This window comes from Musa acuminata, chromosome BXJ3-10, assembly GCF_036884655.1.
Source record: "Musa acuminata AAA Group cultivar baxijiao chromosome BXJ3-10, Cavendish_Baxijiao_AAA, whole genome shotgun sequence".
NCBI lineage: Eukaryota > Viridiplantae > Streptophyta > Magnoliopsida > Zingiberales > Musaceae > Musa > Musa acuminata.
The window spans coordinates 22,073,288-22,195,183 of record NC_088358.1 but is presented as its reverse complement, the minus strand read 5'-3'; the positions used below and the strand labels follow the sequence as shown (position 1 = coordinate 22,195,183).

The 121,896-nt window shown below is 39.7% G+C and overlaps 10 protein-coding genes and 2 long non-coding RNA genes across 19 annotated transcripts in view; 5 read left to right on the top strand and 7 right to left on the bottom strand.

Annotated features, from left to right (window-relative positions):
* Nucleotides 1-16,473: 16,473 nt before the first annotated feature.
* Nucleotides 16,474-17,967, bottom strand: LOC135651386 (disease resistance protein RGA2-like). The gene has a single exon (XM_065171452.1). The coding sequence runs from the start codon at nt 17,965-17,967 to the stop codon at nt 16,474-16,476; it is 1,494 nt and encodes a 497-aa protein (XP_065027524.1).
* Nucleotides 17,968-21,622: 3,655 nt separating this feature from the next.
* Nucleotides 21,623-26,081, bottom strand: LOC135650886 (disease resistance protein RGA2-like). Its single transcript, XM_065170547.1, has 2 exons — nt 22,731-26,081; nt 21,623-22,056 (listed from the first exon to the last, which is right to left on the bottom strand). The coding sequence occupies exon 1, from the start codon at nt 26,065-26,067 to the stop codon at nt 22,822-22,824; it is 3,246 nt and encodes a 1,081-aa protein (XP_065026619.1). The 5' UTR covers nt 26,068-26,081; the 3' UTR covers nt 21,623-22,056; nt 22,731-22,821.
* Nucleotides 26,082-44,652: 18,571 nt separating this feature from the next.
* Nucleotides 44,653-46,095, top strand: LOC135650537 (uncharacterized). 4 transcript variants are annotated; one of them, XR_010501569.1, is made up of 3 exons: nt 44,709-45,248; nt 45,391-45,576; nt 45,690-46,095. It is a non-coding gene; the product is annotated as an uncharacterized LOC135650537 (long non-coding RNA). The 4 variants fall into 4 exon arrangements; XR_010501566.1 differs by lacking the exon at nt 45,690-46,095 and having other exon boundaries at nt 44,653-45,248; nt 45,391-45,642; XR_010501568.1 differs by lacking the exon at nt 45,690-46,095 and having other exon boundaries at nt 44,653-45,298; nt 45,391-45,642.
* Nucleotides 46,096-46,392: 297 nt separating this feature from the next.
* LOC135582365 (probable hexosyltransferase MUCI70) lies at nt 46,393-55,177 on the bottom strand. Of its 5 annotated transcripts, none has more exons than XR_010501597.1 (7): nt 54,795-55,177; nt 53,608-53,880; nt 51,357-51,712; nt 48,868-49,079; nt 48,228-48,386; nt 47,866-48,044; nt 46,393-46,781 (listed from the first exon to the last, which is right to left on the bottom strand). XR_010501597.1 is itself a non-coding variant. In XM_065170215.1 (7 exons), exons 1-7 carry the CDS (start codon nt 54,949-54,951, stop codon nt 46,716-46,718), a joined length of 1,500 nt encoding a protein of 499 aa, XP_065026287.1. In that variant the 5' UTR covers nt 54,952-55,177; the 3' UTR covers nt 46,393-46,715. The 5 variants fall into 5 exon arrangements, 4 of the variants coding, with proteins under 4 accessions (XP_065026287.1, XP_065026290.1, XP_065026288.1 ...); XM_065170215.1 differs by having other exon boundaries at nt 48,130-48,386; XM_065170218.1 differs by having other exon boundaries at nt 47,942-48,044; nt 48,130-48,386.
* A 5,858-nt stretch (nt 55,178-61,035) lies between these two features.
* LOC104000422 (transcription factor MYB4-like) lies at nt 61,036-62,618 on the top strand. Its single transcript, XM_009422466.3, has 3 exons — nt 61,036-61,229; nt 61,323-61,452; nt 61,609-62,618. The coding sequence occupies exons 1-3, from the start codon at nt 61,097-61,099 to the stop codon at nt 62,270-62,272; spliced, it is 927 nt and encodes a 308-aa protein (XP_009420741.2). The 5' UTR covers nt 61,036-61,096; the 3' UTR covers nt 62,273-62,618.
* Nucleotides 62,619-66,499: 3,881 nt separating this feature from the next.
* On the bottom strand, nt 66,500-70,722 carry LOC135651154 (uncharacterized protein At5g39570-like). Its single transcript, XM_065171020.1, has 2 exons — nt 69,559-70,722; nt 66,500-66,773 (listed from the first exon to the last, which is right to left on the bottom strand). The coding sequence occupies exons 1-2, from the start codon at nt 70,615-70,617 to the stop codon at nt 66,696-66,698; spliced, it is 1,137 nt and encodes a 378-aa protein (XP_065027092.1). The 5' UTR covers nt 70,618-70,722; the 3' UTR covers nt 66,500-66,695.
* Nucleotides 70,723-72,790: 2,068 nt separating this feature from the next.
* On the bottom strand, nt 72,791-90,384 carry LOC135650712 (dihydrolipoyllysine-residue acetyltransferase component 2 of pyruvate dehydrogenase complex, mitochondrial-like). The gene is made up of 19 exons (XM_065170263.1): nt 90,228-90,384; nt 90,057-90,136; nt 89,133-89,264; nt 88,811-88,905; nt 88,694-88,734; nt 85,949-86,004; nt 85,795-85,869; nt 85,601-85,693; nt 83,971-84,210; nt 83,765-83,837; nt 78,552-78,652; nt 78,383-78,468; nt 78,184-78,259; nt 74,107-74,174; nt 73,950-74,016; nt 73,779-73,874; nt 73,602-73,704; nt 73,426-73,521; nt 72,791-73,341 (listed from the first exon to the last, which is right to left on the bottom strand). The coding sequence occupies exons 2-19, from the start codon at nt 90,093-90,095 to the stop codon at nt 73,271-73,273; spliced, it is 1,608 nt and encodes a 535-aa protein (XP_065026335.1). The 5' UTR covers nt 90,096-90,136; nt 90,228-90,384; the 3' UTR covers nt 72,791-73,270.
* Nucleotides 79,574-83,750, bottom strand: LOC135650713 (uncharacterized). The gene is made up of 2 exons (XR_010501604.1): nt 81,760-83,750; nt 79,574-81,669 (listed from the first exon to the last, which is right to left on the bottom strand). It is a non-coding gene; the product is annotated as an uncharacterized LOC135650713 (long non-coding RNA).
* A 965-nt stretch (nt 90,385-91,349) lies between the features above and the next one.
* On the bottom strand, nt 91,350-97,058 carry LOC135650711 (chaperonin CPN60-2, mitochondrial-like). Its single transcript, XM_065170262.1, has 18 exons — nt 96,871-97,058; nt 96,727-96,751; nt 96,426-96,557; nt 96,031-96,190; nt 95,384-95,559; nt 95,134-95,229; nt 94,186-94,290; nt 94,008-94,094; nt 93,837-93,926; nt 93,654-93,734; nt 93,499-93,567; nt 93,071-93,148; nt 92,869-92,964; nt 92,433-92,532; nt 92,258-92,361; nt 92,045-92,150; nt 91,876-91,954; nt 91,350-91,723 (listed from the first exon to the last, which is right to left on the bottom strand). The coding sequence occupies exons 1-18, from the start codon at nt 96,906-96,908 to the stop codon at nt 91,618-91,620; spliced, it is 1,728 nt and encodes a 575-aa protein (XP_065026334.1). The 5' UTR covers nt 96,909-97,058; the 3' UTR covers nt 91,350-91,617.
* Nucleotides 97,059-101,981: 4,923 nt separating this feature from the next.
* LOC135650839 (haloacid dehalogenase-like hydrolase domain-containing protein At2g33255) lies at nt 101,982-107,786 on the top strand. The gene is made up of 5 exons (XM_065170463.1): nt 101,982-102,390; nt 103,195-103,237; nt 103,804-103,864; nt 106,019-106,153; nt 107,390-107,786. The coding sequence occupies exons 1-5, from the start codon at nt 102,072-102,074 to the stop codon at nt 107,567-107,569; spliced, it is 738 nt and encodes a 245-aa protein (XP_065026535.1). The 5' UTR covers nt 101,982-102,071; the 3' UTR covers nt 107,570-107,786.
* Nucleotides 107,787-109,897: 2,111 nt separating this feature from the next.
* Nucleotides 109,898-112,908, top strand: LOC135650418 (caffeic acid 3-O-methyltransferase-like). The gene is made up of 4 exons (XM_065169733.1): nt 109,898-110,478; nt 111,234-111,544; nt 112,209-112,273; nt 112,501-112,908. Exons 1-4 carry the CDS (start codon nt 110,063-110,065, stop codon nt 112,795-112,797), a joined length of 1,089 nt encoding a protein of 362 aa, XP_065025805.1. The 5' UTR covers nt 109,898-110,062; the 3' UTR covers nt 112,798-112,908.
* Nucleotides 112,909-116,401: 3,493 nt separating this feature from the next.
* Nucleotides 116,402-121,896, top strand: part of LOC135585743 (uncharacterized) — an 18,200-nt gene continuing 12,705 nt past the window's right edge. Inside the window, exons 1-2 of the mRNA XM_065171451.1 lie at nt 116,402-117,030; nt 118,907-119,197. Of these exons, the coding sequence (XP_065027523.1) occupies nt 116,402-117,030; nt 118,907-119,197 (920 nt within the window). The remainder of the gene's footprint in view (nt 117,031-118,906; nt 119,198-121,896) is intronic.

Here is a 121,896-nt window from a genome sequence, read left to right as displayed (position 1 = left end):
ACATCAGATCTTGGCATCCAACAATCGTCAACTCGTCAATATCAGTGATGAGTCTCTGCCAACCCACGGATTGACAACGCCATAGCATCTCGTTGTTCAGCCAAATGTTCAACTTTCTCACCCTCGGGTTCAACTCCCATGTCTTCAATTTTGGGCATTGCATCAGTGTCAATTCTTCAATGTCCCATTCAACAGTTCCTTCTCTTCGTTCTCGCCTTTCTGCTAGGAATCTTAGTTCTGGCCAATTTTTTAGCAATGTTGATTCTGCCTCTTTTTCTGTTGGTTCTTCCCATTTTTCTAGCTGAGGCATTTGAGAGAAAATTAGTTTATCTAACCTTCTTATTCTCCTAGTATAACGAGTATGAAATGTTACAACAGTGATTAAATCCATGCCGCTTATCTCAACAATCTTGAGATTAACTAGCTCCCCGAGTAGTGGCAGCCTTTCGCATCTCCGGAGATTGACCAATCTGATCTCCGTCAAATTATAGAGATAGAAAGTCACATCATTCATCCATATGGGGAAGTCCTTACCAACATATGAAATGATTTCTAGTTTTGTCAAATATATAATAGGTTGGAGGCCCTCAAGTACCTGCAACGATGTGACATCAGAAGCTTTCTCGACATCATTCATATTATACCATTTCCAATGCAGTGCCAAACGTTTGAGCTTTGGTAGCATATCTTGCAACAGCATTGGAGGAGTGGAAGCATCCTTTAGTTTTGAGACGATTTGGAGATTCCACAAATCAAGTTCTTCGAGGTCTATTAGAGGTTGCAACTTTGAGATGACATCTTCAATACTACCGATTGTACCGATCGAATATCCAAATAGCATTTGGAGGTTATGCATTTGCTCTAATTCATTGTCTGTTCGTATCAAAGAGTGGCACTTGATCATATTCAGGTTTGTCAATTTTCTCAGATTATGAAAATTCTTAGGTAATTCGATGAGGCCATGACAACCTTCGAGGTCCAATTCTTGTAGATTTACAAGGCCGGTGAATGATTTGGGTAGCCTTCGAAGTCTTGCACAAAAAGCTAACTTTATGATCTGTAGACTCTTAAGATTGTGGATTCGTCCGGGTAACCTCCAAAGCTTCTCACACCAAGCTAGATTTAGAACTCGTAAATTTCGAAGGTTACATAAGGATAAAGGAAGTACCTGGATTTCACTCATAGAAAGGTTGAGGTATCTCAAGTTGAGTAACTTGCCAATCGTGTGAGGAAGTTGTTGGATCCTTGTAGCACCTAAATGTAAGATGCGTAGATGTATGAGGTTTCCAAACATGGTCGCGGGAACACCTGTGATCTGACATGACTGTTGTTTGAGAACCATCTCCTCGTCCCTGTGTAAAGATAGTGTTCTCAACTTATTATTTACTTTGGCTGATAAGATCATGGGAAATGCAGATGCACAGGAATCCACTAGTAAGTGTAGATGAAGGCATTGTTGTGGGATTGTAGAATCTCGACCAACCCTCATCCGGAAGTAGCATCGCTCCAAGGCATTGCTTATCATTTTTATTGTACTCTTTGTCGTCTCTTTGAGAAAAAAGTTGCGAAGGGGGGGGATGACAAACTGTGGAATCAACGATTGATACAAGTATGATCGTGTAAATATTAGAGAAAGATAATGTAGGAGCATCAAACTAAAATACTATTGTGGGATTGTGGAATCTCGACCGACCATCGTCCCGAAGTTAAGTCGCTCCGTGGCACTTTTCATCAATTTTGTGGATGTTGTAGGCTTTGTCTTCTCTTTGCGTGGAATGCCTTCGGCAGCGAGAACGTGCAACAAGTCAGCATGGCCGGAGATGTAATCCTGTGGAATCAACAACTGATACAGGCATTGTCGTGCAAATATTGGAGAAAGATAATGTAGGAACATCAAATTCAAATGCTGATTGGATTCTATTTGCTCCGTCCTATACAGAGCATCTTTTTCTTCTTGCCATCGACTCGTCTCGGTGTATCTAAATATCGATCCCAACATCTTAGCAGACAGAGGATACAAATTGAAATAATGATGAAGTCTCTTGGCGAATGAAACGAGCATCCTTTTCTCCTCCACCCCGGCCTGATCAGGATGGCTCAGTGCGTGTCTCATGAATAGTTGTACCCAATTGTCCTTTGATATAGTGTTAACATAGTGTCTTAAGAAACCGGGTCGTGGACGTAAAAAATATATATCATCGAGATTGTAATCACCGATGAGCATCACTAAGCTGCCCGGTTCACCCATGAGAAGGAAAAAGTACTCCAATTGAAAGAACTTGTCCTGCTCATCCAACCCAATAAAGAAGTCATCTAGGATGATTAAGTATCTGTGGCTTCCACCGATACTTATAAACAGCCAGACGTCCTCGCATGGCTCCCCAGCTATCGATCTCATAAATTCTTTGATGACCCACATGGCGTCGAAAGAAGATACTTTGGACTCATCAATCCAGACACGATGATCAAAGTGCTCGCAGACCCATGGGTGGTGGTAAACCATGCGAGCGATGGATGTCTTCCCCACCAAAAATGGGCCGGATAGGAGGAAGTACCAAAGCCCATCATCATCATGCACATAGTTGGATCGTCGTCGCCGCTTCGGTCGTCGCCGCTTCCGACCGATTTTATCTATGATTTTTTCTACTTCGTCGTCTCTTCCCACCATCTCTTCTCTCAAGATTTTGAAGTACTCTTCTTTTTCTTCTTCTTCTTCTCGTCGTGGATATGTAGAATCCATCATCTCCTTTCGAAGGCATAGCGAAGACCCTCTCCTCACGAGGTAATTCAACCTGCGTGCCTTCTCCTCCATCTCTAGTAGAATAGCATGGCGAGATGCTACTCCGTCGACGTTGGGGAAGGAGCACGGCAAGAGATTGGATGCCGCCGCTCCTCCCGGTTGCCAGCCCAGGATGCTGTGGAGCAGGTCTTCAACGTCCGCGACGGCTATCCCGACGTCGTTCACCCACTCCTCCATCTCCGGCTCCTTCAACGCTCGCATCTGGGCATCTAAGATCACCGCATTGAGGGCCCAGATGCAATCGTGAACCATCTCCAGGTGATTTTGGATTCGGAGCTCCCGTCCTTGCGCCATCAGTTCAGGCGTCGGTAGTATTTCCAATAGTACGAACTTCAAATCGGACGACACCGCCATGTATGGTTCAGATCTCACTCCTCCTTTTCTTCTTCTTTGTGTGTAGTATGTCGGGTGGGAGTCTCGGAGTTCGCTCGCCTCACCTTTTAGTGGAGCTCTATATTACTCTTGGCATCTATCTGCCTTAACCATCGAACGAACACGACCACGAGGACGTACCCCGCCATTGTAACGCACACCTTTAATCAAGCTCTTTATTCGGTTTCTTCTCGAGAAAGTTGCACGCAAGAATAAAGGTTGTGCCACTAATACCACCAACACATACTTGTAATCTACCTTACCATAAGCACAAGAGACAAATCAAGAATCTCCATCGTCCCAAGCAAGCTCCCAGTTAGTTAGTCGCTTTATTGTTCTCCATGGTCTTCATTCCGCGGCATTCATGCAAACAGCATTCTCTATCTCGTGCAAGCTGTAAAGGAAAAGCTATAAAGAAGAGGTTGTCGGATGCAAGATCACTTCAATTAATTTATCGCAAAAGATAAAGTTGATTGTTGTTGAACTCCTTGTATTTTAGTTGATTCAATCCGACCTTGATACTGTATGATGAAGAAATACAGTATTTAGTTTGAAGAAATACATATAATGTTTGTCCAGAAATAAAGAAAGATGAATAGTGAGATTTACATCATACATACCTACAACCATGTAGCAAAAGAATGATATAAAATTTCCTTTCAACATCTATAACAAGATTTATGGTTTTTTATTAACACCTCGTCGAAACTTATGGGAATGCCTGCTGAATGTTGTTACTTTTATTGATGCGTATCTACTAAAAATTGATGGCGTTGAAATTAGTATAATGAGAGATGAAGTTTTCTCATTCGTGATGTTCTAGAGAAAGTTTTATAATATTTATATAATTTTTTGACTCTGATAAGATTGTCAATTGATTCTACAAACCTAACATCACTTGAAACGTATGAAAATTTGATAGCATAAAAGAGAAATATTAATTTATTAAAAATAAAATTTATTAATATACTCCAAAATCATGCATAGAGAGATAATGAAAAGATTGACTTATGAAGATAAGGTCAGGATTCTTTTAGCAACTGATGTATTAATAAGACATTAGAGTGAAAATAAAGCAAATAAAGCAATGCTTATATCCAATAAGATATGCCTACCAAAAGCTTGACTTATGGCTACACCAAACAAGGTCTATATAATGTTACGATAATAGTTTTATCTTATCATCTCTACCTCACAATAACTACTTGAGGTAAAGTGCTCCTACAATATCATTTTAATTAGAAGAACATATAGGCACAAAAATAACAAGAAATGTAAGAAGAGGTCAGAATTAAGTAATGAAACATTAAACAAAAATAATAACACATGTCTTGACCTTTTATGTTGCCAATGATCCACAATCAAACCAGGCTGGCTCCATAGTATTTTTGAATCCAACATTCGTCTGTTGGTTGTTCTGTCACTTGGACCCATGTGTGGTTCATAATATACAAACATTGATCATGGAGAGGTAAAGGAATATGGTGGTTACCTTCTTCCTTGAGGTCGTCTGCACACCACCGTTTTACAGACTAATTAAATTACATAAGCTTAATACTATTTTGTGTTCTTTACCGTCTTATATGTCTAAAGCTCAACTCACAAGATTTTGAACTTTTAAAACTCACAAGTATTTTATGCATTTGGAAAAAAAAATTTCTTCGATAAAATCTTTTATCTAACGAAATAAGAGATATAAGATACAAACATTTAGCAGATAAAAGGATGTGAGTATTTATGCATTTAGAAAAATTCCTCCCTCAGACTATGTTTTGAATTCTCAACGTCTTTTTCTTTTTCATACACGATGATATTGGAAAGAAAAAAAAGCCTATATCTGATCGATCTCATCGAGTCATCAAAATTAATCCAATCACATCTGTTTCTTTTTCCTTTCACGTAAAATGCTCTCTCTCCCTCTCTCTCTCTGTCTCTCTTGGTCATCGTCATCGGTTGTCCTACGTGCATGCATACATGCGGTTTATGATCAAGGCAGCCACGAAACACGAGCACATGAAGGTGGCCACGAGGAGGGAGCAGCTCATGCATGCAACCGGAGATCACCGCTGCGATCACGTCCAATGGAGACATGCATTTTGGCCTGCCTGCCTCCGCCGTTGCGTACCCCCAGTTCCTTCTCTACCACCTCCTATAGTTCAAATTATCGACATCGATCGACATGTTTAATCTACCTAAACTTGTAAATTACATGTTTTTGTTCTCTCGACGTTCCACTCAAACCTACGTTTTAGATTTGACTACAAAATTCTACCACCCATTAAGCATTACTTTCTCCTTTCACTCGGCATGCATCTCCTTGTAACTAATGTAGTTATAGACTTCAAAATGCAGAACGACCTCGACATTTGTCTTGCTGATTTAATTAATCACCTCACATGGGTTGTTTCATGTGAATCCAACTGCACTAGTTCATCTTAGTGTTCATATTTTGTTCGATCTAATATAATGAATCACGTTCGGGCTCGATTTTATCATGTTTATTTCTTCTTGGCTGACCTAAGAGGAATTGATCCATCGACACAACCTCTTAAAGAAGGATGGTGACTCGTACAACTCATAGCCCACACCCAGTGTTGGACTACTTTGAAGGCATTACATTTCTCCCACTTGAATTCACACCTATATCTTACACAAGTGAACATAACTCGTTGTTGTACGTATAGCCCTTCATACTCTTGCCACTATCTATGGTGTTTGTTAAGTTCTAACTAATTGGGATTGATTACATGAATCTTTTTATCGTACATTAACTTTTATATTCTTCCTTTGATGCTATTATTAAGAAATAATGAGTACCCAATAACTCATGTACTAATCATCCGAACATGACCTGATGTTTGCATGATTATTAAGTTTGTGAGAATGCGATAGAAATTAATTATATTCACAAAAGCATCTAATTTCTTGATGTCTGCATCCAACGATTCCTATCGTCAAGATAGGTGGTGGCATGTTTAACTCTGCATGGGGCACATCCAACAGATGACAAGACTCTCGTTGTATCATAAGTCAAATGAATTAGAATTAATATATATTAAATTAGACATTAATTCAATCCAAAAATTTAAGTTGGATCAAACATCACTCATCTTTTTTAATTTTTAGCCATATTAGATTATTCTATCTGTTTATCCTTTTTCGTTTTATTCAGTGAATATTTTTAAAATTTTTATTTATATGTTTTTATATTTTCAACATCTTTTCCTATTTATATGTTTGAATATTTTAAATAACTTTTCGTATTCAAGTGTGGGTTGTTTTCCCCTTACCCTAAAGGGTCCTTCGTCAGAAGCTACAAAGGTCACCCTGCTTTCCCTTCTCCTTCCACACTTCTGGCTTTGGTCCTCATCCGCTGGTTTTAGTAGATGGCCAGCTGAAGGCCCAGTGCCTCAGATGAGGAGCTCAGAGAGCTCATCGCCAGGCTCCAATCCGGTCTTCCCGAGACACGCCGTCAAGGCAGGAAAGCAGTAAGTGTTCCTCCTGTATCTTAAACACCCGACTTGTGCTGCGTGTTATGTGAGCTGAGACCTCGATGATGTGCAAGCTTCAGCTCCATCGTGTAACGGTTATTATTAAATATCTTATTTAATAATAATGTAATCGTTCTCATTAAGATTCATAATTCATCATCATGAATTTCTTCATTTATTATTGTTTAAATGATTTCAGTTTCTTATTCTTTATGCATGAAACCGTTATTATTAAATTAAATATTTAATATCATTAAGTTCTTCATTATGGTCCAAACGTTACAAATTTGAATTAATTCTTGAACGTTATGAGTTGGTGATGATAAATGTTCTTGATGGGAGAACATCTATATATACATGAGGATTTTGGTCCCTTGGCTTAACAATCTCTTTGAAGCGAAAGGCTTTCCTACACCATCTAAAGCGAGAGTTCAGAGCCGAGAAGAACCAAAGTTCAAGAAGAAATCTCTGCAGAAATTCTTGGCGACAATGGCTGGAGGTACGCTATTTCGTTTCCGCATTAGTTTTATTGTGTTTCTATTACAATGATTTAGAAACACAAATTGGCTTCATTAAAATTTCTTACATTTGGTATCAGAGCCGAATGACATCTGCCTTGATATGAAAAAGTTTTCATTTTTATGCCATGAAAATGATTTGATTTTGGTTTCTTCTTGGAAACTTGTTGATATATTTTGTTGAAAATCATGAGAAAATATCATTTTTCAACATTTTTAGTTAGTAAAATGCTCATATTATGTATGCATATTTAGTTGTATTAAATTATGTTTAAGAGCAAATTTTTTATGTTTAAAATGTCTAGTGATCCATATAATCTTAATTAATTAAGAATTAGCCACAACATCCTTAATTAATTAAAATTATATATAAAGTTAAAATAAGGATCACATAAGTAATTAGACATCATATTGTGATTGATTATATTTCGTATAATAATTGTTATCCCACAGGATCTTTTATTATATTTAATATAATTAATTAGGATAAAATATCAGATTATTTTCATAATTTACCCACAGGGATTATGAATTGGAATATAATTTGATAGTTTTATCATGAAGACCATATGAATCTATTTGAATTAAGAATTTAGCCCACAGGCAATTTTTATGTCATGAGATTCATATTTTTGGCATGTTTCACATTGGTAAAACATGTAATTTAGTCTATTAAACTTCAAATTTTGACATAAGCATGTTTGATTTTATGCAGTTTCTCAAACTGTTAATTTCTCTGATATTTGATATGATATTCCCGAACTTAGTGGTGATAACTATAAGATATGGAAGGAGAGGGTTCTCCTCCATTTAGGGTGGATGGATATCGATTATGCTATCAGAAAAGACGAACCACCTATAGTCACTGATACCAGCACTCTAACTGAGATCGCGTTATATGAGCGATGGGAGCGATCCAATCGGCTTAGTGTGATGTTTATCAAAACTAAGATAACTGCTGGCATACGTGGTTCTATTGACCAGTATGAAAATGTCCGAGACTTGCTAAAGGCTATCGATGAACAATTCATCACTTCGGATAAGGCACTAGCAAGCACCCTTATTATGAAATTTTCATCCCTTAGACTCACCAACATAAAGGGTGTGCGTGAGCATATAATGCAAATGCGAGATATTGCGGCTCAACTTAAGAAACTTGAGGTTAATATGTCAGAATCCTTCTTGGTGCACTATATTCTGAACACCCTTCCACCTCAATATAGCCCTTTTAAAATTTCATACAATACACATAAGGACAAATGGTCAATTAATGAATTAATGACCATGTGTGTTCAAGAAGAAGAGAGGCTAGTAATGGAATTGGGTGAGAGTGCATTGATGGTAACCACTCGAGGGAAGAACAAAACTAACAAACATCAAGCCAATCAAAAAGCTTATCAGCAGGGAAAAGGTAAAATACCACCCTAAGCTGATATCAAGAAAGAAGCAAGGTGTTTCTTTTGTAAAAGAAAAGGACACATGAAGAAGGAATGTACGAAATTTCAACAATGGCTTGAAAAGAAAGGTAAACCAACCTCATATGTATGTTATGAATCTAATATGGTCAATGTTAATATTAACACCTAGTGGATTGACTCTGGATCAACAATCCATATTGCAAACTCTTTGCAGGGTATGCAAAACCTAAGGAAGCCAGTGGGAAGTGAGCAAAGCATCTTATCAGGAAATAAGATGGGCTCACATGTGGAAGCAATTGGAACATGCATTTTAACTTTAAGTAGTGGTTTTGTTTTAAAATTGGAAAGAACCTTTTATGTACTAAGTTTCTCACGAAACTTAATTTCTTTATCTAGACTCGTACCATTTGGATATTCCTTTAATTTTAAAGACGCATCATTTCATTTATTATATAAATCTGATTGTGTTGGGAATGGTATTTTGTCTGACAGTCTTTACCGTATTTTATTACAAAATGATAATACTCAAGGTTCAATGCATGTTCACGCTGGCATTAAGAGGTGTAATATTAATGAGGACTCCTCTATATTATGGCATCGGAGATTAGGACATATCTCCATAGAGAGAATTAAAAGATTAGTTAAAGATGGGGTGCTTAGTACTATTGATTTTACTAATTTTAAGACTTGTGTGGACTGTATTAAAGAAAAACAGACCAATAAGTCCAAAAGGGGTGCTAATAGGAGTTCAGACTTATTAGAAATAATTCATACTAATATATGTTGTCCAGACATGGACATACATGGTCAGAAATACTTCATCTCCTTTATAGATGATTACTCACGATATATGTATATATATTTGCTTCATAATAAAAATGAAGCATTGGATGCCTTCAAAGTCTTTAAGGCTGAAGTTGAGAATCAATGTGGTAAGCAAATTAAAATTGTGAGATCAGATAGAGGTGGAGAATATTATGGTAGATATACTGAAAATGGACAAGCACCTGGTCCTTTTGCTAAGTTTCTTCAAGAACATGGGATTATTGCCCAATACACTATGCCTGGTTCTCCAGACCAGAATGGTGTTGCAGAAAGAAGAAACCGAACATTATTGGACATGGTGCGGAGTATGCTTAGCAACTCCAATCTTCCTAAGTTCTTGTGGACTGAAGCATTAAAAATGGCTGTGTATATATTAAACCAAGTTCCAACTAAGGCTGTCCAAAAGACACCATTTGAACTATGGAAATGTTGGAAACCAAGTTTGCGACATATGTGCGTTTTGGGATGTCCGTCTGAAGTCATGATATATAATCCACAAGAGAAGAAACTGGATCCGAGGACTATTAGTGGGTATTTCATTGGATATACCGAAAAGTCCAAAGGTTACAAGTTCTATTGTCCATCTCACACAACTAGGATTGTGGAATCAAGAAACGCTAAATTTCTTGAGGATGATGTGATTAGTGGGAGCGATCATTTCAGGAACATAGTTTCCGCACATGATCATATAGAATCTCAACCTTCCACATCAAATGATAGATTGGTTATAGTTCATAGCACTCCTCAAGTACAAACTAGTGCTGAACAACCAATCATTGAAATTCCACAAGTTGTTGATAGTATTCTAATAGATCAAGCAGTTCAGGAATTACAACAAGCTCCTGAACAACTAGTTGAACCACAAGTTCCTCAAGGAACCATTGGTACAACATTAAGAAGATTTACTAGAAATAAAAGATCAGTAATTCTTAGTGATTATGTTGTATATCTACAAGAATCTGACTATAATATTGGAGCCAAAAATGATCCTGAAACATTTTCACAAGCCATGAGTTGCAAAGAGTCAAATTTGTGGCATGATGCTATGAAAGAAGAGATGAATTCCATGATGAGCAACGGAGTCTGGGATCTTGTAGAGTTGCCTAATGAAGCAAAGGTTATTGGTTGCAAATGAGTCTTTAAAACTAAGAAAGATTCGTTAGGCAACATTGAGAGATACAAGGCAAGACTTGTTGCAAAGGGATTTACTCAAAAAGAGGGAATCGATTATACGGAGACATTTTCTCCTGTATCTAAGAAAGATTCTCTATGTATTATTTTAGCATTAGTTGCTCATTTTGACCTTGAGTTGCAACAAATGGATGTGAAAACAGTATTTCTTAATGGAGATCTAGAGGAAGAGGTTTATATGAAACAACCTAAAGGTTTCTCCTCTAGTGTTGGTGAGGACTTGGTTTGCAAGCTTAGGAAGTCTATATACGGCTTAAAACAAGCCTCCCGCCAATGGTATTTTAAATTTCATGAAGTGATTTCTTCATTCGGATTTGTTGAAAATCTCATGGATCAATGCATATACTAGAAGGTTAGTGGGAGTAAAATATGTTTCCTTGTTTTATACGTAGATGATATTTTGCTTGCAACCAATGATAAGGATTTGCTGCATGAGATGAAACAATTTCTTTCTAAAAATTTTGACATGAAGGATATGGGTGAAGCATCTTATGTCATTGGCATTAAGATCTATAGAGATAGACCTCGAGGCATTTTAGGTCTATCACAAGAAACCTATATCGATAAACTTTTAGAAAGATTTCGGATGAAAGATTGTTCACCAAGTGTTGCTCCCATTGTGAAAGGTGATAGGTTCAATTTGAACCAATGCCCAAAGAACAATTTTGAAAGGGAATCAATGAAAAACATCCCATATGCTTCTGTCGTAGGAAGCCTTATGTATGCTCAGGTCTGTACTAGACTTGATATTGCATTTATTGTGGGGATGCTAGGTCGATATCAGAGTAATCCAGGTATGGACCACTGGAGAGCTGCAAAGAAAGTGATGAGATATCTACAAGGAACCAAAGATTACATGCTTATGTATAGACATACAGACAATCTGGATGTGATTGGTTACTCAGATTCAGACTTCGCCGGTTGTGTTGATTCTCGTAAATCAACATCAGGATATATTTTTATGATGGCCGGTGGAGCTATTTCTTGGAGAAGCGCTAAGCAGACCTTGACTGCTACTTCTACCATGGAAGCTGAGTTTGTCTCCTGCTTTGAGGCTACTTCACATGGTGTATGGCTTAAGAGTTTCATTTCTGGGCTTAGAATCATGGATTCTATTTCTAGGCCATTAAGAATTTTCTGTGACAATTCAGCTGCTGTCTTTATGGCTAAAAACAATAAAAGTGGAAGTCGAAGTAAACACATCGACATTAAGTATTTAGCCATAAGAGAACGTGTAAAAAAAAAAAAAAAGGAAAGTGGTCATTGAGCACATTAGCACTGAATTGATGATTGCTGATCCTTTGACTAAAGGCATGCCACCTCTAAAATTCAAGGATCATGTAAAGAAAATGGGACTTAGTTCCACTTTGTAATGATATTGAAACTCTTATATATTGTGAAATTTTCTCATTTATGTGCACATTATTTTGAGAAAATATATTGTTATTGGACCAAGAATAAACATAAGGTTTATTCATAAAGTAATATTACCACATTAAGATTAAGAAACTAAATACATCGTGATACATGGATGATAATACTCGCTCATAGAGGACTTATCGCTATGATTCATGTATTTATTTCTTAAGAAAGTTGTTCGAGAAAGATTAATTCAAATTATTAAGATAAACGTATGGACCAAGTGGGAGAATGTAACGGTTATTATTAAATATCTTATTTAATAATAATGTAATCGTTCTCATTAAGATTCATAATTCATCATCATGAATTTCTTCATTTATTATTGTTTAAATGATTTCAGTTTCTTATTCTTTATGCATGAAACCGTTATTATTAAATTAAATATTTAATATCATTAAGTTCTTCATTATGGTACAAACGTTACAAATTTGAATTAATTCTTGAACGTTATGAGTTGGTGATGATAAATGTTCTTGATGGGAGAACATCTATATATACATGAGGATTTTGGTCCCTTGGCTTAACAATCTCTTTGAAGCGAAAGGCTTTCCTACACCATCTAAAGCAAGAGTTCAGAGCCGAGAAGAACCAAAGTTCAAGAAGAAATCTCTGCAGAAATTCTTGGCGACAATGGCTGGAGGTACGCTATTTCGTTTCCGCATTAGTTTTATTGTGTTTCTATTACAATGATTTAGAAACACAAGTTGGCTTCATTAAAATTTCTTACACACCGCTACTAAAGGAGACGTGCGAGTACATTAAGAGCCTTCACCGAGAGGTCGACTAACTCAGCGACCGCCTGTCAGAGCTGGTGGCAACCATGGACGTGAACGGCGCACAGGCTGAGACCCTGCGGAGCCTCTTCCGTTCCTGACCACCTTCTGCTTCATCTACTCAGCTCGGCAGAGAGCGGCATCGCCATACATGTAGAACGTACCTTAATCCATATCAGCTCTTACGACTGTAGGTAGTATTTGCTTATATTTTCATACCGTACATTCACTGTGAAGGTCCGGCTCGAGTTGCTTCATCTATAGAAGACCCGAGTGGCCACTACTTAGAACGATCATTCATGTACGCCATGCGACTTGTACTTGGTCTCCATGTATAGTTTATTCTTTCCATTTTAGTTCAGCTTCGAAGGAAGAGAAGTTAAAAAGAAGGAACGAGCAAAGTACAGTAGTGGCGATGAAGGCTAGCTAAGCTACAGTCGGTTGACATGCGCCCCCATGCACTTCGGGGTGGGTACTTATCCGACCACTACATAATCTCCAAAAAGGACTTGACATTGAGACCACACCGGAATACTCGAAATCAAGATCGGATAAGGTAGGATCGATGGCCACTATAGGGAGTAGATCACGTTAAATTGTAGATGGCACTTTCTTCATTGATGTCTATTCGGATCCAACGGCCCAAAGGATTTCATCCACCTGGACCCACGTTCTTTAGAATTATTTTCATTAATTCGAGTTTGAATCAAAGGAGAGTACCACTAAATATTCTTAAATATATAATATGAGAAGCTAATAGACTTGACGTATTCTAAATTCAACTCAGATATGGAGTTCAAACTGATAGTTTTTGTCACTTGAGCGGTTCTAACATATTGAAATGGTTGACACCATGCATCACTCGGTCGTCTCCCAACAGAACCATAGTGGCATAAGAAAAACATGATTGTTTTGTGTAGCTTCCGCCTAATGGCATAATCAATCACTAAAACAAAATATATCTTTATCTCCGGGTTTTAGCTATACATCTGTGCGGTTCTAATCACATCATATTTATATTTATGGTTATAAACCATAACAACGAATGTCGTCCATAACTTGTTATACCAATCGCAAATAGAAGTTGATATATTATTATGGTCACCAATCACAGTAATAGATATTTCAGGCATCGCAAAAATCAATTGCAATAAAATGATAACCGCAGTAATAGATAAGTTGATGTAAATGGTTTTACATCACACTAATAGACAATTTTGACCATAAGAATATACAGTTTTACATCCCAAACTAAAACCACAATAATAAATGGTTTCATCCTATGGTTAACAAGTGCAACATTAGACATTTTCAACATACATTCAACCACCTAAAGTAAGTAGTAGGTTTTTCAGCTTATAGTTAATCAACAACCACAGTAATATTATAATAGATGATTTAAAAACAACAGCAATAGGCATCAACGATGTTGTTTAATCAACTATATCAATTACATCAAATAGGTTCAATTTCATATACACATTCCCATATAGAATCAATTGCATAGGAGTTTATTATCGCAGAATATCAAACGATTGCTCATTTGTTTCTCTCTCGATGCATAGCGTGACACCATCGATGGGACAACATCATGCATGCACGCATGCATATGGAGTACTTCATTTGTATTGCAACAAACAGAGATCAGATAAAGAAGTATAAAGAGGGCATAGCAAAGAGCTAAAATATTTGTATGTATACCAGGTTGTAGCTGCAGAGATTAGAGCAAGACGGGGAACAATGCTGAAGATTCAGATGGGGGTGACTTCAGGTGGAAATCATTAGAACCGTAGCTTGGGACAACTACGAAGTTGTAGTCGAAGATGTGGCCGTGTTTTGAGTTGCAGTGGTTTGTATGACAGCTCAGTGCAACCAGATATAAACAAAGATTTTAGACCTCCGATTTCTACCAGCCAATTTGGTAAAGAGATCAATTTTTTGCAGCTAATAATGGTCAACTGTCTGACTTCTCGACTCGACCGTAAAACTGGTGGCAGACACATCAGCTCTTGGCATCCAACAATCGTCAACTCGTCGATACGGCTGATGAGTCTCTGCCAACCCACGGATTGACAACGCCATAGCATTTCGTTGTTCAACCAAATGTTCAACTTTCTCACGCTCGGGTACACCTCCCATGTCTTGAATTTTGGGCATTGCATCAGTGTCAATTCTTCAATGTCCCATTCAACATTTCCTTCTCTTCGTTCTCGCCCTTCTGCTAGGAATCTTAGTTCTGGCCAATTTTTTAGCCATGTTGATTCTGCCCCTTCTTCTGTTGGTTCTTCCCATTTTTCTAGCTGAGGCATTTCAGAGAAAATTAGTTTATCTAACCTTCTTATTCTCCTAGTATAACGAGTATGAAATGTTACAACAGTGATTAAATCCATGCCGCTTATCTCAACAATCTTGAGATTAACTAGCTCCCCGAGTAGTGGCAGCCTTTCGCATCTCCGGAGATTGACCAATCTGATCTCCGTCAAATTATAGAGATAGAAAGTCACATCATTCATCCATATGGGGAAGTCCTTACCAACATATGAAATGATTTCTAGTTTTGTCAAATATATAATAGGTTGGAGGCCCTCAAGTACCTGCAACGATGTGACATCAGAAGCTTTCTCGACATCATTCATATTATACCATTTCCAATGCAGTGCCAAACGTTTGAGCTTTGGTAGCATATCTTGCAACAGCATTGGAGGAGTGGAAGCATCCTTTAGTTTTGAGACGATTTGGAGATTCCACAAATCAAGTTCTTCGAGGCCTATTAGAGGTTGCAACTTTGAGATGACATCTTCGATACTACCAATTGTACTGATAGAATATCCAAATAGCAATTGGAGGTTATGCATTTGCTCTAATTCATTGTCTGTTCGTATCAAAGAGTGGCACTTGATCATATTCAGGTTTGTCAATTTTCTCAGATTATGAAAATTCTTGGGTAATTCGATGAGGTCATGACAACCTTCGAGGTCCAATTCTTGTAGATTTACAAGGCCGGTGACGGATTTGGGCAGCCTTCGAAGCCTTGCACAAAAAGCTAACTTTATGATCTGTAGACTCTTAAGATTGTGGATTCGTCTGGGTAACCTCCAAAGCTTCTCACACCAAGCTAGATTTAGAACTCGTAAATTTCGAAGGTTACATAAGGATAAAGGAAGTACCTGGATTTCACTCATAGAAAGGTTAAGGTATCTCAAGTTGAGTAACTTGCCAATCGTGTGAGGAAGTTGTTGGATCCTCGTAGCACCTAAATGTAAGATGCGTAGATGTATGAGGTTTCCAAACATGGTTGCGGGAACACCTGTGATCTGACATGACTGTTGTTTGAGAACCATCTCCTCGTCCCTGTGTAAAGATAGTGTTCTCAACTTATTATTTACTTTGGCTGATAAGGTCATGGGAAATGCAGATGCACAGGAATCCACTAGTAAGTGTAGATGAAGGCATTGTTGTGGGATTGTAGAATCTCGACCAACCCTCATCCGGAAGTAGCATCGCTCCAAGGCATTGCTTATCATTTTTATTGTACTCTTTGTCGTCTCTTTGAGAAAAAAGTTGCGAAGGGGGGGGATGACAAACTGTGGAATCAACAATCGATACAAGTACGATCGTGTAAATATTAGAGAAAAGATAATGTAGGAGCATCAAACTAAAATACTATTGTGGGATTGTGGAATCTCGACCGACCATCGTCCCGAAGTTAAGTCGCTCCGAGGCACTTTTCATCAATTTTGTGGATGTTGTAGGCTTTGTCTTCTCTTTGCGTGGAATGCCTTCGGCAGCGAGCACGTGCAACAAGTCAGCATGGCCGGAGATGTAATCCTGTGGAATCAACAACTGATACAGGCATTGTCGTGCAAATATTGGAGAAAGATAATGTAGGAACATCAAATTCAAATGCTGATTGGATTCTATTTGCTCCGTCCTATACAGGGCATCTTTTTCTTCTTGCCATCGACACGTCTCAGTGTATCTAAATATCGATCCCAACATCTTAGCAGACAGAGGATACAAATTGAAATAATGATGAAGTCTCTTGGCGAATGAAACTAGCATCCTTTTCTCCTCCACCCCGGCCTCATCAGGATGGCTCAGTGCGTGTCTCATGAATAGTTGTACCCAATTGTCCTTTGATATAGTGTTAACATAGTGTCTTAAGAAACCGGGTCGTGGACGTAAAAAATATATATCATCGAGATTGTAATCACCGATGAGCATCACTAAGCTGCCCGGTTCACCCATGAGAAGGAAAAAGTGCTCCAATTGCAAGAACTTGTCCTGATCATCCAACCCAATAAAGAAGTCATCTAGGATGATTAAGTATCTGTGGCTTCCACCGAATCGATCATAAAACAGCCAGACGTCCTCGCATGGCTCCCCAGCAATCGATCTCATAAATTCTTTGATGATCCACATGGCGTCGAAAGAAGATACTTTGGACTCATCAATCCAGACACGATGATCAAAGTGCTCGCAGACCCATGGGTGGTGGTAAACCATGCGAGCGATGGATGTCTTCCCCACCAAAAATGGGCCGGATAGGAGGAAGTACCAAAGCCCATCATCATCATGCACATAGTTGGATCGTCGTCGCCGCTTCGGTCGTCGCCGCTTCCGACCGATTTTATCTATGATTTTTTCTACTTCGTTGTCTCTTCCCACCATCTCTTCTCTCAAGATTTTGAAGTACTCTTCTTTTTCTTCTTCTTCTTCTCGTCGTGGATATGTAGAATCCATCATCTCCTTTCGAAGGCATAGCGAAGACCCTCTCCTCACGAGGTAATTCAACCTGCGTGCCTTCTCCTCCATCTCTAGTAGAATAGCATGGCGAGATGCTACTCCGTCGACGTTGGGGAAGGAGCACGGCAAGAGGTCGGATGCCGCCGCTCCCCTCGGTTGCCAGCCCAGGATGCTGTGGAGCAGGTCTTCAACGTCCGCGACGGCTATCCCGACGTCGTTCACCCACTCCTCCATCTCCGGCTCCTTCAACGCTCGCATCTGGGCATCTAAGATCACCGCATTGAGGGCCCAGATGCAATCGTGAACCATCTCCAGGTGATTTTGGATACGGAGCTCCCGTCCTTGGGCCATCAGTTCAGGCGTCGGTAGTATTTCCAATAGTACGAACTTCAAATCGGACGACACCGCCATGTATGGTTCAGATCTCACTCCTCCTTTTCTTCTTCCTTTTGTGTAGTATGTCGGGTGAGAGTCTCGGAGTTCGCTCGCCTCACCTTTTAGTGGAGCTCTATATTACTCTTGGCATCTATCTGCCTTAACCATCGAACGAACACGACCACGAGGACGTACCCCGCCATTGTAACGCACACCTTTAATCAAGCACTTTATTCGGTTTCTTCTCGAGAAAGTTGCACGCAAGAATAAAGGTTGTGCCACTAATACCACCAACACATACTTGTAATCTACCTTACCATAAGCACAAGAGACAAATCAAGAATCTCCATCGTCCCAAGCAAGCTCCCAGTTAGTCGCTTTATTGTTCTCCATGGTCTTCTTTCCGCGGCTTTCATGCAAACAGCATTCTCTATCTCGTGCAAGCTGTAAAGGAAAAGCTAAAAAGAAGAGGTTGTTGGATGCAAGATCACTTCAATTAATTTATCGCAAAAGATAAAAGTTGATTGTAGTTGAACTCTTTGTATTTTAGTTGATTCAATCCGACCTCCATACTGTATGATGAAGGATCCATCCGGTAGAAATACATATAATATCTATCTAGTTTAAACTAAATTTGAACTCATTGTATTTAGTTTGAAGAAATACATATAATGTTTGTGGAGAAATAAAGAAAGATGAATAGTGAGATTTACATCATGCATACCTACAACCATGTAGCAAAAGAATGACATAAAATTTCCTTTCAACATCTATAACAAGATTTATGGTTTTTTATTAACACCTCGTCGAAACTTATGGGAATGCCTGCTGAATGTTGTTACTTTTATTGATGTGCATCTACTAAAAATTTATGAGAGATGAAAAATATGCTGCACAATCATGTTAAGGTGAACCTACTGAGGCACAAATGCCAGGTCGAACCTACATTGCCTGTCATGTCCACCATGGTCTCACCACGGTTCTGACCTAAAGGTAAAGAAAATATTTTGGTTGATTCCCAGTTTCATCTCAATCTATGTAATTACACTGATGCTTCTGCTTTGTTTATGGTGACTAATGCTAATACAAAAAGCGAACCAAGAATGAAAAAAAAAAAAATGAGAATACAACAAACAGCAAGAAAGGTTGACTTATGAAAAACAAAAAAGAAAAGATCCTTGCTCTGCAACAAAATCCGCATGAAGAGCCTCTGCTCTTCTAGGAATTAAATCCATATCTGGTTCTTCCTCCCTCCCTTTGTAGCTGAGCATTGATTCGAGGAGTCTCTGGTGGTCAAGCTGTCTGTTCCTACCTTCCAAGCTTAGTATGAGACTGAAGAATCTAAAATTATCTTCTCAAAGTACCGGTGAAGAATGATCTACCAACTTATGATGGAACAATTTGCCAATTGCTCTCCGCTCACAATCCTGTGGCAGAGGAAAGATGGTGAGTTCCAAATGATCAAACATGGCATTTGTTTGCGTATATTGTACTCTTTTTTCCAGAGAAATGTTATGACCAGCTGTATTAAATGATCTATTATGACACTAAAGAACTACAATTGATTCTTTACTTTCATCCCTTACTACAGTCTTCCAGAATAGTCCAAGGCTACTTTGACAACTTTGTATTCTCTATCAGGAAAAATATTTTGTCATGGATTATCTTCCTCATCGATATAGACTAAAACAATCAGGGAAGATTAAATTGTGATCTATCATAGTGCTGTACTAAACAGATATATATTCTTACGACTATCTTAAACAAGCATTGGAGACAGTCCATTAAATTTGCTTTTAATGAGAGAAAAGAATGTGAAAAACCAGAAGGCACTTGAAATAACCAAACTATAGAACCAATATTTTAATCTGTTACAAATGTAGTAACGATCAGAAAGAAAACAGACTTTGTTAGCTATATATATTAATCAGGAGAAGCTCTCACGTGTGCTCGAGACAAGAATGAAACAACTTAAAGGTGTCTTGTGAGTAATAAAAGAAGATACATCTTGACCTTTCAGAGTTTATTGGTGAATACACAAAACTTGCAAGTGCTGACACTTGTGCCGCCATAGAATAGGCTTGGTCAGATCATAGTCAACATAGATGGTTTTTGGGTACTATAAAGTAGGATCTCCACAGTTCAAATAAATACTCCACTCGGATAATTAAAATAATATAATAAACTGTAAGTGCAAATCACCTGGATACAACAATAGTTAAGCAGTGACCTCTCCAAGTCGATTACTTGAAGACCAAGCAAAAGTGGGTTTTCATATTTTAATTCTCAAACTTCAGTATGGTGAGAAGTTATGTTACCTTAAACATATTTAGATAAAATGGCCTTCCTGGATTCATTCTCTTCAGCTTTAGAAAAGTGTATGCAAAACTCAACTGATCACGTGAGCTGAACCGGTTGACTTCATTAAACCGGTTATATATATATATATATAAACTGCTGCTGTGCAACCAATCAAATGGTAAACGCTTCTTCTCCCTTGGCAATTGCCTGATCTCTTCTCAGGACCACAGTCGTCCCTTCTTCACTCTCCATTGTCATGAGAAGGAAGGATTAAGACAGATGTAAAGGCTCCTCGTCCGCCTCCTCGAAACACGCATTCCATTGTTGCATTAATGGACCGGCGGCCGGTGGTGGCGGACGAGTCATGGGGTGCCTCCCATGTCCCCATCACGTGGCTGTTCCCCAGGTGTCCGTATCCACCGCCTCGCTTGCTGTCACACGTGGCACTCCAACTACACGTAGGAGGGCATGTGCGCCTCCACATGGCCTCACTGTCGATCGATCTCTTGACCCTATAAAGTTCACCATGCTTTCCCTCCACCTTCCACACTTGTAGCTTTGGTCCTCATCAGCTGGTTTTAGTAGATGGCCAGCAGAAGGCCCAGTGCCTCGGATGAGGAGCTCAGTTAGCTCATCTCCAGGTTTCAATTCGTTCTTCCCGAGAAACGCCATGGACGTGAACAGCGCACTGGCCGAGACCCTGCGGAGCCTCTTCCACCTTCTAGTTCACCTACTCAGCTCGGCAGATAACGGCAACGTAATACACGTAGAACGGCGCGCAGGTCGCTCGCCAAGGGAGAAAACCGGAGATGAGACTTAAATTCAACTTGACCCGCTCACTTCCACCAATCGAGCATCTACATGAGCAACCTTATACATATGGGATCGGACTGAGCCATCCTGACACCTCGATCACGGCATTAAGATTTACTAACAAAGTATATTCGAAATCAACGACCCAAAGGATTTCATCCCCCTACACAAGTTCTTCAGAATTATTTAGGTTAATTCGAGGTTACATCGAGATGAAGAAGGATACCATTGAATGTTGTAATATATATAATATGAGAAGCTAATAGACTCGAAATATTCTACATTCAACTCGGATGTAGATCTCAAACTGATAATTCATGTGCTCCTCGAGTGATTCTAATATATTAAAATGATTAATACTATGCATCACTCAATTGTCTCTCAACGACACCATAGTGGCAAAAAAAAAATATAATTATTTTGTGTAGCTTCGTCGTGATGTCACAATCAATTACTATAACAAAATATATCTTTACCTTCGGGTTGTAGCTATACATCTTTACCATTCTAATCACATAATATTTATAATTACGGTTATAAACTATCATTGTTACGGTAAGTAACTTTTTAGCCGTGGCCTCGGGGCCGTCACGGCTTGGTTTGGGTCCGGAAGATGGAGACCTCCGTGGGGGCGCTCCTCGAGCAAGCTGAATCTCCGAAGGCGGGGATCTCCGAAAGCTTCGCACCTGCACAAAGGTCGGGTCGGGGTGCTCGACCCGACCCCTTCGACGATCAAATTAGCGAAAGATGTGGAGGGGGTTTAGGAGGAGGAGAAACCTCCGTGTGTTCAGTGTGTCCTCCCCTTTTTGCTTAGGACTCAGGGGTATTTATAGAGGAGGTTTGATGTTACCTGACGTAGTTGTCTGCAGGGCAGGACTGTACCTTTGGTGGCGTCTGACATTGCCACTGGGGCTACGTGTGAGGCCGAGCTGCTACAGGGTATGGCGAGCCTCGGGCAATGTGTCGCTCAGGGGGATACTGTCATGACGTGTCACATCGCCATTTTTACCCCTATCATTCACAATTAATGACTTGTTATACCAGTCGCAAATAAAAATTGATTTATTATTTTGGTCACCAAACGAAGTGATAGATATTTTAGGCCTTGCAGAAAGCAAATACAGTAGTAACGTGATAGCCGCAACAATTTTACACTATGAGTACTGACCATAGGAATATACTGTTTTGCATAGCAAACTATAACCACAATAATAAATGGTTTCATCCATATGGTTAACAAGTGCAATATTAGACATTTTCAATATCCATTCAACCACCTACAATAAGTAGTAGTGTTTTCAAGCTTGTAGTTAACAACCACTGTAATAAATAGACCAATTATAATAATAGAATATTTGTAAACAGCAACGATAGACATCAACAATGTTGTTTAATCAACTAAATCAATTGCATCAAATAGGTACAATTTCATGTATACATTCCCATATAGAATCAATTTCATAGGAGTATATTATAGCAGAATATCATCAAAATGATCCAAAACAATCGTTCATTTGTTTCTCTTTCGATGTATAGCGTGACATCATCAATAGGACAACATCATGCATGAATGCATGCATGCATGCATGCATATAGAGTACTTAATTAATATTTCAACAAACAGAGATCAGATAAAAGAAGATTAAAGAGGGCATAGCAAAGAGCTAAAATATTAGTATGCATACCAGGTCGTAGCTGCAGAGATTAGAGCGAGAGGGGGAATAATACTGAAGGACAGCCAGCCAGATTCAGATGGGGGTGACTAAGTAGAAATCATTAGAGCCGTAGCTTGGGACAGCCACTAAGTTGTAGTAGATGTGGCCGTGTTTTGAGTTGCGGTGGTATGTATGACAGCTCTTTGCAACCAGATATAAACAAAGATTTTAGAGATCCGATTTCTACCATCCAATCTGGTAACGAGATCAATTTATTGCAGCTAATAATGGTCAACTGTCTGACCCTTCCATTCGACTGTAGAACTTGTGGCAATTGCCTCAGCTCTTGGCATCCAACAATCGTCAACTCGAGAATACCACTGATGAGTCTCTGCCAACCCACGGATTGACAATGCCATAACATCCCATTGTTCAACCAAACGTTCAACTTTGTCACCTTCGGGTTCGACTCCCATGTCCTCAATTTTGGGCACTGGATCAGTGTCAATTCTGTAATGCGCCCTACATCATATTTGTTTTGTGTATCTGCTGCCCATTTTTCCAGCCGAGGCATTTCAGAGAAAATAAGTTTATCTAAACTTATAAATGTCGAAGTATCTCTAGTATAGAATGTTTCATCCACAACAGTAATTGAATCCATGCTGCTTATCTCAATAATCCTAATATAAGGTAGATTCCCAAGTGGTGGTAGCCTTTCACATCTCCGGAGGTTGACCAATCTAATTTCCTTCAAATTATAAAGATAGAGAATCATATTTTTAATCCATCTCGGGAATTCCTTACCAAAATACGAAGTGATCTCTAGTTTGCTCAAATATATATTAGGCTGGAGTCCCTCAAGTACCTGCAGCGATATAACATCAGAAGCTATCTCGGCATCATCAATATTATACCATTTCCAATGTAGTGCCAAACATTTAAGCTTGGGTAGTATGTCTTGTAGTAGTATCGGAGGAGTCGAAGCATCCTCCGGCTTTGAGACGACTTGAAGGTTCCACAGATCAAATTCTTCGAGGACTTTTAGAGGTTGCAACTCTGAGATGACATCTCCAATACTACTGATCGAATATCCGGATAATGTTTGGAGGTTATGCATATGCTCTAATCCACTGGGCATTCGTGTCAAAGAACCACACCTGATCATATTCACTTTCGTCAACTTTCTCAGGTTACCAAAATCCTTAGGTAACTCGACGAGACCATGACAATCTCCAAGATCTAACTCTTGCAGATTCACAAGGCCTATGATGGATTTAGGTAGGCTCTGAAGCCTTGCACAAAAAGCTAGCTTCAAGATCTGTAGACTTCTAAGATTGTGGATCTGTTCTGGTAGTTTTCGGAGCTTCTCACACCAAGCTAGATTTAGAACCCGCAAATTTCGAAGGTTGCACAAGGATGCAGGAAGTACTTCGATCTCGCTATGAGAAATGTTGAGGTATCTCAAGTTTAATAACTTACCAACTGTGTGAGGAAGTTGTTGGATCCTTGTAGCACCTAAATGTAAGATGCGTAGATGTATAAGGTTTGCAAACATGGCTGTCGGGATATCAGTGATCTGGCATAGCTGTTGTTTCAGAACCATCTCCTCCTCCCTATGCAAAGATAGGGTTCTCAGCTTGTTGTTTACTTTTGCTGATAAGGTCGTGGGAAATGCGGATGTACAGGAATCCACGAGCAATTGTAGATGGAGGCATTGTCGTGGGATTGTGGAATCACGACCAACCCTCATCCGGAAGTAGCATCGCTCCAAGACACTATTTATTGATATTACTAATGGTCTATGAACTATTTTGAATAATGAGTATAAGAGAGGACGCATAAAAATCTCTTTCTTCGCTTTGCGTGGAATGCCTTCGGCAACGAGTACGTGCAACAAGTCAGCATAGCCGGAGATGTAATCCTGTGGAATCAACAACTGATACAAGCATGATCGTGCAAATATTGGAGAAAGATAATGTAGCAACATCAAATTGAAATGCTGATTGTGTTCTCTTTGCTCCGTCATACACAGAGCATCTATTTCTTCTTGCCATCGACTCATCTCTGTGTATTTGAATATCGAGCCCAACACCTTGGCATATATGGGAAACCATCCGAAATAATATTTATAAATTCTATGGGCTAACGAAACTAGCATCCTTTCTTCCTCCACCTCGGCCTGATCAGGATGGCTCAGTGCGTGTCTCATGAATAGATTTACCCAATCGTCCTTCGATATAGTACCAACATTGTGTCTTAAGCAACTGTGCCACCTTTCTGAAAATATATTGACGTCGTAATCACCGGTGAGCATCACAATGCTGCCCGGTTCACCCACGAGAAGGAGAAAGTGCTCCAATTGATCGAACTTGTCCTGGTCATCCGACCCAATAAGGAAGTCATCTAGGATGAGGAAGTATCTGTGACTTTCACCGAATCGATCATAAGACAACCAGACGTCCTCGCATGGCTCCCCGGCTATCAATCTCATAAATTCTTTGATGACCCATATGGTGTTGAAAGCGGATAATTTGGACCCGTCAATCCAGACTCGATGACTAAAATGCTGGCATACCCATGGGTGGTGGTAAACCATGCGAGCGATGGACGTCTTCCCCACCATAGACCCGCCGAATAGGACGATGAACCAAAGCCCATCATGATCATGCACATTGTTGGATCGTTGTTGCTGCTTCCGATAGATTTCATGTATGATTTTTTCTACTTCTCGGTCTCTTCCCACCACCTCTTCTCTCAAGATGGTGAAATACTCTTTTTTTTTTTCTTCTTCTTCTTCTCGTCGTGGATATGTAGAATCCATCATCTCCTTTCGAAGGCACAGCGAAGACCCTCTCCTCACGAGGTAATTCAACCTGCGTGCCTTCTCCTCCAGCTCTAGTAGAATAGCATGGCGAGATGCTACTCCATCGACGTTGGGGAAGGAGCACGGCAAGAGGTCGGATGCCGCCGCTCCCCTCGGTTGCCGGCCCAGGATGCTGCGGAGCAGGTCTTCAACGTCCGCGACGGCTATCCCGACGTCGTTCACCCAATCCTCCACCTCCGGCTCCTTCAACGCTCGCATCTGGGCATCCATGATCGCCGCATTGAGGGCCCAGATGCAATCGTGAACCATCTCCAGGTGATTTTGGATACGGAGCTCCCGTCCTTGCGCCATCAGTTCAGGCGTCGGTAGTATTTCCAATAGTACGAACTTCAAATCGGACGACACCGCCATGTATGGTTCAGATCTCACTCCTCCTTTTCTTCTTCTTTGTGTGTAGTATGTCGGGTGGGAGTCTCGGAGTTCGCTCGCCTCACCTTTTAGTGGAGCTCTCTCTATATTACTCTTGGCATTTGCCTTAACCATCGAACGCACGCGACCACGAGGACGTACCCCGCCATTGTAACGCACACCTCTGATCAAGCACTTTATTCTGTTTCATCTCGAGAAAGTTTCACGCATGAATAAAGGGCATCACCGTCTCCGAATTGGGAGGATTCCAAAGGTTGTGCCACCAATACCACCAACACACTCTTGGAATCTGCCTTACCGTCGGCACAAGAAACAAATCAAGAATCTCCATCGTCCCAAGCAAGCTCCCAGTTAGTTAGTCGCATTATTGTTCTCCATGGTCTTCTTTCCGCGGCTTTCATGCAAGCAAGATCACATCAATTAATTTATCGCAAAAGATAAAAGTTGATTGTAGTTGAACTCTTTGTATTTTAGTTGATTCAATCCGACCTCCATACTGTCTGATGAAGGATCCATCGGGTAGAAACACATATAATATATAGTTTAAACCAAATTTAAACTCATTAAGTTTGCAGAAATACATATAATATTTATGGAGAAATAAAGAAAGATGAATAGTGAGATTTACATCATACATATATACAACTATGTAGCAAAAGAAGGGTACAAAATTTTCCTTCAACGACATCTAAAGCAAGATTTATGATGTTTTATTAAAAAATATTAAATTAGATCATATTCGTATGCGTTGAAATTAGCATCACGAGAAATGAAAAATACGCTGCACAAATGCCAGGTCGAACCACGATTCTGACCTAAAGGTAAAGAAAATATTTTGGTCGATTCCCAATTTCATCTCAATCTATGTAATTACTCAGTATATATCAAAATTTCGACCACAGGAATACCAACCAATTCACCATCACTATCCATACACTAGTGCTTCTGCTTTGTTTACGGTGACTAACGCCAATACAAAAGCGAACCAAGAAAGAGAAAAAAATGCAACTTGAGATATGGAGTTATGTCTAAGACCAACTCTGAAACTTGAGATATGGAGTTATGTCTATACAAAATGCAGCTGAAGCAGATAACTTAGGTAGTCTTGATAAGAGAAACATGCTTGTGGCCTTGTAGCATGTTAACTAATAAAAATACGCCGAAACAATTATAAGGATCATCTGAAAAGAATATATAGGGATAGTCTTAACAAGAATATAAATACACTTGTAGAGTAATGAAAAGAAATATACTGAAACAGATATTCTAAGGTTAGTTAAGATGGGAACCCACATGTTCAGCCTAACGTGGACTTTATCAGCCCACAACCCACATCCTCTCTTAACCTAATCCTAGATCAATATAAAGGGGTGTGGTGGTTGCATTTTGGGATAGGTGACTGTGTTTTTAGGGAAAAAACTATAGCAACGTGGTGATCTTTGCAACAGCAAAGAGGAGAAGAAAAAGACAGAAAAGCAAGAGAAAAAAAGGAAAAAAAACAAGGACAACCCAGAGAAACTATTCTCAATCATCTAGCAGTGTTCTCATCTCAAGTTAAATCACTGTGATTATTTGGGGAGGTTTTAGATATTATGGACAGTGACGTGATCATTATATCCCAGTTATTCCTCCAGTATATCAGGGTGATGGGAGAGATGTGCAGGAAGATAGTGTAGAATCTGATGTTGATCTACCTGCAGGACATGTTGAGCAAGAAGAAGTTAGAGAGCAACTTCCCGCAGAATCTTAGTTGAGAAGATCTTTTAGACAATGTCAACTTTTCAGAAGATACTCTACATATGAGTATATGATGCTTACTGATGCAGGTGAACCAGAGAATTACTAGGAAGCAATTGAAAGTGAGCAGAAAAAGAAATGGTTAATTGCTATGCAAGAAGAGATGGATGCTTTTCAGAAGAACCACACTTATGATTTGGTGATACTTCCAAATGGAATGAAGACCTTACCAAAAGAAAGACATGAGATATGCCGACAGTTGGTCGACATGACTTCACATTAAAGAATCATGAGACAGCCTCCTTTATGGGCTGAAGGGAGAGGTTGTTGGGCTAGCAGTCCATAACCCACACCCCCTCTTAACCTAATCCTAGATCAATATAAGGGGGGTGTGGTGGCTACCTTTTCGGATAGGTGGTTGCATTTTTGGGAGAAAAACTATAGCAACGTGGTGATCTTTGCAACAACAAAGAGGAGAAGAAAAAGCAAGAGAAAGAAATGAAAGAAAACAAGGACAACGCAGAGAGACTGTTCTCAATCATCTAGTAGTGTTCTTATCTCAGGATAGATCAAATCTATAGTAGACTCTTGCTGTGATTACTTGGGGAGGTTTTAGATTTGTGGACAGTGACGTGATCCTTGTATCCCAGTTATTCTCTTGTGGTTGTTGCTAGGGTTTAGGGCAAGAGATTGAGATTTGTATATTCATTATTCTCATAGTGGATTATCTCTAGTTTACCCCGTAATTTTTACCCTTCACGTTAAAGTGATTTTTCACGTATACCTTGGTATTCTATTTGATTTTGATTTCATTTAATTCCGCTGCGTATTATGGTCTACTAGGACTTGTTCATATACAAAAGTTATTTCTGTTTATATCCCCACGAAAAGTATGATGATACATATGACCTTAGAATTGTTAATCTGCTCATGAATATAACCATTAATGCTATGATCCATTACGATGAAAGAAGTTTGTACCTTTGCTGCTTGTTGACGTCCACAAAAAATCAGAATTTCAAAAAATACAAGACGACACCACAATTATGCAACTAGCCATGTACTCTTCGTCCTTCTCACACAAGTCAAATCCAATACTCCTCTGGCACTTGAGCAAAATCACAATGAATTATTTGATTTTCGGCATAAAATGATTTCTCCCTTTGTTCGAGTGTCTGATGCCCACTAAATCGAGGTTCAATTATAATATTCTCATTAGAAGTTTTCTTTTTTGTAATGTATTTTAGAAAAAAATTCATAATATTTATCTAATTTTCTTACTCGACTAGATTGTCCATTGACTTTGCAAACCCAACTTCACCGGGAACATCTGAAATTTTGAGAACATAAAAAAGAAATATTAATTTATTCAAAATAAATTTATTAATATCTTCTAAAATCATGTAGAGAGAGAATGAAAAGATTGGCTTAGGAAGCTAAATGGACTATTAATAGAAGAAAAAGCCATGATTCTTTCAGCAAATGATGCATTAATAAGACATCAGAGTGAAGATCATTCATTATTCGATCAAGTATCAAATATAATAATAATGTTAGTTCAAGTACTTATGGTAAAGTGTTCCTACAATATCATTTTAATTAGAAGAATATATTGGTACAAATATGACAAGGGATGTGGAGAAGAAGACACAATAACGTTGGTTCAAATACTTGTGGTAAAGTGCTCCTACAATCTCATTTTAGTTAGAAAAATATATTGGTACAAATATAACAAAGGATGAGAAGAAAAAGTCAGAAGTAAGTGATGAAACATTAAACCCATTTTTCTCGTCCTAAGAAATTTGCCGAGTCCCAAAACCAATATTTCTTATTTCTCGAGTCCTAAAAAGATATAGCTAATCGGATGAGATAAAAGTTTTATTCTTATACATAAACATAGCCGAAGAGTGCTTCCTTCTGTTGCAGGATCCTACCATGGGGGAATTGCAAGTTTCTGTTTTAATAGATGTTATTCGATACACTGGATGAAAGTACCAAAAGCTCGTTAACAATGGGATGCTTAGAAACTCTTCACAAAGCTTGATGCGCAGCTAAAATAGTCACCGGAGAACCATGCTTCGTGACTATTACAGAATATAATAGTCATTCTGTAATAGTATTTTTTGCATGACACCCCAACACGCCGACGCCGATGATCCATAGTATTTTTGCATCCGAATTCAAGAACCAATATCAGTTGAGTAAGCCTCAAATTTAAAAGTTCATCATAAAAAAAAACATATATAAGGATATGTGAAAGTCATGCCATTCCAACTTAAGTTTACATTCACTATTCTTGCTTTGCAGACCATCACAAAAATTGCCAAATGTATTTAACCGGCAACATTAGAGAGCTTAATTCAGAGAGTCCAACAGTAAACAGGAATTCAAGTATTAGACTTATTCAAAAAATCTTCTGTCAAACCACTAACATTGATTGATCATGGGGAGGTAAAGGAAGATGGGTACCTTCTTCTTCCTTAAGCTCTTCTGCACACCATCTATGAATTAAATTATAAAATCTTAATACCTTTTGTGTTCTTTACCATTTGATATGTATGCCTAAAGCTCAACTCATCAGATTTTGAACTTTAAACCCACAAGCATTTTAAGAAAAAAAATTTCTTCGATAAATCTTTTATCTAAGGAAATAAGAAATTAGAGAGCATCCAAACAAAACTACGAATCATCGAAACACGACTTGATTTCTGCATGCTTTCTATTTTTTTTAATGCTTGCATCCATCGATTCCTATCGTCAAGATAGGTAGAGGCACATCCAATAGATGACAAAGACTCTCTTTATATCGTTTTCGATATATATTATGTCAAAAATAAATGACGATGAGTTGAGTCAAATTAATTATAATTAATATATATTAAGTCAAACATCAATTCAATCCAAACATAACTTGGAACTTTTTAATTTTTAGCCATATTAGACTATTCTATCTATTTATCTATCTTTTTTCATCTTACTCACGTCAATATTTTTAATTTTTTATTTATACATTAAATATTTTAAACATCTTCCCTTATTTATATGTTTTAATATTTTAAATAACTTTTCATATTAAGTTTGGGTTGTTTTCCCATTACCCTTAAAAGTACTCAATATTTTTGAATGCTACATTGGCTCTATTTCGTGATAGTTCATCTTGATTCAATCAAACCATAGCTTAATTGGCTCAATCCTTCTTATTTCTTTATCATTTAGATCATTTTTTTTACTCATTCAATTTTTTTCCCACTAACGTTATCTCTCGTACCATATCAAAAATCTTACAATAACGAATCTAAATCAAACTGCTTAAAATTAACATATATCACATCAAACATTAATTCATTTGGATTATAGGTTGACGTGATGCTTTCAGTCATATGAGGAGAGGCTATTCTATTTATTTAGACTACTCTATTTATTGAACTCATGAAAATTTCCAACACATTATACTTATATACTTGATAAAACCACATAAAGAAAACGTCGAATGAATCAAAAACCTTCATCCATTTCACGTTATCCACATGCATGAGTTCAAAGATGCAACACAACAGTAATAGATAGACCAGTTATAGTATTAGATGATTTAAAAACAACAACAACAACAATAGGCATCGACGATGTTGTTTAATCAACTACATCAAATAGGTACAAATTTCATATACACATTCCCATATAGAATCAATTGCATAGGAGTTTATTATCGCAGAACATCAAACGATTGTTCATTTGTTTCTCTCTCGATGCATAGCGTGACACCATCGATGGGGCAACATCATGCGGTCAAGCATATGGAATACTTGATCAGATAAACAAGTATAAAGCGGGCATAGCAAAGAGCTAAAATATTAGTATGCATACCAGGTTGTAGCTGCAGAGATTAGAGCGAGAGGGGGAATAATGCTGAAGATTCTGATGGGGGTGACTTCAAGTGGAAATCATTAGAACCGTAGCTTGGGACAACCACTATGTTGTAGTAGAAGATCTGGCCGTGTTTTGAGTTGCAGTGGTATGTATGACAGCTCAGTGCAACCAGATATAAGCAAAGATTTTAGAGATCTGATTTCTACCAGCCAATTTGGTAAAGAGATCAATTTATTGCAGCGAATAATGGTCAACTGGCTGACCCGTAGATTCGACCGTAAAACTTGTGGCAAACACATCAGCTCTTGGCATCCAACAATCGTCAACTCGCGAGTAACACTGATGAGTCTCTGCCAACCCACGGATCCACAATGCCATAGCATCTCATTGTTCAACCAAGTGTTCAACTTTCTCACCCTCAGGTTCGAATCCCATGTCCTCAATTTTGGACACTGCATCAGTGTCAATTCTTCAATGACCCATGCAACATTTCCTTCTCCTGGTTCTGCCCATTTTTCTAGCTGAGGCATTTCAGAGAAAATTAGTTTATTAAACCTTATTATTCTCCCAGTATAACGAGTATGAAATGTTGCAACAGTGATTAAATCCATGCCGCTGATCTCAACAATCTTGAGATTAACTAGTTCCCCAAGTAGTGGCAGCCTTTCACATCTCCGGAGATTGACCAATCTGATCTCCGTCAAATTATAGAGATAGAAAGTTATATCATTCATCCATACGGGGAAGTCCTTACCAACATATGAAATGATTTCTAGTTTTGTCAAATATATATTAGGTTGGAGGCCCTCGAGTACCTGCAACGATATGACATCAGAAGCAATCTCGACATCATTCATATTATCCCATTTCCAATGCAGTGCCAAATGTTTGAGCTTTGGTAGTACATCTTGCAACAGCATTGGAGGAGTGGAAGCATCCTTTAGTTTTGAGACGATTTGGAGATTCCGCAAATCAAGTTTTTCGAGACCTATTAGAGATTGCAACTCTGAGATGACATCTCCAATACTACTGATTGTACTGATCGAATATCCATATAGTGTTTGGAGGTTATGCATATGCTCTAAACCACTGGACATTCGTGCCAAAGAGCGACACTTGATTATATTCAGGTATGTCAATTTTCTCAGGTTATGAAAATTCTCGGGTAATTCGATGAGGCCATGACAACCTTCGAGGTCCAATTCTTGTAGATTTACAAGGCCGCTGAATGATTTGGGTAGCCTTCGAAGTCTTGCACAAAAAGCTAACTTTATGATCTGTAGACTCTTAAGATTGTGGATTCGTCCGGGTAACCTCCAAAGCTTCTCACACGAAGCTAGATTTAAAACTCGTAAATTTCGAAGGTTACATAGGGATAAAGGAAGTACATGGATTTCACTCATAGAAAGGTTGAGGTATCTCAAGTTGAGTAACTTGCCAATCGTGTGAGGAAGTTGTTGGATCCTCGTAGCACCTAAATGTAAGATGCGTAGATGTATGAGGTTTCCAAACATGGTTGCGGGAACACCTGTGATCTGACATGACTGTTGTTTGAGAACCATCTCCTCGTCCCTGTGTAAAGATAGTGTTCTCAACTTATTATTTACTTTGGCTGATAAGATCATGGGAAATGCAGATGCACAGGAATCCACTAGTAAGTGTAGATGAAGGCATTGTTGTGGGATTGTGGAATCTCGACCAACCCTCATCCGGAAGTAGAATCGCCCGAGGGCACTGTTTATCAATTCAGTCAACGCTACCGTCTCTAGCAGCTCTTTGTGTGGAATGCCTTCGGCAGCGAGCACGTGCAACAAGTCAGCATAGCCGGAGATGTAATCCTTTGGAATCAAAAACTGATACAGGCATGATCGTGCAAATATTGGAGAAAGATAATGGAACAACATCAAATTGAAATGCTGATTGTGTTGTATTTGCTCCGTCCTACACAGAGCATCTATTTCTTCTTGCCATCGACTCGGCTCAGTGTATCTAAATATCGAGCCCAACATCTTGGCAATCACAGGATACCAAACGATTTGATATGAATTCTATCGACGAATGTGTTAGTGTAAACACCTTTTTTTCTATTTAGTGTAAACACCCTTTTTCTTAGCCGTGACCCGGGAGGTCGTCTCGGCTCGTTCGAGGGTCCGAATGGCGGGGATCTCCCTGGGGCGGTACTCGTCTCCACCGGGATGGTCGGGTGCGGCCTCGGACTCGGGGCGATGCGGCGACTCTTCCCGAGCGGGGATCATCCGGCGCGTCCCGGTCGGGAGACCTCGGCTTGATACCTGCACAATGGTCGGGTGCGCTCGACCCGACCCCTCCGACGATCAAGTTAGAGAGATGCAGTGGCGGTTGTTTTTTTGGGGGAATTCAGCCTTACCTTTCCCTTCGGGCTTGAGGACTATTATAGGGGAACCCGGCATTCTCGGCTGCGCCATCCCGTCGGTCGGGGCCGTATCTCTGATAGCGTCCGATATCGCTGAAGACGTTGCGTATGGGAGCGGGGGATCGCAGGGTATGGGCGAGCTTCAACCGCTACCCACTTCCGTCTCGTCCTACTGTGCTGGGTCAACTGAAGGGGCTGTGGGCTCCGTGAGGCTAACGTCCGGACGCATTCTGCTGCCCTTGTTGCTTTCCCTGGGGCGCCGCGCCGGTCCACGTGCGGGGGAAGTCGCCGGGGGCGGGGTTTACCATTTTTTGCCATATCATATCCCCCCCCCCCAAAGGAAGCCATGACTCGGCATCGGACGGTGGGGATTCGAGGCATGGCTTTTGATCGGTATGTGACGGTTCTCTTCGTGGGTCGCGACCGGGAATCATGTTTGGGGCGAGCAGGCTGCGCTGCGTAGGCGCTTCGGTCGGGGAGCACGTCTCGGGCGGGCTGGCCGCGCTGAGGAGGTGGTCTCGGGACACATGTGGCCGAGGAGCATGTCTCGGGCGGGCTGGCTGCGCTGAGGAGGTGGTCTCGGGACACATGTGGCCGAGGAGCATGTCTCGGGCGGGCTGGCCGCGCCGAGGAGGTGGTCTCGGGAAACATGCGGCCGAGGAGCACGTCTCGGGCGGGCTGGCCGCGCCGAGGAGGTGGTCTCGGGAAACATGTGGCCGAGGAGCACGTCTCGGGCGGGCTGGCCGCGCCGAGGAGGTGGTCTCGGGGGCATGCGGCCGAGGAGCACGTCTCGGGCGGGCTGGCCGCGCCGAGGAGGTGGTCTCGGGAAACATGTGGCCGAGGAGCACGTCTCGGGCGGGCTGGCCACGCCGAGGAGGTGGTCTCAGGAAACATGTGGCCGAGGAGCACGTCTCGGGCGGGCTGGCCGCGCCGAGGAGGTGGTCTCGGGAAACATGTGGCCGAGGAGCACGTCTCGGGCGGGCTGGCCGCGCCGAGGAGGTGGTCTCGGGAAACATGTGGCCGAGGAGCACGTCTCGGGCGGGCTGGCCACGCCGAGGAGGTGGTCTCGGGAAACATGTGGCCGAGGAGCACGTCTCGGGCGGGCTGGCCGCGCCGAGGAGGTGGTCTCGGGGGCATGCGGCCGAGGAGCACGTCTCGGGCGGGCTGGCCGCGCCGAGGAGGTGGTCTCGGGAAACATGTGGCCGAGGAACACGTCTCGGGCGGGCTGGCCGCGCCGAGGAGGTGGTCTCGGGGGCATGCGGCCGAGGAGCACGTCTCGGGCGGGCTGGCCGCGCCGAGGAGGTGGTCTCGGGAAACATGTGGCCGAGGAGCACGTCTCGGGCGGGCTGGCTGCGCCGAGGAGGTGGTCTCGGGAAACATGTGGCCGAGGAGCACGTCTCGGGCGGGCTGGCCGCGCCGAGGAGGTGGTCTCGGGGAACATGTGGCCGAGGAGCACGTCTCGGGCGGGCTGGCCACGCCGAGGAGGTGGTCTCGGGAAACATGTGGCCGAGGAGCGCGTCTCGGGCGGGCTGGCCGCGCCGAGGAGGTGGTCTCGGGAAACATGTGGCCGAGGAGCACGTCTCGGGCGGGCTGGCCGCGCCGAGGAGGTGGTCTCGGGGAACATGTGGCCGAGGAGCACGTCTCGGGCGGGCTGGCCGCGCCGAGGAGGTGGTCTCGGGAAACATGTGGCCGAGGAGCACGTCTCGGGCGGGCTGGCCGCGCCGAGGAGGTGGTCTCGGGAAGCATGAGACACGATCGTCGTTCTCTTTAGGCGTTGAGAAGTCGTAGTGGCCATTTTCCACGTCGTTTCTTGCAGCGGCTTTGGGTCCGCATTTATGATGGGGTGTCCGTTGGTCTTCCCTGATGCGAGTGGGTGTGCGAATGAGCTGTCGGCCGCTAGGGGGAGACGAAGGGGCGTCTCTTTCGGCGGGTTTTTCTTTACATAAATGGCGTATCCTGTCCGTTCTTGCCTTCTGCTGCTGAGTCTTGGACCTCGTTGTTTCTCTCTGCCATCGCTCCTTCCCCTCTCCCACGCTACCATCCCACAGTCGCTCCCACGTCGTCTCTCTTGTTCGTTCCAAAAGCCGGTAAGGAATGTCCTTCTCACCTGTCTCTTCGCCTTCGTCCCTTGACAGAGTCCGGGAGAGCGTGCCTCCGTCTTCTTCCGACGAGGAGGCGTCGCGAGCCCTTGAGGCTCTAATGTGGCCGCACGACCTCGACTCGGTGGTGAGCGGGTCGTCGCTGGAGAAGCTCCGGGAGCGTTATTACATCCCGGAGGAGTTCGTCCTGACTGCCCCTGATCCGGGGCAGCGGTCATACGACCCGATTCCCCGGGGTTTTGCGCTGACCCAGGATGCCCTAGAGGCTGGGTTGCGCCTTCCCCTTCACGCTCTCATTGTTTCCTGCCTATCTCTCTGGCGGATTTCTCCTTCCCAGGTGACGCCTAACTCATGGCGGTACCTGGTAGCGTTCTTGGGGGAGTGTTATTATGCTAACATCACCCCTACCCGAAACCTCTTTCTTTCATGTTTCCGCCTTCTCAAGGGGCCGGGGGGCTATTTCGTGTCGGCCCGGGCCGGCTTTCGCGTCGGGGGAGCCCCTTCGAGTAATAAAGGGTGGAAGGGGCGTTTTTTTTACATCAGCTGGCCGAGGGATTGGGGCTTCGGTGTTCGGTGGGCGGTGAGGGTGATAGATAACACCGTCCCGGATTTGAACGACGAGGAGTGTCGGGATTTGAAGAGGCTTCGGGCAATCCTTCCCGGCTCCCAGGCTATCCGAGCCATGACCGAGAAGTGGCTAGCCGAGGCGGGTCTTAGCCCGGCTTTCGGGGGTATGTTTATAGAGGGTGTTCTCCACGTTTTATTTGTTTTTACAGTTTGTGACGGTTTCGCTTGTCTTTTTCGCAGGGATGAAGCTCCTGTCCCTCCGTGGTAATCGCTCTTCGTCGGCTTCTTCCCCGCGCCAGTTCGCTGCTTCCCCCCCGCGTTCCCCGGCCGACCCGGTGCCCGGTTCGGCGGGTGCCCCATTGGAGATCCCTGCGGGACGTCCGTCCAAGAAGGCGAGGACGACGGGTCCGGGGAAAACCAAGGCGGGGACCGCTCCTCCAATGGTTGCGGGTGCCAAGCGGACCCCTCGGGAGGAGGGGCCTTCCCGATTTGAAGGGCCTAGCCAGGGGGCGGCCGGGAAGAGGGCGAATCTGCCCACGGTGGATGATCTGTGCGGGCTACGCGCGGGAGCCGACGAGCCCCTATGGGCAGCGGTGATGGGCGAGCTTCCGACAGGGGAGGCTTCCGACCCGCTGGTCGCCCGATGGAAGGGGCTGTCCCGAGGGGACCGGGTATGGGCCGGGGGAGATCCCTCGGCCGCCTTCCTTCGAGGCGTGCTCCATCCCGATCTGGCTCGGGACCTGTACACTCTGCCCTCGGAGGCCATGCTCAGCAAGGCGGGGAGGTTCCTGACGTTGGTAAGCCTTTTGCTAACTCCGGGTATCCCTGTGACTGTGCGCTGACCCTTATTTTCTTGTGGCAGGGCCTCCATTATTCGACGGCGCTGATGGACCGAGTGCGTGATGCTGGCCAGATAATCTGGGACCTTAGCGAGCGCAACTCCGAGTTGTGTCGTCAGCTGGAGGAGATTCGCGCTGGGTCTGGCCCCGAGGCGGTGGCGGCTGCGGAAAAACGCGCGACCTGTTCTGAGGAAGAAGTGGTGCGTTTACGGGCGGAGCTCGAGCGGTCGGGTGATTTGGTCAAGGAGCTTCAGGAGTCCCTTCGCTTGGATCGGGACGAGCTCCGCCAGTCGAAGTCAGAGGCGCTTGGTCTCTCCAAGAGGGCGGAGAGGGCCGAGGCTGAAGCCCGCGCTGCTTCCGAGGCGTTGGCTGAGGAGGTTCGTCTCCGCCCGTCGAAGGACAAGGAGGCGATCGAGGCTTACAAGAAGTCCGAGAACTTTGAGCTCGGACTGACCAGAATGGGGCGAGTATCCTACGAGTATGGATACAGGATTGCCCTGGGTCGCTTCGCTTCGTGCCCTCCCGGCTCCGAGGTGGAAAGGGATCCGTTCGCCTCTCACCCCGTGGACTTGGAGGTGGATATGCCGGAGGACGTGCCGTTTGACGACCGCCCGAAGACTCCGGGTGAGGAGTGAGGGTCGTTTTTTGCACATCGGGTCGAGGGTGCGAGGGTTTTGTGCATGGGTTTTGGCTTCTGTATCCCCTCCTTTTTAATAAGATGATTTTTTCCTTCGATCTTCTGTGGTTGCGTGTTGTCTGTTTCTTCAGACGAAATATTTCCTAAGGTTCTGTATGTTCCAAGTCCGGGGCACGGGGTCGCCATCCATTGTGGCGAGCCTGAATGTCCCCGGTCGGGAAACTCCGATGACCCGATAGGGTCCCTCCCACTTTGGGGCCAGTTTCCCCCTTACTTGGGTGGGGTGGCTGACCTCGATTTTGCGCAGGACCAAGTCCTCTAATTTTATCGACCGGGGTCGCACGTTCCGGTTGTAGACCCTTGCTACGGCTCTTTTGTAAGAAAGGGCTTTTTGGTGTGCGTCGGCCCGTCTTTCCTCGAGCAGGTCCAGGTTTGATCGGAGCCCTTCGCCCGAGGCTTCTTCGCTGTAGTTTGCCGTCCGCGGAGTCGGGACGGCTACCTCGGGTGGTAACACGGCCTCGGTCCCGAACGTGAGGCTATAGGGAGACTCCCCGGTCGGGGTCTTGGGGGTAGTGCGAAGCGCCCACAGGACGCTCGGGAGCTCGTCGATCCAAGCTGATCGGGTAGCGGATACCCTTCTCTTGAGTCCGTCGACGATGGCCCGGTTGGTAACTTCAGCTAGCCCATTCGCCTGGGGGTAAGCCACCGAGCTGAACCTCAGTTGAATTTTGTGCTTGGCGCAAAACTCTTGGAATTTCCTGCTGGCGAACTGCGGTCCATTGTCGGCGACGATGGACTGGGGCAGGCCGAAACGGGTTATGAGGTTTCTCCATACGAACCTTTTCACTTGCGACTCCGTGATGGTTGCTAGGGGCTCGGCTTCGACCCATCTGGTAAAGTAGTCCACTCCCACGATGATGTACTTCCGTTGGCCGGAGGCGGGCGGGAGAGGCCCGAGTATGTCCAGTCCCCATTGCGCGAATGGCCAGGCACAGTCGACGGGGGTGAACAGGACCGCCGGTCGTCGGGTGGTACGGGCGTGCTCCTGGCACGAGCCGCATCGCCGCACGAGAGCTTTTGCGTCCTGGCGCATGGTCGGCCAGTAGTACCCCTGTCGGAGTACCTTGTGCGCCAGGGCTCGCTCGCCTATGTGTTCCCCGCAAGCTCCTTCGTGCATGTCGGACAAAACCGTCCTGGCTTCGCTCGGCTCTAGACAGCGCAACAGGGGGCGCGAGAAAGACCGTTTGTACAGCCGTCCTCCTTCCTCGGTGTACCACGCCTGCGTTCGACGCAAGCGCCGAGCTGTAGTCGTATCGTCGGGCAGGGTTCCGTCCTGCTTGAAGCGTAACATCTCCTGTACCCAAGTGGCCGGCGCGCCATGAGCGACGGTGGCGACGACCTCTATGGCTCGGCGGGGGAGTTCTTCGGTCTCGGGTCGAGCCCAGGGGGACGGGCCGGACGCCCGTTTAGCCAGGGTGTCGGCTCGCTGGTTCTCGCTCCTGGGAACATTCGACAGTTCAAAATGGGCAAACTTGGCGGCCAGGCTTCTTACCTGCGCTAGGTATTTTGCCATAGTCGGGTCCCGGGCCTCGTATTCGCCATCGAGCTGCCTAGCCACCAGCTGCGAGTCGGTGATGACGCGTATGTCGGTCACCTGCATTTCCAGTGCCAACTGGAGCCCCGCCAGGAGAGCCTCGTATTCTGCCTCGTTGTTGGTGGCTCTGAACCCGAAGCGGAAGGAGCGCTCGATCGAGCGGCTGTCAGGTGTTGCTAGAACCAGACCCGCGCCGGCGCCATTCGCGTTGGCCGAGCCATCTACGTGGAGGGTCCAGGTATCGCGCAGTGGCTCGAGTTCTTCGCCGGTATTCGGCGTCAGCTCCGCAATGAAGTCTGCCACGGCTTGGGCTTTGATGGCGGTCCGAGGTATGTATTGTATGTCGTGCTCGCCGAGCTCCACTGCCCATTTGAGGAGACGCCCTGCAACATCGAATTTGGACAGGATAAGCCGAAGCGGCTGATCGGTTATTACCTCTATCGGGTGAGCCTGGAAGTAGGGACGGAGTTTCCGCGCCGACAGGACGAGCGCCAGCGCCAACTTTTCGATTGGCGGGTAGCGTTCTTCTAGCCCGCTCAGCATGTGGCTGACGTAGTAGACCGGTAGTTGGTCGCCGGAAATTTCTTTGACTAGAACCGAGCTGACCGAATGCCGAGAGACGGCAAGGTAGAGACTCAGCTTCTCCCCTGGGGAGACCGAAGCGAGTCGAGGGAGGCTGGCCAGGTGTAGCTTCATTTGCTCGAAGGCCGTCTCGCATTCCGCCGTCCACTGGAAGTTCTTCGGATCCTTCAGGGCCCGGAAAAAAGAGTGGCAGCGATCTCCCGATCGGGAGAGGAAGCGCGACAAAGCGACTAGCCTCCCGTTGAGGCGCTGCAGGTCTCTGATCGTCCGTGGAGGCCGCATGTCGATGAGGGCCTGTATCTTTTCCGGGTTGGCGTCAATCCCTCTTTCGTGTACGATGAATCCGAGGAATTTTCCCGAGGTCACACCGAAGGCGCACTTGGTGGGGTTGAGGCGTAGGCCGAACCTCCGCAGAGTGTCGAATGTCTCCGCCAGGTCGGAGGGATGATCCTCCGCCGTTCGGCTCTTTACGATCATGTCGTCGACATATACCTCCATGTTTCGTCCGATCTGGTGGGCGAACATCTTGTTCACCGTCCTCTGGTAGGTTGCCCCGGCGTTTTTTAACCCGAACGGCATAACTCTGTAAAAGTATATCCCTTGCTCGGTGAGGAAGGCTGTATGTTTTTGATCTTCGGGTGCCATCCTGATCTGGTTGTACCCGGAGAAGGCGTCCATAAACGAGAGTCGGGCGTGGCCGGCCGTGGCGTCGACCAGCTGGTCGATCTTCGGGAGGGGGTAGCAATCTTTTGGGCAAGCATTGTTGAGACTGGTGTAGTCAACGCACATTCGCCAACTTCCATTAGGTTTTTTGACAAGGACTACGTTGGAGAGCCACTGTGGGTACCTCGCCTCTTCTATGAAACCGGCCGCCAGAAGCCGGTTTACTTCTTCTCGGATGGCCAGCTGCCGATCCGGGGCCTGCCGCCTGGGCCTCTGTTTCACCGGCCGGGCGTCGGACGAAATGTTCAGATGGTGCAGTGCGACTTCCGGGTGGACTCCTGTCAGGTCGGCTGACGTCCAAGCGAAGATGTCGGCGTTGACTCGCAGAAGGCCGACGAGCTGCTGTCGTTCTTTTTCGGGGAGTTCCGACCCGATTTTGACTGTTTGATCGGGCCTTCCTTCGACCAGCGGCAAGTCGACGGTGGATTCCTTCGGCTCGGGGCGGGGGGTTGGTTTTTTTCCCTCCCGGGGGTCTTCCAGCGGGGATTGGATCCTTGCTCTCTTGTTTAATGACACAGCGGTCAGGTAGCAGCGCCTGGACTCCCAGGAGTTCCCCGCCACTTCCCCGACCCCCTCGTGGGTCGGGAACTTGATGGTTTGATAGTAAGTTGAGATGACGGCTCGGGTCTTGTTGAGGGTTGGCCGTCCTAGGATGGCGTTGTATGCCGTGGGGAGGTCGACCACCAGAAAGGAGGTCATCACCGTTTTTGCTTTAGGGAAGGCTCCCAAAGTTAGGGGCAGGGTGATGACCCCTAGTGACGAGATCGAGGCGCCGGTGAACCCCGTGAGTGTTGAGCATACCGGCTTCATGTTCTCCTTTACCAGGCCGAGCTTTTGGAAGGCGTCCCAATAAAGTATATCGGCCGAGCTTCCAGTGTCGACCATGATTCTTTTTACTTGCGCGTTGGCGATTCGGGCTGATATCACCAGTGCGTCATCATGCTCGGCTAGTTCAGATCCCCCGGTCGGGAAGGTGACTTCGGGACCTTTTTCGGGTTTGGAGCCCTCAGCTCGGGAGGCCCTGGCGTATGCCCTTCCACCTGCCGCGGAATTCCCTCCGGACGCCGGCCCGCCGGTTATGACATCTATGTGGCGCTCGATGGGGCCCTCCGGGCGTGGCGAGAGCTCCTTGTCTGGTTGGAGGTACGAGCCGAGGTGTCCTCGGCGGATGAGCTCCTCAATTTGCCTTTTTAATTCCCGACACTCCTCGGTGTCGTGACCGGGCTGTCGGTGGAAACGACAGTATTTGGAGCGGTCCGCGAGCTCGCGCGGACTCCTCATCGGGTAGGGGTCTTTGAGAAGGCCTTTCTCCTTAATATGGAGAAATATCTCGGTCCGAGAGGAGTTAAGGCCCGGAAGAGGGGACCCAGGCACCGCATCGTTGAGGCCGCCGGCCCTGCGCCGGGAGGTGGCGGGCTGCTGCTGTTGGGACTGCTCGGGCTTGACCCTCTTGCGCTCGTCACGCTTGCCGACCATCCATGCCTCGGCAGTGATGTACTGGTTCGCACGCTGCAACATTTCGGGTACCGAAGTAGGGGGTCGCTCCACTAGAGACCAAAAGAATCGGGTAGGGCGCAGGCCCATCATGAATGCCTGCATCATTAAAGAAGGGTGAGCATCAGATAGGCCGCGGATTTGTGTGGTGAAGCGGTTCACAAAGTGAAAAAGGGGCTCATCCTCCCTCTGGTTGAGCCCGAGGAGCATCGCCACCGATGGTTTCGGCTTGGCATGAGCCAGGAAGTTAAGCTCGAAATCCCTGGCCAGCTGGTCGAAAGAGGCGATGGTCGCGGTCTTCAGATTGCTGTACCACGCTCGGGCTGGGCCCCGCAGGGTCGTCGGGAACGCCCTGCACATCAGGGCATCGGACGTCCCGTATAGCGCCATTTGGGCGCGGAAAGCAGCCACGTGGTCCGCCGGATCGGTGGCACCTTCATAAGCATCTAGTGACGGGAGCCGAAAATGCGGCGGAATGGCCTGCTCTTGAATCTCGGGGATGAAGGGGGACCCCTGGTGTTGTTCGGCCCCCGGGTTTCCCCCGGTCCGGCGAACCTCGCGCTGCACCTCGTCCAGCCGGCGGCCTACGAGGCGTAGCTGGGCCCACAGTTCCTCCGCTGAGCCTGAAAGTGGGGCTACGGGCGTCGGATGCGCCGCTGGTTCCTCCGCTTCTCGGCTCCCGGGTCGGGTCGATCGGCGCGGAGGGGAAATGGGAGACTCGGGGAGCGGTGCGGCGTTTTGAGCGCCGGCGGGCCGTTGCCGCGGTGGGGGTAGGGTTGAGTGTGAAGACGCCGGGGGAGAGACCAGCGGGATGATGGTCTGCATCACTCCCGTAAGGGCCCGAACCTGGTGCGTGAGGTCGTAGAGGGCTTCGGGCGGCACGGGTGACGGGCCACCGGGATTGGCGACGGGAGGCGATAGGCCCGGATCGTTGAATAATCGCCAATAGCGCTCCGAGATCGCGGCGGGGCGCTCGTCCCGAATTCCCTCCTGTTGGGGGCGTTCCTCCGTCGCGTCGGTCGTGTGCGACCGGATGGCTGGGGGTTCGTCGGAGTGAGCCTGCGGATCGTTTGACATTCGGACCGGCCCTCCTTCTAGCGCCATTATGTTAGTGTAAACACCTTTTTTTCTATTTAGTGTAAACACCCTTTTTCTTAGCCGTGACCCGGGAGGTCGTCTCGGCTCGTTCGAGGGTCCGAATGGCGGGGATCTCCCTGGGGCGGTACTCGTCTCCACCGGGATGGTCGGGTGCGGCCTCGGACTCGGGGCGATGCGGCGACTCTTCCCGAGCGGGGATCATCCGGCGCGTCCCGGTCGGGAGACCTCGGCTTGATACCTGCACAATGGTCGGGTGCGCTCGACCCGACCCCTCCGACGATCAAGTTAGAGAGATGCAGTGGCGGTTGTTTTTTTGGGGGAATTCAGCCTTACCTTTCCCTTCGGGCTTGAGGACTGTTATAGGGGAACCCGGCATTCTCGGCTGCGCCATCCCGTCGGTCGGGGCCGTATCTCTGATAGCGTCCGATATCGCTGAAGACGTTGCGTATGGGAGCGGGGGATCGCAGGGTATGGGCGAGCTTCAACCGCTACCCACTTCCGTCTCGTCCTACTGTGCTGGGTCAACTGAAGGGGCTGTGGGCTCCGTGAGGCTAACGTCCAGACGCATTCTGCTGCCCTTGTTGCTTTCCCTGGGGCGCCGCGCCGGTCCACGTGCGGGGGAAGTCGCCGGGGGCGGGGTTTACCATTTTTTGCCATATCAGAATGAATCTAGCATCCTTACTTCCTCCACCCCGGCCGGATCATGATGGTTCAGTGCGTGTCTTATGAATAGTTTTACCCAATTGTCTTTCGATATAGTACCAACGTAGTGTTCTAAGAACCTGTGTCGTGAAATTGCAAAAAATATATCATAAAAATTAGAATCACCGATGAGCATCACTAAGCTGCCCGGTTTACCCATGAGAAGGAAAAAGTGCTCCAATTGAAATAACTTGTCCTCGTCACCCAACCCAATAAGGAAGTCATCTAGGATGAGGAAGTATCTGTGGCTTCCACCGAATCGATCATAAAACAACCAGACGTCCTCGTATGGCTCCCCAGCTATCAATCTCATAAATTCTTTGATGACCCACATGGCGTCGAAAGAAGATACTTTGAACCCATCAATCCAGACTCGACGATCAAAGTGCTCGCAGACCCATGGGTGGTGGTAAACCATGCGAGCGATGGAAGTCTTCCCCACCATGAATGGGCCGTATAAGAGGAAGTAGCAAAGCCCATCATCATCACCATCATCATCATGCACATTGTGGGATCGTTGTTGCTGCTTCCGACAAATTTTATTTATGATTTTTTCTACATCTTCTTCGTCTCTTCCCACCACCTCTTCTCTCAAGATGGTGAAGTACTCTTCTTTTTTGTCTTCTTCTTCTCGTCGTGGATATGTAGAATCCATAATCTCCTTTCGAAGGCATAGCGAAGACCCTCTCCTCACGAGGTAATTCAACCTGCTTGCCTTATGCTCCATCTCTAGTAGAATAGCATGGCGAGATGCTACTTCGGGGAAGGAGCACGGCAGGAGGTTGGATGCCGCCGCTCCCTTGGGTTGCCAGCCCAGGATGCTGCGGAGCAGGTCTTCCACGTCCGCGACGGCTATCCCGACGTCGTTCGCCCACTCCTCCACCTCCGGCTCCTTCAACGCTCTTATCTGGGCATCCATGATCACCGCATAGAGGGCCCAGATGCAATCATGAACCATCTCCAGGTGATTTTGGATCCGGAGCTCCCGTCCTTGCGCCATCAGGGCAGGCGTCGGTAGTATTTCGAAGAGTACGAACTTCAAATCGGACGACACCGCCATGTATGGTTCTGATCTTACTCCTCCTTTTCTTCTTCTTTGTGTGCAGTATGTCGGGTGGGAGTCTTGGAATTCGCTCGCTTCTCCATTTAGTAGAGCTCAATAGTACTCTTGGCATCGGACTTAACCATCGAACGCACGCGACCACGAGGACGTACCTGATAGATAGAAGATAAGATTTTCCTATTCTGTTGAGGAAAATCCTCTCTTATAAATAGGAGAGGGATATGTTAATGTATTCAAGCTAAAATTATTTCAATAAAGCTTCTTCACTTCTTCTTCAATAAAGTTTTTATAATAATTATTCTTATCTTCTATTATTTTCTTCGGTACCTCCAATGGAGAAAGTTGCACGCAAGAATAAAGGGCATCACCGTCTCCAAATTGGAAGGATTCCAAAGGTTGTGCCACTAATACCACCAACACACTCTTGGAATCTACCTTACCGTCGGCACAAGAAACAAATCAAGAATCTCCATCGTCCCAAGCAAGCTCCCAGTTAGTTAGTCGCTTTATTGTTCTCCATGGTCTTCTTTCCGCGGCTTTCATGCGAACAGAATTCTCGATCTCATGCAAGCTGTGAAGGAAAAGCTATAAAGAAGAGGTTGTCGGATGCAAGATCACTTCAATTAATTTATCGCAAAGGATAAAAGTAGATTGTTGTTGAACTCTTTGTATTTTTGTTGATTCAATCCGACCTCCATACTGTATGATGAAGGATCCATCCGGTAGAAATACATATAATATATAGTTTAGACCAAATTTAAACTCATTGTATTAAGTTTGCAGAAATACATATAATATTTATGGAGAAATAAAGAAAGATGAATAGTGAGATTTACATCATACATATATACATACAACTATGTAGCAAAAGAAGGGTACAAAATTTTCCTTCAACAACATCTAAAGCAAGATTTATGATATTTTATTAAAAAAAATATTAAATTAGATAATAGTGGTACCATCTCGTCAAATATTTTTGTTGATTCCCAGTTATCTCAATCTATGTAATTACTCAGAATATATCAAAATTTCGACCACAGGAATATATCAACCAATTCACCATCACTATTTATACACTAATGCTTCTGCTTTGTTTACAAAAGCAAACCAAGAAAGAGAAAAAAATATATGTTCATATATGAGAATACAACAAACAGCAAGAAAGGTTGAATTATGAAAAACAAAAAAGAAAAGATCCTTGCTCTGCAACAAAATCCGCATGAAGAGCCTCTGCTCTTCTAGGAATTAAATCCATATCCGGTTCTTCCTCACTCTGTAGCTGAGCATTGATTCGAGGAGTCTCCGGTCAAGCTGTCTGTTCCTACCTTCCAAGCTTAGTATGAGACTGAAGAATCTAAAATTATCTTCTCAAAGGACCGAATGATCTACCAACTTATGATGGAACAATTTGCCAATTGCTCTCCGCTCACAATCCTGTGGCAGAGGAAAGATGGTGAGTTCCAAATGATCAAACATGGCATTTGTTTGCGTATATTGTACTTTGTTTTAGAGAAAAGTTATGCCCAGCTGTATTAAATGATCTGTTATGACACTAAAGGACTACAATTGATTCTTTACTTTCATCCCTTACTACAGTCTTCCAGAATAGTCCAAGGCTACTTTGACAACTTTGTCTTCTCTATCAGGGAAAATATTTTGTCATAGATTATCTTCCTCATCGATATAGACTTAAACAATCAGGGAAGATTAAATTGTGATCTATCATAGTGCTGTACTAAACAGATATATATTCTTATGACTATCGCAAACAAACATCGGAGACAGTCCATTAAATTTGCTTTTAACGAGGGAAAAGAATGTGAAAAACCAGAAGACACTTGAAATAAACAAACTATAGATCTAATATTTTAACTTGTTAACAAATGTAGAAACGATCAGAAAGAAAGCAGACTTTGTTACCTATATATATTAATCAGGAGAAGCTCTTGTCTGAACTACCATGACAAAAATATCTTGAGCATGAATCAATGATCCTGTTCTTGTAACTTACTAGCTACACCAGCTTTAATTCATGCAGTTATTTCCAAATACATGTCTAGAAAGGTAAGCTAAAGCCAAAACGAGATGCTTCTTTGATGCTTTAACATGTGTGCTGGAGACAAGAATGAAACAACTTCAAGGAGTCTTGTGAGTAATAAAAGAACATGCATCTTGACCTTTGAGAGTTCATTGGTGAATACACAAAACTTGCCAGTGTTGACACTTGTGCCACCATAGAATAGGCATGGTCAGATCATAGTCAACATAGATGGTTTTTGGGTACTATAAAGTAGGAGCTTCACAGTTCAAATAAATACTCCACTCGGATAATTAAAATAATATAATAAACTGTAAGTGCAAATCACCTGGATACAATAGTTAAGCAGTGACCTCTCCAAATTGATTACTTAAAAGCATACACATGCAGAATACTGAAGTTCACCAAGCAAAAGTGGGTTTTCATATTTTAATTCTCAAACTTCAGTATGGTGGAATTTCATATGAGAAGTTATGTTACCTTAAACATATTTAGATAAAATGGCCTTCCTGGATTCATTCTCTTCAGCTTTAGAAAAGTGTATGCAAAACTCAACTGATCACGTGAGGTGAACCGGTTGACTTCATTAAACCAGAGGCAAGAAAATAAATTTGACATAGGCGTATGAGCTCGTACGATAAAAGAACCTTCTGGAACAACTGCAAAAGCAAATCACAACATCAATATTTGACAAAACGATGAGCCAAAATGCAAACTTCAAATAGAATTGTAAATGACACAGACAACTTGGTAGAATAGAGCTGTGCTCGGACTCATTAAACTTCGACAAACCATCAGACTGATAGAACATAAACTGCTCGTCAATAACAGTATGATTGTACTTATTCAAGCGCTTGTTCTGGAGTACTTCCTCCCAGACACAATGGCGATCATAATGGTTTGAGATAGCATATTCTGATCTTGTCCTCCATAAAAAGTATTCCAGAATCAACATCGGATCAGCATGAAGACGCATTTTGCTATCAATCCAAATAGAGTACCTGAAACGACCATGGACCCAGATTAGTACATCGATGACTAGAACATGAAATTAAGATAGCATCAGAAGGGGTTGGTTCTACATTTCGCTCGGACCAATACAAAGTGAATGGTATGAACAGGTGTGATGACCTATTAAGTCAATGGCACAGACAGCAGCATATGCCTCCCAACACTGTGTATACTCAACTCTTAAAATAAGTCCTCGACATGGTTGATGTACTATGTACCAGTATGCCAGAACATACCGGATCCATGAAGGTCTGATCAAGGATCAGCATGGATCCGATGCCCAAAATGTTAAAACATGATGTTAACTAAAGACTGGACCAGCACGGATCTGATACCTGATATGTCAAAACATGATGTTAAATAAAAAACCATTAAGGGAAGTCACACATCCATCTGTGCTTGGCTTGGGTAACAAAAAAGCTTTAGTTTATATTAGGTTAGTGCAGAATGAGTATTGCTAATACACATTACCTAGCTGATGGAAACAGACGATGGGACAAAAATTTTGGCACCTTTCCAGTTTTTCGCATATCTGCATATGGTAAGTTCTTGACGACAATTATTCGCCATAGACCAATGTTTCCCATGTCATCAGGAACATGTCCTTCTGAAGAAAGTTTTTTCAACGTTAGCTCATCCAGGAACATCATGAAGCAGACATTCTTCTTAGAATATGTGCCGATCTGTGACAATTACAACCTACAAATTTTATTACAACACAAATATAAAGATGATGTAAATGGAGAAATCTCAGGGAAAGGTACGGCATTCTGAAATATGAACAAGTTGGTATTGTCGTTGGTATGAATATATGCAAAGTAGAAAATAATTGGTAAGGTTATGTCGGGAACCATAAACACAAGCATATGCAACAATGGTCCAGCACTCCCATGTTATTAGAGGCTTAAATGAAAATAAGAAATTCCCTCACACTTGCGACATTGTATGAAAAGATATCACCAGTACACGTGTCTAAGTTCATTATGACATGAACAAAAAAAATCAAAAACATGCACATAAAAAATTGACTAGGAACAAAACTCTCAGCCATAATATCACCAAGGGAAAGGCCTTACATGCAAAACAAAGAATTTTATTATTTCTAAATTTTCATTTGGAGATGAACGTTAGAAGTTAAGGGTTTCAGGCTGTGAGACTGAATATATGAAGTGTAGTGTTAGCAGTACAAGAGAATAATATAGTGTAAGCAGATAAAAAACTCCCATAAATTTTGATATTTTGAATTTGTTATTCAACATTAATAAATATATTGATGAACATTGAACAGAATGATTGGTGAGTTAGGATGGTAAAAGACATGAAGAGAAAGAGTCAAGAATGTATTTTGATAATTGTGTGCCCTCAAATTTTAAAAATAATAACATAATAAAACAACACAATTATACTTTAGATTAAAATTGTTGATATTTATAAAACAACAAATGTACAAAATCATTATAAGCTAATGTTGTTCAGATGGATCTACAGTTATACTAGAAACAAGGAAAAAAAAATGTTTACATTGTGAGCAAATAGGGATAGTTACATATTCTGAATGAGAAAAAAATATACAGTGGTTAGGACAAGACGAGTCAATTAGGATTCTGGTGTAAGGAGAGATGTTGGAAAACTTAAGAAAACTTTTACTAGATAAAATAAAAGGATACTTGGGGCTCTTAGTCGGACTAGTGATGTTGCCTTTATCAGACCTCGACGGTAGAAAAAGACTAACTAACCCCAAAATAGTTAGGGTCTTATGGATTGATTTTGCAATATAGAGGACTTTTGACTCCATATGATGCTTTGTAACTTCAAGTTAGATGGAAAGAAAAAAAAAAAATACATGGTGGAAAAAGGAAAAGCTCAGGAAGTTCCTTTTTGCTGACTTTTGCACAAGTAGCATTAAGTTGTGTGCGGTTCATTAGTATTTTAGTATTTCCAAAGAGGCAACTCTCCTTAATTTCACTGTGGGGCAATCAAATACTTGGATCTTTCAAAAAGGTAATTTCCCTCCCAGATGCTCAAGTATATTCATGATGGTATCAAATTGCACATTCTTAGCAATGCAGTTTATACTTTATAGCACCGAAATGATTAAAATCTACTGAAGATTTTGAGTCATAAATGAAAGCAAAAGATGTACATCAATAATCAAATTACATGATGAGGCACACAATTATTAGAATCCAAATTATGCACCATTATTTCAAGCTGAATGATATATGTTCAGTGCTTAACAGTAATAAAAGTTACAAGCTTGGTCCTTATAGCCCATTTAAAATAGCTGAAGTTTCTTATTAACAAAATACACAACCTATAATGTGCTACCAAGTTGACAATTCCTTTTCTCATGAATTTGTAACTGGATTACCATATCTTCAAGAAATTTTCTCAGCTAAATTTGTTGATTCCTGCTTAACCTTCACCATGTGCCTTTACAACTTTCTTTTCTCAATGTAAAAATGTTATTTTATAAGAAAGTGGAAAATTCTACAAATACATGAGTTGAAACTAATGAATTCATACAATGCACATGGTGGTTGGACATGGCTAAAACTTGACATATGGAGTTATATTTATACAAAATGCAGCTGAAATATTTATACAAAATGCAGCTGAAACAGATAACTTAGGTAGTTTTGATAAGAGAAACATGCTTGTAGCCTTGTAGCATGTTAACTAATAAAAAATCCACCGAAACAAATATAAGGATCATCTTAAAAGAATATATAGGGTTAGTCTTAACAAGAATATAAATACACTTATAAAGTAATGAAAAGAAATCTACTGAAACAGATATTCTAAGGTTAGTTAAGATGGCTTAAGTGCAGATATAGAATGCTCAACCTCATGACCAAACAAGTTATAGTATGACAATGTCAGATGATGTGAGAATTGTTAATAAGCTCATGGATATAACCATTAATGCTACGATCCATTACGATGAAAGAAGTTTGTACCTTGCTGCTTGTTGGCCTCCGCAAAAAATCAGAATTTCCAAATATACAAGACGACACCACAACTATGCAACTAGCCATATGCTCCCCATCCTTCTCAGACAAGTCAAATCCAGTACCATGGTATCCCTCTGGCGCTTGAACAAAACCACAATAAATTGTTTGATTTCTAGCATAAAATGATTTCTCCCTTTGTTCAAGTGTCTGATGCCCACCAAATCGAGGCTCAATTACAACATTCTTATTAGAAGTTTCCTCCTTAGTGATGTATTCTAGAGAAAATTTAGTAAAATTTAGGTAATTTTCTGGCTCGACAAGATTGTCAACTGACTCTGCAAACCCAACTTCACAAGGAACATCTGAAATTTTGGCAACATAAAAGGCAACGTTAATTTATTCAAGATAAAATTTATTAATGTATTCCAAAATCATGCATAGAGAGATAATGAAAAGATTGACTTACGATGCCAAATGGACTATTAAGAGAAGATAAGGCCAGAATTCTTTTAGCAAATGATGAATTAAAAAGACATCAGAGTGAAGACCAAGATGTGATCAAATACAAAATTCATGATTCAAGAAATTCCATATGGAACACGAATATGATCAAATGATTGATGAATGGTCATACATGAGCATCATGCTTGGTATGACCAAATAAAGCAATGCTTATATCCAATAAGATATGCCTACCAAAAGCTTGACTTGAGGGCACACCAAACAAGGTCTACATAATGTTACTACAATGATAATAGTTTTATTTTGTCACCACTACTTCAAAATAATGTTAGTTCAAGTACTTGTGGTAACGTGCTCCTACAATATCATTTTAATTAGAAGAACATATAGGTACAAATATAACAAGGGATGTGGAGAAGAAGTCAGAACTAAGCGATGAAACATTAAACAAAAATAGTAACATATGTCTTGACCTAAGAAATATGTTAAGAGTCCTAAAACATATATTTCTTATTCCTAGACTTCTTAAAAACTATAGCTAATCAGATGAGATAAAGTTTTATTCTTATACATAAACATAGCCGAAGAGTGCTTCTGTTTTAGGATCCTACCATGGGGGAATTGCAAGTTCCTTTAATTATCCACAGAGCGATGTTTTACTCTGCTTTAATAGTCGTTGCATCAATCCTACATTATTCAATAGACTGGATGAAAGTAGCAAAAGCTCATTAACAATGGGATGCTTAGAAACTTTTCACAAAGCTTGATGCGCAGCTAAATAGTCACTTGAGAATCATGCTTTGTGGAATTAAACAATCAATGACTATTAAAGAATGCTGCTTTTGCACCTCGGTGTCTTGCATGACACCCCAACATACCAACGCCAATGATCCACAATCCAACCAGGCTCCATTGTATTTTTGCATCCGACATTTGCCACAGTCTTGCCTTTTGGTTCAAGCAATTTGTGGCTAGCCTTGCCAGATAGGCAGATCAACCAATCTACGCCAACTATGAGCTGGAGTCCTAATAAAGGTGCAACTTCTAGAATGGCAGTGCCCAACACCAAACTCCTATATCAGGAATCACTTGATCAAAGAGGAACAAGACAACCTAACCAACTCCTATCAGGATGTGGACTAGATCAAGATTCCATGTTAAAGAGTTCACCTGGCCTCTATATTTTAAGAAGGCAAGAGAAAGTGTTTGGTTATACTTGATCCAACCACCAACCTCTTCCGTGAAGAAGTTGACCACAATGGATCCCCTTAATGGATTCAAACAAAACCCAATAAAGAAAGACAGCAGCAATGCATTATATTATGATTTCAAGAAGAATATTCTGGTAATTTGAACAGCTGTTTTTTGTAACTGTTGGAGTTTTCTACTTTGGTAATTTCAAGAACCAAAAGTTGTAATCATTCAGGAGAAGAAAGCATCAATCAGATAAAGAGAGAAAACAGAAAGAAGTAATTACACTTGTCTCATTAAGAAGGTTTGTTGTTGAATTTCCCTTTTTAGATTCAAAACAGTTGATTGCACTGTCACTGGGACATGAATGAGGAAGAACCCATGTATGGTTCAGAATAAACAAATACTTAAAATAAGGAATAAATCGAGAAAACCAGAAGCAGTCTAAAAGTTTACCAGAATCCTTCACATATTGCAAAGACTGCTTAAGGAACTCTATGCACCACATAATAGGGAAAAAGAAATGGATGAACCAGTACTTTATAGTAGAAGTATTGAATTTTTTTATTTACAATTTAAAGAACCAAGAAGTTAAAGTCCTTACGGCGCTTGCGAGATTTGGCTCTTGAATGTTTTGAGCCCTCAAGCTGACTATCAGCCCTAGCATGTGAGAGATTGTTTTTGATATCTGAAGCAAAGCCCAAGTTCCGAAAATTTGATTTGTTGACAGAGATTTCTTTTCCCAAAGAAGTATGAGAACCTTGCCCTTCAAGAAGAGTATTTATATCCTCAGATATGTAGTCATTTGCATGTCTCATCTTGCTCTTCTCAACTTCATTGGCAAAAATTCTTTCATTCACATGTCCATGGTGAAGACCTATAAAGAATATGTTAGAATTCTTCCACACAAACATTTAGCAGAGAAGGATGACAACCGATAAATGAGATCCTGCAAAGAGAAACTACATTACAATTCATGAGATAAAACATCCCAAGATACGATACCATCCAGTAAAGAAAACTCCCTGTAAGCAAAATCACTCCTTCCCATAAGTTCATAGCATGGTCTTTGTCCTTCGTAGTTACTACTATCATTTAGTCTGACCAAATAATTTTAATCAGTTCAAATACTGTTTACATAAAATATGAATTATTTAAATTGTAGTCCATTTATTGGTTCAGCAAGTTCATGTTTAATATCAGTTGAACAAACTTCAAATTTAAGATCATCATAAGAAAATATAAGGATGTGAAAGTTATTCAATTCACACAATTGACAAATAAAACCAAGCCATTCCAACATAAGTTTATATTCACTATTCTTGCTTTGCAGACCATCACAAAAATTGCCAAATGTATTTAACCGGCAACATTAGAGAGCTCAATTAGGAGAGTTCAATTTCTCACCGATCAGTAAACAGGAATCTACGTATTAGACTTATTCAAAAATCTTCTATTAAACCACAAACATTGATCATGGAGAGTTAAAGGAAGATGGTTACCTTCTTCCTTAAGGTCATCTGCACACCACCGTTTTACAGACTAATTAAATTACATAAGCTTAATACTTTTTTGTGTTCTTTACCGTCTGATATGTCTAAAGCTCAACTCACAAGATTTTGAACTTTAAAACCGAAGCGCATAAAATCAGTCGCATAAAACACTTATCTAAAACACTTCTAAGAGGCAAGTAGCAGCAACCAAGTCGCAGGTACATGTAATCAAAGACTAACTCACTAGGAAAGTAATGACAACAAGGTACGAGATAAAAGCAATTAAAGAGCAACTCACTATCAAATGGCAACCTGGCCCCAAAGAAAGCGAGATAAACCAGAGAGAGCAAGGAGAACGAGAACAACCACAGGGAACACCTCCGCTTCCACGCGCGGCCGAGCCTTCTCGCTCGGCGCGGCCTTGATGTCTCACCAATGAGACCATAGGAACCCATTCAAGCGCCAATCTGCCGGGCGCATCCAAACTTCGAATCCCTCAAGAATCTAAGGAAAACCAGATTAAAGCAATTCCGGGCTGCAGCTCTCAAGATGATGCGAGAGATCTGAACGATTTGGCCGGCGAAACAATCGGGAAGGGGGATCGGAGTTAGGGTTTTTGGAGATGGGAGACCGGAGAGGTCGGATCTGGAGGATGGAATCGGGAGCTCGACTGGCCTCCGCACAAAGCCACAACGAATCCCGTATTCTTGTTTCTTCGTAACATATAATTCTCATTAGACGAAAATACCCGTGTCATTATCCAAAAATTACATGGATCATCATACCTCGTGATGATGTGCGGGAATCTTAAAGAAATTGAGTTTTCAATTTATACGCATAATTTTACGGCATCATTTAAATAATAATTATATTTGTTAACTAATATTATAAAAAACAAACTAAGTTTTTAGTCCATCAAAGTTGAATTAAAATTGATTGATTTTAATTCTAAATTATTAATAGATTAAAGGTAGATTTTTTATTATTTTATTTATTGGTATTTAGCCAAATTTTGGTTGCCATTGTATATTATTTCCTCTATTCCGATGTTGGATTTGGGTTAGAAAAAATAATCTATCACATGAGTTATCAAACTTTTAATCTTTCTTAAATGAATTAGGTACATCATGTTAAAATTTATTTGGATGGGATTTTGAATCCTAAGGCCAATGTTTTAGGTATTATATAGATTGTTAAGAGAAATATTATCTTTGATAATGTAAAGTAATTGGCATGATTTAGACTTCAATATCGGTCTCCTTCCACTTCAATAGAATGTCTAGTTTCATATGGAAGAAATGTTGAGCTTAAAGGCAACCCCTAGTGCATGACCTTTTATTAATGTTCCATTAATCAATATTAAGGTAAAATAATAATAATAATAATAACATAGATTAGAATATACATTTATACTAAACTTAATCGGATTTATATTTTCAAAATTAAAATTATTTGATTCGATTGAAATCGATTAACTAAATTGAATAAAAAATATCCTTTTAAATTAGAATCATTTATCGTCTTCAAAACTAAACTATTGATAAACTAGTTAAAATAAATCAATTTGGGACTAATTCGGTTGATTCAGGTTTAGTTTGATTTTTCGATTCGATTTAAATACTTCTGTCGATTGTCGAATTATAAAGAAGCTTGATCGAGATGTTTTTGACAAAGTAAGTATTTTTATACCATAATGGTTTATATTCATAATCTTGACTACAATAGTTGATAGTTAAAGGATAAGTACTTTTTATAGTCTCTTTCGCCCCCCTATCTATGAGATTTTTCCATGCAACATGAATGAACTATTGCCAAGGATTTAGTATCACTGACTAGTAAATATCACAAAGAGAATATATTTTCAGATACTTTTATGTTTTTGCATAGCCCATTGCTTAATTTGAATGTCGTTTAGAGAAGTATCATAACCATATTGGGCCAAATCTCCATCTCAATTGGCTAATGGACTTTGGATCTTCTTGTATGGCTTATATAACATCTGTTTTTGATATCTTATATACAAATCATATGACAATTAGGGTTTATAGCACTTGTATGCAAACAATCTAGTCTTTCCAATTTCCTATTTTTAAGGTTTTTTCCTCAATTGATCCCAATTTAAATCAACTAATTCAGATCAGGTAAATGTTCTTCTTATAAATGTAAAATTATTCCTAAAAGTGAAATCTTCATCATATGTTCTCGACTAGTTGTTATTAATTCATAGTTATGTCATTTTAAGGACTGTTCCAATCAAAATAGAGGAATTGCCTATGAAAAGAGATTGACCACAACGAGCCCATAAAGGTATTAAAATTGACTGAGACTTAAAAGCTATTGTAATGGTTAAATTAGTCTCCCATAATAAATAAACCCTAATTAATGGTTAAGATATTTAAGTTTCAATGATGCCTTTATGACTATTTTAAGTATTTTCTACATATATATTTATTTTGAGAATTGAAATTTTACATGATCTCATTAAAAGAAATCTTTACAATTTCTAAACATGATTCTTAGTAGCTAAATAACCCACCTAAAACAATATCATAAAACAATGCCATTGAGATCAATGAGATCGATCGAATTGGTTCCATGAGACCAGGATCGAGCAAGAAAATAACTTAGAAATAAAAATATATATTTTAAATCAATGTAATATTAGGACAGGATGAGCAAAATTTTGAACATATTATATGTTGAAAGATTCTTTTATCTTCATAATTAATTAGACAAGAAACATACAAATTCAAATTTAAAGATAAAAAATTAATATAATATAATTCATGAAAATATAACTATCATACAATTGGTAGAAAATAAGTAATAACCATATCATACAAATATATATATAGTAAATGACTAGCATATACATTATAAGCCATAAACATCCGGAATACCCCACCAACATGATATCATCCATTCATCACTTACAGTGAAAAATGGGCATGGGTAGATGAAAGACTAAGAAGAGAGAAGTTAGGAGGGAAAGGTGAAGTTGTCACACACAGATCTTTCCTAGAATGGCTCCTGAGGAATTGGTATGATGAGCTTATTATCCATAGAGATCTTGTTCTTCAACCATGAAATTAATCCAAGTCTGGCATAGATCATGTCACTATGAAAAGATGCTAAGTCTGAAACTTTCGATTCTATTATAGGATGTCTTGCATTGAGTTTTTGACATGAAATGTTGTATGTCACAGTAGCAAAATAATTGAGCTGCAAACCATAATTGGATTTAGATATCTTCTTCATCCTATCACGCACTAATTACCTCTTCACACATTGCTCGTCTCTCCTCTTTCTTCTCTGTACTCCGCATATCCAAAACACTGTTGTCTCCTTCATCTGAGTTGCGGCTACAAATAGAAACTACACATGCAGACATCCAAGTAGCTGCACCTGCAAATAATTCATGGATGTTTCCGATCTGCAGATAGTAATCCTCCATCGAGCTTGAAATGTGCTTAGCTGAGAACCACAACACATCTTGATGTATCTTTGCATATCTGCCACACCCCCAGTCAAAGAAAGTTGCATTCATTATGAGTTCTTCCCTTTTCTTATTAGCAACATGAAGTTAGCCTCGCAGATGCGCTACACCGGGGGCCTGTTGCTGCCTTTAGTATGCTTAAAGTCAAGCACCTTTCTTCCAGTGGTCCTTGTGAATGAAGGCGTCGATTCACTGTGCACAAGAGAGAGAGAGAGCATTCTAATGCAAGGAAGGAGACTGAAGTGGGGCGCCGGGAGGGGGAGATGGACCAAGGAAGACCAGGTGGAAAGGGAGGGTTTTGCTGGGGACGTCTCATCTATCCAAGACTATGTTGGCTTAACCAACCATTTGCTCCTCCCCAAAGTTACGTGCTAATCATTATCCCCTTTTCCAAATCCTCTCCTCCCCCCTCCCCACACACACTTTTGATCCCTTTTTGTGCTGTGCTTGCTATCCATCCAAGCAAAAAGCCTCTCACGTCAAAGATGGTGAGTAATTGGCCTCAATCAATCCATCACGCCTGTCCCACACCACACCCTCTTCCCCCCTCCCCTTCCCTGCACCTCCTCATGCAACAACTCTAAGCAACGCCATTACTGGACATCTGCGCTTATTTAATATAACCACATGATCGCACGGGGGAGAGCCGAAGAAAGAGAATTCATGCACGTCTTCTGCCTGTCGGTGGCGTTCCGTGATGGTCCTGTGAGATCGAGTATACTCGACCCTCTTCACTTTGCTAAAAAGCAAGCTGTTAACTGGACTCCGTACCGGGGCCAACTGTGGGTCCCATATCCAGAGGTTTCTGAGAGGGCGAAAGCGTGGTCGCTGCCGTGAAATGGACAGGGGAGCCTCGCCCTGACGCCCGCACCCCAAGCAATACGCAGCCGGAATTGCTTGGATTAATAAGTAATTTATATGTACTTCCTTTCCCTTGTAAGAAATTGAGGCCTCTGTGGATCCCTCAAACTCCAATTCCACATGAGGTAAGCTAATATATGATTATAATATGCATAAAATAAAATAATTCAGATCAATTCGGCATATATCTTTATTCCATCACGAATAATTCACTTCATATCGATTGAGTTGGGATCAATAGAATGGGATTCAACATTTCTGCCGACCATTTCTCGATTCGCACAGATCCTTTCTCTGCGCATTTGGTCCCCGTCACGAGTTACGGCACATTTTAGATTGCGAAAGCATCGAACGTAACACTTCGTACGACAGCCATCACCTCATTCGTGTCCTTCCACAATCTTATCCACAATACTCGAAGGGAGAATTAAAAGCCCTCGTAAAAGTATGTATCAACATCCATCAAAGGAATATATATATATACATAGCTCTAACCATGACGTACATGTATGTAATGATTACATTGGCATCACAGGAAACATGTCCAAGTTATGGAAGAATCAATAGGTCTATCCATCAATCCCCTTCTTGCAGCAACCTTATGCAATATGGACTGTTTCGGAGGATTCCTTATTGCTATTATGAAGCATGAAAGCTCACATCAAAGGCCTTCCCTTTTGTTCCTCTTTTACTCTCTCGAGATGCAAGGCAATATGTGCCTTAAGTCGCAAAGAGGAGATTTCTCTTCAGGACTGGGGATTGGTGGTGTGTCTTAGTGATCTTTTTTCTCTTATTAGACTTTCTATGATTGTGACTGAGATGATCATGATTTATGCACACCTCTATATCATAGATATTAGCATATGCTCATCAAAAGTATTTTATACCATCGAAAATGATGTTGATTTGTATTAGTCATGCATGTATCCCTCAAAGTTCATATTTACGTCTATACATACTTTAAAACCACTGTATATATCAATTTGTATGTAAGAGAAATAAACAAATAAAGATGAAATTGTTTCCAGTTTGGTTGATTGGGATGGACTAGTGGTTACATCCATGATCAGAAACTGAGGTCTTCAGAGCACAGAGAACTACAAAATGATAACTCATTAGACAACTACAAAATCACATGGCAAAGCAATCTAACTATCGAAAAGGGATGCTTGGAATATGTTGATGCGTACAGTATGACAATGAACAAACGTTTGTCGACCTGAGTCATTAAATTGCACCACAAGCAACATCATGGAATTCTTGCGCAGTGCAATGGCATTTAATAGTGTTATCTATATATTAGATAGAGATGTCACTTTGTAGACATAAATATTGAAATGGCTGAATCAATATGACATGCATAGAGGTGTCAGCGTACATCAATCACTTCATAATGTATTAAACTTCCAATCGTATTTATTGGCTTAGGGGTTTATGAGTTCAGCTAATATGGCGTCAGATAGGAGAAGAAGGATGCAGTCTAAATCTCATTCTGCAGCTTAAAGCAAATCGGGCGAAATAACTCTTCTTCTTCTTCTTCTTCTTCTTTGTTTCTGATATGTGGGTGGCCGCCTACTGCAGATTTAAGCAAGGCAGACCCCACAAGAGATGGGCGCATCTGCGAGCAACTTTGCTTCAGTGCAAATGTGGAAACAATGTCCGAAATGAAGTCCTCGATTTATAGCTAGCTGTTACTGGTTTGGGATAAGGCCACGAGACCTCTAAGATTGTGTTTGGATTGCCATTAGATTGAGTGCATCCCAAGTAGTAGAGTTAACAAGCTAACAAGACAAAATTATTCTGGTAAAACTCTTTATCTCCACTTATTATGTATTGCTTCCAAAGGATGATGTATTACTAAAGCATGTCATATACTCCAGCATGTCAAAGATGTAGTAGCACCACTCTACGTAGCTGATAGAGGAGCTCAGCGAATGAGAGAGAGAGAGAGAGAGAGAGAGTCCGATGGAGAGTCGTTTTTAGGTTAGATGGAAAGCAAGGAGCCCGAGGCAGGCGGTCCCATCGGGTGCACTTGTCGGTATAGTGACAGCTTGAAAGCGGGAAGATAGAGAGAGAGAGAGAGAGAGAGAGAGAGAGAGAGAGAGAGAGAGAGAGGAGCTACCTCTTTCTACCTTACATAAAAAGGGAGAGCTCTCCAACCAACCTACTGCACCAAGTGGAGACAGAGGTGAGCTCTAAGAACAGATCGAGATAACTAAGTGAAGAGTAGTGAGGCGAGTGGAATGGGGCATCACTCCTGCTGCAACCAACAGAAAGTTAAGAGAGGCTTGTGGTCGCCCGAGGAAGATGAAAAGCTCATCAGATATATCACCACCTATGGCTATGGCTGCTGGAGCGAAGTGCCCGAGAAAGCAGGTTCATCTCTCTCTCTCTCCCTCTCTCTACCATGGTAATGGTAAGACAGTGCTCTCATTTCCTTCCTTTATTCCCTTCTCTTCTGTCACGCAGGACTCCAAAGGTGTGGGAAGAGTTGCCGGTTACGATGGATCAATTACTTGAGGCCCGACATACGACGAGGAAGGTTTACGCCGGAGGAGGAGAAGCTAATCATCAACCTTCACGAGATTGTTGGGAACAGGTTTGATCAAATCCACATCAATTTGATATGTGTTTCGCTCCGTATACTTCTTTTGTATTACCAGGCCAGCTGAAATCTATTTCATTCTATCTACATTGATTCATAACCGGAGAAAGCTTCGTTGCATTGCCTCTAACGATAAGCTGGCTTTTGTAGGTGGGCTCATATAGCAAGCCACTTGCCCGGTCGCACGGACAACGAGATCAAGAATTATTGGAACTCGTGGATCAAAAAGAAGATCCACAAGCCGAGCAAAGCAGCTCAAACTGCAACCCCATCCGGCTTCGACCACGTTCAACCCGTCTTCAGCACCGCCGACCAATTCGACGCCATTCTCCACCACAACCTACCGAAGCCATCTGCGGCCGATCCCATCTTCCCTCCTCCACCTTGCCCTCTCTTCATGTTCGACGTAAGCGCCGGCGACAGCGGGTCAGCCACCGGCAGATCCAAGGAGGAGTTTGTGCAGGAGGTGACGACCCTAACTTCCGACCTCTGGAACCCTACCCATCAGCAAGACCAAGCGATGCCTCCCTTCCTCGCCTTCACCGCGTGCATGGAGTCCAACTACCTGCCGCCGTTGGTGGACGGCATGGGCGGCATGGTGCCGTGTTGCGTGGCGGACGACGAAGAGGCGAGCAGGCATCCATTCGAGAAGCAGGAGCTAAGCGAATGGGTGGACTCACGGCAGTACTCGAGCCCTCTGATATGGGACCAAGTCGCAGGTACAAGTCTTGGTGGTGAAGCTCTTCCGACAGCGCCATCCACCATGGACGCCATGATCACATCCTTCTCCTCGTCCTTATCGAGGATCAACTAGGGAGGAGGGTTGCCTTCCCCTTCCCCTTCCCCCCTGCTTCTTCTCCTCCTCCATGGCTCCCTACCTTGCAACAAAGGAAGGGTGGGAGTTGGTGGAGATAACTTATTACTGCGTGCATGTGTGTGATGTACAAGAATAATTGTCCGTAACGGAAGAATATATATTTAGGTGTCACGACAAAGTAGTTGTGGCTGATGTCTTCGTGTCCTCGTCGAGGTTTGTGATGCCGCTGTGAAATGGTAAAGGGGACCCACTTCCGCACTCTGCATTGCTTTCACTTTGCTTGGGAATTTGACCTCTCTTCATGCTGCATATAAAGCTTGTATCCTTTTTCCTTTCCTTTCTATGTTGTTCTTAGTTTTGGAGAAGCAGATGAGTGAGACACTCACTGTTTCTTTCTACCAGGCAGCATTACAGCTGCAATTGAAGGATCAATCTGAAGAGCTATTCTTAATATCACCATTCTCCAATTATTATTATTATTATTATTATTATTATTATTATTATTATTATTATTATTATTATTATTATTATTATTATTATTATTATTATTATTATTATTATTATTATTATTATTATTATTATTATTATTATTATTATTATTATTATTATTATTATTATTATTATTATTATTATTATTATTATTATTATTATTATTATTATTATTATTATTATTATTATTATTATATGATGAGAAGGAAAAGAAAGAAGGAAAATGAGGCTTTAAACAATGGAATGAATCATCATTAAATATTTATAAAGGTTATTTTCATAATTTGAAATATGATTTTTTTAAGACACAAGCGAACAATCTTATCATTGGGCTCTAACTATTTTAAGAAAAAACAAAAGGAAAACTATTTGATTTGACGGAAAAATAGTTGCAAGTTGTTTCGCCAAAGTGTTAAATGTCATAACCTTTGACAACGATGGGAAGAAGAGTTATTTCGTTTGAAATTATCACCAAAAGGAAGGTGGTGGGGAATGCTTTCGATGCATCCCATCAAGAATTATGAACTTGAGGCCGTCATTGTTAATTTCTTTTGGTCAATTCTTACATCGGTCTCTCCTGATCTGATGCATGGTTTAAATTGTTAGTTTCGAACTTATTTCATGTATTTGAACCATTTTCTAGATGAGGTAGATTTAATAATATTTGTAAGGATCTAATTATATTTTTTCTTCAAAAATTGAAGGTTGTGACTCGTTTAGTTGATAAAAACTTTTTGATAGATTATCGCGAGGTTTTCGGTTTAAATTCTACCTTTACTATTTATCTTTCGTTTAAAAAAAGATAAAAAAATCTCTTAAACTTGCATCATCTTATGCTTAGTTCGAGTTTATACGAAAACTCGGGGGTGTATGAGTTTAATTATATATTAGGTAAAGCTTGATTTTTTGCGATGAATAATAAACCAATCATAAAGGTTTCTCTTCTTCAATAAATAAAGAAGACACTTGATCTAAGTCAAAAAATATATATTATCATTTATTTTATTATTTCAAAAAAAATTCATTCTCAAAAGATTTTGTATATGTATTTTTTTTAATTCAACGATGGATATATGACATTAAAAAAACATAAAATACATATATCCTCTTTTTAATGTCATATACCAATTGTTGACTTTATATATATATATATATATATATATATATATATATATATATATATATATATATATACAAACCTTTTATTTTTCTGAGATAATAAAATAAATGATAAGATTTTTTTTTGTTTGTTTTAGATCAAGTGTCTTCTTTGATTGAAGAAGGGAAACCATTAAGAGAGAATAGAGGGGACAAAGAAAGAGAAACAAAAAGAAGATAGATAAAAATGGGCCATATAAGGAATAGTGTTGATAACATAAATGTGATCAATCTAGCTGTTCACAATTATTCCCTTATTTACACATCCTCTCCTTATATCCTTTCTTACTCTTGAGTAATGTAGTAGTAAGCCCCTCTTTTCTTAAGCACTTGTAGCCAATGGCTTTTAGAGGATTGAGAGAGTGAACCCACTTCATGTTTTGACCTGAAAGGGTGTCTGTCACCTGCAGCTAAAAGTCCATTATGTTATATAGCTATATAATTAAAGTAAAATAAAGATATGAGCTTCTTCAACATTTGCTAGTCGAATTATAACTAAGCCTGCATTTTGATCTATGGGATAACTCGAATCGATATTCTGTATGTCATTAGGAGAATTAAATATAACTTTGAATCTCTTTGTTCATGTCTATAAAATTATGTCGGAGACATATCACCTCTTCAATATTTATATCAATAAAAGATTTTAAGGACTCGATAAAGTCTGAGTCTAGCGTCTCATATCAAGCCCAAAAGAAAAAAAAAAACAATGATCAACCATAATATCTACATTTAAAATAAATAAATAAATAAAATATTATTAGGTTTTCGATCACAATGTGTCTCCTGAAATCTCATTGATGTGTAGTCCTTATCTACTTAAGCCCTTACTATAATACTCATTTCTTTCTTATTTGCACCTATTAAGGTCTTCGTTCAATTTTTTTCCCAGCATGAGACTAAGATAAAAGCATTACAATATACCCTATTAGCTAAGATGAATGCAATATTTCTTGGACAATGAAGAAAGGGACTTCTAACCTTGGTTTCCAAAGAAAACTGACTCCCTTCACAGTTCACATAGATTTAGGGGTTCGTATGGCTCCCTTCTTTGTGGATGACATCTTTCTAATACTCCATTGATAATTAGCAAACACAATCCAAAGACAGACGTAGTACAAGTAGGAGTTGCATGCAGCAACTCCTATTACTGCACGTACAAAGTTTAGAAGCTCAAACCATTGGAACTCGGTCGAGTGAACGGGGGAGCACTTGAAGACTTTTGGGAACTTGCATGGGCGAGACGATAAGGAGAGGCTGACAGAGAGACAACTCGAAACAGTTGTTTGACGGCAAGCATGCCGTCTTTTCATCCTCAAAAGCTTGGCATGTCGGCCAATTCGTGCAGGCCAATCCCTTGACGTACTCCTTTCCGTTCTCGGAGAGCAGGAGGACATGTCTCGATGAGAAAAGTTCCGTGTCTCTCTTTGTTCATTAGAGACTCAATTAGGCTGGCATATGCATGTGTTTTGGCATCATCTCTGGGACGCAACAGGGAAGCCCAGTGGCATATTTATTGGGGTTGTCACTGAGTTCTCGAGACTCCATCTCTAGCACCTTCGTTCCTTCCTCCTCACCTTGCACAAAGAAGAAAGTCAAATCTTCAAGTAGTAGTAGTACTGCAACGCATACATGAGGCCTCCCATGCTAATGATGGCTCTTCTTTTGCTCGTGATACTCGTAGCCAACGACTCTCGAGGTGCATTGTTGGAAGACAAGTCGCTGGCTTCTCTAAACAAGCAAGTCCATGTCAGTAGCATTCCAGTAGTACTATTACATATCGAGTATGGCATTGCTTAGTTTCTTGCCTTTGGATAATGCTGTTTTATTGTATGCCGATAGCAGGAGAAGGAAAGACCGACGGAAGGAGGAAGTGGCGGATCTCATAGGTATTGCTCAGGTATGTCGACACCTTCTTTGTCTTTTTGAAGTCGTAGCTTCTTGGCTTCGGCATAGCTACATTAATCGACATAAAGACATTAGTGTCTCCTTTCGAATCTTATCGACGCAGGAAAGAGTAGGAAACTCATGATTAGTGCAACGACCACCTCAAAGGTTGGTATTCAAGTAGCAGCTGATGGTAGAGATAATTCTGTAGCGCATGTCTTCTTTGCTCATCATCTCATGGTGACTCACAGAGCGAGAGGACCGACGAGGGAGAGGGTGATGGCAGCCGAGAAGACCTCCGCTCGGCCGTGCCGTCTCCTTTCGAGCAACCGCAGACCTACCTCGACATTCTAGATGCAGCAGGAACGGATTATTCTCCTGCAGGTAGAACGCCTCCAATCCACAATTGAGAAAGGCTAGCAGCAACAACAAACTAGTAATGCCAACAGCTTAGGAAGAGACAAACAGTCGCAGAGAGATGGTGCAGTTTTCTTGGGTTTGTGCCATTCTGGGTAGATGCTACGTACTAATGAATATAATATCTACGCTATATGGGGTAGATGAAGGTGTGTGTTGCGTTCACGAGATATGCGGCTGAAACATGAAAGTCAAACCATGAAATATGTTGGCTCATGAGAAACTTAAGATGCTGGCTTCTACGCAATGACAAACCAAACAAAAACACACCAGTAGCCATAATAGCGCTTGTAGCAATAATTGCAATTATCCAAACACCTTATTTTGCAAACATTGTTTGTTTCCCCAAGAAAACACAAGCAGAAATGAACCAAAGTGCCGGTACACGCCATTGCCCTAACTTTATTTAACTTGCTAGCTGCAGTGTTAGGGCATCAAACCAAACACTGTAAACATGGAAGTCGTTCAGTCAATCATCAGCATACTCGTGGTGGTGATGGCGGTGCTTATGATGGCGGTGCTTCTTTTCCTCATCAGAGTCATTTCCCTGCCGGTTACTCCAATTAGAAGGAAAAAAAAGAAAAGGGAAAAGCACACACAAACCACCGAGTCCAAGCCGAACTGAGCTGAACATGATATATTTAAGTTTGAAGATGTCCAAACTACAAAAGAGTTTTTGACTTCGATTCATGGCATTGAAGCTTCAAATATATTTGAGGTAAATTATGCATAGATCTCAAAACTTAAGATCAAGATTAATGAACAGGATCGTCGCTTAAAATGATTCTTAATCTCTCTTTTTTTGCATAATTCATTTTTTATTATCTCTATAAAGCATGCAAAAGGTACGTATTCGTATAGTGTATGCAAAGAAGAGGGGATGTCCCTCTTCGAGTAATGTGATTAACAATTAAGAAATACAAACAATATATAACAGTAGATTATTGGATGTTACTAAATCTTATGCACGCCATCTGGGCTAGCACATCAATGGTTTATTATATACCTCCAATGTGAGCAAACAACGGATAAAATTTCACAAAAGTTGCAGCCTTATTATGGGTTAATTAATATGTGGATCTCATAAATGGCCAAGATACAATTCAACCCAACTTACATACTAAACTAATGATAAATTCAAATACTGTCATTTGTTCATCACCAGAATCCAATCTAAGGAAATGTATATTATCCAACAGAACGGCAACCAAAATGAAAGTTGCAATCCCAAAACAAAACCTCTCTCTCTCTCTCTCGTCCTCATCGCTTTTATCAATATTTTGCCACCAAATATGCAGCAACTGACCTGAATCATGACTGGTGGTGCTTCTCTTCCTTCCCCTCTCCATGACATTATCTATACCGACATATTTGCTACCTGCACATATTGTATCCCGCTAGTTCTTCCACTGTTGCTGTTTTTTAACAAGGTACATCCTTTGTGCACCTCATTCCAATAGTATTGCCCAGAAAATACACCTCTTATAAAACTTATCATTGATTTCCTTCCAAAGGGCAAGACAGTCAGATGATATGCTTAATTGTATAATTGATTAGACCTTTCCATTATTGCAAATAAGAGAAACAAATGGACAATTCTCCTTCCACTACCATCCACATAACTGCAAGAAACCAACTTAATGTGGTTGATGCTTTATTATATATGTATTACTTTTTTATTATTCTGTTCATTTTCTATCGTGCTACACCATTATGTTTTATATGCTGTATTATTTCAAATTGCATTATTCTTTACTTTGCTCTTTTTCTTTTGGATTTGTTGTTTTTGTTGCATTACACCTGATGTTATTTTGTTTTGCTCTATTGCTATGTTGTAGGAACCTTTTACCTTCCCTTCTTCCAAGATAAACCCATCCTAATTATTTTCATGTTCATATGTTTTACAATGAATAAAATACTCTTAACCCATCTTTGTTAACAGAAAGTATTCAGCTCACATCCATATTTGTACCTTATATGTCATTAAAAAGAAGATATAGTTCCAGCAAAGCATTTATTTAAATCACATTCACTTTACTTTTGCACATTGTTGTACTTGTGAACCAGCCACTGAAGGCAAAAGTTATGCCACAAGTAGCTTGCTTAAAAGAAAATAGAAGTAGAAGACATATTAGGCAGGAACATTGTGAAAGGAAGCAGCATAAAAGATATATTCAAGTTTCACCACAAGAAGACAGGGGAAGTGCCCAAAAAAAATGAAATGAAATAAACAAAAAAAACGATTATCACAATATTCGACGATCTAGGAGAGAGAAATGAGGTGGGAATGGTTAATCATTAGGTAGGAAGCATCTTGATTATTGTGTTGAGGCATATAATCTAAAACTGATCCAATTTCTATCAGCTTCTCAGCCAAATCAACAGAGATTGATCAGACTCAGCCAGAATACATTAAACTTGGTCGGAGTAGGCCAATTTTGGGCACTTCTAGTTAATTTGACAACCTTGAAAGAACAAAAGAGAGAGAGAGTAGGCACTATGACAACCATATGAGTGAAGGAGAAAATGAATGTGGAGAAAAAAATTTCAAACCATGACTATGACCATGAAATAAAGATGCCTCAATTACATTACTCATCGACGGCTTGAAGATCTACCCTTTTCCAGTGCTTTTGCAATATATGAGACAGATTGGACTGAGAAATAAAGATAACATATTGCTAGAGAGATACCACAGCACACAATATATGAACAGTAATTGAGGAAGTTAAAAGGTACATATAAGAGAAAAAAGGAGAATTAAAGAGAGAAGGCCCTTCCAATTTTGTATATTTAAGCTTATTTCTGAAGATAAAGGTTTCCAGTATAAAAACAAATAAGGCAATGCTACCATCAAAGTGGAGTAACTTGCTCAACTTTTGACATGTAACTAACACGCTAAGGTAAAAGAAGAACCCTCTCAAAGTAACATCATATGTTGTACCAAAACAATTTCTATGGATACATGAGGATCTGGTTTTTGATTGTTAGGCATCAATATAAATAAGCCAAAATGAACAAGATCATACAATTGTGTATGAAGAGCGGCTAACTTTGACTGAATCAGCTGATTCTGCCTTACCATGGCCAATTTCTGACAGGATCCACTAGCAGAAATTGGTACGCAAAATTTGCACAGGATGATACTGTAAATCTAGAGTTAATGGAAGGCAGGTATAAAGGCAAGTCAAGACAGAGAAACACTGTCCATCAAGAGGTTATGCATGAAGAAGAATGCATGACCAACCACTATCAAACAATAACAAATGATCATCTCAGTCACAGTAAACGGAACAAGTGAGGACAGAGGTGATATGAAACAGAGGACTTACATAGCTAGGGCGGCCATACCCTTCACCTTGATCAGCACCATATGCAGGATTCACATAGCTAGGACGACCATATCCTTCACCTTGGTTAGGATCGTGCCTGCTTGGCCTATTATACCTCCCACTCTCCTCCTCGTCACCGCCGTAGACGGGCTTATTATACCTCTCAGTGCCCTCCTCATCTCGTCCATAGACGGGCCTGTTATACCTCCCAGTCCCCTCCTCATCTCCACCAGAGACAGGCCTCTGATAAGTTGGCTTCGGATTCGACCCATATCCGGACTCATCGGCCTGGTACTTGTGACCACCACCAGATCCGTAATCGCCACTACCATAGCCACCACCACCAGATCCGTAACTGCCACCGCCATAGCCGCCACCACCACCAGATTCGTAATTGCCACCGCCATAGCCACCACCACCGCCAGATCCGTAATTGCCACCACCACCACCAGATCCGTAATTGCCACCGCCATAGCCACCGCCACCAGATCCATGTTCACCACCGCCCTGGTACTTGCTCCCGTAACCATATCCTTGCCCAGCCTCCTCCTCTCTTGAGGGCTTGGGGTGCCCTTGCCCATACCCGTATCCGTAGGAACTATCCTCATCGCGCTTGGGTAACCCACGACCATACCCAGATCCGTACTCCTCGCTGCCACCATACCCAGACCCTGGCTCAGATCCGTGATCCTGAAACCCAGGCCTGGGCTGAGGGCGGCGACCGCCACCGTAGCCACCAAAATCACCGACGCCTCCACCTCCCTCGACCTCTTGCTGGGGCCGGAAGCCGTAGGCCGGCTCCGGCTTGGGCTTCGGGCGGCCATAGGGCTCGCCGTAGTCGGAGGCCCCGTAGGCGGAGGGGACGGAGCCGGAGGAGTACTGAGGCCTTGCGTAGTCTACGTTAGAGCCCGCGGAGGAGATGGGGTAGCAGGTCTCCTCGGAGGGCGGGAGGGGGCGGCCAAAGGTGAGACTGAGATCGTACCCCCCGCCATAAGGCGTCGGATCATACTCGTCGAAGTCATCCACCGCCTCATCTCGTCCTCTCCAAGCGGACGCCATCTCTCTCTGTCCTCTCTCCTCACGAAGAAGTCTTCTCAGATCCACCGGGGGTAGGAATGGTGTGGAAGGTGACGCGTTAGTTATAATTGGAGGCGGTGGCCGGGCAGGTGGGCGTATGAGCATCACAGAGGCCTTTGTATTTTTAGTTATTATTAATATTGTGGAAGGCCTTTAATTGAACATTCCTGTTATTATTAGTTGGGCGAGTTTTTACAAAAAAAAAAATCTTAACTTTAAATTATTCATAACATCTAATGTTTTAAAAATTCATACCAAACAGCTCTAACTGTATAAAAAAAATTATTTTACTCATAATTTTAAAAAAATTCATAATCCTCACGTAGAGATAGATAACTAAAAGAATGGGGCGATAAGCATTATTAGCTCATGACATTGCCTGTTAACTTACGAAAACACATATAATTACGGAAGAAGAGGTAGACGATTAACTAAGGTTAACGAGTGGGTCTATCAAGTATAAGATAACTATGCATGAGGCTAATGAGAGTAGAGGTACGTCGACGACGATGACCAATAGAGATAAAATGATTATTTAAAATAAGAGATGTTGTTTGAAATTTTTTTAAATTTTTAGACTGTTTTACGTGAAAAACTCAAAGTTATATAATTATTTTAATAAATTTATCCTTATTAGTTGCTATTTTTTGTTTCCTTTATTTTTTCAAACAAAAAAATTGAAGGTGAAAATCATGTCCCGATACATTGTACACGCAAAGATAGGAAGACAGGTGGTGTCGAGTTTGTCCAAATCAGTGGCAATTGATTCTGGTCGACCTTAGAAATTTAACATTAAATCTTATATAATATCTTGGACGACTTTTTCAGAATTTTTTTATTTTTTAAAAAGATGATCCTGTTGTAGTTTTTCCTAAATGATGTCTTTGTTTAGAACAATGCTAAAAATACTCAACACCAGTATAACACAATAAAAATATTATAAAATCTATTTGAAGACTCTGTAAATGATACAAATAGATTCATAACCTTAATCAAACTAATCTTAAATCTAAAAATTTTATAGCATGATGATCTATGGGCATTGACAACTAAAGATGCATAATATAAGATCATTTAAATTATTTATTAGTAGTATTAGTATTTTTAATATATCAACAAAAGCATTGTAACAATATTGTAAAAGTACTGTAAGAGAGTCGAATTGTATCAACACACAATAGAAATCATTTGATATATTAAATAGGATTCAAATAAGTATTTATAATAATTTATAAATCATTCAAATAGGGATAAAAATTGATTGATCATAGTGTTTTGATCATTACAATAAAATACTATAAAATATACTTAAAAATACTGTAAATAATGAACTCCTAATCTCAATCAAGTTAAGTATAAATCTAAAAATATGATACCATAATAATTTATAATGATGTTAATCAAAGAGATATAATATGATATCACTTTCAATGTTTTTCAATAGGTTTACAATATTTTTAATACATCAATAAAAAAATCATAACATTATTAAAAAATATTATAAATAAACTCAATAAAAATACTGTAATGATCCAAAACTAGTGAAAAAAAAAACTGATGAAAAAAAATACCATTGTTGTTGGTGATAGGTATTCTGAACATTATTCGAATTATGGTCATCATTTGAAAAACAAACCAAAACAAGGAAAGCCTTTTGAGAAAAAAATAAAAAAAATTTAAGAAAATTCACCCTAATATCTTTGCATTATTAGAAAATGATTAAAATAAACATATTATTACAGAATTTTTATTATAAAGAAAAACCTTAGATGATCCAAGTCTTAGATACTTAATTTCGAGCGCATAACAATGACCATAAATTAGGATGAGCACAAAGATTTAGGTAAAGCGAGCAACCTTTTTGCGGTGAGGTTGAACCAAATTATTATCATCAAAATAACGACAATCTTAAGACAATAATTAGCACATTAATATGACTAGGAATTGAGAACAGAGGGATCAATATATTATGATAATTTCCAATGATTTAAAGGAAAGCTTAAACCCTAATAAATAAGCTCACATCAAAATATTAGACTGCAAAAAATAACTAGAGAAACAAATTAAATTACAACTGATTCTTTGTTAGGCACATCATTAAGACTTGCTGGAAGTTGAATCATTCAGTGCCAAGGGTTGTACAATTTCAGAAGCATATAGAAGGTCCAGGGATCCTTCAAAACATTAAATCATTGTACATGAAATACAATGTCCTTATTGCTAGAATCCAATATACAGACGAGATTCACATTAACGTTCATAAGCAAAGATGATCCCATTGAGATATGGGTAAAGACAGTGTGTTCAAAATAAAGCGGATACAACAAAGCATACTATCTATCTAAGCCACAAGAAATAGAAACAAAAAAAATAACAAATTGACCACAAGGACAACGACACGTGTCGTTCACAGGTTTAGAGAACATGAAAACATGCATGCAAAGACCCCAAATTGTTGGGACATTCCGAATTGTAGTTGCTGTGACAAACGCTTAAGCACATGAAAATTATTAGTTGACCACTCCAGAATGGCCACAACACCCTTTAAATTGGGATATAATTAACAAAAGAACTGGAGAGCATGTGCAATCTTTATTGGATAAACCCTACAAAAATGTTAGATGCAACGTTCGCTTCACAGTAACATGGAGTGTGGGTTCTCAATGTAGCCTTTAAAAGCTTTCAACCACTGGGCGCCAATCGCACCTGACATTAGTGTGGAAGAAAAGTCGGGGGTCAATTCCACCAATTGTACACCGAAAGCGTAATGCATGAGTAGGTGGCACATACCATCAATCACACGGTGATCACAACTCAATGTGACTGACATGAAGGAACCAAATTCAAATTGGTCAGGAGCACCACCAGGAAGCACCCTCCTCTCAGCTGCTCCACTCGGAAACAAATTCCAGCATCAGTATGCATTATTACATTGCAGATAAACATTATGAACAATTAAAATATACCAGATCCAACAGCCAAAATGGCTGATTGAGGAGGATTTATGATGGCACAGAACTGCTTGACACCAAAAGGACCTCCAAGATTTGACACCGTAAATGTACCTCCCTACAAAATAATTTTCACCGAGTTATTAGGCATAAAGCTATTGCTGTTAGATCCTTGCAACTATATTTTGATACCTCATAATTTTCTGGTTTCAAGCTGTTCTCTTTGGCCTTCTGAGCCAAATTCTTCACTTCCTCTGCAATTATAGACAGTCCCTTCTTGTCTGCATCCTGCAAAAATCACATGCATGTTATAGAACACATAATACATGCACTAAAGCCATGAATTCATGTGCCACTAATTACCCTAATAACTGGAACAAACAACCCATTATCTGTCTGGACAGCAACATTGATATTAACATTGTTGTACCTGCATCAACAGAATTAAGTCGGGATGAATCTATAACTTACTAAAAAGAAAATTATTTGAAAAGAATAATATAAAATTCAGGAGTTTTACTGTCGAATGAAGTCATTCGTCCAGGAACTGTTACACTGAGGAACTTTGCGAAGAGCCAAAGCAGCTGCCTGTGTTTTAAATGTATGTTCAGAACATATTCAGAACTGTTGCACCAAATCAGATTTTAAAGACGAGAAATTTCCGTTCCTTGATGATAATGCAAAACATGTCAAGCTCAACAAAGAATAGGAAAACAAAAACATCAACAATCCTATGACGCCAGATAATAAAATTTCTGATCAAGATCTATATACACTTATTTTTTGCAAGAAGACAATGGAATAGATTGGATATTCACAATATATCTTTTCACATTGAAACTACAATCATCAACTTCTGTCATAAAACAAAGTTAAACATATACAATTGGATAACAAATTATATGAGAAACAGTAAACATAGACTCAAAACATTACAGAATTTGGTTAGACAATCACATGTTTAAATGCATATTTAAACAAGAGACTAGGGCTACACAAGCACAAAGTTATTTATACGCCAGTGCAATGTTGCATCACACACCATGGTTTGGCCCTGTGAGAAAGGACCAGTGTCACCAGACACATCATTGTTGGACATGGGCACACTCACAAGTTGACTGATCTGTGGTCTATCAGCCTCCAGTACTACTTTCCCCTTGTCATAACTTGAAATTCATAATTTGCTCAATCAAGTGCTCGAGCCATGTCCTTCCATCTCTCGTTCATTAGTGTAAAGATGGCCATAAGCACGTGAGTCACCTCCATAACACTAAGAAAAGACTCAGGATATACCGTAGTTCCCTAGCACATCATTCAAACCTCAGTGTGGTACCACTAGTCTCTAATTCTAGGGAAAGAAGACCAAGTAAGCTAAAAAGATATCTTCATTACTGAAAAAATAAGACAAGATTACAAACCTTGATAAAAGAGACTTACAATTCATTTTATAGGCTTAAAAACCCTATAGTATATTAGGCTACCATTGTTCCCTCATAGCCTTTCTATATTTCTCTACTTCTCCAATATTGCTTAAATATTCTCTAATTCTACTTCTACTACTTCATTACTTAACTAAAATTTGGTAAAGTGCCAAAATGGATACCAAGCCAAAATTTTAAACTTTGGACTTGTATTACACCAGCAAGAAACACCAAGAAAAACAATGTTTGCAACAAGGTTACCTTACCGGTCCATACCAGTGTATCAACTAGCTATCAGTACGATACGTACTGAGGCATACCAACGTACCATATGTCGGCATAATGTCGAGGAGTACTGATGGTATGGTAAAATTACCGAAAATAGCTCAAAAATATCTAAAAATAGACCCAAAAAAAAATTAAATTGAGGTTTTTAAGTTGAAAATAAATATAAATTTAGTATAATTTTAGCAAAAATTATCTAAATCAGGAAAAAAGAATGATGCATATCTTCTTCGAGCTTTGAGGAGTAACTTTGTGGTACATTCTGAATTATCCTTCCATTAATATTGAACTATCTACAGAGATGGTTTGAATTGTTAGATTATTTTTTAAACAACTTAAACTTTAAGATTCAAATAAATCAAATAATTAATCGATGGATATACCTGGTTCTACCACCAAAAAGAATATCGAGACTCCATAAGCAATGGATTGGGGTCCTTGATCTTATGTATCTATATATTAATTTGACATGTTTGTCGAACCCAATCCTTAAATAAATCCTACGACATAGTATATTGATACACCATATGCTAGTGGTGCATCAATTTGGAGATGGTCGTAGATTGATCGTTGTGAACCATAAGTGTCTGAAGTGGCTCCTGAGGTAAGGACGATTATGCCATGTATTGGTGCAGAGCATGGAGAATGTCAACACTTTTACTTTTGTCATTGATCTGTCGCTCCGTATCATAAGATCAATCAATGTACTACAACTCGAAGAAGTAAGACCAACTATCATCATACTGCTGTTGGCCATAAGATTCTTCATAATATGCCGATTGTGAATATGATGAGCTTTGCTCTGTGTCTACGTCGTATAGGCTCTATCGCATATGCTCAAAATCATCTACTACCTTTCCCCTTCCACTTCTCCTTCTGTGTATAAACTTGACAGATACCTCGTCGAGCTCCATGATCAGAATCTTTAGTGGCATGTGTAAAATACTGCTCCTCGGCCCATGCACCACCCTCAAATTGTGTACACAGGACCATCAACTCCCCGATGTCGCCGCCATCATCGGTCGAAGCGATTGAGAGGGTGTCTCATTGCTTGACCCGATTCTTTCCAACGATATGGCTAATGCTACTGCCTTCCCCTTTGTCTTTGCACACTGGGAGGATGATTGTGGCAAAGAAAAGAGTTTCAAAACCCTTTCATATATTTCAAACGATCAATTTGATCGTTTGAAATAGGGCAATATAAGCCCTTGATCGGTAATGATTGAAATCTGATCGTTACCGACCAGTACAGATCGGTAACAATCAGATTTCGACCATTACCAACTGATATAGACCTTGTATCGCTCGATATAGGGTCATGTAACAAGTACAGCCCGATACAGGGTGGTCCGCATACCAATCCCTTGTTGGACCAATACATACCGCCCATAATGAGTGATACAGCTCAATACGACAAACCCTAATTTGTGATCAAAAAGATAATAACATTCTTATGCTAAAAAATAACAAAGAAAAGGAAAAAAGCCATTTCAACCATAATCAATCCTTGCATCATCACTCAAACTGAGAGATAAACTAAAATGGAAAAATAGAAGGACGATGACATGTAAGTTCAACAATATATCGATTAGGCATGCAGTCCTTCATAAAAAGATGTCTTTGATCACAAAATAGTTATTTGGTCATGTCAAACGACATCAGAATAACAACACCCAAAGTCCTTGGTCAAGAAAACATAGGACACTTCAAGTCAAACAAATTCGTAAGGATATGGTAGGCATTCCCAACAATAGAAATTCCCCAATTAATTTGTCTCTTGTGATAAAGATAGAAAATATTCAATTATATAAAAAGGCAATTATCAATGATAATGGTCTAGTTATGTCGTAGTATTCTGCAATTTTCTCAGAGCTCCATTTATTGTAAGCAAGTTGATCATGATAAACATGGTACTATCCAATGATTTTGGGTTTGCATCATACATGATAGAACAACTCCTACAACAAAAAAATTGAGTTATGGTATTAAAGATGAATTCAGATAGGACACCATAATTCACTCCCTTTCTTTATTCTTGATGTTGAGTTTTATGTCTGATCTTGAAGTAACATGATGTTATTTATATGTACATAACCCACAATAAGGAGTCTTACTTGATTAATATATCAAGCTATTAGGATTAATTTGGATGTTGGTCCCTCTCCCGTGTCAAAGAGGGTAAATGGTCATTAGAGGTTCATGAAAAAGAAACTTATAGCAACAAAAAGAAAAGAAACCAATGATCCATGTGGTGCTTAATAAGAAGTTTCTCTCATCACCTTGAACCACTTAGGTTAGCCTTGCACCTAAAAATTACAATCAAAATCCTAAAAACAATGCTCCTCATACATTCTGTGCATATTTCTTACCATGTCAATGGAACGCCCATGTGAAAAAGCAGAGACAACCTAGGTGTTTCACACCTCTTTTTAGTTGCCTAATAGTCTTGACAACCACCACTAACCGGACAACTAACAAAGTTAGCAATGCAAGCTCATCAATAATTGGTATTAAAGCATGCAGCAAACCAGAAAATCATAAGATTATATCTAATAGAGTCTCCAACTGAAGAGCAAAACCTACAGATAGACACTCCTTAGATTGCATCAGAGGAATCAACACAAGGCAGAAACTTTTATCAGATCATCAGTATACGGGATTGAAAACATAAAACTGACAAGGCTCCAGATGCAAAATCAGTTGCTAGCTTTAACTTAGAAGAACATCAAACAATGTGGAATCATCATGGTAACTGAATTCTCAAAAGAACATATTTTGCTGCATCTTGCTGAGCATGAAGTCCTAGCCGACCATTACAAAATTACAATCAGGAGTATAATGTATAAATTCACAAATAATATATCACTAGATGGGATTTAAAGGGAACAAACCTTTATGACAAGGTCATTGATTGATATTCTTTTACCACCAGAAGTCTCTTGTATAGCATTAAGTTTGCTCCGCAACCTGAGGGAAGTGTAAAGTAGTTCATACTCTGGATTATCTTAATTGCATCCACTTTCAATGAAACCAACATTCAACAAACAATGTTACACTATCAACGTTAAATTACAGCAAATTGATACTCACTCCATAAGCTTGTCAACACGGGTGTCTACTGTTAAATAGTAGTGGGGAATAGTCTGTTTAGACAGCAGCAAGCGGGAAGCTGTAACCTGCAAATTTGGACCATCAAATATGAACACAACAACACTAGAAACTCAACTAGGTGAGAAGATTGAAGGACGGATTTAGTTACTTTTCTTATCTGGGAATTTGGAAGGTCCACATAATCCAATCCTTGAACAGCGGCTGGACCCTTTGCCTTGGATTGAGCATAGACATCTTTTTCCCTAGATGCTACATTCAATCAAATGCACAGTCACTTTTATGATACCAAAGAAACATGAAATGTTTTATCATAAATATGATTGTGTTATGCATATAGAGAAGTGCATGACTATCAAGGTCTCCAAACAGTAAGATAACATAATTGAACTTATGATTGCAATATAATCACGTCTTAATTGTTAGTGATGTCAATATGGTGTTAGTGGGTAAGGATTTCTCAAACTAATATAAGAGATTCCTTAACCAGATGACAGCAGGAGCAAAACATCAACAACTGCTTGGCCCTTTTTTTTCATACGATGATAAGTGGTGCAACTGAAGTCAGTGGACTATAGAAAAAAGGGCAACAGTTGAAGCAGAAAAACAATAAAAGAATAAGAGAAGTTTATCGCTACAAGATACAAACCATCAGCATTCACAACAAAGATAACTTGGTTATGGTACAAGGTCTTACCATAGGGTATCAGTGATAAACTAAGCATTTGCTAGTTGAATAAAAGAATTAATCTAATAATATTTTTAAATGGATAATGTGATTCACCAAGAGAAGTGCTTACATGTTAAACTATTGTCAACCAAGCACTGCAAGGTATATGCAATGTAGCACATGTTGCATATGCCACACAATGTTATATGATATGGTAGCATGTGGCATGATTGAATTTAATGCAAGCGCTACAAGATGATATTAGTACCCACAAAGTACTTAATGCTTGAAGACTTCAATACTGCATTAATATAAATATAGTCTCTTCTCAAAAATCTGAGTTATTTCAGCTCACCTTTCAGTGTAAAACACCTGGTGCATAAGCTAAAAAATATCTCAAATAGCTAGAGATTCTTAAAACTTACAAAATAAAAAATTTGCTGCATAAGAAATCACAACACAAAATAGTGCCACGCAACCCAAATAAGCAATGGGAAAAGTCACCCTCTTCTCTATCAAGCACATTTCTTTTCCACTTGAAAGGCTTCATTAAAGTTCAAGTAAAAATGGGACCTGTGCACCAAAAGACCACATTTACATGATAGTTAGCTCAAGTCAAATGGATGAATGGTAGCACGTGTGAGAGTTAGGCTTCTCTTTTGCACTTGCACGGCATGTGCTTGCTATTTAGCTTATAATATCTGTCAAATTTTGAAAATTAACCAATGTGTTATCCACTAATGTTGACTTCCTACTACCAATTTGGCCATAAATAAGGCTCCATTGATCTAGGCGGCTAGGAAAGTAGCAGATAACACTAATGTTGATTTCCTACTACACCTTAAACTAATGTTGACTTTCTACTACACCTTAAACAATGGTCTGGTGATGGTGAACCAGACCCTCTTACCAAAGGTTGAGGGTTTGAAACCTCAACTACACATTTTGGAAGGTGTCAACTAGTTTATCCAGTAAAGATCTTAACAATTTATCACAAGGTCCTGGGCTCGAATACCACCTTCACTACTCACTCTTTGCCAAAAAAAACAAAGAAGTTTCATCCTTATTAGCCAGTGTGGGCCGGTATTTACCAATCCATTGCTGAACCGCCACACAAACCAAAATATTTTGCCCCCCACTTGAATCCAACCAAAATTCACGAAGATCTGATGAAATTCATTCGACTTTGGCTACATGGAATCTACGCAAGAATACATAATTTTAACCTATACTTGCTTAGATCTAAACTAGATCCAGCCTACATTTATGTAGTTTTAGCCATGGTCCATACTACTCCATTGTAGATTTGCACCAATCTGTTTTACAATTGCATAAATACAAAAAAATCCAAAAAAAAAAAGACCTAGATCCACATGGATCAGACATAGAATTGCATGGATTAGACATGAATCCAACCTACATTTGCAAAGATCTAGTTTGGAAGCAGGTCATATTTTCAATATCAAGTCAAAAATAGAGAGGCTTGGATGGTTTTCCAAATTTTATTATGGAGTAGAATACAATCATGTGGAAAGAATCCTAACGTATGAAAAAGTTCTGAATCTAGGATATTGGTTGATCATCCCCCTCTCTTAATTCCCCATCGCCACACTACTCTAATGATCAAGGGGAGTGAGATGCACAATGGTGAACAAGTAGAGGGTAATGGCATCATGAAGAGAAATCAAAACTTATTTCAGATTCATGGCATGATATTGCTAAAAGATTCTTCCAAAATTTGAGTTAGTGTAGTGGATGAAGCAATCGTTAGAAAAGCACTAAAGGTGGATTTATAGTTAGATAGCTAATCATCAATTGTATTAAACATTTGAAAAAATAGTGAGAAACATGTTATTCCAGCTCTATCTGATGAAATTCTAAATAGTTTACGTACAACACAATCTCCTCAATTGTGGGTTGGCACACCGAGGCATGAAGCATCTATTGTGTATGTTAGTCGAGGTGGGAAAATAACCTGACTAAAGTACCATCTGGCTAATAAATTTCCCAAAGTGATCAAATGTCCACTGACCAAATCCACCAAGGTACCCAAGAAATTGGACAGGCTTTAGGAGTTAAGTTGGATGCTCAAATCACCATATGGCTAAAACAGAAAGACCAAAGGGAGGAGCTTTGTAACAGGCATCTAACCCTCCCATCCATGATAATTATGAGGATTATAGAAACAATGTTGATGAGGACCCTGATATTACAACTAGTTCTTATATCACCCAAGCACTAATATATGCAAGAGGCCATGATATATCAACATGGATTTGATGGTTCTTCACAATATGAGCATAACAATGGTAGTGGTAGTCAAAATGGTGTTTGACCATCTCTGTTCAGCTGATCCTTCAATTAGGCAACCCAATGGCAGTGGTGCTCAGGTTTTAAACAAGAGTGCCATCCTTGACCAAGTTAGCTAGGGTTGGTTACCTGAGGGAAGAGGAGGTGCTGAGAAGAGCAGCTCATATTCCCAAGTTCACCACAGTTGTTTAAGGAAAGGCAACTTGATGAGGAGATGACTTTCCAAGACGGTTTCTGAGGGAGAGGAGAACTCCCGACCACTCCTTTCCCAAGTCAGTTATCCAGAAGTCTGTTATGCAGGAAGAAAGATGACCAGAGCTCATACTTGCTTTTGAAAGCAATAATACTGGAACTGGCCTGTAACTTGGGTAGCACATACCTAGCACATCTCATGAGATATGTAAAAATGGCAGCAGGGTGGGCATATGGGGCTTTCTTTGAGCTCCTTGAACAAAAGGTCACTCCTGATAAAGTCTTTTTTGATCTTATGTCTTGCTCATTCAACATTCCCCTTAAAGTGAGAAGCAAATGAGGATCAAGGGATGCTTACATGGAAGAAAGATATTGGATGGCGATAGCAAAGTCATTCAACTTCAAAGGAATTTCTATACATGCAATTCGAGAATCTTACTATCGACCCATGGCATCCATCATTCAAGAACATGATCCAAAGATAGAGTCACCTACTTTGTATGAGATTTCTAGGTAGTATCACAATGAGGAAGAGGAAATTGGAAATTTGATAAGTAATTTAGCAAACCATGGGAACATAAAGTGTGACCCTCATATGTGATTGTCGGCCTGACTCAAATCGAGATAAGCATTATCACTATCCTGACTTTTTGTAACAAGAGGATCATCTTCCATAAGATGGATAGTACATAAAATCAAATTCAAGGCGAATGATATATTTAGCAGTGGTGAATGACATTGGGAAGCACTATGTAATACAAATGGTGACTGTTAACAGCTCAAATCTCAAGATTGACAAACAACTGATGGACACATGAAGACCTTTTTTTCTGGATACCATGAACTGCTCATATAAACCTTATGATAAAGAACATTGGGACATCCTTACAGTGAAGAGAATAGTGGCAAAAAGCACAAAGCATCATCTATTTATAATTGATGTAAAACTCACATAAGGGAAGTATCTAAGACCAAAGGTCACATGATTTGACACAAACTTTATCTCCATGAAGTCCATCCAGCAGATAAAGATTGAACTAAAGACTATGCTGGCATACCCATTTATTTGTATGCTGGCATGGACTGGACCAATGACAATCCAGCCATTGACCAGAATGGGTCTGGTACCCAAAATTGCATTTCATGGTCCGATATGTTTGTACATACACAAGATCTCAAATGAGTAATTGCACCTCGTAAGCATACTCATCATGAACACTGTGTTATTAATAGCAAATATGCTTCTACAATGATGAATTCCAACAGAGGCATACTTTTATCATAAAGAAATGCAGTAATAAGTCCCACTTAAAGTATTACTCATGTATTATAAATTACATTTCAACCATTATTTCCAAACTTTGCCAAAACTAACTCAGTATGGAGCAAAGAAAAATCACAATATCTCAAATAACTTAGACAGCAATCTGTTGCCAATGATCAGCTTCACAAACTATAGCATCATAGTGGGATAGTTAAAAACTGCAATCAGTGTTCAGTTGGTTCATCTTTGCAAGGCATACATTTGCAAAACATGCAAAGTGAAATCAACCTTTGGCTTCAATCACTCAATTCAATATACTAACATTCATATGAATGAAAGAAAAATGTGTAATTTATCTACTGTAAAAGTTGGAATGCTAGTTCCCCACTACAGTGGGTTTCTACAGCAAACTATCTCACAGGCGACAGTAACAAGTTATCACTTGCTCTCAGTTCCATCTGAGGTTAACCATATGCCCCAGTAATGAGTAGAACATCTATGTTCCAAGATGATGTCATCTGGCGAACTCTATATTTGATTGACCATACATGTATAACTATGAAAACGGAAGTTATGCAATAGAATTTAATCAATATATATGTTTTAGCAATACTAGAAGGGTTTTTCCAGACCAACACTAAGTAAAGCATTAACAAACATGCTTTAGTAGTGCAATTAGCAGCTAGAGAATTAAATCATACATTCACTTTCCTTTTAAAAGATACTTGATAAAATGCTACTAAAACCAACTCCTAAAAATATTGCAGGTTCTTTATCCATAATTACGAGCAAACTAATTATCACGCTATGATGATTCATCATTCTGTATGCCTCCATGGTACGTACAAGTAAAATAGTAAAATAGCATCTAGCAAAGCATCTATGAAATCCTTATAAGAAATACAATAGAGGATGGTGAGAAGCATACCCAAATAATCAACAACATCTGCCTTCACAATCCGGCCATCAGGACCAGTACCTTTCAAACTTGAAAGTGACACCTGTGTAAAGGGAAACAAACTGAGAAAGCAAACAACAAAAGGTAATCCAGAAATTGATGCTTAGAACCAGAAGACAATCAAGTTTTGTTAGGGTCAAACATCAACAACTAATTTAATAAAACAAATGTCTCACGTTGTTATCTTCTGCCAACTTTCTTGCAAGGGGACTAGAGAAGATCCGGTCTTCTGAATGAGAAACTTCTTCAGTCTTTGAAGCATTTGGTTCAGCAGCCTTGGCAGGGGTTTCTTTCTCCTTTTTAGATTGGGAAGGTTCAGAGGGTGTCTTAACTTCAGTTGGAGCAGAAGATTTTGAAACACTGTAATCTTTAAATTTTTCGATATCACCCTCTTCCTCCACAATTATAGCAATCGCCTGACGACAGATTGTATTATCAAAGTCATAATGTATAGAAGTAATATCATGTCATGAAGGTCTGATCATAATATCAAAATGGTTTTAGAAAGAATCATACAAAGAATAAATTGAATTTAAGCAACATCAGAGGCACAGAAGACCACGATGTTTTGAATAAACCACAGGTTTCTCTTCCATTTTTTACTTTCTATCCCTTACAACTATGTTTTGAATGACCTGCAAAATCCAGAAACAAAACTACTTAATACTGGTTGAAGTAGATGCTGCCTCACTCAATAGAGGGAAATTTATCAACCTAATCATCCATGGATTAGTGATGGATGGCTATGCAAGACAAAACATTACCTGTCACATATATCTTGTAAAAATTCCTATATTGGTCAAACCAACTCTCAACTTATACCATCTTACTTAAGGCAACTTGTACCACTTCCAACACATAATAATAGAAATATTATACCAATGAACTCCATCTACCAATTCCATCACTATCAACCAAATAGATGAGATAACTCAAAATAAAAGCAGATTCGCAATTGACCATCCACCCTGCACCATATGATGATCAATGCCTTGTCAAACTTAACTAGATTTTAAAGTTTTAAATCAAAAGTCCATCTATCATCCAAACTCATTTGAGCTCCACTTATGTCAACAAGCAAGGGTATCTAACTAAAAAGATCAGCTTGGTGAATTCCCAAGGGTAGTGAGGTGGTAAAGGTACAGACAGGGAGAAAAAGCTACTGCTCTTTGTTCAATAGTCCTAAGGTGGTTAATTCCCTACAGCGATGACATACTGTGCATCTCTGGAAATCACAGAAGAAATAAATGAATAGACCCACAGTACATATAACAATTTATAAACAAATTATTTGCTCTATCAATATAAAAAAATTTCATGAAAAATTCAGTATTACAAAGAGAATAATGAAGACTTTCCGTCAAGCAACAAAAATACACATGAGACCTATTAAAGTTCATGGAAACATACAAGAACAGTGATAACAATCAGAGCAACAATAACAAAAATAAAAGATGAGAAAAGACAAGCATGTTAAAAGCAGGGTTATAAAAAATGATCAACATAAGCCCTAGTGCAACAGTATAATTGCACAACGGTTACTCCTTTGAGACTTGGGTAGCAGGGTTCAAATCACAAAAACAACCTCTCTACTTGTAGGGTAAGGTCGTATACATTTGATTGTATACCCTCTTCAACTCACCGCATTAGCAAAAGCCTCATGCACTAGGTTCACCCCTTTTAAATGATACATGCAACATTAGAGCATAATTGTTTAATGAAAGCTATAAAACCCATAAATTAAAGGGAAAAACTATGAGATTGGCATTGGCAATAAAGATAATTATGCACTATATATACAAGTACCTCGCCAACTTTTAGATCTTTGGACCCATCCCCATGTATTATCTTAGCAATATAGCCTTCTTCCATGCACTCCATCTCCACCGTAGCTTTATCCTAATCAAAGAATGATTGAATTTTACAGAAATACATATGAACTAATACTATGAAACTTCACCAAGGCAAAGTAGGTATCTTTGCATCTCAAATCCACTTACAGTTTCCACTTCACAAAGCACTTCTCCCGGCAAAACTTTGTCTCCTTCCTTCTTCAGCCACCTTGCAATATTTCCCTACAATGGGAGAAAGCATTGAACAAGTAAATACATGATCTATAATATCAGAAGAACTAGCATTTAGTGTGTTATATACCTCGGTCATGGTTGGAGAAAGTGATGGCATTCCAATTGTTTCATGAGGAGGCAACTCTAACCATATAATGAAATAATAAGTGTCCATTTTAATGCCCTCAATGTCATTGTTAGAAGCAGGCATATACATAATGTACCAATAAAAATATAAAATATGCAATGAAAAAAGTACATAATCAGTACAACGAAATGAATTCATAAAGATAAAAGGCACCATCATATATTGATGCAACGCTAATTGAAAGCTCACTCATTTTGCTTTTGCATTTTTCTTAAACATGTATGGAATGCATGAAGTCCAAGTAAGGAAGGATTTTGTCCAGTTTCTTATATAAAAGAAGGAAAAATCCATAATCATATCATATTTCTAAGAGTCTCATACTTGGCTTGCTTTCACGGCAAGCAGACCCACTATATGTTAAATATGTTTACGTAGAAAAAAATAAAACACATAAGCATACGTATGTTGGATAAGTATTTATGTCTCATTTTTCTACTTATGTTTATGTATGGCATTGACAGAGAAATTTAGTTTCAACTTAAAAGAATCATTTTCAAATAAAAAGTTTTTCCTGCAAAAACTTGTCATTTTCCAATTATCACAAAGAATACGTTTTTGAACACTGATTAACAATTTCGGTATAATTTATATTAGAAGAAGAACCTTGATGGAGTGTGGGAAAGGTTCATTTACATAAAAGAGTATGAGTTAACAAAAATAAGTGAACCAATTCGGAGCACAAATGGTTATTTTATTCCTCGGTTTCATTAAGTCACATTGAACTAGCAAAGTTTCAAACAGATAGGAAACACTGAAGCTATTGTAAGTTGTAACAGAGGTAACTGGTCAAGAATTCCACTGACCTGATAACCTATAGTTGCCATACAGGGAAAAGGTGTGTTATAGGACTATTTTATTGCAAAGACTATTCTGAGACAAAGAACACAATCTTGAATCCAATCGACATTGGCAAAAAGAAATAAAAAAGAACCATTAGCTTTTTTCATTATAGAGGTGTGGCTATGGAATTTCTATAAAAAAAGGGCCAAATTTTCAACTCACACTAAGAAGCCTTAATGGGTAAAATTTGTGCATTTCTAACATTGCAGCAACTAACCAAAATTTATCTTGTCTTCCAGTATAATCACTCCTCCATTATTTATGCATGTAACTAGCCACTTCAAATATCTACCCAACCAAACTTCTCTTTAGCTAACACATAATGCTTTGGAAAGCTATAACATACAGGAAATTGCTTGCAGCATTCTAAATTAAGGCAGCAGTAGCCTCCACAAGGGTATTAAATGTCAGGTGCTGTGCAATGTATCTGAAAATTGTACGTGATAGAATAGTGGTAATGCCAACTCACTTGCACTGCAAAATATGATTACATAGCATTATGAAGCAGCCCAAAGAGGTGCTTCCGCCTACTCTTCTATGGTCCACACTAAGACCAATCCCACTCCATGACACAATGGGTTGGTCAACCAAGTCAGTCCAAACATTTTATGGTAGGCCCAAGCCACCCAACCTTTCTACCCAAGAAAATTTTGAGAGTTTCTGTTTCATGTCCCTTCAACTTTCAATTACTTAAAAATTCTTTACCATAGACGAAGGGCAACAAGCAGAGTGAATTGTAAGTTCTGCCATTCATCAAGCACATGGGAAATCAAAAACTTAAGTTGCTCAAGTGCACAGCGAGTGCTATGTTGCTTCTCTTCTCAGTTTCCTAGAGAACGACATTTAATATACAGCATTTCGGTTCTAAGGTTGGACATCATCACTATTTCACATAAATTTATATGATAAATAATAAATTCTGTTCTCTACGACTGTTTATTATTTAAATCATTGAAAATAGTAAACCACTCAAACACATGACATGTATGTTAGTATGATTGCCAATCAATATTAGCAGCACAATTTGGCACCATGGCATACGTAATGGCACACCAATACTTGCCCACCATGGATATCCTCCAATGAAATGTTCATGTTGTTCCCATTAGATGCAAGGCCTTAGAGAATTGGATCTGATCAACATCAAATGATTCATAACAACCATTTTCATATTTGCATTGGAAAAAAGGAGTTGCAATTAATTACGAGAAAAGGACTTGCGTTTAGTCTAGTACAATCTATTTGCATTTTATGGTGTTTGTTAGGGCAACACAATGACTGAGCCAATAAGTCTAAATTACAATGCTGGTGAAGAATACTCTACAACAGTTGGCCTCAGTTACAAGGATCCAAGAATCCTAAAGTAAAGCATGTAACACTATTCTAGAAAAAGCAAAGCATGTGTCACACATACAGTAATCAACATTTAGCACAACGTTTGCCCCAGCTAGCAATCGGCCTTATGGCAATGTGCCATTGCAGGAAGCATGTAATCAGCTAAGGTATAGCCCATCAAACACATGCTGCTGCACAAATCAATGTCAACCCAATAACAGCTAAGCCAGGATGTCATGACAAGGCAATCCTGAACTTGCAAAAAATATTGCAGCACTTTATAAGCTAATAAATATACAAAAAGACGAATTGGTGAAAGAAATTTCAAGTAAATGTATTGTAATATATAGATATGTATAAGATTCAAGATTATGTTCTTCATATATCATCAAAAGAATCCAATTCTGTGCTTACTAAATAACAAGGAAAATAATAAATGTATCCCTGTATACATAACAAAAACCTGGATATAAAAAATAAAGCGATAACAAGTAGACGAATAATTTGAACCTGAATTAGTTGAAAAATGTCTCCTTGTAGCTACCGGCACACTGAAAATTATAATTATATTTATAGTCCACCCAATAGGTTTAAAAAATATTACAAAGACACAGGGAATACACAAACCATGATAAAGCATGGTAGAAGTTCATGCCAGCCAAAGTAGTTCTTGTGGTGGCTTTCTGGTAACAGTTCGTCCTAACTGATTCCGAACAAAATGCCTATAAAAAAACAAGACTATGGATTAGGCCAAACATTCAAATATATTTTATTGGACAACATTCTGTCCACAATGCCTTCAAGAGTACATAACTACATTTCTTCAGTCAATTAAGTCAATGATCTTAAACACAAATTAACAGAAGGCTTACATTCTTGATTTTTTTTCTACTGACAACATGATGATAACTCCTTGATACATCAGCATAAACAAACAAATAGTTGATACCTTCGGGCCGATGGTCACTTTCACCGCATCATCAAGATTTTCCACACCCTGAAGCATCGAAGCATGAGCCTCAACTCCAAATCTGATGTCCTTTGCAGCATAGTTTCTACACCTGCCAAGTCTACTTCCAATCTACAGCCACAGACATAACATCATTACTTTCTAACACTAGATATTCCAACACCAGTTACTATTAGTAGAATCTATCCTTATGATCAAAGTTGGAAATCAAAACTCAATTTGAACAAAACAATCAAATTATTAAAAACGCTAAGATTCGAATACAAAAGAAATTGTCACTATTAAAAGATTCAGCCTCCCACCTGTCTGCCGCAGCCTCTGGCGACCCTAGCAAACCAACAGATTAGCAAAAGAAGAGACAATAAGTAGGATGGTCACAATCAGAAAAAATCGTAAGAGGTCCTAGACAAGAGAGAGAGAAATGGAGGGACCAAAATCTCACCGGGCTTTGGAGGCGAGGGAGAAAATGGCACGATACATGGTTGAATCGAGTGAGCGATTGGGGATTCAAAGAGCGACAGGCGAAGCGAATAGCTCCTGGGTTAATCTAAAGGCTAGGTTTTCGGGTTTCGGTGGAAGAAACTAAGATTTGACTTAGGGGAAGGATTAGCTATGATGTTCCTCCTACGTGGATAAGTCGGAAAAGCCGCCGCTCCCACATCAACCCGATGAAGTGCCCGAGATTACATAGCATACCTTAAATCGCAAATCTATAGCCTCAAATTGAAGTCCAGAATTATAAGCAAAGATGAAGATCCCGAGAAGAAAAAGAATTTCACGTAAGTAAACGGAAAAGGAGCATCAAATGTCGAGCAAATTTAAAACAATTTCATCTCAATCCAATCCAAAACTGTCAGTTCAATTTAATGGAAGAGATGCCGGCGGTAAAGGGGGAGAATGGACCTTCCGGGAGTGACGGATTATCTGGAAAGCGAGCGTCATGACGGATCAGATCTGGTCGCCGCCGCCGCCGCAAGACGAAGCTGTCACGGAACGAGAAACCGATGAGACCATTCAATCCATTTCGATCGATGCACATCACACGCACAACAAACCGAGAATGAGATCGCTCACCGGTGAGGATATCAGGAATGAAGTCTCTTACGGCTCCGGGAAGACGGCTGCCGGGAAGAGGAGACGAGGACGGTTTATAGGAAGGTGGGAAGAAGGGTCCGGCAACAGAGAGAAAAAGGAAGAGTAAGGGTTTGGTGGCGAAATGTGACTAAAAAACTCATTATATCGGCCGATAGGAGAATATTTATTTTGTTTTTGTAATTAATAAGTAGGAAAAAGAAAAGCGAAGCTTGGGTGCCATTTGGTTATTCCTAATGGTCAAACAACCCAGCGTGCCCGTGGAGTCGGATCGCTGCCCGTTTATGAAACGGGTCAAGATCCGAAGCACATCGAGTCAACCTACCCGATCACACCGGGTGAGATCCCCAATCCGACCCGGTAATTTCACAGCGCAAATGGATAGTAGGGATCAGATTAGTTATGATGCTCCTCTTACGTGGATAGGATAGAAACCAGTCATCGGAAAAATGGTCGTTCATGGGACTGAATGATGGGGAGAACAGAACGAAAGGTGAAAACTGTACTAGTATTATTTACTGCAAAGTGAAGCTAAAGTCGCATTATTACAGTTATTGCAAGCCCTCGCTCGCAAATACGGCGTCTACTCCATGCGACGACTTATGTTGCTTTGTCTTGTTGGGTATCGTCGTCTCTCTTGGCGGCGGGTGGCTTGCGATACGACTCCTCGTAGTGCTTGGCGATGACCATGGCGGTGCCGGCGAGCTTCCTCAGGTTGGGGACGCTGTAGTTCTGGGCGACGTAGACGCCGCACGCCGCCCCCAGCAGGAACGAGAGGCTACGCCTGATGATGGCCATCCGCTCCTCCCCCTCCCCCCGCCGATGTTTCACCTTTTGGCTTCATGGATTCTTTATATAGCGGTGATAAGGGACGGCCTTTTCCCGGATTCTCGTCCTATTGTGACCCCTCGTCCAAGAAACTATGCTACGTTGACATCTCATCGAGCGCCGACTCGGTTACTTGTGAATAAAGCTACGGAACACTACCCACCACTCAGTTTGGGTAGTACAAAGTCATGGCGAATGGAGACTGTTGCACCGAGGGAGTATAAAGGCATCCTCTTAGTGATCTACCAACAACAATACGAACATAACTCACAAGGCTACCAACAACAATACGAACATATGCATTTAGCTTTTTCCATCAGCCACAGCTTTCAAATCAGAAAGCTAACCAATTACCTGGAAAGAAAGTGTGCCTTAATCAACTAAGCAATTATTCTATAATTCATCTCTCCAATGGCAGTCTTCATTGTAAATGGGGGTATCTATCGAGCATAATAAATTACTGCCAGCAGAAGCAAAACTTAACTCTGTGGTTTATCACCACATCATTACCAGCCTCAAGAAACTGAAGTTTATACATCAGATATTAGTAGTCCATTCCTCCCATGCCAGGTCCCATAGGAGGGGTCTCCTTCTCATCCTTTGGAAGTTCAACCACAACAGCTTCAGTGGTGGTCATCAAAGAAGAAACACTGCAATGAGTAACAGCTTAGTTACAACATAGATCCATCCTTCTTTTACCAACATCAACAACTACTTTTAAATCTCTAAGATGACAAGGGATATTCCAATTGACACAAACAAAAGGAACAAAACCGAACCAATGAAAAGCCCATGTACTTACCTCGCAGCATCCACCAATGCAGTCCTAATGACCTTCAATGGGTCAATTATACCTGCTTTCACCAGGTCTACATACTCCCCTGCATAGAGTAAAAACATCGTTGAAGTTTAGATGGCAATGCAAGAAGAGAACCTTATATTAGGAAAACCAAAGTGTGATACAAACTAACCTTTGGCTGCATCATAACCAAGGTCTGGATTCTCTTGTTCCAACAGCTTGCCAACAACCACAGCCCCCTCTACTCCAGCATTGGAAGCAATTGTATGCGCTGGAGACTGCAAGCTCAGGACGAGGGAATGGAACAGGATCAATGACAAACGAGAAAAGAACAGATACATCATCATGTATATTTTACTGAAGATTTAGAAGACCAGTCTAGGACCTTCAAAGCATTCTGAATTATTTGGACACCAATCTTTTGGTCAAAGTTGGCAGTCTGCAACTTCTCCAGCTCTCTAGATGCATAAAGAAGTGCAACACCACCACCTGAATAGAACAGTTTATTGATTGAACCCTGAATGGAGAACAGTCCGTCATAAACATGGACTAGAAGTAACCTGGTACAATTCCCTCTTCAACCGCAGCCTTAGTTGCATTTAACGCATCTGTGACTCTGTCTTTCTTCTCACCAACTTCTACTTCACTTGCTCCTCCAATCTGTATAATTCAAAAAATCCAACAGCCAATAAAGTTCATGAAACAGCCAACTAGGAACTACTAGTGATAGTTGTACACACAGCAAGTCACTGACACTAAAATATATATCACCATAATAAAATATGATAGTTCATAGAATAAAAATGTTTAAGCCAATAATTGATTTGACTATATTAAGACGCTGAGAATGGCGTGATAGTGTAAACGACACAAATGTTTAGACCCAATATGTTCTGATTATTTTTGTTTCATCTGCTTATGTTAAGCAAAGTACATGACAAACAGGACAATGCAAGGAAACTAAACTATGATCTAAGCATGAAGAAATGTACATACCTTGAGCACAGCAACTCCACCAGAAAGTTTCGCCAACCTCTCTTGCAGCTTCTCTTTGTCATAGTCTGACGTGCTTACTTCAATTGCAGATCGTATCTGTCACAGAGACAAATGACAACATTTGGCCAGTATCAGCATGTTATCATGTTAAATTCTAATTGTCTTGTTTTTTAAAAATTAAATAGAACAGAAGGGCACCAACCTGCTCACATCTCTCTTCGAGAGCCTTTTTGTCACCGGCTCCATCAAGAACTACAGTGTCATCTTTTGAGATTGACACCTAAAATATTACCATTTACATGTTCAATGTTGGTGCAAAACTAAGAAAATAATAGTTTCTCTAATATGATCAACTTAAATCAAATCAATTGATAATGATTGCAGTGACAAAATTAGTGCAAATTATGTAAACGGAGGTTTTTAACTAAAGAAAAGGACCAGAATATCAAGATAAAATTGTAAAGCAACCAACACAGATTGGAAGCTACAAGAATATGAGACCCCTTAGACATCTCAATTAATTAGGAACTTGAATGCTTTCTACTAGGAAACAGGTATAAAGAAACAAGAGCAAGTATTGACAGACACTAGTAACAAAGGGCAATAGAGGGTATAAGAACACAATCTGACCTTTTTGCACGTGCCAAGCATGTCAAACTCAACTTTCTCAAGGTTCATACCAAGCTCTTCTGTTATAACCTAAGTAAACAATGAAACAGTTATTATGGCAATATCATTTACTGACCATCAGAACACAACAATCATGAATGAGAAAAGATCCTCACAGATCCGCCAGTGAGAGTAGCAAGATCTTGCAAACTAGCCTTCCTGTTCTCCCCAAAACCAGGGGCCTTCACAGCACAAACCTGTGAGATCACCATTCCTTGGTCAGAGTATTTAACAATAACCAAAATTCATAAATCCAAAATTAACAATAAATATACACATAAAATTACTCAAAAAATGACCTTAATCCCGGCACGAAGCTTATTAAGAATTAGGGTCGCCAGTGCATCACTTTCTACGTCTTCTGCCACAATTAGCAAAGGCCTCTGTCTCTGCGCACATTAAAGAAAACTGTGTAAGAAACATCATATGAACTACCAGGACAATTTGGTTGCATAACAGAGATGCCATACCTTCAAAGCCAATTCTAACACCTTGACAACTGCATTGATGCTTGAAATTTTCTTCTCGTGTATTAAAATAAGAGGATCTTCAAGTTCCTGGTAAAAGGAAAATTGGAGTGACCTGATAATAGGAACACAAACAAATACCATGCAGATGGAAACTAATTTATCAGGATAGTCCTCTTACACATCTTTGATTTTTTTGATCAGTAATAAAATAGGGTGATATGTAGCCTCTGTCGAGTTTCATTCCTTCAACGACTTCGAGTTCATTGTATAGGGTTTTCCCATCCTAAAATAGATCCATAAATAATATTATATTCAACTATAATGATGTAGATTACAGATGACGTTTGCAGATTAAATAAGAAAAGGATCAAAAATAAAAAAAAAGCAACCATTAAACACAGAAACAAAATCAGCGATTGTAGGGAGAAAATGTCACAAAAAAACCAATTACAACATGCTATGCATATTTCTTAAATTTCTATCACATCAGTAATTCTAAAACAACATGCATTCCAGCGAGGTTAATTGGATGATCAATTACATTCATAACACTCCAAAAATGAAGCCATCTATTGTGTAGGAGACCTCCTGGTGCATTAAGATCCATTTTAAAATTTGTTTTGAGAGCTACCAACGCATCAGGAATCTGAACATATAACACATGGTTTATGTGGTGTGTGATTAATGGAGATAAATACATCAATTTCTCATCATATTAATCGATTAATTAGCCGCGACAGTGGAAATGGAAGGCTCAAATTTTTCACCGCATCTGTACCGGTAACAAGTCAAATATGATAATCTACAGATCTAAGTTTATGAAAATATTTTTAAAGCACACATATGCAGCAAATTGTGCATCAAACTACCAAAGTCTGTAAGCAGGAAATGGTGAAAAAAATGCAACCTTAAAACTAAGCAAATGTGCCTCACGAAGGCAATCTTGGAAAGGTTTTATCAAATAGTGTCTCATCTCCATTCAGCCAAAATAATAGGAAACTAAAAGAAGATCATCCATCAATCAAAATCTAAAATGAACTAAAGTCTTAATTGTGCATAATATGTACACAATCCATATTCACTAATCACTACCATCAACATTCTTTGCCAAAAACACATTACTTACAGCAACTGTTATGACTCCCTCTTTGCCAACTTTCTCCATTGCTTTTGCAATTAGTTCACCAATTTCTCTTTCTCCATTAGCTGATATTGTACCAACCTTTCAAAGAGAAAACTTGCATTTAACAAAAATATCTCAAGAATTAATGTTATTACGAGACATAAACAAAATGCAGAACTTGCCAAGATGTAAAGGCACAGGCATCCAGAAGTTATCCCTTGCAGAACCACTAACACCACATAAAACCAATTACCTGGGCTATCTCCTCTGAGGTACTAATCATTCTTGCTCTGCTCTTCAAGTTAGTCACCACAGCATCAACAGCCATTGTAATGCCACGTCTCAAATCCATTGCATTCATCCCAGCTGCCACTGACTTACACCCTTCAGAAAATATTGCTCTTGTAAGGATGGTAGCACAAGTTGTCCCTGCATATAGATTAGGTGAGTTTTCATTGAATCCTTGTCAAACAGAACCAAACAACTCAGTTAAGAGAATGATTGGATCAAAACAATAGCAGATCAAGCCATATTGTAAACCATATAAGCCTTATTCTTGTGAAAAATAAGATAGTGCATTATTAAGCAAGTTACTACAAGGTTCTCATGATGATAGAATCTCTGGAGATAAATCCCAGAGAAAATTGACAAAATCCAACACATTAGCGGTCGGGTAAGATGTGAATTTGACCATGTGAGCATTCGCATGAAGCCAATTGAAAATTATCTAACAAAGAATGTATCTGATATGCTCCAGGAGTGACGACAAAGGTCAAGTGATGGATCTATATGTTGCTCATCCATGTTATCATGAACAAATATCAAACAATATAACCAGACTCCATGTTACCAATGCATAAAAACAAGACTACCTATTCAATGGTAGATCAAAGTACTTACCATCACCAGCAACATCATTGGTTGCATTGGCAACCTGCTTCACAAGGCTGGCCCCCATATTCTTTATTCTGTCCTTGAACTCGATGCTCTTTGCAACAGTGACACCATCTTTTGTAACTTTGGGGGCACCAAAGCTTTGTTCAATAACAACATTGCGCCCCTTCAAGCCAAAAAACAAGACCACAATGAATCTAGTTCAACCGACGTTTTAACAACTATATACAAAATAAGACTTCAAAATAACTAGTCATTGTGTTTCACAAATAATTGTTTTTCACTTTATTTAAATTATCCACAACATAAAACAACACATGAGACAGTAAGCGAGATCACCACATATCACTAGTTGCACCCAACGATACTTTTTATCAGTATAACAAATAAGTGTCTAATACCTTCGGGCCCATGGTCACTTTCACCGCATCAGCGAGATCTTCCACACCCTTGAGCATCAAAGCACGAGCCTCCACTCCAAATCTGATGTCCTTTGCAGCATAGTTTCGACTCCAGCCAAGTCTACTTCCGATCTACAGCCACAAACATAGATATTCCAACTCCAGTTAATGTTACTACAATCTATCCTTATGATCGAAGTTCGAAACCAATACTTTCCTTGAAATAAACAATCAAATCTTCGAAGAAACTAAGATTTTAATACAAAACAAATTATAACTACTAAAAGATCCAGCCTCCCACCTGTCCGCCGCTGCCTCTGGCGACCCTATTAAACCAGAAGATCAAGAAAAAAAAAGACAATAAGTAACAATGGTCTCGCAACCAGAAAACGAAATCGAAAGTGGTAAGTTTCACCTAGATATTAGAGAGAGAGCAAAAGCTTACCGGGCTTTGGAGGCGAGGGAGGAAATGGCCCGATACATGGTAGAATCGAGGAGAGAACGGACTAGCGTTTTGGGTGGGCGCTTGGGGATTCAGACGAAAAAATGAGCCCCTGGGTTAGATAAAAGGGAGACGAGGCAGGGTGGCGGGCCGGGGAAGCGAAACAAGCCTTCGTGGTTTCCAGAACCCCTCAGAACCGTCGTCAGTAGGGTTTAGGGTTTGGTGGAGCAGACTAAGATTTGACTTGGGAACAGGATTAGCTATGATGTTCGTCCTACGTGGATGGATCAATACCAATCGTCCGTGAAGCTTGGCGCATGAGATAGAACAATAGGGGTTATCCGCGGAGCATCTTAGCGCAGGTCACGAAGGATGAGCCGGCTGAATGCGTCCACGAATACTTTGTATTGTTTGGAGTACAGCGAGCAATTCCTCTGAAGAAAAAATATATATAAATAATAAAAAAAATTCTGATTTCCCCTAAACCCCGGGTGGCAAAGGACTGGATGGGACTTTCGTATAGCAGGGAAGGTGCTGCCCCTCGCTTCGCTCGTTGTCCACTGCTCGCCACTCACTCGCGCAGCAAAAAATGATCAGTTTTGGTTCGTTTTTGGACCGTTTTAGCCTGTTTTTTTTGCTGTTCTTACGTGTTGCGACGGTCGTCGTGAGCGAAGCAAAATGTCAGTCATCTCAGCACCCTGGAACCCCCTGGGTGGCATAGGACTGGATGGGGCTTTCGTATAGCAGGGACGGTGCTGTCGCTCGCTTCGCTCTCTGTCCGCTGCTTGCTCGCGCAGTCAAAAATGGACAGTTTTAACCCATTTTTGGATCATTTTGGCCTATTTTTGGGTTATTCTTAGGTGCCGCGATGACCGTCATGAGCGGAATTCAATAGTTACTAAATAGAATGACATGAATATGTGCAAAATTTGCTGCCCTGCACTTATCTATAATAATTCTCTATAAATGCAACTAAATTGTGCTGTCCAAATTTTGCTAGTTATCTCCAAAAAGTATGATGTGTGGACATCTAAACATTGTGTTACTATTAGATCAACACTTATTTGGATGTCTCATCAGTTTGATATATCAACTAAGCATCTTATGTGATCAATTAACTGTAACGCTCGACAGTTCGACCTAATCTTTATATCTAAATAATAATATTCAATGATTTAATATAATCATTTTTCACGAATTAATTATCACTTATTTTTTATAATTATCAAAGCTCGCTTCTTTGCATAATAAAGATTTTCTATTCATTAGTATCGGAATGGTATTTTTGTTGGGCATGCTCTTACATAATCTTGACACTTCGGATAACTAAAATATATAGAACATATTAACACTCATCAAAAGAAACATATATAAAAGCTCGTTTGCATTTGGTAGTAAGTGAGGTTCTTTTATAGTCCATTATATGAATATATGAACTAAACAAGACATCGCATTCTGTTTGTAGGATTTGATGGAAGCAAAACTTAGTGATTTGAAAGCCATAAGAATAGAAGATTTCACTTGATTATATTTCAAATATTATTTTTAATATTAATAGCTTATTTTCCGGACAGTGACGATCAGTGTCATAACATTAAAACAAAAACAACGAAAACTTGTTAGGATCATAATTTTATTAAATGATGATAGGGAAATGTTAGTCTTGATTAGGGATTCACTACGTGGCTCGATCGACACGAGGGGATGAAGATCCTGGTAATAATTAAGTCATATGTATATCAATCTAATATAAAATATAATTAAAATATTTTATCTGAATAGTAAACAAAAATTTCGATTAGACGACACTACACCATAATAATTAAGGTGAGCAACTATCTGTTAATGAACAAAAGTATCGTGGCTGGTGAGTTAGCACGATTAGGTCTGCGGGCCAATGTCAGGAACTTATGGTGAAGTGAATAGGATGATGAGGTGGCTGCACCTCTTGAACATCTCGGGCAAGTGTCGGACCAGTGGGATCGATTGGGCCCTCGTGAGTAGATGTGGATCAACACTCCACGATCTGTCAACCCAAGAGTTATTTGTTATGGGTCGCATCCTTCCGTCCCCGGGATGGTTAACAGCTTGTCTTCGCGACGTGGTCGTGCCCTCAGGAAGGGGTGCTAGTTGGCATTGGTCGGGATCCGAGCCAATGGACTGCCCTCCTTTTGCGCACCGGATGGCGATTCCCGAGTGGAGATGCTCGCTACGGGGGTGATAGTCTCCTTGCAAAAATGACCTTCGTCAAGTACTTCCCGACTTTAGCCCCTCCGACGAGCAAATCAGTCAGGTGTTATTTTTTCCTCTTTTTTCTCCCCTTGGCCGAGTATCGGATAGGGGTTTTTATACCATTGTGCGAGGATTAGTTCCGCCTTAGTTCGACGTGGCCACTGACTTTCGTAGGGATGGAATAATTTCTCTGATGAGTTGGCATCTTTGGGGGTGCCTAAGTGGCGTCAGACGACACCGCCCCAAGCTCGCGGGGTAGTCATCTCGCATAATGTATCGGTACAGTACCCAACGTGGCGTGCACCCCAGGGTTCTGATGGCGTATAGTGTCGGATTCATGGATGGTGGCGTGTGACATCGATGGTGATTCATCTGAAACTAAAATATACCCTATCAATATCTATCATGTTTTATTATTGATTTATACCCATTTTAGTATTTGCTTGAGAGTGAACCATGTAAGACTCCTTCCGATTTTAGTCTTTTGTATAGATCTACGTAAGTTTGAGCATTAGACACTCACTCATATGTTTTCGAAGGCTTCTTACCTACACGGATTCAAATCAAGTCAGATTAATTTAGTCATCATTAAAAAAAATTTATAATATTTTAATATTATAAGAAAAACCCACGTGATGAACAACAACCCACACCTCCACCTCCACATAGACCACTTAATAGTATTAATAATTATTCAACGATCCAATTCTCTCTCATCTCATATGATAAACTCCTTCATTTACCTAGCTAAGGAGTTTGAGGAGTATTTTATTATGAACATGCACCCCGAATATTTAGACACTATACTTTGATAATCCAATAAACTATGGACAAGATTTTAATTGACTTTGTCATCATATTTACAAATGAGATTCAAGGAATCCGCACCCCTCGATCCTCATACAAGCTCTTATCTTCGAGCCCTCATGTTCATTTTGGTATTTAATTTAAAGAAAGTGAACCATTCTCAACCGAAGTACTAATTTCTCAAGAAAACCCTAGTTTGCCTCGATAGAGAGGACTCGATAGAGCAAGCTCATCTCGACCATGCAGACTTTATCCTCCCTCAACATGTTAGGGATTGAAGCATTTCTTTAGATTAAGAAGAATAAGGTTATCACAAGACCGATGAGATCCCCGTTAAGGAGGCAAGAAAGGTCTAAATATTATAAGTTTCATTAAGACCACGATCATGATATGAAGAATTGTCTCGACCTCAATGAATAAATAAAAGAACTTCGGGTATCTTAGCACTGCATGCATAGGCATTGAGAGTCATCTCCATCTCGACTAGATAAAGGATTAATGGAAACGAAGATCAATATCATTATTAATGGAATAGAATCTAAAAAGAGGTAGCTGTTAGCTCACAAAGTTTAAACCCAAGCCACCATTTAAAAGTAAGAGGAAAAGATGAAGCAACTCAATTTGAATAATGATGATAATCTTAGGATTTCCATCAAAATGATTAATGCACTAGTTAAAGAGAATTATGATCGATAACTCCAACGACATAATCTATTATGATTTATTCAAAAAGTTAAGGCTAACTATTAACTGTCTTATATTGTTATCTTCGTCTTGTGTTTATCTCTAATAAGGTTACTGCGACTCCATCTTATTATTAGCCCTATATATGACCTTTGACTTAGAGTCCTATTTAAAGTTGTTGCATCTCTTCCCTTAATACTATTAGCCCTATATAACATTGGACTTAGAGTCTTATTAAAAAAAAGATATTACTAGTAAAATTTATGATGATCGACATCCTTTTAAGTACAACACCAACATCACTCAATTAATGCTAAATAGGTTGAGTTATAATATCGATTGACATACTACCTCTCAATAAAGTTTTTAATATTAATATTAATATTAATATTAATATTTTTTTATTAGTGACTCATTTTTGTATAGTCACAACATTCCATAAAAATAAAATAAATAATTATTAAGATTAGAACTTTATTGAATAATGATAGGATAAATATTTGTCTCAATCAAAGCTCCATATATGATGGCCTAATCAGCATGAGGAGATTAGGACCTTAGTCAATAATTAAGCCACATATACATCGATCTAATATAAAAATACTAAAATATTTCATTAGAATATTTACTTTAGTTGAATCCTAAATCACAGTAATTAAGGTGTTACTGACTTCCATCTTGTTCTGTTACTAACTTGGAAGAACTGCATTAAAATCACTTCAATTTTTGTAAAAGTTAACATCAATTTGAATGTTCAAGACTCTCTTGGGACATTCATGATTGGAATCAAGTCGAATTAATTTTATTATCATCGATATTTATCATAATATAATTAAATAATTACTGATATTTTTCTAGGTGTAGTGTACTAATAATCAATAAAATATTTTTTGAACTTAATTAAAAAAACATAAGAGGAGACTTAAGTTGGTCTACACATCACATGACATCAAAACCGTTTTAATTTTAGACATGATAAGACACTTATATAATATTTTATCAATAAATTTAGAGCTTATTAAAACCGACAAATACATCAAAGTTAATAAATTATTATTTTTTGGCCCATTGGACAGCGAGTAGGTTTTGTGGTTCCTATAATAACATATCGTGTTTGTATCATTGAAATGGCCCACTGCAACTCCGATTCATGTTATCGAATCTGCTGTCTGCGATGAAACATAATATGACCTGCATAAATCATTTATTGGTTGATACATGAGGGTCCCACAGAGGCTGCATCAGGTTAGTTTATTCTGCCGATGGTTACACTGTATCCTATTGTCGAGGAATGCTGCGGAAACGCAATCTGGGGACCCATCTCGGACGTTCTATGCGCTCCTGACCGCACACATCAACATCATACGCACGCGCGCACAAAAACTCCGTTCCCACCGTTACGCATCGGCCGACACTTATTCTTGTTCCCGGCCGCCGTCTCCTCCCCCTTCTCTCCTCCTCGCCGTCTCCAACTCGCCTGCATGTCGTCGTTGTCCGCCTCGATCCCCGCCGAAGATGGCTGCGGTGGCGCGGGAGTTAGAGCCAAGAGGGGGCGGCTGCGGGGCCTGGTGTTCGACATGGACGGGACGCTGACGGTGCCTGTGATCGACTTCGGCGCCATGTACCGGGCCGTGCTAGGGGAGGAGGGATACGCAGCCCACCGCGCCGCCAGAGCCTCCGCCGGTGGCGTCGACATCCTCCATCATATCGAGTCGTGGGCACCTCAGGACCAGCAACGTGCGTACGAGATCATCGCCCACTTTGAGCGTCAGGGTCTCGATCGCCTCCAGATCATGCCCGGTTCGTCATTTTTCTCTCTCCTTCCTTAGTTCCTCCTCATCCTCATATTGCCTGTTTGATTGGTTAGTGATGGACGATCGCTCAATTGTGATACTGATGTTAAGGTTTCTTGTGGATTTTTGCTTAATGATCTTAGAGATCTCGATGAAATCTCCGCAATTTCTTGTTGGAACTCGTTTAGCATTATGTAGATGTGTAGAGTAGGAAGAATAAGCATGATAGCTTCGATGCTCTGGACACGTTGTGACAGTTTCCTTTACAATTCATTGCAGATAATTCGAACAGTTTATGACTTATTTGCTTACAGTTTGAGTTAATTTGGTATTCCTAGCTGACTAAGCTGATAGCAATGCATACAGATCTGTGATTGATCATCGCTATCTTGCAGTAACTAAAACTTTGAGATAACAGACTAATGATCTTGAGGACAACCAAGTTGTTAGTTGATATTTCATAAATTAACACCATCATTGAGATGATAGTGAATGGTATGACCTAATCGGCTCTCAAGATTGAGAAGTATCCCAAAGTTTGGTGCAGGAATCAAAGTGGTTGCCGCCCATGTTTGCTATAATATTTAAAACATATGAAGGCTGACAATTTCTTATATTGAGACCATTAATTTAAACAACTAACATATAGCAATAATATTATCTACGAGTTCCAGCCTAATTAATAACCATGTAATCATGCAAAAAATGTCTTATGGTTGTGCCTATTCTTCAGTCGTTAGTACTTAGTACTATTCAAGACTTAAATGTTCTTGTCCGTCTGCTTTTTTCTGATAAAAGAAACTTATTTCAGGTGCTTCGGAACTTTGCAGGTACCTGGACTCTAGGCAAATAAGGTAAAGATTTCTCTCTCTCTCTCTCTCTCTCTCTCTCTCTCTCTCTCTCTCTCTCTAATTTCATAAGTCTGTTTTTTTTCTGAATTTCACACACTCTTGCCTGAAAAATGAAGTGTACTTCTTCATGGACTTACATCAGCATCTATTTCTAAGTTTGTTAACTGTCTTAGGTTTTCATGTATCAATAGCTGTAGATTCCAAGTCATGTTCTGAATTGTTCTTTTGATATTCACAGCATCTAAGCTTGCTATTATTACATGCTTCTATTCCTCCTGATTATGGAGTGATCCCTCTATCCATGATTCTCAGCTCAGAAACATTAAACCAGTTACTAGTTACTACTATGCTTCCTGCATTTTGAACACTCCCCTGTTGCTGTTGCTACATTAAGGAATTTATAGGAAATAATAATATCGATACACCAAGGGATTAATAGAATGTGAAGAGGCAGGATACATGCGTTTTACCAGAGTATCTATTTTCTTTCTCTACAACTTTTTCCGCATTGTCCATGTACGTTGATCTGCATGTTTAGCTAGCTTGCTTATGACTTTCGACTGTTGCAGGAGAGGTTTGATAACTCGCAATGTCAACATGGCAGTTGATATATTTCATCAACGGTTTGGGGTAAGTTGCTAGTTTGTTCCTCTTGTGTTCTTATCTTCTTTAGAGAAGAAATTAATCATGTATGTCAAAAGTTTCGATTAAGCATGAAATGGAGATTGTAAATATCTGAAATTGTTAATTGGTTAAAACTGAGGCTTCCAAATGGCTGAGTTCTATGTCCAGACCATTAATAAATTTGAGTTCAGAATAAAGGGTATGGTGTTTTGGTCCTCACTAAGCCTTAATTCTAAAAGATAAACAAAATATTGAGTAAGTTTGAATCTGCGATGGGCTTGTTTAATGTTCTCTTACAATAATCAAAGTTACCAATCATATATATGGTTGGTTGTTGGTTGTCTAGATTAATGGCTTCGCTACTAGCACATTGTTTTTCTTTGCTTTGTTTGTGCAAGATCTTCCACTATCATTTCCATCAATTACTGCTTGCCAGTAGAGCTATTGAATTTGTTGATCAATACCCATCATTGCCACCTCTTCAACTTCGACTACCCTATGTCCATAGCCACCTCATCCACTGCTTCAAAACTACCTTCTCACTGCCTTCAGCTTTGTATTTATCCTTTACTCCCTTCTTTTTCCATTTCTCATTGCTTTGTGTTTGCTTTCTTCTTTAGATATGCCATGGTGGTGGCCTCGGCAGACACCACTGGCAAAGATTTTGATTTCGTATTGACTCTGGCAGTCAAGTGCAACAATGTCACTATTGATGCAAAGATTGTGCCATTTGCACAACCATAAAGATGTTTAAACACAAACTTTAATACTTGGAATACCTTTGAGTCGTCTGGCTATCTTTACTGCCATCTGCTTAGGAGTTACAATGTAGGGAGAGGACTTTAATCTTCTATATTTTTAGACTTTCCAGATTTGAGGTTTGGGCCAGATCTGGTATAGGATTAGGATATATTGGGTTACGGCTGGATTTGGGCCATTCTCAAAATACAAGGGTCAAGGTTTCAAGCTCAGTCTTACTCTATACAGGCCTAAATCCAACCTATTGGCTGCCCCAGTTAGGAGGTTAGAGGCTCCTTGGTCAAAAATATTTGTAAATGGTATTAATGCAGATGTATCAACAGATGCCTTTGTATGGTTGTTTGCACTGCAGTTGCAGACTACCGTTCCATATCGAAACCAAACTCTCTTGTCTGGAATTTTTTACATGCAACTAAATTGCTTGCATGTGAATTCATAAATAGTTGCAGGTGAAGATCCACCATCATACTATGCTTTTTGATCGACATTGCTCTTCAACAATCACTCTTTACCATAATGGCCAATGGCCACTTCCAATATTGTTGCTACTCTTTCTGTCACCTCAATGATAGGAACCTGTCTGCCACCCTTCTGGACCAGTGCCACTCATCTCACCCTATTCTTGTCCACATGGGCACTACCGACCACCACCACTCGTCTTGTTGCTCCTCCTAGCACATCTCAATTATCCCCTTCCATTGCACCTCCCATCACCCTTATTGACCACGGTATTCCCTTTGACCATCCATCTTGACCATCACAACTCTCCCTTATTCCATCACCTTCCAACACTACATCAAGATGCTTTGGATGAATGACTTGCAAAGTGACTGAACAAAAATTAGTTGCAAATGCAGGCAGCTACATGTGAATTGTATTTGTAAATTTTTAATTCTCAATCACATTAAGCTCTGATTGTAGGCCATTTTCAATTGCAAGCAACTAAGTAGTCTCATAATAACATTAAGTTAGCTAGGAAAATTTGTAAATGGAGTGTTGAAATTGTTTATCAAATATGGTTAGTCTAACAGTTTGGTTTCATATCAGGTCTATTCTGTTGATTGGATAGATTTCCATTTTATTGTTGTTAATATGACTTAATTTAACATCATTCTATGGAGTATGGACTTTGTAAACAAATTGGTAAATTGATGACAGAATCGGATATCTAGCTGACAGCACAAAGGTTTTTAAGGTTTAAAATTTTGGATATGTTGCTGAAAGCAAAAAACATTTTAAGGTTTAATAGAATTCGATGGACAAATTATGATTATGATAACTGTTTGCGGATATACATAAACATTTGGTTTCCACCCTCTTGCATCTGTTGCAGTACGGAGAAAAACAAAATGTTTTTACATGCTGAGATTAATTTTTAATATAATTTTGCTGTGGTTGTAGATGGAATTTGTCCCTGCACTAAGTAGGGAATTTCGTCCTTATAAGCCAGATCCAGCTCCTTTATTGCATATATGTTCAATATGGGATGTTCCTCCAAGTGAAGTCATGATGATTGGTGACAGCCTCCGGGATGATGTGAGTGAATTTGATCCAATAATTAAATTTGTAGCTATCAGCAAGTCCTTGATCATGCAAATCCATTTATTAGTATTTTTTTTTGGAATTATTGATTTCTCATTCTGTTCTTGCATATACAATTTACATGTGGAATCATTAGCAATTCTAATCCTATTTTGTTGTGCGGTGGCTAAATTTCCTGGGAAACTAATGGTCGACAACATAACTTATTGATCCCTTTATTTTCTTGTTGAATTGGATGGTTGCAATTGTTGTTCTTTATTTTCTTCAAAGGATGTTAAGCGTATTGTCCACCATATTATGAAAGCATCAGAATGTGCTTCTTGTGTGACTTTTTCCAAAGGTATCTTGTGTGATCTTTAGATATTTTTAAAATTAAAAGAAAAATTTTATAAGACAGTTATGAGACTAGTAATGTTTTATGGATTTGAGTGTTGGACAGTAAAGAAACAACATATATAAAAAGTTCATATCGTCAAAGTGTGAATATTGAGATAAATGTGTGGAGTTATTAGAACATATAAAAAATTATTCATGAACAATTAGGTATCGCTTCCATAGAAGATAAAATAATAGAAAATAATTTAAGATGATATGATGATGTGTTTAGGAGACCTCCGAATGCAATCATCAAAAGAGGTGAAATAATTAATATTAGTGGTATAAGAGTAGAGATAGAAAAAGCCTAAAAAGATACCAATAGAAATTATAAATAAATATTTAAATAGTCCGAGATATATGACATTTTATAGATCTCAATGACGACAAGAGATCCACGAAGCCAACCCTAAGTAGTTGTGTATTGTTTATTACAAACTCAAAAATTATATATGATAGAAGTTAGAAAGTATCCTTTAATATCTATCTAGTAACATTACCAAAAATCAAGAAGAAGAGGCAATAAGGTGCGATCATAATAGCTTTTGTAATTTATACTTGTTAATATGGGTATCCCGCTTTGCTTGTTCTCTTTCAACATTATATCCGGGATACCAGGAATGTCAGGAACTTATAAGCTCCAATTTAAATAATAGCTGCCAACTACATGGTAATTCCATGCAGCCATTTTGAGAATTCATTTGATAAGAACTAACTGCTCTAGTGTAGTTTGCAATGCAGATGATGCTCCAGCTGCCTATTTTGAACATATAGATCTTTGTTGTTTTCAAAAAAGAAAAAAAAAGACAGTAATGTGATGCTTGATGATGCGATGATTCTTGTATATTCTTTCAGGTGGTTTGTGGGAAGCGAGCAGGAGCTTTCACATGCTTGCTTGACGAAACAGGGAGGTATGGCTCTCCTGACTCTTACACTGATGATATAAGACCAGACTTCAAGGTATCATCGCTTTCCCAAGTGCTTTCTTTGCTGGAAACCCATTTCGATTTGATGCCACAACCTCAGTCGACTTAGAGAACCTTCCTGCCCAATTGGGCATATTTTTTTGACTGATTAAGTTGTGCTGCTTTCATCGACTTTTGGTTGATCGGCCATATAGTTTTGTGCTCATTTTTTTCTACTGTCGACTCAAAAACGAAAATTCATGTCTTGGAGATTAGTGTAAGTTGTAACTTTAAAGTTTCCTTTATCACATTTATCTAATGAGTAAATTCAAGACGGTTGCTGACAATGATATTAGTTGTTTTAATTCCTATTCTTTCTTATTATGCTTTATTACATTTTTCTGAGGTCAAACGAAAAAGAATCAATGGTCCACCCACAGAAGAACTCACCCTTTCCCGTAACAGGCACTAATCTATTCTATTTTTAACGATCTAATTAGATCGGGTAATCGCTCAATGCAAATTAAAAATATAAGCTCGTTGCTTTTTGTTTTACTAGGTTTGGAACCATAGGCTCTATCCATTTATTCACTAGATCCAATTGTAAATTGAATTTGTTTTATCTCCTTCCCTTCCAAAATTTTGTATTTTTGGAACGATCCAGTAAGGAGGAACATAATTGGATTTTTTTTGGGTACCCCCACATGAGCCAAAAATAGTTCCGAAATTAGTAAGGATTTTCTTTCTAATCTATCTTGCATAACCTCCTTACAGCAGCACCTGAACACTTGACGAGTAAGTCTTGAGTTTTATTCAGCATATTTTGATTCTGTACTAATTTTAGCTCTCAATTTCTATGCAATCATGGTGAGTGAGACTTTACATTTTAATATCACTCTAAATATTTAGATTTTTTGTCTATATTCCTCCAAATATTAAAATTTTCAGTGTGCCACCTCCTTAAACTCTCATCTAATAAATTTGAATTAACTATCACTAATCATGATTATCATTGAATTTGGAAAAAAATCAAATATGTAATATGTATATATATATATATATATATATATATATATATTCATTTTTATCTACCTATCTTTAAACTTAACTATTGGTCCGAGTATTGATTTGCGAGCAAAATGAGTGGGGCATGCTTTGGACGAAACGATCTTTTAATATCTCGGAGCATGGCATGCTTTGGACGAAGCGATTTTTTGTTGTGTTTATTTATCATATGAAATATCTCGGAGCATGGCTTTAGGTTATTGATACGTTATGGTAGAAAAATATGGCTACATATGTTGTTCCGACAAACCTCTTATAGTAAGACTTATGAAGATATATATATATATATGTATGTATATGTATATGTATATATATATATATGTATATGTATATATATATATATGTATGTATATGTATATATATATATGTATGTATATGTATATATATATATATATGTATATGTATATATATATATGTATATATATATATATATATATATATATATATGTATATGTATGCATATATGTATATATATTTATACATATATGTATACATATATATATAAACATATATACATATATACATATCTATACCTACATATACATACATATCTATACCTACATATACATACATATACATATACATACATATATATACATATATATATATACATATATATATACATATATATATATATATACATATATATATATATGTATGTATACATACATACATACATACATACATATATGTGTTCGTGTGCGTGTGTGAAGCCAACGTCACTGTTGTTAATTGCTCAACTAAATATTCCATAACTACTACCATATTCCAAGAAATATTTCCTTTTCTTGAGCCCATGGCATTAATGATAATCGCCCAACCAATTTTGCCATAACCATACATTTAACAAGATTATCCATTTTATCATGAAGCCAACAATTAGTCTTTTTTCTGTAAATTCCAGGCCATTAATGCCGGTAGCCTAACTACTATTGTCATAACTACTATCCGAAATTTTTTGTTTATTATTATTATTATTATTATTATTATTATTATTATTATTATTATTATTATTGGTGTTGTTATAACATAAATCATTCATAAAAATCTGACTGAATTCTATATTCTAAACTTTTATTTATTTATCTATCTATCTAATTTTATTGATAACTATTATGTCTAGAAGAATTCCCAAATATTTTTGTTGAAGACCATGACATTAACCGTAATTTAACATATAATCAATGATTTATAAATTTTTTTATATGATTACCACCCGATTAATAGTACTCATTCACTCTAGTCATGGTATATATTTGAGGTTCATCATTACCCAAATGCCAATCGATTCTTTGAGGTTCAAGAATAAAATAAGATTGTATTTGATAATATAAATAAAAATCGATAGGTTTTTTTTCTTTCAATAATTATCCCTTATTTTTATTTTATTTTATTTGAAGTTCCTAACCGTTACTCTTCCAACCACATGAAATCGCATGCTTCCTCCAATCGCCACTGCGCCCGTTGGGTATCTATATATATCTCCATCACTCATGTCAGTGGTCGTCCTCCACAGCTTTTCTTGTAGCTCTTTGTCCAAGCCAGATCAATAATACACATGGAGCCGACGAACGGGATGCTGAAGGCGGTCTCCGAGGAGGAGGAGGAGGCCTACATGTACGCCTTGAAGCTGACGAGCGCCTCCGTTCTCCCCATGACTCTCAAAGCGGCCATCGAGCTCGAGCTGTTGGAGATCATCGCCCGCGCCGGTCCGCAGGCGAAGCTGAGCCCCGACGACATCGTAGCCTCGCTGCCCAGCGAGAACCCGAAGGCGGCCGACGAGGTGGACCGAATCCTCCGCTTGCTTGCAGCCTACGGCATCGTCGACTGCGCGGTCGAGGCTGCCGCCGACGGTGGATCTTCCCGGAAGTACAGCATGACACCCCTCTGCAAGCTTCTGACCAAGGATGAGGCCGGTGTGTCCATGGCTTCTTTGTGCTTGCTGATGCAGGATAAGGTCCACATGGGAAGCTGGTAATCTACTTGCTAAAGATAAAGATCAAATTTATGCCTTTTATTTATTTGATCCAGTAACATGCAAGGACTAAATCGAAAGCTGATAGTATGACACTCCTATTTAGATGAACATGATTGGTGACACAAAGCTAACATAGAGAACTCATATACGAGTTGTGACCTTATGCTCACCTTGAGACCTGAATAGTCCTCCCCAACTAAGAGGGTCTGATAAGACAACATTTAATCATCATAAAGCCTGAAGAGGAGATGAGTGATGAACCTTATTGGATGTGCATAATGAAACTTATCAGGTGATGCTCACCGTGGAGCATTTAAGAGGAGAAGAGCAGTGATAGATGTTATGAAATAGTAGAGTCCACACCGTAATAAGAAAATTAACATTATCATATTTAGGCTCATATTTATGGAAGAGTTGGAGAGTCAATACCTAATAAGAGCCAAAAGTAACTCCTCTCCCTAAAATGGCTATTCTAACATAACAAAATCATGGATACAACTCACACTAAAATAGAATAAAATTAGTGATGACTCTTATCATATGGCAGCCCTTAGGTTTGAATCCAAGTTGAATCAATTTTGATTCATCACTAAAATTCTTATGATTTTTTATAAATAATATTTTTCTCATATGTTTTGTTTTTGACAAAGGTAAGTGACTAAGGTAACTTTATGATTGTTGTCGCTTTTTGATAGCTAATTGCTCCTTATTTAGTTTATGTATACCGTAAATACTATATAAATAATGACAGGTACTATTTGAAGAATGCAATCCTACATGGTGGTGTTCCTTTCGACATAGCATATGGAATGACAGCGTTCGAGTATCAAGGTGTCGATCCAAGATTCAACAAGGTATTTAATGAGGCTATGAAAGGTCAATCGACCATGATAACCAATAGGCTATTACAAATCTATCATGGTTTCGATGACGTGAAGACGCTTGTTGATGTTGGTGGTGGCATCGGTGTTTCCCTTCACATGATCACCACCAAGTATCCTCACATCAAGGCCATTAACTTCGACCTCCCACATGTCATCTCCGATGCACCACCTTTCCTAGGTATGTATGGTTATTAGAGTGATTATATTGAAAATTCTTATATTATATATATTTTTAGAATCAAAAGATCTTGATTTTGATGTTCTTTTGCTAATCTTCACTTTGCAATTATAAATCAATCTTAAAGGATTCTAATTAGTATCCATATAAATAGTCTATAAACAATCGATAGATGAATATTATTAATTTATATTTATCTATTTTGATTTAATAATTCAAGGTTATTGAACTAATGGATCGTTTAGTTATCCTAGTGAGTTAGGACATCATGAGTAACATACATGTATATATTATCACCGATTTTAATGAGAAAGTTTAGTTTATAAAATTTATAGATCAATCAATTATCCAATCAAGTTGGCCAATGAGATATCTCCATTAATGTTATAATTGACAATAAGTCGATTATGTTTAAACTTTTACGATGAAATAAAGCTTTTAGAATTTGATGAATATACTATCATTAATTTAGATTTGAGCATAGTGGAGTAATTAAATGGTCAATTCAATACAAATAAGAGTTCTTGAGTTATTTCAAATTATGTATGATATTTGTGTTTTAAGCATGAAATCCATAAAAATAATTTCTAAATTTTATGAGTTAGGATCTAACAAGAAGAAACACTTGTATGATATTAATGTCACAAGTTACTTGAATTTGCAGGAGTAGAGCATGTTATTGGAGACATGTTTACAAGTGTTCCATCAGGTGATGCCATTTTATTGAAGGTAATGTTCTTTAGTGACTTGAGACTTCCTTCAAAATGAACAAAGCAATTCATGGTAATATAGAACATGATGTCCTCATTACTTGCATCAAATGTGAAGAGAGATCATCATTGCTTCAACCCAAAAAAGCAAACTAATTGTTGTAGAATTCAACTCTGAATTCTGATAACTAAAATTATCATTAATGATGTTCAAATAATTGATGCTCTCAATTGTGGCAACCACAGTGGGTTCTTCATGATTGGAGTGATGATCACTGTGCAAAGATACTGAAGAACTGTTGGAAGGCTTTGCCACAGAAAGGAAAGGTGATAGTGGTGGAATTGATCCTCCCAACACTTCCCAAACCTACAACAAAAGCCCAGTGTGCATTCCATGCAGACCTTGCAATGCTGGCTTTCAATCCTGGAGGAAAAGAGAGGACTGAGGAGGAGTTTGAAGCCATGGCAAAGGCAGCAGGGTTTTCTGGGTTTAATGCTACTTATGTGTTTGCTTGTGCTTGGGTCATGGAGCTGATAAAATAGATCTAATTATGTCTTAAGGACTACTTGCTTGTGTTGGCATTATGCTTTTAGCTTTGGTGAGTATTGATATATCTACAATATCTTTATGCAAGATCATAATAATTGCCACCATATACTCCATGGATGGACTTTTCTCTAATATATATATATATATATATATATATATATATATATATATATATATATATATATATATAATGTATGATTTCATCTTTGTAAATATGTAAGTTCCATTTTAAATTTAGCAAGTAGCATATTAGCCCATCCCAAGAAACCAAAATTATAGAGAGACTCCTATTATGTTATTCCCTATAGTTGATGATTAACATTAATATTATCATCAAATTATGTTACTAAATTGAGTCATGATTATATATATATTCCATGGAATTATCTGTTTTCTGAGGAAGAATAATAATTATAGAAGAACATAATTTTATCTGAAAAAATGTTTTTCATGTTCTATATTTTTCCTTCAAAATAAGTAAAGAAAACATCTCCAAATCCTTTGCCTTTACTTTACATTTCTTTTACATAAAATAAATTCAACAAAAGATCCTTTACCCTGCAATCAAATAAATCTATGATCTGATAAATCTCACATAGTGTGATCTCCGGAAAATATGTAATGAGACTTCTAAAAAATGCTGCTAAAGTCCAAAAAAAACATAAATTAGTGACAATTAATTGTTCTTTGCTAAAGTCCAAAAAAACATAAAAAGAATTGTAGTACGCATCAGATTATAATAAGCAACTATTCAATGATTCATCAACACCTCTACGATATAACCTAATGCCTAATGTATACAGACCAGAAGAAGCTACTTTCCTGCATGAGTCCCTAAATCCAACTATTTATATTGCATGATGTGAATTCGGATTCGGAATCCCAAACTGTAGGGTATTCCTCGGTCATATATAACGAAACGTTGCCATAGATCTGCTGCCAACCTAAGAATTCTTCGGAGGAGGAGGAGGAGGACGAGAAAGAGCAGAAACAATGGCCAATCACCCTACACTGCAGAGAAAGATCGAAGCACTTGAATCAGAGTTCGGAAAGCTCCTGCAGCAACCCATGGCGTTCACGTCCGAGAGCGTTGACCTGTTGAAGATGGCCAAGAAGATCGATTTCATGAAAAAGATCCTGAGAGCCGAGGCTGACTCGCAATCTACATATTGCCCACAGCACATTAGCTGCATTGTCGACAAGCTCTCAGCTCTCGAGAACACCTTCCTCGAGTGGGCAGAATCCATGGCCGGCCCTGAGGTTATCGATCACCCTGAGACTTCTTCGCTTGCCTTCTCTGACATCGAGTCCTGCGCGGTGGTGCATATGGATGATGAGAGTGACAGAAAGGATGGTGAGGACGAGAACAGGTGGGGAAAAGAACAGGAGGAAGAGATGAGAGCTGACGACGAAGGAGAGGTCGAAGAGGATGAGAAGAAGGAACAGGGCGTGTCTTCCATGGATAGCAGCAGGAAAGCCATGAGATTCGTGGCGGCAACTCTGGTGGTGGTTGTGACGGTTTGCTCCGCAATCGCAAGCTTCACCACTGAGGAAGAGACTCTGTTCCTCGTGCCGACCTGAATCAAATACTCTATTTAAGCTTAAGAAGAGTCTCGTGGACATCACATACATACCAATCCATGGAAGTAGTCACAGCAATACTTTATTTCGTTGTAGCAGTTTCAAATAGCTTTTTATCTTTTAGTAGCAACATATACTCACAATCTTTTGTTTCTAGCATTACTTCATAATATACCTCTAAAATAATATGAGAAATTACAATTCCAATTTACCATTATGTTTCAACATCATATTCAAATTGAAATAGTAATATTTCAATTGTTATATTATTGGGATTGATGATTTTTTTTAGATTTATGCATCTAAACTACGTACTCAGTGCTAATTGTTATTGAACTTAACACAGAGGAGTCAGTCAGCACGGTTAGAACTAGATCGGATCGAGGAGAAGCCTCACTAGTCGAGTTAAGGCGAACCTTGGTTTGCTACTCCTTGCAAAAAAAGGGTTTATGTTGGGAGGGGATTCCTAACTTGACCCTTCTTAAATTTAAGTCAGCTCGAGATATATAGGTGTATCTCCTTGTCAATGGGGAAGGGATTGACTTTTATACATATTTGTTGGAGAGTCGACCATACGAGGCTCGTTAATGATAAATGATACCTCGGAAGGTCGATCCATGCTCTTCGCATGATATAGGCCTGTTAGATTTTGTTGGTTTTTATAATTGGATAAGATATATATAATATATCTAATTAGATTCACATATATTGCCCAATAGAAAAAAAAATCACTTAAAGTAAGATTCCTTAGGAGATACTCGGAAGAACTCTCATAATTATTTGTCCTAAACATTCTGCTCTCGCCTATAAATAGATAGGACCTAAAAAGAAGAAGAGAGGTTACACATCTCATAGAAGATTGGATTACAAAGTATCTCTCTCGTCTCTTCTCCCTAACCATTAATATAAGTGGTCCTGTTCCTCTTTGTAGATTCATAGCAATCTTGGATCTAGAAACGATGCCTTTGCAGATCAAACAGAGGTCTTTTTTCAGATGGCATCAAAAGGTACATATCGTAAAACCAGATCTAATTATTTGATTTCTATCCTGGCATAAAATATTGTTTCCACATTTAATATAGTATATTACAGATTGTATGCTAACAGGGTCGACGTGCACGCCTCCGTGTCGTGTGACACCACCTTACGTCATTGCGGATGGTTTGAGGTAGGGTAGTGCCGCCTCGTACAGATCAAAGCGGCATGGGTACGACTTCCATCGCCCTTAATTACGAGGTACTTTGTCAGTATGTATGTGCTATGTCGACCATAAGGTAGTTGCCACCTGTCACCATGCAAGTCGTGCCAGAATGTACCAATCTAAATCTACATTATACTTTTGGTCGAAATCATACATTCAAACCACATCCATATCCTTACGTGATAAAAAAATTCATATATAAATAAAAATTTTAAAAATTTTAAAAACTTGGTCAACAAGATATTCAAAAAATTTTATAGATATTTTATGCAGTTCTAGATTTTAGTTCGGAAAGATTTGAGAAATATCTTGAATACTTACAGTGTTCCTTTAGTAAATCTAAAGTGAAGGAATAATTCAACTTATCGTTATAGAACTTATTGCTTACTTGAGATGAAAAATTATTTTTTTTATAGATTTAGATATGGAGGTCAAATAATATAAATCTTGTGTCTGTAATTTTTTTGATATTATTAATTTTTTATTTGTTATACCAAAGAATAATGGTGAAGAGGAGATTTGATTCCAACACCTAACTAGTCAAGGCTTTTATGACTACTAACATCTTTAGAAAATTATCTAATGAGATTTTGAACCCTTTTAAATTTTAAATTTTTTTAATAAATAGATCGGATATACATACTATCACAAAATAAAATACAAAATTTATCGGAAAAGATAAGTGTTGATAATTCGTATATTGAACTTTTGTTATCAGGATATCTCCCTCAGCACATATATTACAGACAACACAAACGGTGGGATTTAAAGCGTCAATCTGTATCACATCGGATTCGGATTCTGATTCTACATCAATGTACGAATTTAAGACAATTATCGGATTCGGATCTTATAAGGTTTCGATCCGAATTCGGCATCACCGGAGCCAACCGCCCGGAGCCGCAGATTTTTCGCTTCCCTCCGCACCCCACGAAGGAAATCCCCAAGCTTCCACGACACCCCCTTCCGAAGGAGTGGCGGTCAGAGATGCTCCAAGTCGCCCTCCGCTGGCCTTTCCCCCAGTCTTCCCTCCACCAAGCTCGATCGTCTTCTTCCTCATAATGCTCCGATCGAGTTCTCCACCGAGCTTCTTCCATGTACGCTTCGAGAAACCCCTCGCCTCTCCCTCTCGCTACCGCGTTCGTCCCGTGGCGGCCTCCGCGTCTTCTCCGCACGCTTTGAGAACCCCGAGAGTAACTCCCACGCAGCATCTGAGATACGATTCGGCTTCGGAACCGGCTGCAGGGTCTGTTGTGACGGAGGAGTCGAAGGTTACTTCCGAGCAGGATGGTGATACGCCACCCCGTAAGGAGCGGAAGGGGATATCCGGGATTTACGTGCCCAGGCAGAAGTACATCTCTGTTACCAAGGACGATCTCCTTGATGCCATCCTCACCATGTTCGGATCGAAGCAGGACGCTGAGGAGTTTAAGCGCTTGGCCATGTAAGCTTGCTTCCTTGTGGCAAAACATCGGAAATGAAATGACAAATGCATGGGCTTCTTCTTTTTTAGCACACCATTATCTTCTGCTTCGGTTCAATTTGTTCCTGGTTATTGTAGGATTACTTAGAAGCCCTGTTGAAGAACAACATATGAGGTTCAGCAGATGTCTCTTTGAGAGACTGAGAAACTAGCAGCAATTACCAACGGTACGGACAAAAATATTAGGAAAGCAATGCTTTACGATAAAGATTTTGATTGGGTGGTCCTAATCCCAAAACCTTAAGCTTTAAGAAAGGACCGTACATATATACATCCATACATTCATTCATACATATATACATATAAAGTTATAACTTTTAACATCCTCTCTCAGGTGAAAGCACATGTGAAATCGAACCAAGTGTGTGGTGCAGGTCAATTAATAAGGATTTTCACAAGTATTGATTAAATATTGGACTAAACATAGAGGGGTTGATACATTTTTCGAGCACATGACTTGCTCTCATACCATGATAAATGTTTCTGATTGGATGACTAGTAATCCCAAAAGTTTAAGCTATTAGGAAAGTACCCTATATATATTTATAACCTTTGACACTTAACAAGCTTATTTTTTATAGTTCCTTCTGCAGTGGAAATTTCCTTCCAAACTAACCTATGTAAAGTGCAGATGCAAATGCAAGAATTTAATGAACTCCTAGGAAAACGTCTGGGAAGGGTAAACTGCTATAATGCTTTGAAGTACTTTGATATTTGCTTGCATCTAGAAAGGAACTTTGTCAGATGGATAGAAGGTGGGTTCACTGTAAATGTGATAAAGCTTTTGCTATACCTGTGGTTGGGTACTTGGGTCATTATTTTAAGCTTTGAATATGATCATTTCAAAGCTCTATATGTTGATAAGGTGATCTTGTCAAGTGGATGGAAGTATCACGATTTATGTAATCGTCTCCGGCTCTCCACCACAGCGTGCTGCAGGGATAAATGACATAAAAGATTTAAGTCCTCTTTGAATTTTTGCTTCGCATTTGAATGGATCGGTGATCAAATCAGTCCAACTGTGTAAATATTATAGTAGGATACAACATCTTAAAAGGGGTTTCATGCCAGTATGAATATTTCTTTCCGGTTAGGGCTTCTCCAAAGACATTAAAAGGGGTTTCATGTTAGTATGAATGTTTCATGTAGGTAAGAATATTTGTTTGGGTTATGGCTTATCTAAAGACATCTTAAAAGGGTTCCATGATGGTACGACTATTTGTTTTGGTTAGGATTTCCCCAATTGTGGAAGGAGAAGAAGACTGAGTGGTTAGGTTCTGAGTATGTATCTTGTACTAATTTGTTGGGTTACCCATGCACCTGTTTTTTTCCTTCTTTTTCCTCCTCTCAATATCTACTTGTTTTACCATGTTGAATTTTTGATCTGTCATTATGAATCGCAACCTAAGATAGGCCACGGTTGCAATTCTTCTTCAAAAGAACCAGAAACTCACTGTTGGATGCTCTCTACTAGCTCCTTAGAAGTTCTAAAGTTTTCAAGGCCGAGTTTATCTTCATTGACATTTTTTATAATTAATTTAGTATGTTCATTAACTTTTAGTGTCATTTCTCAAAGATTCCCACCTTTTTTCTCACAAAATTATTTAAGTTTTTTATGAGGAAGATATTCATGTTTGCTCCATTGTTATGTGTGAAGAGCCAAAGATGTTCTTGTTTATTTTCAATCTTGAAGTTTCTTCTGCAATCAGTGATTTTTGTCTATTCAAATATGGTGAATTGCTTTGTCGTCATGCTGATTCTCAAGATTATTGCCATCTCATTATTTTTTGTTATTAAAAAGCTTTATTGGAATTAAAATAAATTGTCCTCTCTTCAGGTTCTTGGATGCCATCCTTCATGCTGAACATAAAGGTATTTTGGAGGAGATGAGGGCTTATTACTCAAGCACATGTTCAAAAGAACGGCATTCTGGGCTTTCTTCAATGAAACTGGAAGAAGATGATTACAACAGGCAGCATATTTCAAGTGAGAGTTCTGATAGTACTGGAAATGGGGAAGCAAACAGCTCCAGAAATGATGACATTGATAAACTGTTATATCTTAGTAATGGTTGGGACCTAAGGAAACTATTCGGACGGTCTCCTGTGGATTCGATTCTTGGCTCAAGGTTAGTTACAGTTGTTCCTTTGGAGTATATATCTTGGGGATTTTTTATGTGATTTTACAGAAGAAACATAAGGTTACTATTAGAATAACTCATCAGAAAATGTAATATTTATAGCTTCTGCTTTGTGTCAGACCAGAGTTTGTATTGGACATGCACAATCAAGAAATCCCATGGCTGTCTTTTGATTGCTAAAGGAACCTGTTCTTCATATTATATATGTTTGATTCAATACAGATTTTGGTAATATAGATTGTATAGCCAAATTTTGATAGAAGGATTTAGGTGTTGCATGTGGAGCCCATGGCTAGGCGCCAACATGGACACCATAATCTGAGCCTCAAATGTTTATAGGGTACCATGATGAATGCAGCTTGTTACATGCATGTAGTACTATGGCTGGCACCTTTACTTATAAAGCTCATCTCAGTTGAATCTTGGTTATCCTATCTTTGAGTTTGAAAAGAATTTTCTGGACTCAGAAGCTGCATGGTGGGTACATATGGTCGACACCGTAATCTAGTGTTGATCTTTCAGTCTGATCTTTGAAACCAAGTGTTCATTTTGAAGAAGATTTTCTGATGGACCCAAAACCAAAAGGGTTCCAAGACTTGTTAATTTAACTTTGTGCAGTCCAAAGTACAGAATTATTTTCCTTGCAAGCCACTTTTATCTGTTAAATGTCCTTGAAGTATGGGACATTCATCAAAAGTACTATTTTTAGACTGTTATGTAGAACACAAACTGTAATATAATTAGCTTGCTTAACATAGGACCGAGTAGCAAATTAAGCTTCTATATTGTTCGGTGAGGATCCATGTGCTTTTCATTCTTTTGATAAACAATTATATAATTTTTCTTGTGAGTTTTACCCAAAGCAATAGGTTGTCTTAAAACAAGGACCATTTCACATTGGATCATTAATACACCTAGATTGGTGTGTCATTATAATGTTATACCAACTTTGGTGGCAGATTGTTGCATTGACAAATCAAACAGAATATTCTTACTTTTCATTGCATGACCAAGTAGATATAATTGCTTATCCAACTTTAGTCATGATACTACCTGCAGCAGGAAGCTTTTCCTCCTTATAATTGGTGTAATCAATGGCCAAGTATGAAGCTACAAACACGGACCTTTTTGAAGTGATGTGATATATATTCATGGCAGGTGATAAAGATTTAGATTTATGTTACTTTGAGATAAGAAGATATAGATTTCAGTTATTTGAGAGAATAATATTAGATTTCAGTTAAGATAGTCATCTTATCAAAGTACTGGAATTCAATGAGCTCACCAGATACGAGAGACTTGGAACAAGAAAAATGAACTTTTGTTAATACTATACAAGCTTCATATATTTGATAAAGTGGTAATTAAATCATTTGCACCTTTTGTACATAACATTGTATGAAGCAAAAATATATAATTTATCCTTTTTCTTATAGCTTGATGGTCACTAATGCTTATATTATAGTGATTCTGTGCCTTTGAACTATCCAAGGATTAATTGGACGGTTGCCAATACTAACCGGCAGCCAGAGTGGTATGGCTTGTTGCGGGTTGGTACCCTTTGGACTAGAGAGAAAGAGGGTGAGAAGGTTGGAAGAGGAGGCAGAGGCGGAGGCGGAGGCGGAGGAGGGGGTGGTGGAGGAGGAAAGAGGAGGCGGATGAGGAGGAAGAGAAGGTGGATACATATTAGTAGGAGGATTCAATGATTTGCATGAGGAGACTTCAATGAAATGGCAGGCAGAGGAGGAGGTTCTGTGGAGAAGAGAAGAGGGAGACAGTGCATGAGAGGGAGGGGGAGGGGAGTCTTTGAGATAGAGTTTGAGGGAATCAAAATTAGAAGATACAATTGTCAATATAAATGCTGAAAAAAAAGAGAATAGTATAGGTATTGGTCTTTAAGCTTGTCCCCTAGTACCAGACTATACCAGGCTATTTGCTGCCCATGTGGGAAGAAACCGGATGAAATCGCCCAATCAACATGATAACATCTTAGTTGGTTGTCGGGCTGATAACTGCAGGGCATATTAACCGATACGAGCAATATTTGATACGTTAATATTGTCTATTGGTTTTTATACATTTAGAAATAATATTTTATTTTTGCATTATGACCAAGTAATAGATGTCAGTCATTCCTTTTATTGGAGACATGTCAGTTGATTGGATGTGTTTTGATCTAATTTAAAAACCATTCCTATTTAAGCTGAATATGTTTATAGACTTATAGTTAGATGGTCTGATCATCCAACTAATAGCAAACAACCTATACAATATGATCTTTGTGGTATGTTCACCATCACATAAATTCAGGTCTTGGCCTAATGAAATAAATCAAAGAATATTGGGATGTGATAAGTTCAGAATGTTTGGGCATTTTGGTTATAGATTGGATTAGTGGGATTCTGGTCCAATCTGAGTCTTATCCTTTTACAGCTTCATCATACAACCTGTAAATGACAAGTATTGAGTGTATTGACTCTCCTTATCTTTCTTTCTTAAGGAAATCTAAATATATTGACTGTTGAACACAATTTTAGTTTTGAAACTATCTGATCAAGCCTTTGGTTTGACTTGTATCGCTGGAATAATGATAGAACTCTGTTATTAACCTGAAATAGTTGAAAATTCACAAGTCCCTGGTGGGAGATTTTCTTTTAGTTTATAGTTTCAAACTTTCAATCATGTCA

Bases quoted from the DNA above. Each gene is read 5' to 3' on its own strand.
- LOC135651386 (XM_065171452.1), bottom strand. From the start codon at position 17,967: ATGGCGGTGTCGTCCGATTTGAAGTTCGTACTATTGGAAATACTACCG.
- LOC135650886 (XM_065170547.1), bottom strand. From the start codon at position 26,067: ATGGTTAAGGCAAATGCCAAGAGTAATATAGAGAGAGCTCCACTAAAA.
- LOC135582365 (XM_065170215.1), bottom strand. From the start codon at position 54,951: ATGGGTTCCTATGGTCTCATTGGTGAGACATCAAGGCCGCGCCGAGCG. The intron at 53,881-54,794 runs GTGAGTTGCTCT...TATTCTTTATAG, and splicing joins GGCCAGGTTGCCATTTGATA to GTCTTCACCATGGACATGTG. The intron at 48,387-48,867 runs GTAATGTGTATT...TGGTCGTTTCAG, and splicing joins CGTCTGTTTCCATCAGCTAG to GTACTCTATTTGGATTGATA.
- LOC104000422 (XM_009422466.3), top strand. From the start codon at position 61,097: ATGGGGCATCACTCCTGCTGCAACCAACAGAAAGTTAAGAGAGGCTTG. The intron at 61,230-61,322 runs GTTCATCTCTCT...TCTGTCACGCAG, and splicing joins CGAAGTGCCCGAGAAAGCAG to GACTCCAAAGGTGTGGGAAG. The intron at 61,453-61,608 runs GTTTGATCAAAT...TGGCTTTTGTAG, and splicing joins CACGAGATTGTTGGGAACAG to GTGGGCTCATATAGCAAGCC.
- LOC135651154 (XM_065171020.1), bottom strand. From the start codon at position 70,617: ATGGCGTCCGCTTGGAGAGGACGAGATGAGGCGGTGGATGACTTCGAC. The intron at 66,774-69,558 runs GTAAGTCCTCTG...AGTAACCGGCAG, and splicing joins GGTATGGCCGCCCTAGCTAT to GGAAATGACTCTGATGAGGA.
- LOC135650712 (XM_065170263.1), bottom strand. From the start codon at position 90,095: ATGACGCTCGCTTTCCAGATAATCCGTCACTCCCGGAAG. The intron at 85,870-85,948 runs GTATATAACACA...CTCCCATTGTAG, and splicing joins TTTCTCCAACCATGACCGAG to GGAAATATTGCAAGGTGGCT. The intron at 83,838-83,970 runs GTGAGACATTTG...CCCTTTACACAG, and splicing joins AGTTGGCAGAAGATAACAAC to GTGTCACTTTCAAGTTTGAA.
- LOC135650711 (XM_065170262.1), bottom strand. From the start codon at position 96,908: ATGTATCGGGCCATTTCCTCCCTCGCCTCCAAAGCCCG. The intron at 95,230-95,383 runs GTAATTGGTTTT...TCTCTTTGAAAG, and splicing joins CCTCAGAGGAGATAGCCCAG to GTTGGTACAATATCAGCTAA. The intron at 92,965-93,070 runs GTTGGTGCCCTT...TCTCTGTGACAG, and splicing joins TCGAAGAGAGATGTGAGCAG to ATACGATCTGCAATTGAAGT.
- LOC135650839 (XM_065170463.1), top strand. From the start codon at position 102,072: ATGTCGTCGTTGTCCGCCTCGATCCCCGCCGAAGATGGCTGCGGTGGC. The intron at 103,238-103,803 runs GTAAAGATTTCT...CGACTGTTGCAG, and splicing joins CTGGACTCTAGGCAAATAAG to GAGAGGTTTGATAACTCGCA. The intron at 103,865-106,018 runs GTAAGTTGCTAG...CTGTGGTTGTAG, and splicing joins TATTTCATCAACGGTTTGGG to ATGGAATTTGTCCCTGCACT.
- LOC135650418 (XM_065169733.1), top strand. From the start codon at position 110,063: ATGGAGCCGACGAACGGGATGCTGAAGGCGGTCTCCGAGGAGGAGGAG. The intron at 110,479-111,233 runs GTAATCTACTTG...AAATAATGACAG, and splicing joins AAGGTCCACATGGGAAGCTG to GTACTATTTGAAGAATGCAA. The intron at 112,274-112,500 runs GTAATGTTCTTT...TGGCAACCACAG, and splicing joins GTGATGCCATTTTATTGAAG to TGGGTTCTTCATGATTGGAG.